At 32.9% G+C, this 144179-nt stretch overlaps 4 protein-coding genes across 11 annotated transcripts; 2 read left to right on the top strand and 2 right to left on the bottom strand.

Annotated features, from left to right (window-relative positions):
• Positions 1–17002: 17002 nt before the first annotated feature.
• On the bottom strand, positions 17003–18635 carry LOC128186011 (ATP-dependent helicase wrn-1-like). Its single transcript, XM_052855742.1, has 2 exons — positions 18114–18635; positions 17003–17941 (listed from the first exon to the last, which is right to left on the bottom strand). Exons 1-2 carry the CDS (start codon positions 18545–18547, stop codon positions 17512–17514), a joined length of 864 nt encoding a protein of 287 aa, XP_052711702.1. The 5' UTR covers positions 18548–18635; the 3' UTR covers positions 17003–17511.
• A 27585-nt stretch (positions 18636–46220) lies between these two features.
• On the top strand, positions 46221–60857 carry LOC128185711 (RNA-binding protein 28-like). Of its 2 annotated transcripts, none has more exons than XM_052855344.1 (20): positions 46221–46419; positions 47008–47053; positions 51078–51277; positions 51574–51682; positions 51910–52040; positions 52379–52497; positions 52768–52843; positions 52962–53054; positions 53349–53561; positions 53947–54099; positions 54314–54365; positions 54483–54592; positions 56149–56219; positions 56919–57051; positions 57490–57554; positions 57830–57985; positions 58468–58617; positions 59475–59549; positions 59663–59956; positions 60406–60857. In XM_052855344.1, exons 1-20 carry the CDS (start codon positions 46269–46271, stop codon positions 60526–60528), a joined length of 2520 nt encoding a protein of 839 aa, XP_052711304.1. In that variant the 5' UTR covers positions 46221–46268; the 3' UTR covers positions 60529–60857. The 2 variants fall into 2 exon arrangements, with proteins under 2 accessions (XP_052711304.1, XP_052711303.1); XM_052855343.1 differs by having other exon boundaries at positions 53944–54099.
• Positions 60858–63844: 2987 nt separating this feature from the next.
• Positions 63845–118661, top strand: LOC128184203 (tubby-related protein 4-like). 5 transcript variants are annotated; one of them, XM_052853573.1, is made up of 18 exons: positions 63846–63891; positions 64744–64820; positions 65204–65229; positions 65817–65904; positions 66496–66816; positions 76495–76829; positions 80764–80892; positions 82464–82628; positions 86874–87048; positions 88543–88659; positions 92056–92201; positions 102381–102608; positions 109177–109414; positions 110043–110236; positions 111955–112195; positions 114376–115502; positions 115765–115956; positions 117822–118661. In XM_052853573.1, exons 6-18 carry the CDS (start codon positions 76572–76574, stop codon positions 117936–117938), a joined length of 3327 nt encoding a protein of 1108 aa, XP_052709533.1. In that variant the 5' UTR covers positions 63846–63891; positions 64744–64820; positions 65204–65229; positions 65817–65904; positions 66496–66816; positions 76495–76571; the 3' UTR covers positions 117939–118661. The 5 variants fall into 5 exon arrangements, with proteins under 5 accessions (XP_052709532.1, XP_052709533.1, XP_052709531.1 ...); XM_052853574.1 differs by having other exon boundaries at positions 63873–63914; positions 65806–65904; XM_052853572.1 differs by lacking the exon at positions 65204–65229 and having other exon boundaries at positions 63845–63891.
• Positions 118662–122946: 4285 nt separating this feature from the next.
• On the bottom strand, positions 122947–125658 carry LOC128186306 (uncharacterized). 3 transcript variants are annotated; one of them, XM_052856103.1, is made up of 6 exons: positions 125522–125658; positions 125304–125441; positions 125016–125117; positions 124706–124786; positions 123597–123708; positions 122947–123465 (listed from the first exon to the last, which is right to left on the bottom strand). In XM_052856103.1, the coding sequence occupies exons 1-6, from the start codon at positions 125577–125579 to the stop codon at positions 123360–123362; spliced, it is 597 nt and encodes a 198-aa protein (XP_052712063.1). In that variant the 5' UTR covers positions 125580–125658; the 3' UTR covers positions 122947–123359. The 3 variants fall into 3 exon arrangements, with proteins under 3 accessions (XP_052712063.1, XP_052712065.1, XP_052712066.1); XM_052856105.1 differs by having other exon boundaries at positions 125304–125435; positions 125522–125620; XM_052856106.1 differs by having other exon boundaries at positions 123376–123465; positions 123620–123708.
• Positions 125659–144179: the final 18521 nt, after the last annotated feature.

Genomic DNA, 144179 nt, shown 5'->3' with positions numbered 1-144179 from the left:
AGCTTTGCTTTGCTTTACGATGCTTATTCTGATGAACGAACACGTACGTGTGTAAATTTAAAGGGAACCTGCAGCCCAGCCGATGTGAAACATATGTCAAAGAGTTTATTTACCAAAATGTAATGCAAAAAAACCGCATCGAAATCGATGCGAAAATAACGGAGTAACGCCGCTTCAAAGTGGCTATTTTTACCTGCTTTGGGAAATCGAATCAAGAGAAAACAGAATTAGGTGATAAATTGATTTGTGTATAATTAGAAACTCGATTGTTTAAAAAAAAAAGAAAAATAAATTAGACTGTAAAATCAATCATTCGTAAGCTAGGCCTAATACATGTGTATAGTCAATCAACCAGTGATTAAAGAATCATGCATGAGACTATCAAATAGTAAAGCTAAAGTTTGAAGTAAATGCCTTTATTGTTACTTATCTAATCACTTAAATAATGACCCAATTTACAATTCTAATTATACACAAATCAATTTACCAGTCTAGAGGTGTAAAACCCTCTCTTTGTTCACCAGACTCGTGTACCATGTGTATACATACCCCAGATACGCATGGAGCAGTGGGTTCGTTAGTTTACCTGTTTACCTGTGTCATTGTCTCTGATCACTCGTGTGTGAAAAAATATTATGTAATCAAAAATTGAATAATGAACATAAATCTGCCCATGCAAGCGTTTTAAGTTATTGTATTCATCGGTAAAAAGGCGACGAGAATAGCAAATTTTAAAATCCTTTAAAAAAAAATCTGACTGTAATAAAATAATTACGGATACAAATTTCTAAATCTACAATACTTAAATAACTAGATACGTCAAAGCATCTGACCTATGTCAATCATTTTGGCTGAAAAATCGAATTTAATTTGTATAGCTTTGTAAAGGAATTTCTCTCCTGTTGACCTCGTGACGTCACTTCCGCTGAAGCCTCGTTATCGCCTAATTCTGTTTTCTCTTGATTAGATTTCCCAAAGCAGGTAAAAATAGCCACTTTGAAGCGGCGTAACTCCGTTATTTTCGCATCGATTTCGATGCAGTTTTTTGCATTAAATTTTGGTAAATAAACTCTTTGACATATGTTTCACATCGGCTGGGCTGCAGGTACCCTTTAATGACTCTTGTTAATTTAATCAGATTTTCCTCTGTTGAAAACAAAAGCAGACGACTGTTTTTATTAAGAATAAATTTTTAAAAACAGGCGAAGGGGCCACTTGTGACAATGAAAATTCTTGACTCAGCTAAGTAAAAAATTCAACTCAGCTGAGAAATGACTAAGTTTGATTTGTGTAATGCAATTTGAGAAAAATCTCAGCTGAGTAAATTCTCAGGATTTGAGATTAAACTTAGGTAAAAAATTAAGTTTTTTTGTGAAATCGGAGCCTGGACAGTCTGTTGATACATGTATCATTGAAAATATAAATAACAAGAATAATTTCAAAAACTTACTTACACGATAGTTGCGGAAGAATATTTAATCAAAGTTTGGAATGTACATGCCATTCCGTGTTTATTGCTGGTTTCATAAGTGATACATCGTCTGGTATAAGGATATACACTTAGTTTTGTACATGTATATACTTATTTTTGGGAGTTGATTTTAATCAACTCTCCTATGCAGTTACTCTGGCAAACCGAAAGTGAAACAGTGTTTGGACCTAAAAACAAATCATCACCGCTGACAAGACTTAGTTCTTGAAAATATTAGAAAAATTCGATGTAATGTATGCTGGAGCATTGTTTTTTTTTTTAAGGAAACTTATCTATAAACACTTTGAAAATAGTCAGATTTTATATGATACGAACAATTTAGACATTTTTGTAGTGTCAAGTGTTCATACGCCAGAGTTTAATAAAGTCTCGCTCAACCAGACGCTCGGCTGTCTCCGTCATACTCCGACAAGCAGATATAGGGTCTCTTGCTTGTCGGAGATTAGCGGAGACAGCCGAGCGTCTGGTTGAACAAGACTAGAGTTCGATATCAATAGTGCCTGGATCCATGCGATTCTTTGAATTGTTTCGATTACTTATACATAGTTTGAAATCTATAGTTAAATATTACACAACATGATTCATATGGGGTTTCTCGAAGTTCTCGCCAGAAAAGTCTAGACTGGAAACTAATTGCCATGCAAGATAAGTTGATTTTAAAATAAATGATAGTCGATAAAATCAACTCCCGTCAATACTTCAGTACTTTGATTTATATTCTACCTGTCGTTGTATATTTAATATAGTACAGTTTCATTATTTATTTATCGTCCATAATTATCTGGAGATGTAGAGCACGGAAATGAGTAAAGTCATTATATACCCTCACAACTACAGTGGTAAATACCGGCATCTTTGCTCTGGGGTTTCCCCACGGAACCAAAATATCGGGGTTTGTTGTCCTCAAGGTGACCACAATACCAGTTCCTCTGACAAATCCGTAACAACAACCGAACCCATAATCTTCAAAAGTAATGTTTGATAATCCATTTGCTTTTTTGTCTATAGAAATGATAAACAAAAACCATTTCCTTCATAGGACGGAAGGACGTCAAAGAATCAAGATGTACACCTGTAATCTATGCTCCAGTGTTTCTGTCTGGCCTGATAGTTTAAAAAGACATTTGAAATATAAACATGACATGCATGAATATGAAAAGTTACGACAACAACAACAGGAAAAACAACAACAACAGGAGAGGCAACAACAACAACAACAGGAGAGGCAACAACAACAACAAGAGTGTTTTTTTTATTGCTGTTCTCTGTTTTATCATAAAGATATATGATAAAACAGATAAAACAGAAAAAAATTACGTACATGTCAATATTTGCCTTCTCTATTTATCTTGTATTTTAATAGATTGGATATTCATTGTTATTCAAATTAGTATTCCACTGGCTATAGCTAACCTTGTATTAATGTAAGTAAATTAAGTTGCATGACAACCTCATACCATACAACTTCAATAAAACCTTTTTTTAAATCAATTTTCATATAATTAGCAATAAAGAAAATCTCCAAGAACACATGCCCATCTCACTGAAGTGTAACTTTGAGAAGCGAATATGTTTTTTGGAGGCAGATATGTCGCTTTATTGTAGTCTGTAAGTCAAGTGAACTAATCTGTCCACACTTGCAATACTTTGATGATTTCTATGGCGACCGCCTGCTTAACATCTAATCCCAAGAAAAAATTACCTTTGACTTAAAACTTTTAATTATACATATATATATATATATATATATATATATATATATATATATATATATATATATATATATATATATATATAATTCTGTTCATAACTATAAAAAATAGAAGTTTAGCGTGTTCAACAGGTTAATTTATTATAGCCACGTTCTCAGATTACGATCTCGCACCTCTAATGTGAAAATGAAAGTCTTATTGCTTGATAATTGACCACTTTGAAGAAAGCACCCTTCGAACTGTTGATTAATTACATAACAATTGATGATCTGCAGCCATAAATTACCTGGGGCTTTATATGTTCTGAGCTGTATGTGCTGAAGCGACACAAGATTTTCGGTAGCACGTGGCGATTAAATTCGCAATAAAGAAGGTTGAAATTTACAAAGACTGACCGAATAACAAACGGGTGGGAAAGAAAAACACGTTCAGGGGAAATATTACACATAAGAAGAAGTCACTATCAAATGATTTTCGACAGATCTGGAATTTAAAAAAAAAGAGCACTTGGCAGAGGGTGGTGGGAGGGCAACACAGAAATAATTTCGTTTTCATAATGAAATGAACGACCATGTAGAAACACTACAGAAGTTATTTATATATGACCGATAGAATCTAAACAAAACTTGTTTCAAAACTAATATAAATATTCTTTAAATAATCATCGAATGCCTCAATTCAGGGCACTCTTTTATCGTGCGAGCACCTACCGCAAACATGTAACATGGAACTTTGATCATAATTTGATTTGATTTTTAAATTACCTTGTACGCTGTCGTATAAATCAATGCTAAACCAACTGTACGAGTATAATAAATTTATCTGTTCACCTTAAACCGATATAATAGTTGAAAACATAATAAAAATAGTTCCGTTAGTACAAAATACCAAACATGCACGCGTGACAAGGTACATAATTGTAGAAGATGTCCACTTGCGCGGGATTTCCTCGGCCATGTGCGAGGGATGATCATTATTTAAAGGTTTTAATATTTGTGGGTTTTTTTGTTGTTGATTGAAAACATTATTTGTACAGTTTTTAAAACATTTAAAGGAAGTGAACATGAAAAAAATAATTGTTGCTTAATAAATTCTAAAAGCCTTTTGAAACTTAAAAATGAGGTCTGTTACCTTTTTGTTTATTTCTATCGAGAAATTTTATCAATTTAACACTCTCAGTAAAAGGTTTATGGAGGTTATCCATTATTCCCCAGCATGCATCTGTTCTCTGACGTAGATAAGGCAAAGCCGCTGCTGGTGACTGGGTCAATGTTGGAACTAGGCCAGTGTTTATGTAGAGAGTTGATAAAAGTTATGAAGAAAAAAAATGCCTTGATGTGAAGAAAAATTTTGTGTACTGTCATGAGAAGACAAGGATTTAGTACATCTCTAAAAATGAACCTCAGATAACTATTTATGATTTGTAAAAAAAATAAATGAATAGATAAATTAATTTGTGAAATATAAGACCATCACATTCCAGATGTTTGTACGGAGATATGGAAGTCAGTGTTTACATAAATAAAATGCTGTTTTTAGATTTCAATTTAAATCAATATAAAATTGTAATTTCATTTTCTTTGTGGGGTTTCTAACCGTTACTTTTTATTTAAATGCCCTGGAAATTTTTCTGATTTGTTTTTTTTTATACATAAGATCTTGATGATATGTACGCCGGTGTAATGAAGAATAATGACCCCCGTAGAATAATGACCGGGGGTCATTTTTCGACGTATAATAATGACCCCCCTAGCTGAAGAATAATTGGATTTTTCTGAAGAAAAAAGACCCAGGGGTTATTTTTCTTCATGTTAAACATGAAGAAAAATGACCCCCATAGAAAAATGACCCCCCCCCGTAAACATGAATCGAAATTGGTTACACCATATCCAAGATATGACTTTAAAATTTACTTAATATTTCACTCTGTTCAACTGGTTTTGAAGTTATAAACACTGAATTGTAAATAAATCGCTGTAGACAGTTTTTCATATCCGTAGCAGGCACACACAAAACACTCTTATATTGCCACAAATTGATTGTTAACAGTTACGTCACTTCTCTCATCGACATACGGCGGGAAATGACGCAAATAAAGACAGATTCATATACAATGAGGATATTGTGTGATAATTAACGAACAATAATCATGAAACAATAATTGTTGTAATAATATAAGCAATATTCACTGGTGAATGAATTGTCAATCTTAGAATGATACATGTATATATCTTTATGGAAAAAGACTAAGGGGACAAGTAACGTAGGAATATGAATTCTTATTTACATTTCTTGAGTAAAGTGATTTTTAAAAAAATCATTTTGTGTTAGTTTTGTTTTCTTCTACGTGATACATGAACATCAATATTCTAAACTTTTGTTGTAATGTTGTGTATTTTTGATCATGAATAGACTTTATTCTTTGAGAGCAAATGTGTGAAGAGTACCTGACTATAGTAAATCTTAAAACATAATAAACACTGATCGATTATAATAAGAAAAGATTGTATCTAAAAGCGTTGATAAGAGGTTAGGGCCCATGTTAGGGGTTTATATCCCCCTTGATTTTGATCACACAATCTTTATTGTATCCAAAGTTACCAATGTTCATACAAACTATTAATGCATTAATCATCTTGATATTAACTAAACTTACTAAAGTATGCCGACGATAAAGTAAAATGTATTTTCTGTACGAGTACTCTCAGTACTTTGACGATTTTCCTTATTGGCCGTTAACCTCTACTGGCGTAATGGCTGCTGTCAGTGCCTACTAACTTCAGCTTGGTTATAATGTCTAACAGTGGAGTAAACTTTTCATAATTTTGGTTTCATTAATTCCGCGTGATGCACTTGTATACCCAGCAGTTTGTAATAGTGGAAATCCTCAATGAAAGTATAATTCATGAACAATAGGAAGAATATAAAAGATGCGACGGCGAAGCGCGAAGATGCGAAGACGAAAGTGCCAAGTTGCAAAGGCGAAGAAGTGATACTACTATCGCTTCTCTGCCTTTGCAACTTCGCACTCTCGCCTTCGAATCTTCGCGCTTTTGCCTTTTTAGCTCACCAAGACGAAGTCAAGGGGAGCTTATGCTATACTCCCGGCGTTGGCGTCCGGAGCTGGTTAAAGTTTTTGGTACAGGTCCTGTATTTAAACTATTACTACTTCACCGAACCTGAATGGATGGTGAGTCTTATGATACAGATGCACCTGACAGGCATGGATGCTGAATCAGAGCCATAGCATAGGTAGGGAATGCTTGAGGAGGTAAAGGTTTTAATTGCTGGTGCTCTCTGATGATGATATCTTAGTTATTACTGGTCCTAACTTCACCAAACTTGCATGATTGGTGCATCTTATGATACTGATGCACCTGACAGGCTTGAATGCTAAATCTGAGTCATAGGTTTATGATGCTTGATGAGGTTAAGTTTTTCGGAACAGGTCACATGTTTTATAGATGATAGCTTGCATAGTTGATTTAACTATATTATAAATGAAACGCAGAGGTTGCTTCAGATGCAGAGCCTAATCTCCATTATCAAGGATGCTAAAGAAATCTCCTACCTCACTCAAACCTGCTTGATAGATAGATGTAGTTGTTGTTAAATGATAATATGATTCCTATGATATAGTATTGTATGATATGAAACACTATTGTTTAATAGCATACAATATATTAACATATGTTATATTGTAAAACGTTATATGATACGATATAATATTGTAACATTTTTTTTATATTTTATGATATGATATTGTATCATGATATTGTTCTGTATAGTATTGTATATTATGAAACAATATTGTATAATATTATATTGTTTTATTAATAAATTATTAAATCACATTATACTATTACATTTTATATTACAATATATAATATTGTATCCTATATATAATATTGTATTTTCTATGATATTTTATCATACAGTATTGTATAATATGATATTGGTTTCTGTAATATAAAATGATATCAAATGATATTGTATATATGATATTGTAATATTATAAAATATCGTATCATAAGATATTGTATAATGTGATATTGGTTAATATGATATATTATCATATTGCATGAAATTGTTTTTATGATGTTGTAATATATATAATTGTATCATATGATACAATATGTATGATATAATTGTATTATATGATATCTTATTTTATCCCATGATATTGTATCATTTGATATGATACAATGTTGTATCAAATTATAGTGTATCATATAATACAATATCATAGTATTTATCAAATATTATACAGTATCATACAATACAATATCATACTATATTATACAATATAATAACACATGTTTCAATGTTATGATGTATCATTGCAATATGATATTGTTTCATATAATTCTATAGTGTATTATGGTTTATATTATTGTATTATTTGATCAAATACAATAATGTATAACACAATAAAATGTCATATCATACGTTACAATGTCATATCTCACAATTTTTATACGATATTTTATGGTATTATATGATATATTGTAAGTATGATAGGATGCAATTTTTAAATTTATATTATTGTATTGATTAACATATGATCATATGATTATCATACAATTTTTTAACAAATGATATACGATAATGTGTCAAAACAGAATTCATGAATATCCAAGATCATAAAGGATGGTTTTCATGTAATATGACAAAGGTTGCTCATAAAGGTGATGCCTCATAAAGGTGATGCCTCGTCTCGGTGAGCTTTGTAATCTGTGATTACCTATGTTTTATAAATTGCGGAGCTCTCTATCGTTTAAGGGTTCCGAGGCATATTTTGGAAATTTTATTTTTATAAAATTAATAAAATTAAATTATTCAGGGGGATAGGGTCCGGACCCCCTCTCCCCTTTTACTGCGTGAAATTATTAATATTGAATTTTCTCGGGGGGCGGACCCCCTCTCCCCCTCTAGATCCATGCATGAGCAAGGAGTGTCGCATAATGAAATTAGAATGTTACTGTGTTTGGTCCACGGTAAACAGACGGCTGGTAAGTGATAGGAGTCTGGAAGTGCATACATGTATGAACACATTATGGTGGACATTAAATTTTGTGTGGAGTATATAATGATTAGGCATAGCCAGCACTGGTAAACATATATGTCACATGAACACATTAAAATATTTATAAACATTCATAGTAAGCGCGATGGCTTAGCGCATGCATACCAATAATGGCCTGGATTAATCGAAAAACCTTGGCGAGTACGGTGCCTGCATTAAATTCTATGTAATCGACCGAGACTTGCTGAATGCAATCAAAAAAGGCGAAGGCGAAAGTGCGAAGATGCGACGGCCAGAGTGCGAAGTTGAGAAGGAGCGACAGTAGTATCGCTCCTTCGCCTTCGCACTTTAGGCATCACATCTTCGCACTTCGTCGTCTTATCTTCGCACTTTTGCTCCTTCGCCTTCGCACTATCGCCTTTGCAACTTCGCATCTTCGCCCTATATTAAGGTCGGAGTGACCCTATCGGAACACCATAGATATATGTAAATGTAATTGTTAAAGGGGCATGGTCACGATTTTGGTCAAATTCTATTTTTCTGTTTTCATTATTTGCAATGCTTAAGGAAAGCATTTCTACTGATCAAATGAAATTTGAGGATCAGTTGTAAAGTTATAAGCAAGATACAGGGCTCACAATTCTTTGTCATGTAAACAAGGCTCGTGCCCTGTTGTTGTTTACATAGGTTCAATATACCAGTAAAAATCTTTTTCAAGCTGATTTGTCTATCTTCTTATTTATTTTAAGTATGAATAAACAGTGCCTTACGTTTAACACATTCATTAGGTCTAAAATTAGAATTTTCACTTCAACAATCAAACTGTAACGAATGACACTCAAATTTTGGTTGCCTATTAAAATTGCCTTACTAAAGCATTGTGAACATTAAGATCGGAATTTTTTTTTGGATAAGATCGTGACCATGCCCGTTTAAGATGACAACCATACCCCAATGCAATACGTCAATGTCTTGATGATGTCAATGAAGGATTTTTATTTTCTAAGCTTTACCCCTTCTTTCACTTTAAGTTTATTTGAATATGAATTATATTTTCTGTTACTTTCTGTAAACTGCAGCAGTAAAAATTACAATAGTGTAAAGACTAGTTCACAAATGCTAAAAAAATATACTGAAAAACTTTAATCTACAAGGGGGTCATTATTCTACAGGGGTCACTTTTCTTCATGTGGAGTGCGCTCATTTTTATCAAAATGACACTTATTCTTCTGGTAAAGGGGTCATTTTTCTACGTAGAATAATGACCGGGGGTCATTTTTCTGCGTAGAATAATGACCGGGGGGTCATTATTCTACGTCGAAAAATGACCCCCGGTCATTATTCTACGGGGGTCACTATTCTTCATTACACTGGTTCTGTTTATGCTGTCAGAAGAATAACAGGACTAAGACACTTTTTAAAAGTCAGGATGATGTGCAATACACCTTGTGTGCTCATTTATGTAGCACACATAATGTTCAAACTCATAAACAAGAAATTCCCGAGTACAAGAAAAAATAGGTCACAATAACACTGATGCATGGACATTCCATTCTAGTAACATGTCACATTAACTGTTGGTGGGAATGCATCATTCTGACATCCAAAATCTTCCTCCATAAACACTATTTAAAATGACAACTCTTTACATTCCTTTCAAGTTTCCATTCACATTTTGATGATGGCAATTTATCTCTGTTACTAAACGTGTGTAAAAATGCAATGTGTCTCACTGACGGCAGCATCAGTGCTGCCCTCTCTTAGATGCTTAGAGATAACCCAGCAGGGAGGTAATGATTTCAACAATATGGCAGTGTTCATGGATTGCAAGAATTAGTTATTCTAAGTGGTATATCTTTTTACTGAGGAAAGCTCTGTCTAAACGGTTTTCAGATATCATTATACACATCAAACAGACAAATTTGAGCCCTTGATAATTTTTTCATGTTCACTTCCTTTAAGACTTACAAACCAACCATTTAATTATGTCTGACGAGTATTTCCGATTTGGAGTAATATCGCTTTTATTAATTTTCAGAACGACTTTTTAATTTTCTCTCAAATGTTTAATATAAATAAATACAAAATGAACAAACTTTTACAACATAAAATTAAAACAGTGTACAGTATATTTACGGCTATATAAACCGGTGCGAATCTTGTGTATTAGATAACCGTTTACCGCTAGGTAGTTCAGCCGTGGCTGATTTCCTCGGCCGCGGGCGAAGGATAGATTACGTAAAGGTTTAACCATACACACGCACGGCTCAGAACCAGGAAGAATTACAAAGTTTGCAATTTAATGACTAAAATCTATTAAATAGAATTTTTTTTTCTTACCTAAAACCCACAATTCATCTACCGTATAACGGGTAATTTTTACTGCTGTGATTTTTTACGAATTTGTCTTAAAATAGTGCGATTTGAATTTTTACGCGTAATATTTTTACGAATTGGACATGTTCGTAAAAATTATAATCATTCGGGTAAAAGGGGGTGAAATTTGACCGTGAATTTGTTACAGTTAACCCACATACAAATCAGAATATCGTTTTTCTGTTAACGAGTCCTTAATTATTATGATTGTGTTTATTCAGTGAATAACATTCATAGTAATTGACTGAGTGATTGAAATCTAATAGGCATTATACGTAGTTTTAAAAAATACTCAAGACTAAATAGAAAGATCTGAACTGTTATCACCACATGACCAAAAACGCTCAAATATAGCTACATGTACAGCCATCAGGGACTGAGCTGAAGGTCATGAACATTACTTTCATACGTACGATGTAGGAAATTTATCTGCGGTGTTTTTTTTTTTACTTCTGTGAAAATTTACGCGTTTGATTTTTACGGATTTATAAAACTCGTAAAAATTAGTAAAAATTAGCAGCACGTAAAAAATACCCGTTATATATTTCTGATATTGCATTAGATTGAGAATGACATTGCTTTTATTAATTAACTGATCGATTTCTTAATTGACACCGTATCGTTTAATCCAATTGTATGATAAACCTTTATGTCTAATCAAAACTGAAACAATTCTTTAGTTCGCAGCTAAATTAACTCATATATTAGAGACGCAAGTCTCGTGTATTAGATAACCGCTGACCGCTAGGTAGTCCAGCCGCGACCATCGTGACCGATTTTCTCGGGCGCGGGCGAGGGATAGCTTACGTAATGATACGTACACAGCTCTGATTCAAGGTAGATTTTAAATGCATGCAGAATGATAACTAAAATGTAATGCATAGAATTTTTTTTCAATACGTATTTTGTGTTTTACTAGAAAAGAATGTTTTGTTTTCCGATTTTCGTCTGTAAGGATTGTGCACTATAAGAACGAAACAACAATGACTTAAACTTCTTAAAAAAAAGGCATGTGTTCTAATTTTTTTCTCATGAATTAAAGCCCCCTGTATAAACCATCATACTTTCTGTGGTAACTATATTCCAGTTTTACGCACAAAGATTTCCGTTAACTTGCCACATGAAAACATGTACATGTTAACATATAAAGCTTTTACACTCATACTACACAAATCACTAAAAAATAACATTGTAACGACCTTTATGAGATCCCAACAAACAACTTTTCCAGCGACAGCAATATCGAAATCCTAACCGTTTTTGATTTATTAAGCAAAATCTTTCAAGGGCTATTGGCCCTTAATATAAGGGGCCAGCCCTTTTTTATTGGTGTCAAATGAAAACCCTTAACATTATGCACAACTTTTGTTCTATATGTATTTAGAGAATATTGCAAACTAAAAAGTTACGAAGCTAAAACATAGGAAAAATTTTGCTATTTTTAAAACATAGATTTCGATTGATGAATTCGACTGGAATAATTTGAAAAAACTAAAATGCAAAAATCAAATGACTATATTCAAAGTGTCAATAATAAAGATTTTTAACTATAAATTATTTGCTACGGACCATTTCGGAGCCTTTGTCTGGAAACTAATGCTCTTAAAATTTTAGAAAAAGGGGAATAACTCAAAACCTGAAGTTGCGATTTCAATGTTTTTATGCTCTAGAAACCTAATTCAATTCACAATTGCCGTGAAATTTTGAATGAAATCAGATGATAAACATATAAGTTATTGAGGTTTTAAAAACGTCTAGAAGAAAAGCATAGCTCTTGCAAAGCAACGAGTGGGTCTTCCGTTAGTGTCGAGAGTAAAGCTACAAGTTCCTGTATGAACCGGAGTTCTAAAACCAACTACAAGAATAAATCAAAGAAAAATATTTTAAAAAATCGATTAATTCTTGGTACGACTTAACAAAATAATCCAAATGATTTCAAGAACGAAATAACAAAAACATTAACAATTTCAAGAACGTCTTAATTAAAAAAAAATCCCGATTGTGTTCAAGTACTAATTAACAATTTCCGAATGAGTTTAGGTACGAGTTAATTAAACTTTGAACATAACACTATTTTCATAACCAAGAACGCGGAATCAAAATTTCCGGAAAATTCAAATTTTAAATCCCAATATCTCTGTAATGCATCGTCCGATTTTAAAACGAATTTTAATTTTATATTAAGCTTTATGAAAGCTCCTTTTTTGCTTGTACGAATAATATAAAATTATTGCTCGGAAAAGAGTTATTATAAAAAGACTAAGTAGCCCTTCTGGTCCCTAATTTGAGGGGTCAGCCCCTTATTCTTAAAAGGTCTCGCAAATATAAACATATTTTGTTCTCCAAGTGTTCACGAATTGTTAACCGTGCTCGAGATATCTGAACAACTGTGTTTTAAGGTCCGACTTCTTACCGGGGCCACAAGCAACAAAATTTTAGGTATCATATTGTTAAAAACATTATTTTGCGCAACTTTTGTTCTAAAATGCTTTTCAGAATATTTCTCCTTTTTCAGATATTAATGATCAAAGTTTTGAACTTCTGGCCCCTTGAAACCCTTAATTACGTAACCTATGACTTACTTATGGTAATGTATAGATAAACAGCTGTACAATGAACATTTTTTCTTCTATAATTGATAAAAAATTATTATTCAGTAAAGAGTTATTGTTAAAAGACTTTAGAGCCCTCTTGGCCCCTAACTTAAGGGGCCAGCCCTTATTCTTTAATATAACATGAAAGTTCAAGTAAATTTTAACAACTTTTGCTCTACATGTTTTAACGAATTATTAACAAGTTAAAAGATATTTTACAAAACGTGTTTTGCCAAAACTTGTGCTAATTTTCGACCCTGGGCGAGCTTCGGCGCCTTGCGCATTTTCCACAATGTCAAATACAGAGGATCATCTACAGACCTCCATCTACATATTCCTGACAGTTTCACGTTTTTATTACCATTAGTTTCGGAGGAGTTACGTGGACAAAATAGCCCTTAAAAATTCACAAAATCTTGAAAATCTCAAACCGGAAGTGACGTCATCAGCTCAAAATTTTATACTAGCAAGAACCTTTGATGCCATATCAGTCCTGTAAATTTTGTGAAAATCGACCAAATAGTTTTTGAGTTTATAGCGCTCGAAAAATGTCAGAGGAAAAATTATATAAAGCTAGAGCCGAGCTCGTTACAAAGCAACGAGTAGGTCTTCCGTCGCAACTTCGTATCGCAAAAGGATTGCAGTCTGATTAAAACATCTCCTTCTCCTCACACTTGTCAGAGTCTGACAGACCCTGTACATGTATTGATAAAAGGTCATCTTTACAAAACCAATTCTTCTTACCTTTCTAGATCTTTAGAAAATTGATTTGAACTCTTCAAATGGAGACCAAAAAAATAATTCATGTCTGTTTTCTATGTAACCTCTATATTGAGTATTGCACCACTCATTAAACAGATAAAGGCACATCTTTGCTAAGTAGGTGTTTATTTAGATTGTATGCCAATGTGGAGGTCAAGTGGAGATGATCTGTTATTGATACAGGTCTATCAGACCCTGGCGAGTGGAAGGAGAAAAGAGGATTATCAATATGATAATAGTAAGTTCAAGAAATCGAAAACGAGACTCGAATTTGAAGTATTATTTTCATACTAGGTAAGTTCTTCGTTTAAATTACTTCACGTTTAGGATAACTTAAAGCACATCATATATGTACATGTATATAATTAATTTAATTGTAATAAAAGTGTGTGTGTGGCGGTGGGGGGATGACCCAAAAATCAATTTTATAAACGTTAACTTAAGGGAAATTTTGGTTGCGAGAAAGGGGGGCATTGCTCCCACTGGACCATCTTAAAGGTACTGTTAGCAAGCTCACAAAAGATATCCCCGCTAAGAAAGAAGTCATTACTCACGTATTTCTCTATTAGAGAATAATGGATGCTTCTTTTTCTTATAGTGAGTCGGACAAGGCAGGGTATATTTACAGGTCACAAGTAATCTTTATGTCAAATTTAAGCTTTTACTCATTTCCATTAATACAAGATATGACACATGTTTAATATGACTTTGAACTTGCGCAACTGACCCTGGGTCAAGTTCATGACACATCTTCGGTCATAAGGAATCTTTATATGAAATAGAAACTCCCAATGTTTCTCCTTAAATGACTTAGGGACAAATCATTACACACCCTTCAGGTCATAAGCAATCTTTGTGTGAAGTAAGAAATTCCAAAGTGGACGGGAAACAAATTTTGCACTTTTCCTGCCAGTGACCTTTACTTTGTCCAAATGACCTTGGGTTAAGGTCTAGCGCTTTGTCAGGTAATGAGTAATATTTGTATGAAGTAAGAACACTTCCAATGTTTCTCCATGAGAAAGATATACACCGGACACGACGGACGGACGGACAATGTGATGTTTATTTACCCCCCCCCCCCATTTTATTTTCGTGGGGTATAAAAATCATTTTCGCCCGTTTTGTGCGGCACAAAAAAGACCGATATTTTTCAATTATTTATATCATATCAAACATAGATATACAAGTCAAGGTATGATTTGTATGCACATTTGAGTTCTTCTCATCATCGTGGGAGAGGATAAGATACCCTTGGGTTCCAATGATGTCTTTTCATTGGCATTTGTTAATTTGCATCACTAAATGATTTTCAAGTGGTAGGTATCAAAGCTTTTGAGATGTTACATGTAGATACTGAGTTTCTATAGATCTTAACTTAAGGTTAGAAAAAACAACACTTTTTATATAGTAAAACAAAATCTAAAATAGCTTAATGTACTCGTACACATAAATAAAATGATGTAGCAATAGCTAAAAAGACTTTGTTTATTTCTTCTGTTCTAGACTTTTTCAGAGTTAATAAGCTAGAAGTTAACAATCTCCCATTTTGACAAGCCAGATTAAAAATAAAATATTCAGCTGAACTTTAAGTCACTTAATTTGCATTACAACCTCATACTACACAACTTCAATGATTATTTTTATCAATGTGCATACAACAATAAGTAAAATCCCCAAGAACAAATATCTATCGCAATTAAGTGCATATATTTCTAAGAGGCAGAAAAGTCGCTATATTATAGTCTGCAAGTCAATTGAACTATGGTCCTTCAAAAAAATAAGAAACTGTCGACACTTGCAGTACTCTGATGATTTAATGACGACGGACTTCATTGCTTAATGTAGTCGTATCATTACTTCTAATCCTGAGAACAAATGTTATTTAATCTTTTACTTAAATCTGTTAACTTATATAACCAGAGACATAAATAACTGATAATATATATTTTATTATGTTCATAACTAGCGTTTAGCGTTTAGCGTGTTCAACAGGTTAATTTTTTAGGTTGATTGAAATCGAATATTCAGACACTTATTAGACAATTGACCGCTGAAGTGAAAGCATCCTTCCAAATGTTACTCAATTATATAACAATTGCTGATTTGCAGCCCGGGGGCAATAGTCTGAGCTATAAGCACTGAAGCGACACGAGATTTTTGGTCGCACGTGGAGCGTATTGAATTAGCATAGACTGACCGAATAAACACACGGGTGGGAAAGCGACACACATTGAGGAGAAAAATTTACACATGTTAAGTAGTCGCCAAAAATTGGTTTTCGCCACATTTTGGAAAAAAAAACCTTGCACTGTGATCATGAAACCGATAAAATCTAAACAAACCTTGTTTAAAAACTCATGTGAACATTCTAAAAATAATCACTGAATCTCTCAATTCTGGACAAATCTTTTATCGTTTCAGCCTCTACTCAATGTGTTTATTTGATATTTGATTTTGTTTATCCTGCCTCGAGCGCTTGGAGGGTGTTTCATTTTCTAAATTCTGCTAAATAATGCTTCCAATTTTGAGCTCTCTCTCTCTCTCTCTCTCTCATTTTTGTGCAACCTTATAAAAAACGTCAACTACTTTCTGCAATATCTATAAAACCTTTCAGCAGTATTTAGCGGTAATATTCGTGGGTAAATAATAAAACCTAGAGACTGTCTTACGAAACCATATGGGGATATGTCATGTAAGCACGTAATTAAAGAAATGAAATCTATTGTGTTTATTGTTCAATTTTTTTAAATATTAGGAGGATATACATGTACATTAATTATAAAATTCGCAATCTCTTCTTTTTCAAAATAAAAAGCATACAAGTTCTGAAAGGAACTAAAATTTATTTTCATCATCAGTATCTATGACATTGTATATAATATCATCGCCAAATATTTCATTTATAACATTTGAAATTTGATCTGCAACATCATATGACCAAATTGGACAGTTTTGTAAAATGTCCTCAGGTGTAAAAATGTTTTCTACATGCTGAACTACATAATTAATGACATCATCAGATAGACCATGTATAAAGTGTTGAAAAGTTGGACAGTTTGAATTTTAATGCATCCAATTTCTGTCTTAAAAGTACCATGTCTGATGAATTAACATCTCGGCTCATTTGATCAGGTGGATCTTCTTGCAATTCAAACAGAAGTGCAGGATGAGTGTTGGGACAATCATTTAGTTCACATTTGCAAAGTTTTTCACAAATATCACAGCACATGTGCATTGGATCAACTCAATTTTGCTTCCATATGAAGCGCATAAAATGTCACGTCTACACTGCGAGTCTTTTGCTAATTGCACAAGTTCCTCTTCTACTTGTTTTAATTGTCCCTTATGGCACTTATATATAATCAGTTCATGTGATGGTTCACTGTCCCTTCCTGCTCTACCCATCTGCTGAACCAGAGTATCCATCTCTCTTTGAAGGCCATAGTGAAAAACATTATGAACCCCAAAGAAATTTACACCCCTCCCAGCTGAGTTCGAACAAATTAAGATTCGAATTTTGCCTTCTTTGGTCATATCAGATCTAATTTGTTATTTCCTGCCTTCCACAGTTTTGCTGTTGAACATCTCGTAGGTTTCACTTTTATCAATACCAATTCGCTTCCGAAATATTGAATATATTTCAGAGACGTCAGTTATAGATTCAGCGAAAATTATATGTCTTGGAAGTGCATCTTTTTTGGCTTCAAACTCATCTATTAACCAACTGAGGACCTCTTCAATGTCACTGTTGTTTGGTATACATATCGAGGACATCTTGATATTTTTCCTGTCTGGCGACTCTGATATAACCACAGTTTCCGATGTCCTATGGCACAAACTCTTCATAATTTTACGGCTCTGTAATGGACCGGAAGTTGCAGTTAAAGCTGCTATCGGAACATTAGGGCAAATGGCGGGAAGTTCTCCTATGTGGCTAAAGTGTTCCCTGAAGGCCTCATGGTGTTTGTTTCCCTCACCCCTATATTATAAATTAAAAATATAGTGTTGATTTCTCACAAGGAATATTACTGGTAGAGATTTTATCAACAGAGAAAATCATAACTTGCATCTTATTTAACATATGTTATAATGTAGTCAATATGAACGAATAGAAATTGATTTTAGCATATTATGCATGTAAACTAACTTACCACTGTACGACGGTGTGTACCTCGTCTACTACGATAACCTTTATTCTGTCCCTTAAGTTTGCTACTACATCTCTCCATTTCCTGTCACCAACTAGCGCCTCAGGACTGGCAAATATGAACTTGAATATTCCCTCGTTAATTGCGTAGTCTGTGGGATCACGTCCAATATATGTTGCCTTGAAACCTAATTTGCATAGTCTCTGGGTTTGCTCCTTCATTATCGAGACGAGGGCTGTGATAACAATAATGATGGCAGATGGATAAACAATGGGTAAACTCTCGTAGAAAATCGACTTTCCACTACCTGTTTTTAATCCTACAAAAACATCTTTTCCGTTACATATTGCTTTTATTCCACTGACTTGATTTTCTCTAAGAGACGACACGTTAAATGTTGATTCGATCTCCTTTCTCTTTTCCTCTGTCAAATCCATTTTTGTAAACAGTGCGTTATATGTTACGCGCAATCTGATTGGCTAAAATTTTTACCGCAAGGAACAGTAACTCGTAAAACTCGCTAGATGGCAGCAATGGACTTGCTAAATCTGCCAAGGAGGAGATGAGAAAAACGAATTGGAAACTTGGCTAGCGAAGATGTAAAAGACCAGGTATGTTTTTGAACTCGGTATAAGATAAAAGGTCAAATATAAATCTAGTATTCTCTCCAACGTACCTTCCCTTGATAAATCCAGACTGTGTATCAGATATTAAATAATCTAAAACGTTCCTGATTCTGAAACTAACACATCCTGAAATAATCTTATACAAAACATTCAAAAGAGTGATTGGTCGCCAGTTTTTTAAAAACTGTCTAGGTTTATCACCTTTAGGCAAGCATGAAATAATTCCAAGCCTCTGTGAGATGGGGAGTTCCTTCTTCAGAAATATACAGTTAATGGCTCGAACAACAAAATTTTTAATATCTTTCCAAAAAAATTAAAACATTCAGCAGTGTACCCATCACTTCCAGGAGATTTATTGTTCTTCATCTGTTTTATGACATTCAATACCTCTTTTTCTAAGAAAGCCTCTTCTAAACCATTTGACAACTCCTTTTCTAACTTAGGTGAATTATAATTAGAAATAATATTATCTAAATCAATCTTTACCAAATTTGTATCCACACTTGCATATAATTTTTCATAGTACTTCTTTAAAAAATCGTTTTAATGACGGTTATCGTCATTAAAACGATTTTTTAAAGAAGTACTATGAAAAAGACCGAAAAGAATTTTGAAAAAATATCACGGCGGTACAAACTTCAGATGGCGTGGCATCATCACCAAAATTTGATGGAAATAGAACATGCAATCACTGAAAAATCGCCTGCACTAAATTTTGAGAAAAAAAAAGAATTAAAAAAAGAATAAAAGTGAAAAAGAAAAAATGGAATAATAGAAGGGCCTTCCGCTGATATATTTAACAGTGAAAGAATTATTGTGAATCTGGCCACTGGAATAAATTTAAAGAAGTTTAGTGGTGGTGAAAATGTCCACTTGTGGCAGTCCCACTTAGACAGTTGGAAAAAAATTCATAACGTGACAGACGGCGCAGCACGTTTAGGAATAGGATGCAGTTTAGAATGCCAAGCTGAAACCTGCCCACAGACATTGTCATCACGCCCCTCAAGAAACAAACTTTACACTCTTGTACATTAGACAACAAGTAGGAGAAACAACTAATGTCTATTTGTCTAGGGCAGAAAAAACCGCCCTTGGCCATGATTTGCCAGAAATATACAAATTTCAATTCGCGATCTGAGGACTGGAAAACCAGATAAAGGCAAAAGTGATATCAAAAGAGCCTAAAACATTTCAGGAACTACGCCATGCAGTGTCCCTTGGTAAAGCTCAACTGGATTGCACCACCACTGAAGATGCAAACAATGTAACACATGTAGCTTTAGCTGCTCAGCTGAAAGACTCCCTGAAAGCCGAAATTAGTGTCTTAACACAGAGTAATTGCCAATCAAAGAACGGTCAGCCAGAACCATGGAGCAAATCAACCAACCCCCATCCTCAGTGGAAGCAAATCGCACCCCAACCATCCGGATACTGTATGCTAGTGTGCCAAACAAACTTTGCCGCGCCACCTACCTCCTATCAACAGCAGCCCCCCAGTGCAACCCAAGGTCCAGCCCTCAGCACAGCAGTGGCCTCAAACAACCAACAATGGACCCCGAGTGAGACAGTACCAGAGAGCAAGCCGAGTGTGCAAGGGATGTGGTAAGTTTTGTTACCCTAGATCTACTAGCACTGCTTTTAATGTAAAGTGTTTAAGGAAGGAGTCTTCTCGTTATCAAACACACTTCTCATCATAAGAAATTCATGAAATTATGACACAGTCAAACGGATCATATTACCAAATGATTTTATCAGTTTAATCAAATTTGACCATTTTGTTTTCGCATTAAGGTCAGGTCAAGGTCACCACCTTTTTCCTCAACGTAAAGGACGATAAAAATAAGTGTAGCTCTTTGAAGTGTCTGCAGACATTTGTTTAAGAATTGAAGATTCTATTCTTCAATGAAATGACAGAATATCAGAATGTCTATCAGCTTATACTACTAAATTGGAATAAATATTTATTCTAAAATTGATATTTCTTAGCCCGCATTTCCTATAATTTTCTTTAATTTTGAAGAAATGTTGATTATTTTGTATGCTTCCAATACTAATATATTTCTGATTTTTATGTATTATGAAGACTTTATATAAAGATATAAATTGACAGAAAAGCTAATATATTGACCATTTAATAAGAGAGAAAACTGATTTTAGTGATTTTTTCACAAAAATCAATGTATAGAATGGGCGCTTTAAAAAGCTTATAAAAATTTAATTTGATAGGCAAATCATATTTGAAAAACAAATTCCAGGTATCATATCATTAGTTCACATTAGTACAAAATTTCAATATTAATGTTATTGTTTTTCAAATGCTAAAACAGACTCTTTAATCTGCAGCAATTCTGAATTGCAAAACATGTGATATTTTCCTACGCCAATTTTACGCCAAAAATATAGTCCTTGTTAGATTTTAAATATTGATTTCTTTTTCTATGCCAAGTTGTATGATAGTAAAAAAAAGAAAGATAAATATACTATTTTAATTTTCTTTTTTCTTTATTTGATGAAAATTAATCAAATTTACGTTTAACAAGTCGAAAACCAGAAAAGGCCCCTTTCTTAAGATATTGTAAATGGCGTCATTTCGCTCCAGTGTGTCAAAGCCCACAAGCACAAACTCCACACATGCCTAACAAACAATCACACCACCATCCCTCAATGTCACACCACAATTCATCATTCTAGGGAAACGCGCCTATCCTTTCCAAGGATGGGCACCAAACTAACATCATTGTAACATCCTCACTAAAAACTCAGCGTATACATAGTAAACATAGATTGACTAACACTCTAACCCAAGAAGTAAATGCTGAGATGATTAGACAACTAAAGGAGATGTTACAAGCCAATAGCATTGAAGAGTCAACATATATGTGGCAAAGTCCAGTTGTCATAGTTAAAAAGAAAAATGGCCAACTACGTTTTGCGGTAGATTATAGAAATCTAAACTCTGTCACAAAACAAAACACATTTCTTGACCTCGTTTAAAAGATGCTATTTACACAATTGGCATTTCTAAAACACGGATATTTTCTACACTTGATTTAACTTCTGGTCTTGGAAAATATCCATGGATCCGGAAACTGCCCAAAAATCAGCATTCGTTACCCTACTGGAGTGTATCTGTGGAAATATATGCTCCTTGTTAATGCCCCGTCTTGCTTTCAGGCTCTTGTAACCCGAGTACTTAACTGGAACTTAACTAGAAAGCCTGTCTTGTCTATGTATGGAACATAACTAGAAAACCTGTCTTGTCTATGTAGGTTATATTCTTGTCTTCTCTAGCTCCTTTGAACAACACATTCAGCATTTGGATCAAATCTGTACTCGCCTTAGTTCAGCAGGTCTTACAGTGAAACCTACCAAATGCTCTTTTGCTCAACGTCAAGTGCAGTATCATGGTTATGTCATTACCAAAGATGGAGTCCATGTGGATGTTTATGAGAAAAATGCTGTTAAGTCATTCCCAACACCAAAATGTACCAAAGAAACTAGATCTTTTCTTGGCTTATGTAACTACTATCGAAAATTTATTCATGACTAGACTACCATCATAGGACCGTGAACGGCATTACTGAGAGAAGACAACAAATTCAAATGGTGTGATGAATGTCAAACAACCTTTAATCTCCTGAATACAGCTCTCACATCGCCACCTGTTTTAGAATATCCAGACAACTCCAGACCATTCATCCTTACTACTGATGCATCTGGAACAGCATTAGGGTTAATCCTTGGACAATTCGATGACAACGGAAAAGAGCGTGTAATTGCATTTAGAGGACGCTCCCTCAACAAACATGAAAGAAACTACACCATTTCAGAACGCAAATGCTTGGCCATTATTGAAAGCATTAATAATTACCATGTCTATCTCGCTGGCAAACCATTCACAGTGTACACTAACTACTCAGCTCTTAAATGGCTACAGACTGTCAAGTATGATACAGGCAGACTCGCTCATTGGTCCATCCTCCTACAGGGCTACAACTTAATTTTATCCACAAGAACGCAAAAAAAATTAAGTAGCTGAGGCCCTCTCCAGAAGAAACTACCCAGAATTATCCAAGAAAGCTGAGAAGCCAGAGAATGTAATACCCAGTACTGATACAATATCCACCATTTCTACTCCATCTGAACACTATCAAGTGACTTTCTTCTATAAACATGAAAAATGTGGTTCTCAACAATCTAAACTCCCAACACATTAAACGTATGCACCATTGACATATCTACAGAAATTGGTCAGTTTCAAAGCCAGTGTCCAGACTTTGGTCCACATGCTTACTTTACAGATAGAGCTCTTCCGTCAACAAAACAAGAGCGTGACAAACTTATCTCAGAAAGCAAACATTATGTTTTCTTAGACCGTAGCCTATACTATTTTTACCAACCATGTTCAAAGAAATAAGCTCAATGTCAACCAATCTTAAAACAGTTAGCCGTACCACTTTGTATAAGAGAAGAGGTACTGAGATCCTACCATGACAGTCTAGCAGGAGGAGCACATCTTGGCCTTGACAGAACATATCGAGAAACTCAACTGAAGTACTATTGGCCAAAGATGTACCGAAATGTTGCCGACTATATTCGCTCATGTTATACATGCCAAGAAACAAACCACTTTTCCACGCGCTCCCCTCGTCAATATGCCAGTTGAGGACACTTCCTACGTCTCTTTATGGAAATCTCGGGACCACTTACCACATCAAAACAAGGCCACAAATACATCTTACTGGTCGTGGACTCATTCAGCAAATTTCCAGAGGCATTTCCGTTAAAAATTCAAGAATCAAAAGAAATAGCTGAAGTTCTATTCGCAGAAATAATTGCAGGATATGGAGCGCCACGTGTGATCGTGAGTGATAGAGGACAGAACTTTCTGAGCAAACTTGTTACAGCAGTGTGTGAAATATTCGAAGTCACCAGACATTTTACTAGTGCCTACCACCCTCAGAAAAATGCAGCTTGCGAAAGAATGAACAGTACCATTGCCCATTGCCTCCGCACCTACATCAATCCTAAACAAACAAACAAACGGGAACAAACTATATGAAACAAAATAGCCTTGAGGATGAGTCCTTCTACACACGCATCTGATTTGTCACCATACCATCTTGTCTTTGGGAAAGAAATGAACCTACCATTTGATACTTCACTAATTCCCAAAATTGGACTCAATAAGGATGCGAAGACTCGTGTTAGTGATCTCATGTCTCATCTTAATATGTCCCTTCTATGTGTGTAGAGTTGGTCCAAACAACACAGACAAAGTGTGCAGATACTCCAACAACAAGGAACTCAAATCCCTGATTCATGTGAGCAGACTCAAACCCAACAACGACCCAAATCATCGTCCAAGTTTGGACCCACCTCCTCTAGATGAACCCATTGATGACGCTCATTATCCCCCAGACCCTGGAATCCCGCAACTTCCAGATGCACCACTTGATGCTACTCATTAACCCCCAGAAAACGGACCCCAGCAACAAACAAGCACAACAGGAGCCAAAGTTATCTCCTACCCAAACTGCATTCGCAGCGTTTACCTGCTCAAAGTTCATCGGACTCCTCATTACAGAGACATTACGTCTCTGATGTCAAATTGCTAGAACACAGCGAACGTACATGGGAACGTTTGGTTCGCAAGTTTCATATTACCAGAATACAGATACATAATCACAAGTCAGGGTATTAAGTGTTCTTTTCGATACTTTTAAATGTGCCGAACAAAACAATTACATTCAAAGTATCGTTGAGAGCAGAAATTTAAATTCCTAAACGGTAAATAATTGACACAGACACATGTTTAAGATTATTATCAATAAAAAGAAGGACAATTTTTTTTTAAGCTTACCCCTTTTCATGTCAATGAGCTCTTTAACTATATCTCGGGTGAAGTATAATAAAGGTCTTTCGTTAAAAACAGAAGACCTTCTTGTTATTACTTTGTTTCTTTTTCCCTATTGTTATTATAAATAAAAAAAATTTCTGTAGAGTTCACTGGGTCGCTTTGTCGGCATCAAAGAAATGCCGCCATCTCAATAACTATGCATTCAACATTTAGCAATCCATCCATGTTTTAAATATTCTACATGGCTATATAAGGGGGAGCGATTACTATTTATTCACATATATAGATACACGCATGCATGTATACATGTGTTTATTGGCATATTATGTTGCTTAATATATATTGTTATCCAGAACACTATAATGTAAACTTCATGTACATTTAGATCTTGTATATAAACAACTATTTCGTAACTGCATTTAAACCTGTTTTTTTCGTGGAAAAATTCGGCAATTGAAAGGGTAAAAGTCCCAAGCGATGTTTCCTTGTTTACATGTACTAATGCTATAAATGACATTTGTTTCTTTTACTTTTTGTAAAGTCAAGGTGTGCAATAAACGCTTTTTGATTTAAAAGGCGCACCAGTTAACAGGATTATCAATTTTCTTTCAATTTCCGGGTAATAATTTGCCTAAATATGAGATAAGATGTGTAAGCAAGAGACAATATCTAGTTTGTGTGTAACTTTAATATATATTCTCCTCGTTGTAAATATATGCAATACGTGAAATATGTAATGTGTGTATTAGGGAGAGGACAATCTAAGTTTTTTAGAATTTGTGCCTCAATTTTTATTTTTTAAATGTCTGCATTGGTCAATAAAATATGATCAATTTAATTGTAAGCATGAGTTCCTTAACTATTCATTCAAACTTCTTATCTTGGGTATCTGAATTATATCCACGGCTTAGTCGCACGAGTGTATTCACAGGAAAAACTTTGTAAAAGGTGATAAGAACAAGGTACATTCATTTTACGTAATGTTATTATGTTAGTTTATAACAATTTGCAAAAGGACGATTCAACTCTTTAACGTTGATCTATCATAATTTTGAATTAATGATTTTATCTATATTTTCAGGCCAGTCTTCTAGAAGTATGGATGATCTTTTACATTTTCGGATTTTCTTCATCAAGAGATGTGGTTTTTTTCTTCTTATGGTGAGATTTTAATACAGTATATTAGCTAATAAGCCGGCGAATTGCATATATAAAGCAAGAGAGAGAGAGAGAGAGAGAGAGAGAGAGAGAGAGAGAGAGAGAGAGAGAGAGAGAGAGAGCATTAATGCTTAATGCTAAAAAAATTTTTTATATGGATGATACGATGTTTGGTTACATTATACAGTGGCGGATTAATACACAGTGTGAGACAGAAAATCTCACATTTCTGTCTCATACTGTACAAAACAATATCACACAGGTGATCAGAAAACTAAAATGGTAATATATGCTTTCTGATTTTCCCTTCATATAAATGACTTAAAGAAATGTCTTATATAAAAAACTAATTAGTGGTTTGGATATATTGAGGATGGCTTAAGTATAATATGAAACTGTTTATACTTTTCTGTGCAGACGACACAGTAATTTTATCTGAAACCCCAAGTGATCTTCAACATGTTCTTAGCGAACGTTTTGTATATTGTGAAACATGGAAACTTCATTTTTATGTTAAAAAAGTTAAAATTGTCATATGATGGCTTAAGTATAATATGAAACTGTTTATACTTTTCTGTGCAGACGACACAGTAATTTTATCTGAAACCCCAAGTGATCTCCAACATGTTCTTAGCGAACGTTTTGTATATTGTGAAACATGGAAACTCCATGCTTATGTTAAAAAAGTTAAAATTGTCATATTTTCGAATGGACTAGGCCCTAAACATACATTTAAATTCAACGACGAATTTATAGAAATTATCATTAAGAGAAAAGTACGATTATATAATTTACTCCTTGACTGTCAACTTGATTTATTCTACAAAGTTGTAACTCTCCTGTCCTGTTAAATGGGTGCAAAATTTGGGGGGTTAAAATGTTGAATATAATTGAACGTTTATATTTACGTTTTTTTGAAATATATTTTAAACCTTAAATCTAGTACTCCAAATTTTATGGTGTATGGAGAAACTGTACGTTTTCTTCTTTACATCAGTATATTTACAAGAATGATATCATTTTTGAGGAGACTGGTGTATGGAAATGATAACAAATTGTATCGAATTGTTAATAAGCATTTGTATACTAGATATACCAGTCCACCAATACATGGATATCATGAAAACATAATATTTTTAACACAACTATAATGAGTAATATTTGGATGGATCAAGATTTTTACAGTATCAAGCGGATAAGTGCTTGGATTAAACAAAAGAGATTAAAGATCAGCGTCTTCAAAAATGGTACAGTGATATCAACAACTCCAGTAAAGGAATCAGTTACAGGATTTTTTTTTTCAAATATTTAAATACGCGATCTAGAAAATCTAAAAATATACTTGTAAAATTTAGAACAAGTAACCATCGTTTTCCGATAGAGGTTGGTCGCTGGAATAATTTACAACGCCATAAAAAAATCTGCAATGTGTAAAAATAACAAAACTGAAGACGGATTTTCATGATCTGTTAGAATGCATTAGCTTCAATTATAAAAGATTTAATATCAAGAAAATACTATGTCGAAACAAATATTATCAGGTTTAGTAATTTACTAACTAATACCAGTTCTTTCTTTAAATCAAAGTACTGAAGTACTGACAGGAGTTGATTTTATCGATTATTATTCATTTTAAAATCAACAATATGTTACTTTGCTTCGCAAGTAGTTTATAATCTGTCTTTGAATTACCCACATTTTTATAACATGAATTCTCGGACTTTTCCGACAAGAATTTTGAGAAAAACCCCGTATGAATCGTGATGTGTAATGATTAAAGATAGAATTGATTCCATCCTATGTATAAGTAATTGAAATACTCAAAAAATTGTATGGATCCAAGCAATAATGAACTCAAGTCTCGTTCAACCAGATGCTCGGCTGTCTCCGTTAATCTCCAACAAACAAGAGAATGTGTACACCAGGTCACGTGATAGCTTGATGACGCGACCTCTAAATATAGAATGACTCTCTGCTTTTCGGAGATTTACGGAAACAGCCGATGGTTGAACGAGACTTTATTGAACTCTGGCGTATGAATTCATAAGGACTGCAAATATCTTAATTGTTCATACTATTAAACATCTGACTATTTTCATGGTATTTGTAAATAAGTTTCTTAAAAACCAATGCTTCAAGATACATTTCATCGAATTTATCGATTATTTTTAAGAACTAAATCTTGTCTGCGTTTCACTTTCGGTTTGCCAGAGTAACTGCATCGGGGAGTTGATTAAAATCAACTCCCAAAAAACCTGCGTATTTTCATTGCAAACATTAATGTGATCTGTCTAATATTTACATGTATAATGTACCCTTTTGTACCATTCACATGGTTTGAGAGAATAAAGGAAAAGAATTGAAAATTGATCAATACTGTCCACCAGTTAAAGGGGCATGGTCACGATTTATGTCAAACTTTGTTTTTCAATATTTACTGTTTAAAATGTTTTAGTAATGTACTCTAATAATCAACTTAAATTTTAACGTCTGTTAGGCGTAGAGTTATAAGCAAGATTCAGAGCTCATAAGTCTTTATAATGCAAACGCTTGTGCCATGTTTTAGTATATTACGTTCGTTTAACATACCGGTAAAAGATATTTTTCCAGCTGATTTATTCCGTCAGCTAATTATTTTTTGCACATAAATAAAAATTTCCTAGCTTTTGTCCAACTCATTTTTGATCTGAACTTAGAATTTTCTTTGTATTCAAAGACATGTCCTGATCTTTGTTAAATAACAACAAATTGTAAGCTCTGTATCTCGCTTACAATTCGACGACTGACACTCAAATTGTGGTTGCCTATTACAAATGCCTTACTAATTGTAAACATTTAAGATAAAAGAATGAACTTTGTCTAAAAGTGTGACTTTGCCCTTTTAAAGTATCCTTTAAACAAATGAACGTAGACGGTTTTTCTAGAAGTCCACTTTTAAAAATTATCTGTTAGTTTTCATGTAAATTGTAAGGCATTTAAAAAGGGGTTATTTCAATCTTTATATCTTTAACAGTTACAAAAATAAAACGTTTTAATGTTCTACGTTGGTTAAGCGATTTACATTGCATACAATGTTTTACATATCAATATACAACATACAATAGTCTTTCATGCATATCAGGATAGTGATTTTCTGAATAACAACCCCCTATCTCCCAGCGAAAAAAAATATTAAAAACTTCTGTACTATTTCATCTTTTCCACAGATATTTGGAATTACAAATCAATGCCAGAGTCCTCCACAACTGTAAATTATGTGAATTCATGTCCTCTATCAGTCGAGAAGTGGACAGAAGCAGCTAAACGACTAAACTGCCAGAGCATCTCAACTAACTGCACTACGTTTGTGTACCATTGCGTCATGGATCATTATAGGACTACATTGATTGAAGTTTGTGCCCCGAAAAAATTAGTACTGGGTATTTATGGTGTTCTTGTACATGTTTTATGAAAAAATATTTAATGTTTAGTTTATAGAGAATATAGAGATATTTTATAATGTAAGATAATTTGATTCTCTAACTTTATAGAGTGTATAAACAAAACATTGATTCCGATATTAATTCAAACTGTAGAAACTACTTAGGTATGAAATAACACGAGCTATATTAATTGTTGCTGATATTTTCAGGATCCCTGTGTGTCGAATACAACGAATTTGGAAATGTTATACAGCGCAATATAAATGCGAAATGCAAGTCATGCCCGAAAATGTATAATTCTACCGATGTGTATCAATGTAAGTTATAATATTGTCGTTTTGGGTTTTGGGGGGAAAATGTATAGTTAGGGAATTTGCTTACAGTAGGGAGCCTTAAACACCGAATATTCGGTCTAAAGGGGTTGGGATTTAAAAAGGGGGCGTAAATAAAAATTAAACGTGTTAATGTCATTCTTGTCTCTGATCAGAGTGTCACAGCAATCGTCATCCGTTCCATTAAAATAGAATAAATATGAAATTTGTATGTTTCAAGGCATAAAAAACTTAAATTAACCTAATCTTCCTTAACCTGGTGACTCTTAGAGTGATCAAACTAATATTAAACACTTACTATATATCTTTTAACAAATTATATTTTTGATATAAAAGAAAATGATTGTAGAACACAAAAACAGTCATTTTTCTAGTAACAGATCATTATGCGGCCGAATTACAAGTGTTTTATTATTTTGTTTAAAACGTGTCTCCATGTTTGTCAAAGTTGTGTTATCAAACTTCCGGAAATATGAAAGATGAATTACAGAGATCATGCATTTTCAACACACCCTTCATTTTCCAAGTTAATTCATTTTTCAGCCTTCTATAATATCTAATCGAATATATAAGAGCAGGACGAGTTTGAATTGGTAATACTTGTAGACTGTATACCAGAAGCACATGTCAACAAACTTGTAGACGAAAAAGAAAAAAAGTAGTGTGGAAACATATTGTTTGAAAAAATAAATATTTTTTAACCGTTTTCTCAAAAGGACAAGAATGAATCTGAAAAAAATTAATTTAGCATCACCTAATAATATTACACCTGTATGAAAATTGTTTTTATGTGAACTTAGAGATACATGTAAGGACATGTAATTGTAATTCGTATTACATTCGTTTTGCCTGTATATCTGCCAATTATTGTCCTGTAAATATCGAACTGAACCGAAACTAGACAAACTACACGAAGTTCGTATTTTCATTCAAAGCTCAATTTAAATTTCGTAAAACATTTTTTTTTAAAGTATAATGGATCCTAACTATCTACTAAATATGGCTCAATAACACACTTATTTTTTAGATAGGCTTCAGCCTTATGCACAACTTTTGTATTCTTTGCCTTGCACTTCCGGCATTTCAAATCTGGGTCACACATTTTCAATTTGTTAAAAATGTGGTAAATAATCATGAAAATGTTAGACAACTCCAATTTATGGATAGAATATTAACTCATTAATTTAGATAGGAATTTTCATAACTTAAACTTCGTTTTTCTCCAACAATTTCTATATTTTTTTTTCGACGCTTGCAAATACATGTACATGTATGCGTTACCAATAAACGACTTTATTAATCGAGAAAACTGGAATTCCTCTCCAAATATCATAATATATATTACTGCAAAATTTGATGTTCGAAATAATGTTGCTCTCTGACTTATATTGTTGATCAATGCGCGCTACAATGTAAAATTATCTTACCTGTATCTTTTCACAAACATTAAATTCTCAAGCACTTCTAAAAAGAAGTACGGAGACGCATTGCTGCCAGTCAAAATAAATTAAAAATTAAAGTCGTACGTACGAAATACTACATGTAAGTCGTTATAAAGAGATGATATGTTGTATGTACGACATAACAAGTCGTACGTAGGAGATAGTAAGTGAATATTATTATTATTACATAAACTACATTTTAAGTCGTACTTTAACGACATAAACTTAGTCTTACGTACGTTTTAACGAGATAATGTATATGTCACACGTACGAGATAATAAGTCGTTTTAGCAAGATACTATATATGTCACACGTATTATATGTCGTGTGTACGAAATACTAAGTCGCTATAACTAGAAAATATGTCATTATAACAGGATATTATGTCGTATATACAAAATAATAATTATGTAGTACGTACGAGATTAAATATCATAATAACGAGATAGTTAGACGTTTTAACGTAATAATATGCCATGCGTACATTCTACTAGATAATAAGTCGTATTAATATCTATTATTACTACAAATTGCCACGTTATAACGACGTATTATACCGTTTTAACGACTTAGTATCTCGTCAAAACAACTTAATATCTCGTACGTACTACATATATTATCGTAATAGCGACTTGGTATCTCGCATGAACGAAATGTTAACTACGGAAGCGCTCTTTCTATTTTAAGGGCACCTGAGTAAACTCAAGTGACATATTGCTATCCGTTTTTGTCCTTCGTCGTGCGACGTGCGTCGTCCGTCGTGCGTAAACAATTTTACATTTTAATTTCCTCTTAAAAACTACAAGACTAATTGTTACCATTTTTGGTGTGAGGCATCTCTATGGTAAGAGGAATCTAAATTGTGAAATTCATGGCTCTACCACCTCCGGGGCACCACAAGTAGGGCCAAATATGCAAAAATTAAAAAGCCAAATTTTCAAAAATCTTCTTCTCTATTCCCACACATGTGAGGAAAAAAACTGGGTGCATGGTAATGATGTCTATAAAGCCCTCTGCCAAAATTGTGAAATTCATTGCCCCTGGGTCAGGGGTTCTGGCTCTAGGGTGGGCCATTATAGCCATATAGTAAAAATGAATTAAATTATTTTCCTGTAGGAATACAGTTTTGAAAGGTAAATATCTCACCTGACAGCCGAGATACAATGATAACAAAGGTATTTGTAACCTCTATTATATGGCATTCTTGTATTCTTTGATATATGCAGCTTAGACGGATGCAAAAATGCAACCTTGGCTCTGGCATAATTATCTGGCACAATGTTTATAATAAAAAACCACCAAACATGAATTTTACGAGTTTTATTGTTGTCTGCATTCTCGACTTCACAAAATATGAAGTTTAAAATGTTGATTTAAGAATTCAATTTTATATATAGATAAAATCTAGACAAAGAAAAAAGAAAAAAATAAAGGTTTTATAGTCATTTCAATATCAATATGCTTTTATTTCTGAGGAACATATTGCAAAAATATTTTTATGGAATAAACTTCGTGGCCGCGGGAGTTTTAATGGTATGTTTACATAACCTCACTCAGAATCTAGCTGTAGACGGAACATGTAGACTGCAATTGACAGTTTGACATGGATCAAGTACAAAAAAGTAATTACTTTATATTATTTGCAATTCATATAGATGTATTTACCATGCGTCGAATTTTTTAAAAAAAATTTGCTTTTGAATTATATTATATATAATATGATCCTTGCATTTTCTCTTTTTCCTGATTTGACGCGAGTCTTTTCACCATGCTAATAAAACAAGAGGCCCAGGGGCCACATCGCTCACATGAGCAACAATTGCCTTAATTCTGATCAAATTAGCATTACAGTATCAAAATATCTTGACAACTAAGTACAGTAGATCTTGCTATAAAAAAATAGAAAATCTGCCAGTTTTTATCCACCTCTTTTTTTGGTAAAATACCAAGCCCCTTTTGTTGTTGTACCTGTAAGAAGATTTTTCTCTATTCCTATGTACCCCCCCCCCCCTTTCCCATTTCATGGCCCCACTTTTCTCTAGGGAATCATGGTTTCATCAAACTTAAATGCATAACCTGTGCTTTCACACTAAGTACTGAGTTTTGGACCAAAAACTTTCCCAGAATATTTTTTTAAGATTTTCTCTATAAATTCCTATGTAAAAATTCAAAACGCCATTACGGCCCCACCCTACCACTAGGGACTGAGATTTTGCAAACTTGAATTTACACTACCAGAGGTTGCCTCTACACAAGTTTAAGCTTTTCTGGCCAAACAGTCTTTGAAAAGAAGATTTTTAAAGATTTTCTCTATATATCTATGTAAAACCTCATCCCCCATTTTGGCCTCACCCTACCCCTGGACTATTATTTAAACAAACTTGAATCTATACGATCTGGGGATGTTTCCAACCAAATTTGGGCTTTCCTGGCCTAATGGTTTTGAGAAGAAGATTTTTAAAGATTTTCTCTATATTTAAAAATTTATCCCCCAATTATGGCCCCACCCTTCCCCCGGGGACCATGATTTGAATAAACTTGAATCTACACTACCTGAGGATGCTTCCACTCTAAATTCAGCTTTCCTGGCCTAATAATTTTTGAGCAGAAGATTTTTAAAGATGTTCTCTATATATTCCTATGTAAAACTTGATCCCCCCATTGTGGCCCCACCCTACCCCCAGGGACCATGATTTGAACAAACTTTAATCTGCGCTATATGAGGATGCCTTTACTCAAATTTGAGCTTTCCTGGCCTAATGGTTTTTGAGAAGAAGATGTTTAAAAATTTTCTCTATATATTCCTATGTTAAACTTGACCCCCCCCCCATTGTGGCCCCACCCTACCCCCGGGGACCATGATTTATCCAAACTTGAATTTACACTACCTGAGGATGCTTCCAATTTAATTTGAGCTTTTCTGGCCTGATAGTTTTGAGAAGAAGATTTTTGAAGATTTTCTCTATATATTCCTATGTAAAACTTGATCCCCCTATTGTGGCCCCACCCTACCCCTGGGGACTATGATTTGAACAAACTTGAATCTACACTATCTGAGGATGCTCCCATTATAATTTGAAATTTTCTGGCAGAAAAGTTTTTGAGAGGAAGATTTTTAAAGAGTTTCTTTATATATTCCTATGTAAAACTTGATCCCCATCTTGTGGCCCCTCCCTACCCCCGGGGACCATGATTTGAACAAACTTGAATCTACACTACCTGAGGATGCCTCCACACAAGTTTAAGCTTTCCAGGCCGAATAGTTTTTGAGAAGAAGATTTTTGAAAAATACCAACAAATTTTCAATAATTCTCAATTATCTCCCCTTTAAGGAGGCCGACTTTAGTTTGCATTGCGCATGTTTTTGCGCATTCTAATATTATACAGTTGATTTATACTTCTTATGAATTTTTTTCGATATCATTTATAAAATTGAACACAATAAACAAAATACAGATAAAAATATTTAGATTTTTGAAGGAAATTTTTATTTTTAACACGATTTTTACGTTGTGCGGTAGGGGAGCATTGCCATTGCGCTTTTATGACGTTATGATAAAATGAAGCTTTGTAGGAGTACGTTATAAGAAATAACATAAAAGAAAAAGTAAAAATTGTACGCTGTTGAAATTTTATATACAGAATGATGCTATCCTCGAGGACATTTTCCTCATTTTTGGAATGAATTCATTATACCAATCATCATTCGCGATGATCCAAATATATAGCAAAATTTGGTGCATTTTAATATTTTGAGATGGCCCCCACTAAAAACCAGACGGTAGAATTTTGTGTTTTTTAAATATAAGGTAGGAAATGATATTACTTATCATATATCACAATTTGAGAAAAAAAGCTATTGTAGTATTTTTTAAAACTGCTTTGATGTGCGGAAAATGACAGTTTCCTATATATTCCTATTGTAAATGTACCTCTATTTTGAGATGGTCCCTAAAAAGAACCAGACGGTCGATTTTCATGAACCTTCGCAAATAAACTAGAGTTGGTTTAAATTACATATGGTTAAAAAATAAAGAGTTATGCTATTGTAGTTTTTCCGCAAAAAAACCCAAATCGGCCTCCTTAAAAAGGGCGTGGCCCTTCATTTGTACAAACTTGAATCCTTTTCACCTAGTGGTGCTTTGTGCCAAATTTGGTTGAAATCTGCCCAGCGGTTCTTGAGAAGAAGATGAAAATGTGAAAAGTTTACAACAACGACGACGACGACGACACCAACGACGACAACGACAGACAACAGACAAATTGTGATCAGAAAAGCTCACTTGAGCCTTTGGCTCAGGTGAGCTAAAAAATCACATAAAATCATGACTATAAAAAAATGCATTGCTTATGCAGTTTGTTTATGCATAATAGCATTTGATATTGTAATTAGATGACATTGTAGCTGGAAGGTGCGTAATCATCCAATAATATTGCTTCAACGTCGGGTAATATCGATTTGAATACAGATAACTGAAACACGCATTGTAAATGAGAGACTGTTGTAACAACGTGATTATTGAGTTATGATCACAATATTAGGGTAGGACTGTTTAATACTATTACTCATAATTCGTTGTGGATTTAAAACCATCGTTGGTAAGATCAACGAAATCCATTAAAAGTGGGCATACATGAATTCCAATGATTCCACAAATGTCAGTCTACATGTGTTTCCTGGAGCTAGATTTATATTGAGGTGGCGTACCACCCGAACTACCGTCCCCGTAAAATGCATTCGATAACATTATTTTTGCAACATGGTCCAAAGAAATTAAAACATATTTATGTCGATATACCTATAATATATACAATGTCATTGTTCTATGTCAGCATATCTTTCTCTATATGACTCAAACCCATAATTTAAGTATCCTTTTAACTCCATACTAGTAATTTGTTAAGTCGATATAGCAGGTAACAAAAAACTGATCTATTACAACAAGGTGATTCAAATTAAGTAAACGCACCTCAATACAATGCAAACTATTTGCAAAGATATAAAGACATAATAGTTTATACATGTATGCTGATAAGACGACCATGTATAAGCGTTATAAAACAGTAAAGGCCCCGATACACTCCCGTACTTAGTATCTCTTACGTATAACTTTTTATTTCGTTATATCTCGTTATAAGGACTTAGTATTTTGTAAATACGACCAAATTAAGATTAATTTAATTTTGGCAACAAAACGCTTTCGTAGTGAAGAGAGAGAACATATGTTGTGAAATAAAAAAAATCGTTTATTAAAATAAAGTATTCCGGGTCAAGGTTCAGCAATAAGAAAAATAATCGAATGGAATAGAAAATAATTCCAAAGCGTTGTAAATTTAAATATTGAGAATTTTTTAAAAATAGTTTTACCCTTAATTTTTGTATAAGACTGCATTAATTAACTTACATACCATGAAAGCTCAAAGTCTATAAACATGTACACGTTTTTGAACAGCTTAAATAGTAAGATTCAAATTTAATTAGGCCTTAAGAAAACAAAAATCATTACTGTTGAATATAAAACTAAAGAAAGCGTAAAAATAATTAAACTTGTTGCTTTATTGGCTTCTCCGATCAGAGTGGCCCACGGAGGGAACGCTATCCAAACGAAGACCCCCGCCTTTCTGTCCATGTATTGACCAATCAAATTCATTCTTTTTTCAAACTAACATCGGTCAAGATAATCTAATTAAATTGAAAATCAAGTTATTTACCTAATAACTGACTAATTTAGATCTCCAATAGTTGACACTTAATTTGACAACAAAATTAACAATAGATAATAGGAAACCTAAAGAACAACTAATAACATATCAACACCTAAAATGTACACATGCAATCTAACAGCTAGAAGGAACTAAAACAAATTAACTCTGGCTCCACATATTTGCAACGGATTAACTTGAACATTTGTAAAACCATTTTGCACCTCCTTCTTCTTATCTATGACTTTAACTTAATGGAATAAATCACCCTTTCTTGCGGGGAAGCAAGCTGTCCAAGTAAATCATTAAATTTCAATTAATCCGTCTTCTAATGAATTAAAAAATAATAATAGTTAGATGCATCTCATTAATAAAAAGATAAATCAAAATGACATTAATAGTAAAATTATGTACACAGTAGTCATTCGGTTATAACAAGTGTTTGTACAAGTTGTCATATTGCAAAGTTCATTTAAGAAATGGAATATTTCAGATAAAACAATATAACTACTTGTACAAAAACTTCAAAGATTCCTAGAAAACAAAAAAGCAGGCTTTATAAATATGTTTTAAAAGAGGTTTATTTTGCAGATTACAGTAATCAGTAGACTCGACGAGATGATTACTAACTAAATACTCATCATAAATCATTAAAATGTCTAAACCATGTATTTTATTTAGTTTAGTTTTTTAAAACCATAACACTTTGTTGCTAATTAAGATTAGCTGTGATTTGTCGATTATGTTTTTTTCTTTTAGATTCTGAATGCTTCAAAATCAAAACAAAAATGAAAACCACTTCCTATGTGACAGATACTCTATCACAAAGAAGTGACAGCACTAAGATGACTAACTCAGATGAATCGTTGCATATCAGTAGCACGACTGATACCACTTCATACTCACAGTATAGAAATGACAACGGCAATGAAAATGGACTTACTGATCCAACAAGCACAAGCACATACCGTACGACACATCCAGGGAGTTTGGCAAATCAGGATTGGTCTGTCATTATAACATAGTACGTATAAATCTTTATGAGGTTTTTTTTAGGGAGAATGAATTCTACAAATAATCAGAAAAGTTGTTTAATAGGAAAATTTCCGGAGTTTCGTATTTCATACAGAATATCCCCTTGGTACTTGACAACGAAAATAATAATACTATTCCTGTATCACAAAGACATGCTGCACGCATATGTAATTGTACGATAAACATTTTTTGATAACATTATTGGCAAACATTGCGGCTTTGTACAGTTATATTAATTGAAACTCGATTTGAGTCGTTTAATGTTCCTATCATTTTTTGTTTGGAAAAATGGTACTGGTACATACATACATAATTTGATTTTCAGGAAGTTGGATGGTCAACAAACTAACCATCAGACCTACCTAAAATGTTAAGATATGATTAATTTTGTTTATCTGTAAATTATTGTTACATGTATAGTAAAACAAATCCTTATATTTTACCTTTTGAATTTTGATATTTTCCTGTATGTCTCATCATTTAAGGAAATGTCATACATATAGAAAATGCATACATAGAATAAAATGATATAAGAATGTTTAGACTATTAAAGACTATTTACTCTAAGTATTGTTCATATATTGTTTGGGGTTTTTTTTCTTATAAACTTAATTTCATTTCTACAAATTGTTTTTTTTCTACATTTTAGTGTCGGATTTGTAACTATTATTGCCATTATTGTTTCTGTTGCCGCCATGGTAATAATTGTCAATTTACTTCAATGGAAAACAAGAAACCCTCGTCAGGTACAAATAATTTCTTTGTAGTTAAGGATTTTATCTTTTTAAATCTTGCTTTCAATTGAGTTATACTGCTCGTTTCTACATGTACATATTGGGGGTTAAAATTATATAGATTTACTTCTAGAAGGTGGGAGTAATTTTTATCATGAATGTAAAAGTATTCATATGCTCATAATCACACTATGTGCAATCTGAATTTCCTTTACAATTACTTATATAATTTGCTTTATTATTTGTTTTGTAGCTTGTTTGAATCCATTGATGTTAGAAGATTCACAACAAAACAATTGCTACCTCAAGATATTTAACAACCGATTAATGTTGGCATTTTGCTGTCGTGCTTTATAACGAGTTATAATTTGTTGCGTTACCTGTAGAAGTATTACTATTTAACATTTGTTATCAATCAACCACTGTCTTTCATTTTTACATGACTGCATGTAGTTTACAATGTTAGTTAGCATTGCTTTGTTAATAGTGACGTATAGATTCGTAATGGATTCAACGTTAAATTATTGTATTGTATTGTTTATTAGTCAACAGCTGTACAGCTCATAGACATATACAATTAATATACACATGTTATAATACATATACTGGTCACTTGAAAAAGGCAAGTTTATACATGAAGTTTTCTGATTACAAAAGCATTCTTAATATATTTACCTAAATTGCACAAATCCTTTACATTTTGTGTTGACAATAATAGAATTAATTTAAAGACAGAGGGTTTAATATAATAAAACTTCTTAAGGAATTTTTCTCTTAAGTTACAGTAATAGGGACATTTCAATATAAAATGATATTCATCTTCTATATCTAAAGTACATAGAGGACATAAACGTCTTTGTAATGGAACATTGTTATATCTGCCAGTTTCGATGGTAAGACAATGGGATGATAATCTTAATTTACATATAAGTTTCTTATATTGTAAAGGAATTCTTTTTGTTAGATATGACTGCAAGGTACAATGATCAACTAAATATCTATAGATTGTACATTTGGAAGAGGCATTTATGTCAGCTAGTAAAGACTGTTTAAAATTATCAAAAATACGTTGCTTGGCGATCGTTAAAATAATTTCTGGCTTTTCAAAAAATTGGTTTTCCCATAAGTTCATTAGCCCAATACTTGTTAACATATTCTTGATCTCTGCAGCCCAGTTTTTACATTTGTTTTTACCTAAAGTTTCATTATACATATTAACATAACATGAATTCAAAATGCAATTTCTTGATGATAAAAGTTTCATCCAATATCTTAAAATACGTATTTTTCTGATACATTGCAGAGGCATTCTGCCCAATTCACAATAAATAACTGCATTAGATGTGCCCCTTTTAACATTAAGTATGTTTTTACAATAATTAAGATGAATTTTTTCTATATCTGGGGCAGAATGAAAGCCCCAGACTTCACAACCGTAGTAAGCAATGCTTCCTACATAAGTGTCAAAAAGGGACAAAAGCGTAGTAAAATTAAGACTCATATTACAACATTTCCTTTTCAGTGCAAAAAGCGCCTTCATACATTGTAATGACAATTGTTTCTGCGTAACATGAAATTTGCCATTGTAATTCAACAAAAGTCCTAGATAACAAAAACTGTTCACTACTTCAATTTGTTCACACTTATAAAACCACACATCTTCTGTTCGCAAAATTCCCCCATTTCTAAAAACCATTATTTTTGTTTTGTTTACATTAACCGTTAACGACCATTTCTCTGTATAATTTTCTAAAGTATTCAACATTGACTGTAAGTCAGCAGCAGACTGAGCAAAAATAACCATGTCGTCTGCGTACATCAGTAAAAATAAGGATAGCTCTTGTAATTCAATTGGAGTATTTCCATTGCTTAAAAATTCCATTTCGCAATCATTGACATAAAGGGAAAAAAGGAGAGGGGAAATTATTTCCCCTTGTAAAACACCAAGATTATTCACAAAAAAATCTGATAACTTACCATCTAATAAAACACAAGACTTAATATTATTATAAAGTGAACGTAAAATCTTCAGAGGTTTACCTCTGATTCCATACATTGAAATTTTATTCCACATTTTAACCCTATCCACTGTGTCAAAGGCACGCTTGAAATCTACGAAGCCGCAATACAATCTACATTTTATCGAGAGATATTTGTTCACAATTGTTTGTAATGCAATCAACATAATGGCATCAACAGTACTATGAAATGGTCTAAACCCGAACTGTGCGTCTGTAATAACATCATTTCTCTCGGCCCATGACATAAATCTCTTATTCAAAATTGAAGTAAAAAGTTTTGTCATACAACTAATTAAACTAATTCCTCTATAATTGGCAGGATCAGTTGTCCCACCCTTTTTATATATTGGTACAATGAGAGACTCACACAGTATATGTGGAAAATGACCTGTTGTAAACATAGCATTAAAAATTGTGTGTACAAAAGGTACCAAAATATCCTTGAATTCAATGAAATATTCATTAATTATACCATCCAGTCCATGACTTTTACCTGGTTTTAAAGTCTTTATAGCATCTTCAATTTCATTTAAAGATATGTCACTTTCTAATTCTTCAAAAATTACTTCTTTTTCACCTACGACCATGTCATTTCCCACGGCTGTATGATCAATACAAGAAAGGGATTTGAAATGATTGTGTAAATCTACAAGTGAAACATTTACTTTGTTAACTTTTCTCCTACTAAATTTCGAAAAAAATACTTTAGGATTAGATTTCCTTATTGTTTCTAATAAATTGCCCTCTTCATTAAGATATTTTCTCTTGATTCTTCGTTCCAATATTAAAATCGGAAAAGTGTACTAGTACATATGTATATGTCAATTATACAAATAAATTAGAGATATTTTGATAAATCAAATGTTCAATCCATCCAGAGGAAGTCTATATATGTTCTTCAATTCCTGATATGTTGTGAGACAAATTATATTTGTAACATCATATTCAAGTACCACAGGGAAATTTTAACAAATTGTTTTTTTTTTAATTCGGCTACGAATCAAAAGCAGATTTCCTGTTAGAAAAAATCATAATACTTGATTAGATTTTACATGCGATAATGTCAATTGATTGTCAAATGCATCACATTTTTTAGGCAAATATGCCAAGAAATGTATTACTTGCATTATTGTTTATATATTTGGGATCTTTATTTCGTACAAGTGCTCCGAAACTGTGCGAGAGGTATGACTTAGTTAAAACCATTCTGCATTTTTTTAAACACTGTATTTTTTCTAATTATGCAAATGAAAATTTATAGTTCATCATATTGTGGCATTTAACTCGGTACTCTTATATTTGCTTCTATAACATAGTCGGCTCTCGAGACAAACTAGTTGTTTGTGTAAAATTTATGATATTTTAGAATCCATTGTTCTAATATAGTACCTAGAAGTGGGGTGAACGGATGGCTGTGTTTTATGAAACTTTTTTTGATGGGCTGACCAGTGTTTCAGTGGTTGTTTTAACCTTGAACGATAAAAAAGTTTGTGTCAAACAAAACATGTACTACACACCACATGAAAGTCGTGTCATTATATATGATAATGATATACGGTTCTGAAAACAGCTGAGGTCAATAACTCCACCACGCACAGTACATCCTGTTGTACAATAATGAAAAAAGAATTGTGTATTATTGAAGTAAATACAATTGTCTAGTATGAAGTGTGACATATATGTACATAACGTTATTTCGAAATAATGAGATCAATAAATGAATAAAGATAATATTACGCACTCCTTCCAAACCTGTTTCTTTTGACTTTCCTAACAGTTGATGCAGTAATTAGAATGTGAATATGATTGTTTGTATCCTTTTCAGTAAAGTGATTTCTATATTGGTGTAATTTCTATATTGAGGTTCCTTTGGTGTTGTTTTTTTTTTTGCCAAAAGGGGTTTTCAAAAATACTATATTTATAGTTTATATTGTATAATATGATATTTAGAAAATTACTTCCCATATACTTTTATTCAGACCAATCTCAAAATGACCAAGATTCAAATACAATTCCATGTCCCTGTAAAATTCCAAGATGTTCTTGGTTTAAAACATTTTTGGTCAGAACCATACTTCAGAATTCATATGGAATTACACTAACATCCACATATGTTTTTAAGATTCGATATAAAATCAAGAACAATTGAATCAGCTTAAATAAAGATATATAATTAATGGCTCAGTTATGCTTTAATATTATTTGGCAGCGAAAGTGGACTTGTGTGTTGTGACGGATATTTCATAGATCAAAGTACAGGAAAGTGTATAAGTAAGTGGTAGTCGTATAAATGGTACAGAATTTAAAATTATCTCCTTTACAATGCATCTTTCGTATGAAGATAGTTTGAAATTTAAAGACACGATATTAGAACATTTTAACAAGACCTTGGACTTTCAGTAGGACGTACATGTAGCTATCTATTTCTTTCGTCAAAACAAGTTAAAGATGACGCGGTTTCAAGCGAAATATACACCGATTGCGTAGCCAGACAAATCAGAGAAATGGCTGAGTGGCCTTCGATGGAATAGACAGACCAACGTCAGGGTGCTGTTTGACACAACTACCCAAAGTTCAAGCTCTTGTTAAAATGGTTCTATCGTTGTGTCTTTATATAGGGGCTATTTAACCAAAAAGTGCATTTTGATGTTTTATGCAGGTGTGAAGGCAGCGATCATTGCAGACAAAATACATATGCTAACCTATATAATCCTCTTCGGCTTCTTTGAAACTACGAATGCTATATCTTCTTGTAACCAAATTGGTGTGAAACGTCTGTAAGGGCGGAAGGGAACTTTAATTTTGTATTTCATGACTTCCATCCCCCAGAAACCTTAGCTTCTTGCAAACAGTAAACATCCTCTGATTTGTACACAATAATACTTTTTTCAGCTTATAATTTTCCAAGTGGGCATGTTACTATATATGTATAACTTAACAAGCGAGATAAGGAGTGTCTTTACAATGTTTTTAATATTGTTGTGGATTTTTATTTTTTATCAAAAATGATACTTTAAAAACAAGAGTGATTTTTGTTTCTTATATTCCATAGGCTGTAAACCGGGATACTTCGATGTGAATTGTTCACAAAGGTGTTTTTACCCTACGTATGGGGTTAACTGCCAAGAAGAATGCTTGTGTCAGAAGAAATTTTGCAATTTTTCCTCTGGATGCAACATGGGCGATGTAACTAATGGTGAAACATTTCGTCCATAATGTGATATTTTGTGTGGATTAAGATTGGGATCTGGTTTTCATGATGAAGTTAATTATGATGCTATAATTAAAATAATTATGATAATAATAATCATCATCATCATAATTTTCTTTATTCTGATTTTAAAAAAAAACCCACAAATATTAATGAGAGAGAAAGAGAGAAAAAGAGATAGAGAGAGTATGTGTGTATGCGTGTGAAAAAAAGCATATACATTAGCAGAACTTTCATCTATCGTGAATTTTGTAGCACAGTTAAATTAGCATCTTTTAAAGGGAGGGGAAAACATCCAGTATTTGACATCGATCCTGACTGCCTTTTCGGTATTGACCATATATATAGTGGAAGACGATTGTAGTAGTTCTGAACATTCTGATGACACCTGTCAAAACTTTTAAGTTTTAAAAAAAAAATGTTACCGCTAATACCAGAAATATTTTTTAATTTACATGAACTTAATTATTTTGGTCGTTAATCCACTTAACAATACTACGGTTGTCGCGGACGGATTCTGTAATACGGCTGTCGTGGACGGATAATCTATTACGGTTGTCATGGACGGAGATTAAGATTGGAATATCCATGTCGAGTAACTGCTTTCAACAGTGATCCATAAGGATATATAATTGTATATACATGTGCACATTTTGCATTTTTTCCTGTTGTTGTATATTTAGTATAATATAATTATCATCCTTGATTTTTTGAGGATAGGCTATTGGTCATTATAGTCTTTTGGAACCATACACTTTGCATCTTCATTAGCTAAAGGGTTAACGCGCGATCCACTGCTCTTCTAGGCTAGCGAAGATGAACACAATGTACAGTGGTAAAACATGACTTCGATGCAGGTCTGTAGCACCCGGTCTTAAAGACACGGGTTCATCCGATTTTTTTTAAGACCGGGTGCTACAGACTCGCAGCTAATTGAACCGATTCTGCTTTCAGGAGTGTGCCCTTATATCAGGGCTTCGCCTTGTTCCTTCATGAACTGTGGCCCCAAGGCGACCACAATACCAATTCCTCTAACAAAAAAATTAACAACAGCACCCCCTCCCACCCCTATGTATTTTTTGTTTCACTTTTTCGAGTATTTTTTTTTCGTCTTACATTTTGACGGCTTTTTTTATGATTTGCCCAGAAAAGGAAGAAGATGCTTTGTTTTTATAAAATTTATATAAGCATATACTCGTAAATGATGGAATCAAACATCGTTGATCATTCATACTAGTGTAGAAATTACTAGATACTGATGTATTATAACAATATATGCATACATATTTTTTAATATTTGGGATTAAAAATGTATGGTTCACACATGTACTATAATTCTTATGTAATAACACGATACTTTCATGTTTTGGAAGTTTTGATCCATTTATAGGAGAAATCATATGATTCATTTGACATGTTCATTTCGTCATTATCCTTATCCCAATAACTTGTAACCTTGTAGTAACTATTTGTAAAAAAAACTTTGTTTATGTCATATAACATTGAATGTCACTGCATGTTTTTTGTTTTTGTTTTTGTTTTTTTTTTTTTTTGGGGGGGGGGGGGGGTTGGTTGGATGGGGGGGGGGATGGAGATAAAAAAAATTCAATTAATTGTTATCACCGGACCCTTCTCTACAATTTCAATTTCTTTAGCAGTATAATAGAAGCAGCTGAGCTATCAAATTTAGTGTAGTTCAACATAGAATTCGGACATATATTGTTCAAACTGTGTTTATTTACAGGTGAGTAAAACTTCGAGATACTAGTACAAAGTACTATTATCTATCATAATGAATATTGCCATGGGCTTATGTACAATCCATCAATGTGTTTAATTTTTGTATTGAAAAATATGATTATATATAGTGAATTATTTTTCTTATTACATTGGCATCATCGTCTCATAATCTATATACACAGTATGTTGTAAGTTTAGAATTCCGTAGTTGTATCATTCTTTTAATGCATAACACACATGTACATGTAATAGCCCAATCGCATGAACACGAAAATATTTCCTTCAATAATCTGTTGATTTCATTGTTGCATCATATTTTGAGTGCAGGAGTCGGCTATGTTGTAAACATTTAGATCTTTAAAGGTTAAATGATCGATTGTAGAATGTCGCTGCATTGTTTTTAAGGTGGAATGCTCCCCTCAAATTATTTTAATGCATGAGTCGTTGAAGTAATTCTTACGAACGTGCTGTAAAACTTATTGACTTATATAAAATTAAACTACATGTAATTTAATATTTTATACATTTTTTCCCATTTTAGGGATGTGTATTTGTTAATAAATTTTTTGTACTCAATATCTTGAAAATTATTTGCTTGTTCAATTATATGATATAGAGGCACTTGTATTAAAATGTACCTAATATTAAAAAAATTTCATGCGGTAAATTTAATTACAGAAACACAAGAGGAAACATTGACCTTTATATCTTTGCAAAACGTTTTGTTAATATTTTGTTTTTATTTTCATATATAACAACACATATCATATGACAATCTTTATTTTAGTTTTGAGGAACACTCTACAGAAAACCGACAGTCGAGCTGTGCTATCAAAAATTAATTAAGGTCGGACTCGGGATTCAAGTTTAAACATGGCTGCCAATAAACCTGGTGAACATGTGGAGAGGAAATCAAAAACACTTTTTGTACGAAATTTGTCGTTTTCGGTTACAAATGAAAAATTCGAAGCATTATTCAGTGAAGTGGGGCCGGTCAGAACGTGTTTTGTTGTGAAAGATAAAGGTTAGATCGTGTATTACTATTATAATATTTGGAAAAAAAAATATGTTTCGCCTTATTCTATTTTGAGAGGTAGACAGCCATAGCCTTCTACTATTTCTCTTTGCAAGCCCTCATATTTTGATTCTGAAAAATTTGAAAATGTCGGAACCGAATACGTTCAACGTTTCAATCCATGTTTCGAATCCAGTTTCCCTGAAAATGAGTCCCATTTGGTAGGTAAACAATATAAAGGGATACCATTGGGGCATTTAACCACCAAATGGGACTCAAACCACCTGTTAGAGTAGATGAGTCATTTTCAGTCACCAGCTGCATATTGCTGTGTGAATTATATTTGCACCACACTCTTGTTGAACTTTATAATTATAAGACTGTCCAATTACTAGTATGCCATTAATTATGAGATACCAAAATTCATTACAGCAGCATTATTTTTATGGTCAAAGAAATTTCCAATTTGACATGCTGTATTTGTAATAATGTTGGGAAATATTACAGTGATAAGCTGACAAAGCTAATGTGAAATTACACATGATGGTCAAGCTTTGCAGTTTACAAACTGATGTAAAATTAATGTATATATTCCAGATTCTCAGAAGAGTAAAGGTTTTGGCTATGTTACATATTCCATGTTGTAAGTATTTTATTGTTTACAGTACATGTATAATATTTATTGCTTGGAATGTGAAAAGTAAGGATATTTTTAGTGAGGCATGCAAAACTCTTTACTCTTATCAATTTCACTACATTATAAATATTAAGATGGTTTGACTGGAAAACTGTATTCTATAATTGATTTTAAAATTAATGTAAACTTTACTGTATAAATTTATTTGGAACTCTGAATATTCATGTACCAAACAGAAAACACAAAACAATTAATACAGTATGACTTAAGGAAGTTGTTTACTCATGCAGGGTTTGAGTTTTAAAGTCCGGATTTTTAAAAAGTTTAATTTCATGAGTAAAATTTGTTTTAAATACAAAAAGTATTTATGAAATGAATTATTATCGACATAACAATCGTTATTTTTTACTAAATTATGGAATTAGGCTCTGACAAAGTTTGACTTTTAGCAAAACAGAGAGGAAATTCGGACTAAATTTTTCAGATTTTGTTTTCCACAGAAATATCTTTGGTAGTACTATAATATTTAAAGTTAAGGTTTTATTTGTTAGACAAAATAATTTTGCATATTTTCTGTTGGTTTCATCTTGCTTTTTCGTTTAGATAATCGTATGACACTACAAAAATATTGAAAAATGCTTAAAAATTATAAAAAACACCATATCTCAAAATTTTGATCATTGACCTCATATAAATTTTATGCCATCAGAGAAAGGTCAATATTCTTTGTTTAAAACTTTTAATGTTTTAGCATTATCATCATTCAGTTTTTTAGCTCACCTGAGCCAAAGGCTCAAGTGAGCTTTTCTGATCACAATTTGTCCGTTGTCTGTCGTTGTCGTTGTCGTTGTCGTCGTCGTTGTCGTCGTTAACTTTTCACATTTTCATCTTCTTCTCAAGAACCACTGGGCAGATTTCAACCAAATTTGGCACAAAGCACCACTAGGTGAAGGAGATTCAAGTTTGTTCAAATGAAGGGCCACGCCCTCATTAAAGGGGAGATAATTGAGAATTATTGAAAATTTGTTGGTATTTTTCAAAAATCTTCTTCTCAAAAACTATTTGGCCTGAAAAGCTGAAACTTGTGTGGAGGCATCCTCAGGTAGTGTAAATTCAAGTTTGTTCAAATCATGGTCCCCGGGGCGTAGGGAGGGGCCACAAGAAGGGGATCAGGTTTTACATAGGAATATATAGAGAAAATCTTTAAAAATTTTCTTCTCAAAAACTATTGGGCCAGGAAAGCTCAAATTAAAATGGAAGCATCCACAGGTAGTGTAGATTCAAGTTTTTTAAATCATGGGTTCCGGGGGTAGGGTGGGGCCACAATTGGGGGATCAAGTTTTACATAGGAATATATAGAGAAAATCTTTAAAAATCTTCTTCTCAAAAATTATTAGGCCAGAAAAGCTCAACTTTGAGTGGAAGCATCCTTAGGAAGTGGAGATTCAAGTTTGTTCAAATCATGGTCCCCGGGGGTAGGGTGGGGCCACAATTGGGGGGTCAAGTTTTACATAGGAATATATAGAGAAAATCTTTAAAAATCTTCTTCTCAAAAACTATTGGGCCACAAAAGCTCAAATTAAAATGGGAGCATCCACAGGTAGTGTAGATTCAAGTTCGTTCAAATCATGGTCCCCAGGGGTAGGGTGGGGCCACAATAGGGGGATGAATTTTTACATAGGAATATATAGAGAAAATCTTTAAAAATCTTCTTCTCAAAAACTATTAGGCCAGGAAAGCTCAAATTTGAGTGGAAGCATCCTCAGATAGTGTAGATTCAAGTTCGTTAAAATCATGGTCCCCGGGGGTAGGGTGGAGCCACAATAGGGGGATGAATTTTTACATAGGAATATATAGAGAAAATCTTTAAAAATCTTCTTCTTAAAATCAATTAGGCCAGAAAAGATCAAATTAAAATGGAAGCATCCTCAGGTAGTGTAGATTCAAGTTTGTTCAAATCAAAGTCCCTGGGGGTAGGGCGGGGCCACAATGGGGGGATCAATTTTTACATAGGAATATATATTAAAAATCTCCTTATCAAAAACTATTAGGCCAGGAAAGCTCAAATTTGAATGGAAGCATCCTCAGGTAGTGTAGATTCAAATTTGTTCAAATCATGATCCCTGTGGGTAGGGTGGGGCCACAATTGGGGGATCAAGTTTTACATAGGAATATATAGAGAAAATCTTTAAAAATCTTCTTTGTAAAGACCATTTGGCCAGAAAAGCTTTAACTTGTGTAGAGGCATCCTCGGGTAGTGTAAATTCAAAATCACAGTCCCTAGTGGTAGGGCGGGGCCGTGATGGCGGTTTGAATTTTTACATATATAGAGAAAATCTTTTAAAATATTCTGGGAAAGTTTTTCGGTCCAAAACTCAGTACTTAGTGTGAAAGCACAGGTTATGCAGATATAAGTTTGATGAAACCATGATACCCTAGAGAAAAGTGGGGCAACAAAATGGGGGGGGGGGGGGGTATATAGGAAAAGAGAAAAATCATCTTACAGGTACAACAACAAAAGGGGCTTGGTATTTACCAAAAGAAAGAGGGGGATAAAAATTGGCAGATTTTCAATTTTTTTAGCAAGATCTACTGTACTTAGTTGTCAAGATATTTTGATACTGTAATGCTAATTTGATCAGAATTAAGGCAATTGTTGCTCAGGTGAGCGATGTGGCCCCTGGGCCTCTTGTTATTATTTTGAATCAAATATGGGTTGTAATTTGAAAACTGATAGAGGAAATTCGGACTAGAATATCTAAAAAAAATTGTGAATGAAAATGTAATGCTTTGTATCTATTTAATGTCACTACCATTCATAAACTGTATTTCATTTGTTAAAGAGATACGCAATTTGTATTATTTTCACAATTAAGAAAATCTCAATCATAGTAGTGCTGAAACGAATACCATAAATCATTATTCGAATATTCGTGAGTACTACTCGATTCGTATTCGAATATTCGTAGACGTCATAGACAATGTATTAAGCATTATATGATAGTTTGTATTACGAAGTGGGTGTATGTGTAGACTGCTTAAACATGTAAGTTCGAAGTTGACACTTAATGCATGAGTATCCATTGAATTGGGTGCGCATTTAATTTTTAAGCAAATAATATATATTGATTTTTTAAAAATTTTCCATCAACTACAATCAAAAGATTTATTACTTCTTTAATAATATACTGCAGTCCTGACTCCTGTATGAGACCGATACGTAACTTCGTAAGTCAGTCCAAATATTTCCGCCATGTTTGATATAGTATTAAACAGAAAACTGATAACGCTCATAACTCCAGAAATGTTCTGTTTATTTAAAAAAAAAAACAAATTATATCGAGGTATCTTTTAAAAAAACTTTCGATGTACCTTTCGATATTAACTCTCCATAGCTCACACTCGTTCAAACAGTTAAGCAATTTTTTTCTTCAGCGTCTGACATGAATTGAAAAATCTAGAATGTTTGTCTCCGTTCGATGTAAACCCTGCTTTTACTTTCAAGGTAAACAAGCATGGCGGAAGAGTCTATTACTGGGTTAAGTAATAGACTCTACCAAGCATGGCAGTCATAGATGGCTTTATATTTACTTTCGTTCCGAGTAAAATGAAATAACACGATGCTGCATAGTTTACAGTGCTTGATATGGGTGTTTAACATGTGATCGAATATTCGAATGCTAAATATACATTCAAATATTAGAAATTTACTATTCATTCGCGAATATTCGAACATTCGTTTCAGCACTTATCATAGTGTAAAATTTTTATGGATTTTCTTAAATTTTCAAAAAATATTCAATGGCCATTAACTCATAAAGTAGGTCATTGACCTACTTTTTTGAAAGTGAAGAATAACATTACCATGTAAGGTATATAACACACAATAGTTGGTTTTTCATTATCATCAGTGGATTTTTTTTTCATTCTAAGTAAACGTCATCCTTAAAGCTGTTTTAAAAAACATCATTTGTTTTGCATTCTTATATTTATGTTTTGCATAACAATACAAATTTGACTTTATTTACAGTGAAGATGCTGAAGCAGCGGTATCAAAAATCATGTCACTTGATGGAAGGAGACTCTTTGTGCAATTTGCAAATAAAAAGAAAAAAGAGAAGAGGAAGCCAAAAGTAAAGGTCGAAGAAAACACAGAGGAGGAATCGGATGAGGACAGTGATGAGGAGAAACCACCACAGTATCCTCGTATTGCTGAAGTTGAGGCACAAAGTAATTGTTGTAGATATTTTATATCATGTGAGGAGCATATGATAAGTTATGATTCTTGGAAGTCAGTTGTTGTCTGAACAAATTGAAAAAACATGCAGAATGTTGTTCAATCATGATTCTGTGTGAAGAATTCATCGTGTTTAAAAAAAATCCTGAATGGGAGTCTTCACTGTTTATGTAAATTTTGATAAGAGAAATTGGAAAAAGGGTATGCAGTCACACCTGCTGTATGCATAATGTTAATCATAGGTATGGTAACATTGGAATTAGCTGGAACTTTTGGCATTGTTTTTCAGGGACCCACAGTCAGCAGGAGTTGAAGTATCTTCGAGCTAAGACTCTGGTTATCCAAGGCTGGTCCTCGGATCACTCCCAGACAGACGTGGAGGATGTCATGGCAAAACTGTAAGAATTAATTACACTTGCTATCCCAATGCAACGTATCAAACATGAATGATTTCCTAATGATTCAATAACATGTTACAATTTTTATTACAAGATATATAGCAATATTGGAGGAAAAATCAACTAAAGAGAATTTCTAGAAGCTATTTTTAATTTTGTTGGTAGAATTTTTGTGTTTGATGATTTCAATGTTTCCTTTATGACTGTACTGTTATTACTTGACTTAGGAATGTGAAGAACATTGCCAAGATCAAGTTTCCGGCCCCTGACCGACAGCCCCCCTGTGCATTGGTACGGTTCAAATCCATCAGAGACACGAACAGGGCACTCCGAAAGATAGACGGAAAGGAAGTCAAAGGTTGGTGTGTTTTGAAAAAAATTACCGAATGAAAATATGTAGTATTTTTAGGTAGTTGTAAGTGAATCAGTTAGCAGTTGTATCAGCTAAATTATTTGCAGATACATGTAATTACAAATATTATGCATTGTGGTTTGACTTTCAAACACATGAAAAAATGGTTTGTATACATGTAAGATTTATGATATTGCAGCTCAGATACTGTAAATATACGTTGATGGCATTGGATACCATATAGAAAATTGTGTTTAATCTAGAATTTTACCAAATATCTTTAGAATACATGTACATGTTTTTCTGATATTCTAAGTACATGTATGTTTTTTTTCTTGTTAAAGGATGTGCACTGAAGGCTTGTCAGCTCAGTAAGGAATCTACTACTCCGGTTACACCACCCAGTAAACCACAAAACACAGCCAGAAAGGCCAGGTTGATCATCAGAAACCTCTCATTTAAGGTTATAATCAAAGTTTTTTGTTTTTCCTGATTTTTTTTCAAATTCATTTTTAAAATAGAAGCTTTACTGCTTGAAATACTTCAGATGCTTTCATTTGTTGAGAAACTGCAGATGATTATACTGATTTTGAGAGGGCATGTATAAGTTGAAGAGTATAAAGAGCGGCTTTTGAATGCAGTCAGATTTCTAAAACTCTTTTTAAATATATTAAAGAAATACATTTTGTCTATTGAAATTTGAAAATGTCAGTGGGTCTTCATTTAATTTCAGTGTTCTGAAGAGAAGTTGAAGGAAACCTTTGAAAAGTTTGGGGAAGTAACAGAAGTGCAAATTCCAAAATTGAAAAGTAAGTACATTATTTGTTTTCCCTTGATACAGTTTCATTGTAACCTGATTTATTGCATGGATACCTTTATTTATCAATTACTGCTCCATTTTCATGTTGTTTAAAAATATTCTTTTAGATGGAAAACTGCAAGGGTTTGGAATTGTTCAGTTTAAGGAGGTAGACGATGCATCTAAGGCGATGGCAGAGATGAATGCAAAACCAATTTTAAGTATGTTTTATCTTCACATGCAAGTAGCTCAATAGTCCCTCAGCTGTATGTTGTCTTTGGTACAAATATATATATACAAGTATATGAATACTATTAAGCATGATTGTGTAAGCCTTGAAAAGTACTTCATGTTCAATATTCACAATTACTTGCAACATCTGCATGTACATACCAGGTATGTACCCGGTATTTTCATTAAATGTGTATGTTTTTGAAATGTTTTTGAAAAGTATTCTTTCCTCGTGCATATTTACACTTGATGAATTCAGAGAGTACATATATTTTTATATATAGATCGCCCAGTAGCAGTGGATTGGACCATTCCTAAGGACAAGTATGAAGCGAAAATGTTTAAAACACAGCGTGACGATGATCTCCAAGAGACAGATGAAAAGGAAGTGAATGGAGAAGGAAAACCAAACAAGAAAACATCTAAACCGGAAAATAGTGTCTCGAACCAGAAAAAAAAGATAAAGAGAGAAGAAAGCAGTAAGGAATCAGATTTTGGTGTGTGGTATTTTTAAGAATTTTAAGAGAAAGGGAAATAATGATGAACATATTTAATATAGGCCTTAGAATCAGAGATAATGCAATTAAACAGTTTATACATGCACATGTTATAAGGCAACTAAAATTTAAATTTGAATGAACTCACAAATTTTTCATGAAATGTTTTAAGACAAAAAGCAAAAGATCAATGAATTACTGGATTTTCTTTAACAGTACCACTGTCTGGCATTTTGATTAATTTTATTGACATTGAAAAGAAAAAAATTTCAGTAAAATTCCAGCCTGCATGCAGAGAATAATGTGCACTCCTTCAAAGAGGAATAACTTTAACTACCTGTATTAAAATATTCAACTATTTAATCTGGATATTTTTTTCAAGAAGAAGAGAGTGAAAGTGAAGAGGATTCTGAAATGGAAGAAGTAAAGGGAGAAAACTCTGAGTCTGAAGAAGAGTCTGAAAATGAGGACTCAGATGATGATGATGATGATGAGAGTTCAGAGAGTGAGGATGACACACCTGCAAAGCAGGGCAAAAGTAGGACTTGATCATATTTGTATAAACCGATTAGGTTTCTAATTAAGATGGAATAATTAACATTAATGCAAACTTTGATGGCTCATTGTACATGAATATGGCAAATAGGATATTTGATTGACTCCAGCTACCTTTGATTACACATTCTTTACACATCCAAGAACTTGTTGCCTGTAATTGTGTCCTTTAAAATGATTTTTTTTATCCATCTCAGGAAATGTTCACCACAAAAACGATGTTGGGGAGGGCAGGACATTGTTTATACGGTAGATATTTTAGATTTTCAACAAGTCTGAATGAATCATTTTTTTTTTTATTACATGTATGTCATGCATGCTTCCAGGACTCCCCAAAATATTCTTGAGTTTGAATTGATTTTGCAGAAATGTGCCATTTGACATCGATGAAGAGAGTTTAGAAGATGAATTTTCAGAGTACGGAAAAATTAACTATGTGAAGATAGTTGTCAATCCTAAAACAGGACAACCGAAAGGTAAAGTGAGAAATTTGTTGTATACAGTTGAAATTCGATATCTCAAACACTGATATCTCGAATACAATGGATATGTCGAAGTGATTTATAAGTACAATGTACCAACCCCTTATATTTTAAGTATTTTACCCTTGCTATCTCGAATACTCGGATATCTCGAAGTTTTTTAACAGTCCCATCTAGTTCAAGATAACAAACTTTGACTGTATTTATAAACACAGTCTCACTGCATTTTTCAGGCCCTCTAAAGAACGTTTGCTCCCTAACCCATGAATATAGATTTAGGATTCATTGGAGAATAGAAAACAGCTTTGATATTTGTTTACGCGTTTTAAAATTCTGTGGTTGTTGGAAAATTACAAAAGACCACATGGAGATTTCAAAAATGGAACGAATGCAGATGTGGTCTGTTAAATTCTAGGAGATTTAAGGAGGCCGATTTGGGTTTTTTTGCAGAAAAACTACAATAGCATAACTCTTTATTTTTTAACCATATGTAATTTATACCAACTCTAGTTTATTTGCGAAGGTTCATGAAAACCGACCGTCTGGTTCTTTCTAGGGACCATCTCAAAATAGAGGTACATTTACTATAGGAATATATAGGAAACTGTCATTTTCCGCACATCAAAGCAGTTTAAAAAAATACTACAATAGCTTTTTTTCTCAAATTGTTATATATGATTAGTAATATCATTTCCTACCTTATATGTAAAAAACACAAAATTCTACCGTCTGGTTTTTAGTGGGGGCCATCTCAAAATATTAAAATGCACCAAATTTTGCTATATATTTGGATCATCAGGAATGATGATTGGTATAATATATTCATTCCAAAAATGAGGAAAATGTCCTCGAGGATAGCATCATTCTGTATATAAAATTTCAACAGCGTACAATTTTTACTTTTTCTTTTATGTTATTTCTTATAACGTACTCCTACAAAGCTTCATTTTATCATAACGTCATAAAAGCGCAATGGCAATGCTCCCCTACCGCACAACGTAAAAATCGTGTTAAAAATAAAAAATTCCTTTAACAATCTAAATATTTTTATCTGTATTTTGTTTATTGCGTTCAATTTTATAAATGATATCGAAAAAAATTCATAAGAAGTATAAATCAACTGTATTATATTAGAATGCGAAAAAACATGCGCAATTCAAACTAAAGTCGGCATCCTTAAATGAAAAAAAATAATGGATTTTAAACAAAAAAAATCTTTCTTTGATTTTGCAGGTTCAGAACAGAACAAATTTAGACTTTGTTTATAGACAACAATTATAATGTCATCCTTCTTTGGATAAAAATATTGCCTTCCACATTTAGTAGTTGTGGGCTATATTTCATCCCTCAGGGGCTAACGTCGCATATCATATATATCTCCCCAATTTTATCACCATTTAATTTGCACATGACTTGAGCTGTACCATATTGGTAGACATAATAGATGTCAGGTAAACCTCTATTACTACATGTATTAGTAGGCATGGAATGAATTTAATTTAAATGACCCTAATTTTGTGTTGCTTTAAAGATTGATCTTTTGATTTCAGGTACAGCTTTTGTACAATTCAAGACTCAAAAAGAGGCAGAAAAATTCCGATCAGCGGCAGAGGACAATGATGTAGGTGTTAAATCTGTAGTATTATTTTTTTGCCATCATAGATTGTGAATGTGGTAAAAATACATGATGTGAGTAGAGAAAAATCAATATTTTATAACTTTTGTCAATGTTTACTTTATTCTGTTTCATGCTGTTTAAGAATATATAGATATATTCTCAAATTATTAATTATGTAAATAAATGATAGAAACACATTTTTTTAGTGTATACACAATCATTTACATTTCAATAAATCTTCTTACAGAATAAATGAATAATGAAATGTCATTTATACATGTATTTTATGGTGTATGGTGTATGAATTTATGAAATAACTCCAACTTGGAGATCTCAGTAGATGATATTAGAAGGAAAGACACACAGTATTGTTATGGCACAAGGAAAGTTGTGTTCACTAAAAAACAATATTTACAGGTATAGTGACACGCAGAAGTTTAGATTTAACTGAATTTTAGTACGGTAGATATGAGCAGAGACAGTACTGTATCTTCGCTAGCCAGGTGTCTGATTTGTTTTTCTCATCATGAAAAAAATGAATCAGACACCTGGCTAGCAAAGATGTATTAGTTTTAAAAAATTAAAAAGGTGTGGTTTGATTTGATGATTTAGAAAACTTATAAGAATTCCAAATATCTTTATAATCTAGTAAGATTGTGTGAATAACGAATACAGGCATCTGTCATTTTATCTATCAAACAGGAAGGAATAGTAATTGATGGAAGAAGACTGGTTGTCATGGAGGCATTAGACAGACAGAAGGCACAGGCACTGTCAGGTCAAAAAGAAAAGGTCAAAGAGGACAAGAGAAACCTGCATCTAGTGCGAGAAGGAAGTAAGTGGTAGCAAACATTGTAATGAGGAAAAATTCTGAAGGCTTCCTATTTGTTTGTGACTATTCCTTCTGATTTAATGGGATACACATTTGAATATATATATGTAAATGCAGTGAACTGGTTAGCAAGTTGAAAGTAGTTAATATACCTTACTTCTTTGATAAGTAGAACTTTTGATATACTGAGGTACATGTTTATGGATGTCTTTGATTTCAAAAGACTGTCATAAAATAATACAACAGAAACTGTACAATGCATAGTATGTACATACTTGTAATTTCAGTTCTTATCATGCATATGTATTTGGACGCTATGATTAAATACATGATCTTGTATCTAACCAGTGGAACAGTCAAAATTAGTAGAGGACATCGAAAAAGTCAACCATTTTCAAGTCAATTCTTAAATTTTAATGTTGTGACATTTTTGTCTTGTAGTGATTCGACCTGGAACACAGTCAGCTATAGGACTCTCCAAGGAAGACCTACTCAAGAGGACAAAGGTGAATGTTAGAACATGAATATAGAATACTCTTTGATGGTGACTTGCTGAAATTTTATACAGTGCAGGGGATAAATTGAATTTGTTTTCAAATCTGTTTTGTGTTGAATTTCTGTGATTGAATTCATTGGTTTTAGATAGCAAATAAGATGAACTTTATTAAGATAAATTTTGAACTAGTGAGCTGATTGATAATTTTGATAATTTACTGTTGATTTAAAAGTATTTAGTTTGACAATGACAGGAAATTAAGTAAATTAAATTTTTTTATTTCAGCTGGAGAATGCGAAGCGGGCCAAGTTAAAGAACCCCAACATCTTTGTATCGACCACCCGTCTTAGTGTACACAACATTCCTACACAGGTGACGGACAACCAGCTTAAGACGATGTTCCTAAAGGCCGCCGACAGCAAAGCAGCAGTAATCACAGAGGTAATTAGAAAACAGTTACCTTTTCTAATAAATTAGTGACTCTTGTATAGTTGTAGAATCATAAAGGTTCAAAGTGGCTTACTTTGTGTGGACTTCATTATACATATAACTTTGTACCTCTGAACCACGATTTTACATCTTTATTTATTTATAATTCATAAAAGCAAACTTTAACCTTGCAGTTCCATTTCTATGAACTTTGAATAAAATAGCAATCCTTTAGAATTGACCCTTTACAAAATTTACAAACAGTTATAACATGATAAGCCATGATGGCAGTGTTTATAATCATGCAAGTCAATTATGATCCAGCTGTATGCATTGATTGACAGTTTATACTTGTAGTAAAGCATGATAAACGGACATTGTTAATATTTCATTATTCGACATTCTCCTTTGTATGTGGGTACAGTATATGCATGTATATGATATTATTAATTGAAGACTTGAGCAAACCAAATGTATAAATTTCTTGCTTACAGTGTCGTATTATGCGGGATTCAGACGGGAACAATAAAAAGAAGCTTGGAAAGTCTCGAGGTTTCGCCTTTGTTAACTTCTCTTGTCATCAGCATGCCCTGAATGCTTTGAGAAACACCAACAGCAGTGCAGACTTGTTTGGAGAGAAGAAGGTAGAGTGTCCTACATAGAGGAATTCTTTTGTACTGCACTTAACAAGAGCAATAAACACCAAAAACAAAATACAATATTTATTTTTTGCATTTGCATTCTTGCATTACAGAAAGTCACTCCCACACAATCTGCAATATTCAACATCAATATTCTGCAATATTCAACATCAACCACATCTGAAAACTTCTGAAGTTTTCATTTGACAAGCAGCTTGTCATATATGCTCAAGAGCTTATTACCATTATACCGGTATACTCAATAAGAACCTTATCAAGTACTGATTACCACAACCATACACTTTAAACTTTCCCGTGCAAAGTTTGAACGCCAGAATGAATACATATCGAACACGACTTACCTACAAAACCTTAAGCCCCGCCCCTATCTCTTATTGGCGTTTCCACAAAAGAAAATAATTTTATTCTAATTCACTGAGTTCAACCGAAATAAATTATAATTTTGTAGATTATTTGATTTATAGAAATGGTACTGAATTATCTTGCTCAATTTGTCATACCAGATAGAGATAGATAAGAATTTTTTTTATCACAAACTATTTGGGCATGCTTGATTGCTGAAGGAAAAGGCTAAAAACAAACATTGAGATTTTTAAGGATTTGGGTAAAGTTTTTCTCCATATCAGGTTTACTAACTTTTTCATATTTGATAGTCATCATGTTGATCGATTTTCCAAAATTATTTTAGGAAAGATATTACATGTACATGCATGTGCAAAGACAGTTTTACCATTTTTTCCAAGCAACTGTTTCCTGCACTTGAATCTGATGATTCTCATCTCTTCTAAACATTTCATTTTTATTCTTAACTTCTTTAATCCACATGCTTCATTTTGTAGAGATTGATAGTTGAATTTTCCCTGGAAAACAAAGCAGCATTAGAAGCGAAAGAAAAGCGCTTGGAAAGACATAAGGTATATTTTTATTAGTTCTATGACTATATCATGGAAATATTTTTATAATAAAAAATCTTATGAACAAAATATGGTTTAAAGTGTAATATGTTGTTAAAAAAAAATCATTGCAGGCACGTTTGGAGTCTTTGAAAAAAGCAAAAGAAAAGAAGACTCCCACAGAATCAACAGAGGAATCGAAGTCGAAGAAGAAGCAGAAATCCCAAGGTTCAAAGATCGTGGACAAGTTTATAGGATCTTTACCTGTCAAAGAGGATGTTAAGAAATTACCTAAGGGTCTTCCCTCCCACTGGGGGCCCAAAGTCCGGCACAAACCTCGACCTGCTGTGACTACGACCAGCAAAAAGTCCAAGAATCAGGCATCCAAACGCAAGTGGGAGGAGCCAAAGAATGTATCGGGACAACAGGTGAGGAATAGGGGTCAATATGGTGGTAGACCTGCCCCCCAAAAAGGATAATTTTCCATAAAATATTTATTGGAGGGTAAGGCAATAACAAAGAGCAGTAGCTCCTAGTGATTGCCAGAATTGCTTATCTTTATAGACATAGAATTTCACATATACACTTTTTTTGCTGAACAAGCCTCTCATGTTGAGGGTTAAAAAATAGTAGGGTCCTTTAGCGAGACTGGGTTTAATTTAGGAACTCGAAGAAAAATTTGATAGTGTCATGCATATTGTAAAACAAATAAAACCCATTGATAAGTCTCTTTTTTTCCTATGAAATGTGCAATCAATCAATTGCTCATATTTACAATGGTACAACATTTTTTAGAATTTTAATAATTTAACTGAGACAAGACAGTTGTAATAATGTCAACAAAATTTACAAGTATTTTTTTTTACTCTTCATTTAGGTGAAAACAACAAAACCCAAGAAAAGGAAAACAGATAGTGTGGATGACTTTGATAGACTGGTCAACAAGTATAAACAGAATATGTTGACAAAATCGGACAAATCCAAATGGTTCGACCGGTGATCATGATGTGCAGTGGAGGATTTATGGGGAAGTTTGCATTCTATTTCAATGGGAGGGGTTCTAAAAGGACATTTACTCTTGATTTTAATGAAGGTTTTTTTATGATTAATCCCATTTATGTTCCAATGTTCGTGCAAAATGAAAAATTTAACACTGAGACAATGTCTGTGCAATGTTGATTACATTAATACATGTATGTTCATAGTTTATTCATTGTGATGAACTTGTATTTATGTAAAATTGATAATTATTATAAAATTCATATTGAACAGGTTGGGAAAAGATCATACATGATCATGAAAAAGTGGTATTAAAATGTGACAAGCAAATACTCTTTTTTTGTCATTCTTCGCTGTAATAAGGAGGCCGATGATTTGACATCTTTAACCCTAAAATGACTTAATACATCATAACGTTATATTTTTATGCTGCTTTTAATGAGGTATGGAGAGTTCTATTTTTATCTACATGTATTTCTCCGTCTATCAGACAGTTAATCCCATTCTTGTAAATGCAATATGTCTTACACAGGCAGTTTTGCATACGAAATTCATGTCAAAAGAGCACTAACATCTCGTGCAATTTTTCACATGATGCTCAAGTGTACGTTTCATGTTATTTTCTTTCACGTGAATTGGGCACAAATGGCCCAGTAAAATACTGAACAAAGTTTCAGGAATCATACCCTGTATATATATACATGTATATCGGCATATTTCAGGAGTCCTATAAAATGACAGAGACCAATATAATAGGGTTCATTGAAGTCATTCTTGTTGCCAAGACTCTCCGTAATCATAAATGTCATCTTAGTGTTAGATCTTTTAGGATGAAATCTAACAACCAGGAAAATCATATTTTTCAACATCAATATAAGAAGACTTTACGAAATCTAATCAACCAAGTATCATCGATGTTATTGACGTATAATTTAAAAAATGCCTAACAACGCGAAATGGACAATTAAAATGCCTTTAGCTGAATTCACGTAGCTAAATATATAATACATTGATGCTGATGTCAGACTCATATTCGATTTGAGTCTGACACCATCATGATTATTTCGTGCAGTCCATGATATTTCTTAGTTTGCAGGCACGTAGCATGGGGGGGGGGGGCTGCCCCCTTTTTTGTGCAGCAAAGACTTTTCTTAAATATATACAAAAAATTGAATCAACATAGAGTTGCCCCCCCCCCCCCCACACTTTTATGGGACCATGTAAAAAATTGAATTGAAGATATGGAAGTAATCAGTGAAATAGAAGTTCACCCCCCCCCCCCGGATTAGGATTTTTTTTTTTGCTTGTCAAGATTTTTTGGATGAGTCTCCCCCCCCCCACACACACTTTCAAAAACGGTGCCACGTGCCTGGTTTGCTGAAGGGTTCGACCAATCGATAAACGGGATGTGTAGATTTCAGTCATGTCGTCAGTTTCTACATTATAATGAAAACCATATCGATCGGATATATTTATGCATGTACGTACAATGTCTTGTCCTACAGAGTTCATTACGAGGAGTGCTCGGAAATTCATGAAACATTTACTCTTTTTTTCCTTGGAAAAGAGACTGACTTTTCAAAATTCACTAAGATTTGCGTACGTCCAAAGACAACTAGTGTCCTTTTCAAACTTTAGATTATTGATTTATAATCTAAAGTTTGTAAAGCACACTAGGTCTAAAACTGGGATTTTTACTTCAACATTCAAAAATAAAACAAAACCTTTACACAGCAAAGAATTGCAAGCTCTGTAACTCGTTTATATAACTCAACGAATTACACTCAAATTTTGGTTGGCTATTAAAAATGCCTTTAAGTTTCTTAAGCATTGTAAACATTAAAATCGGAAAAATAATTTTTGACCAAAATCGTGACCATGCCCCTTTAAAGGGGCATGGTCACGATTTTAATCAAAGATTTGTTTTTCGATTTTAATGTTTACAATGCTTCAGTAAGGCATTTTAATAGGCAACCACAATTTGAGTGTCATTTGATGAGTTATAAACTAAACGAGTTACAGAGCTTGCAATTCTTCCCTATGTAAACAAAGTGTTTGTTTACATTTTGAATGTTGAAGTGAAAAATCAAGTTTTAGACCTAAAATGAATGTATTAATCGTTAGAAACTGTTTATTTATGCTTAAAATGAATAATAAAATAGACAAACCAGCTTGAACAAGATTTTTTACCGGTATATTCGACATATGTAAACAAAACAGGGCACGAGCCTTGTTTACATGACGAAGAATTGTAAGCCCTGTATATTGCTTTAAATTCAACGACAGTGAGTGGCACCAAAACTTCATTTGATTATTAGAAATGCATTCCTAAAAGCATTGCAAAATATAAAACAGAAAAATAAAATTTTACCAAAATCGCGACCATGCCCTTTTAAGGGATCATATATAAGTACGCAGTTTAATTTGAAGGGGTGGGGTGAGTGTCCAAGGCTTATTTTCTGAAAAATTACAAATATTGTGAATTTGATAACTTTGAATTTTCCAGGGGGGTCGGACCCCCATCTTCCCATCTGGATCAGCGCTTGAACTTGGACAAGTATACAGTCAGTGTGCATTTTTTTTTTTTACGAATGAATCGCTATATGTATAGAAAGAAGAACTGATTTTCATGCAAAAATAGCCAGTTTAGGTCGTATAAACGGAGAGAAAATGTATAAATTGAAATGACAAAGTTTATTTCTGTCTCTTGTTCATATTCAAATTATGTAAATAAATAGCAATTTAATCCATACAACTTGTAATTTTCTTTATCCGCCAATTTTCTTTAAATCAAATACAATGGCTGTAAATGGGTCTGATCTAGACATACAGGGACATACCAAAAGTATGTCACTATATTTTTTCTATTAATTTTCTCAATTCAAAGAAAATTCGGTAACTGCATGAACCCTTTACCGATAACAGTATATATAGATTATTTCCATAGTCTTCGTAACAAATATATTTCTCTTCATATGATCTTATACTAATACTTAGTTGACGGGTAACAAAGAGGTAGATATTGAGGGCCCAATTATGCTAACTTCAATTTAGATTTTAACTTTTAATCAATTTCAATAAGACCATACACGTAAGCGTAAAAACCAATTGCTTTTGTATGAGATATTTGCAAGTACACTAACTGTTTTATACAGAGAGATTCATGTACAATCTCTAAAAAGGCGAATTTTAGCGGTGTACAATTTGCATAAAATGTAGTACTAAAATGTTACACTAACAGAGCAAATTTATTACCCCCCCCCCCCCCCCCCCCCCCCAAAAAAAGGAGGAGGGTGCAGGAGTTATCTTCCTTTGAATACACTCTTCACTGTACAGCAGCAGTTGCATCGGAAAAATGGAAGAAGTAAGTGAAGTTGTATACAAAAGGTACAATGAAAACATAGGCCTATACTGTATACAGTTCGTTTGCAATACTTGAGACAGACAAATTGCTGAATGCTGTAATTTAACCCTATGTAACAATGTTTATTTGGCTTTTATGAACCTGATGAATTAAAAATTGGTAGTAACAGCTGATGACTAACGTTAACTTTAAGAAACACGGCATGGGGCCTCATGATTGTGTACTAGAGTTTACTTTTTATTTGAGGGCCGGGTCATTCATAAAATAATAGAATTCACTATATGTGTATTATTAGTGCTGTTGTGTTTTGAATACTACTTGCACTACTCTATGTCAGTCGGGCATTCTTTACATCTATCCTTTCAATAATGTTATTATTTTAACATTCTGACCTTAAATTTATAACAAAGAACATCTTTGAAAAAGAACAAATTAATGTGTTAATGAATTTCTTTATCCGTTAACAAGTATAAGGTTGTTGCTCTTGCTTGAATATTGTAATCATCATCATCATCACCATCATCATCTTCTTTTCAAAGTGCAACTTTTAATTCTTAAAATGTATGCAGTACTGGATTGGCAAATTACATAATGATATTGTATTTCATTCTTACTTCAGGTACATTTAATATCATTGTAGGTTTAAACTGTTTATTGTAATTCGTAGTAAAAGTAGTATATCATTCCCCTAATGCAAATTATTCACAGGATTTGACGCAACAAGTAAAACAATGTCCCAAAATAAACCTATCGCTGCAGAACATTTGTAAGATAATATATTATATATGTCACTGATTTTACATTTATGCCCTCTGAATGAGATAAATTCTGCAAAGCATTCATATTTTACAGACTCCACTTCCTGTCCCGGAAGCCAGATAATTTCAGGAATAATCTCTCTGCACTCGGACACCAAGATGAAGCTTAAGGTATATCTCGTAGTTCATGTAGAACAAATCGGTCTGAAATAATAGCGGTATTTCATGATCCGTATCTTTAGGGACTCCCATAACAGCACTCTTATAGTGATGGATCATATTGATGAGAAGTGATGAATATTGATTTTTTTTTCTTCTAAGAGTTTCAGAACACTAGGGTCAATTAAGGTCTAAACATGAGACTATTTACTGTGGCTGATCTAGTTGATCAGTTTATAGTCGCTATTTTCTCAACTAAATGAACTATTAAAAGCTGGTTCATGTACTTGTATGCTATATTTTGAATTGCCTAGGCTTATGAGTTTATTCAACATGTTTGCTCAGCAGGGTACAAATTGATTTTTATTGGCTAATAATCACTTTTGTTTTCATAGGTCATCTGTATAATGCCATTAAAACTGTAAGATTTTACTCCTTGTATTGGGATTGGTTCAATATTTACATATGCTTTGAACATGTTGAAGCTACTCTAATGATATGTTTTGTCATTTTGAAAATTGTATAATTATATAACTGTCTCCTTTTCCTCTAGCCTAATCTTGACTTTTGTATTGGTCATAATCTCTCTCTCTCTCTCTCTCTCTCCCTCTCTCTCTCTCTCTCTCTCTCTGCACGAGAGTAGGTAGCTAGGGTAGCGAACTCAGAACTCAGTATTGTGTAAAGTAGTAAGAATCATTTCCTTCTGACAAAATGTATTCTAATTGATGCACTTTTAACCATAAAGTGCACATTGTCACATCAAATGTTAGAAAGATGGCTATAATACACTGTTTGATAATATCAAAGAAAATGACTCAGGCTTTGATGCATGACTTTTTAGTTTAATTAGTGACTTTTTACGTTAATTAGTGATAATAAACATGAGAAAGATTTAAGATTACCTCTATTTGTTTACAGCAAGATTTTAATTATTGGGTTTTTTTTGTTTTTACTTGTAATGGAGTATTCCTCAATAATGCATTTCACTTTTTTAAAGTTCATTTTCAGGTTCAATTTCCAATGGTGAAAGAAAAAAAAATCAAGACAGATTTGAGAGGAAAAAAGAAAATTAACTTCATGGATTTCAACCCGATTGGTATGTACATCCCAAGTTAGAATATCAATCAGTTGGATTGCTTGCCATTGCATATTTTAAATGAAAGAGGTTGGGAAAAAATCCATATCCCTTTCAAAGATTTCTCTCTCTCTCTCTCTCTCTCTCTCTCTCTCTCTTATTTGATCATTATATGAATTAATAATCTACATACTTTAAATCTGTTGCATTTTTAATAACTCTGAAATTGATTAAGCTAAAAGATGAACAATTGACATAAATGGAATATTTTTTATTCAACAAATCTCTCAAGATGATGAATTGGAGAGAAGGTAAACTTAATACCAAGGAAAAGCTAGTGAAATGGCTTAAAATCAAGTGACAAGATGTTTTCCTTGTCTTTTTTCCCATCAGATTGAGTTCCCTGATATCTGAAAAGATAATATCATACTGGTCAGGAAATTAATTGCTTGATTTACACATCCAAAACCTTACTCCAAGCATATATCTGAATACATTGCCTCTACTGGACCATATTGCATCAAACTCATGTTTATAATAAAGATTTGGAGTAGTGATGTTTTTTTTTCCTTTTTGCCCCCCAACCAATGATTGGTAACAATGTCATTTCAGCTCTACTTGTTTAAGCAACACTGGCCATGTTGAGTCAGAGGAAACTATTGATTTTTGCTGGTTGATGACTTTGAGAATCGCTGCCGAGAGATTCATAGACTTTGCTTGCTACAGAAGCACATGGACCTTAAACGTACTACACATCGACGATAACGGTATAGTCTGACTCGAGATCCACCAACCACGTGCTAGTGCAAACTCACAGAGATCTGACTCATAATGCGAGCAAGGGACCTTTAATTAAATTGCATCCCAGACATGGAGTAAAAATCAGGATTTTTTTTATTGGACCGAGGACTGCAGGATTTTCATACATGATCTGTAAGGCTTTTCTCTTTTTTAGTACTGTGCTTTTTGTAGATAAATGATATTGTAATTTAAATTCTATAAATTTAATTTTTAAACAATCATATAGTAGTATGATATCGGAATCAGCTCAGTCACCAGTGGTCACATAATTATATAAGCTCGAGTCATTTACTTGTTGATTCAGTATGGAATAGATTATGCATATCTATAAAATCATAAATATATGTATGTACTGGTATACAATAGTAATGTATATAAAATTTACGTTTACTAAAATTATTCCTATAGCATGTATAGTGTAAGTTAAACAGAGAAAACAAATTGAAAATAATTTTGAATTTGATTGTGAGATAATCTTACAAATTTATCTATATCAATTTGAGCAATCTTTATTTTTTCTTTAATTTTTTTTGGTTGTATTCTATTAGAGTATCTTCTTGTTAATCAAATATGTTATTTACCATACCATGCAAACAAAAACAATTACAGGTATTGAAAAGTCTTAATTAGTACATATGTACGAAAAATTACCAACATCAAAATCTTTATTGTATTATAATAGCAATTACCTAGTAACATCTATTAATTGAATTTTCAGTCACATAAAAGTTTAATTTTCTTTAATCTTTGAATGGGTTTTGTTCATCTTGGAATAAAAAAAAAAAAAAACCCATTGATCTTCCTATGCAAAATACAACATTTAAATGAAAGCAAAGAATTTTTATTTACGATATATATTCGTAATAAAAAATCACCATGGTACAATTGCATTATCTATTTTGCATGCATGCTCACATTAAAAATTAAAACTGCTATTAAATTCCATTTGATATATAAACCACAGATTTTATTCAATTTGTAATATATATAAAAAAAAATGAAACTGCACAAAACTGCAGACTCTTTGAGAAAATATATTTGGTACTTCAATTTTGTTTAATAATTCATACAATTCTTCATCTAGTATATTAGATTTGTCTAGCATGATGATAAGTGCAAGCTATTCTGCAGGGTAACTTATCACTGACAACTTGTTGAATCCCGTGAATCAAACCTTTATATGCACAAATCAATCATTTGTGGATATACAAACATTGTGGGGAATATAATTATTCATTATATTCTACACTCTAAATATTTTTATGGTGCAGAATGTTTCTCAAATTCACAGAATGGACAGATTTAATAAGCCAATGCTGTCATGTCTAATAAAAACATGGGCCTGTGGAAATACAGGACTATATCAAATTCCATGCGTCGCGTATTCCATTGAAAATCGAGATTCACATTGTTCGATCATTGATTCTCTTCCTGGTGCATTGGATGCTTTGTAATTCATGGCATTTATTGCTTTTCAGTTTAGGGTCAAGATTTCCTCAGTAGGATCAAACTGACTTTTTGGTGGCATAAATTCTACCGTCAATGCCATTTTTACTTTTTAATGAATGTCAAATATGCTTCTATTCCCATAATAAAAGGTGCTTATGGAGCCCGAGATTGAATTATTATTTTATTGATATTGTCTCCATTACTGTGTTATGTTTAAAATTACGTAATCTAGCTACCACTGTTGCCATTATTGAAGCCTGGAATTTATTTCCTCATAAGTCATCATTGATAATACTCACCACACTGACATATTAAATGTTTTCCATATAAATCTGCTAATTCAAGACAATAGGACTAAACAAGTCAAGAAGTGATATGAAACTGTCATTTTTATCAAAAAATTCAGTTTTCATGGGCTTTTTTTTTCAGTTTAATTCATCAGAAATCATGAACTCATTAATGCAGTTTTGTGGCTCTTTTACTTTAAATTAAATTTGATTTTGAAAATAATGTTTTTTTCTATCAAGAATTTATTAGTGAAATTTTATTTTTTCTCCTAGTCTGCATCAATCAGCCTACATTTTATCTGCCATTCCAGATGATGAACAAACTACCCACCAGATTTAATAGCTCCAAGATTTTTTAAAAATAAGATAGGGGGCTATGACCATAATTAATTATTTGATAATCATGATAATTAAAAGAAAAAAATCCAAATATTTTTAAAAGATTTCAAGTTTGAGAGATTTCAAGTTTGAGTATTTTTTTTTTTTCATACAGAGCTGACCTTCCTCATCTGAAGGAGATAAATATATGGTTAAAAAATGGTCATCCAGCCCTCTAAATAGTCACTGATAATGCTTCATGTCAGAGAAGCATAATGCTTCATGTCAGAGAAGCAGCATCTGCTAACTACCTAGCATTGTGTTTTAGAAGTCTGCAACGGCACACAGTGTTTTTCTTTCGGTCATCAGCTTTCTTTGTTTACTAATTGATTTTTCCCTCTTTAAGCCCACTCCAGTTCTCTTTACTAAGCAATTAATTGGCCTTTATGAGACTTTCAGGTCGGTAAACTCTGTATTGCAGAGTTGGAGACTCTTTGACAACATGTGAAGGGTGATGGTTACTTGGTGCTCATTGTGTCTGTTTGGTTCTTCCTGCATGGTTGCAGTCATCATAGTCTTGTAGTTTATAAGCATATTTCCGCATGTCATAGTCATGAATACATGCCATATTATTACATAAATATGTACTTTTACTATTCCCATAATCAAATATAAAATATCTTATTTGTGAAGGGTGATGGTTACTTGGCGCTCGTTGTGTCTGCGTTCGCTTGGTTCTTCAACAAGCAGGTTGCAGTCATCATTGTCTTGCTGTAGTTTATAAGCATATTTCCCCATGTCGTAGTCATTAATACATAATTATATCACATAAATTTTTGTGAATTTTTTTACTATTCCCACAATCAATTAATCAATTATGAAATATCTTATTTCTTCCCACCCCCTTGATGAAATTTTGACCCTTCCCCCCCCCCCCCCCCCCCCATAACTTAACATATATGGGCTTGTTTTCTTACATGTATCGTAGGCATTTGCAAGCTCATATCCTTGTTCCAAAGTATTGTGGTACATGTATACATGTACTTCTTTTCAAAATAATTTGCATTGTGATGAACGGAAAACATGACTCATTGCAAATTCACAAAAATTTCCATAAATGCAAACATCCCATTAAAGTCCACACTATCTCTATAAGCTCGCAGACTCCTTATCACATAAGCTGGGCTGGAAAAAACAAAAATCTGGAAAAGATGTCTGTCATTCAAAAGGCCTGTGTTTGAAAATCTTGGAGAATTTTCTCTCATCCAGTAACCACATTGCAGTCTCCTTCTAAGCTTGCAGGCTCCTTATCCCATATTAGGTCTGAGAGTCACAAATCTCAAAATTGCTCCCTTCTTATCCCATAGACCTACATGTACATGTACATGTACGCATGTTGTATTGTACGTGATCACCTCCTCACTCCATTGGCCTCAAAGTGATGGAACATCTGTACCATTGATAATTTGTTCTATACAAATACTGGTTGCTACAAATAATATGTGGTAGCAAGAACCTGGTTCTTCTTTCTTACGGAAATCTATTGGGCATACCTTCCCATATAATTTAAAAGCATGTATAAAAAGTTTTGAATTATCTCAGTGAAGGGTAATTGTTCATGTCTGACACAGCTTTGGAACTCTTTTTGTATTACTATACTTCAGAAACTTTATTTGTGATTTCCTTCCATAAAAACCTCAGTATAACTGAAATAATTGGTTCATTAGCAAAGAATTGCTGACGACCTCTCTGAAATCATTATGAATCTCTGTAAAGGGAAAACAAAAATTCACGATCCATTTGGTATTCTCCTTAGAAATCATACTTACCACTAAAACTGCCATATTTCATCAATATTTCATGAGTTATTGAAGTAGGGTCTTCGCAAAAAAAGATATATAATGGGGAATTTATTCTCGCGGATTATGGATTAGACATGCAACAATGACTCTGAGGAGAAAAGTATGAAAGTTCTGATGAATATTGACACGTCAGCCAGCCTTTAATTTTTGTGTGTATAAAAAAAATGAGGAGGGATTGAGATAAATGTATCTAAACCCAACCCCCCCCCCCCCCCATCACAAATCATCTCAAAACTGATGTAGTCCTGGAAGTATAAACGGAATCTTTATGAATAACATTAATACCTGTAGAAAATTGCATCTGATTCCAGTGAAGATTGTACGGTTGAACGTGCTATCAAAATGAAGTGTTTTCATCAGTTTTTAGTCAGTTCCAAATCTTTTAATAGTGTATACAGGAGAAAATTCTACTCCACTAAGGAGGTACCCAGGGACACACACCTCCATGATGTGACATACTTTCTTTTATGATAAAATTAACCGCTACTCACAGCTTCCAGCATAAAAGAGATACTTATAGTGTCTTAGTTAGTGGATGACAAAAAGTGAACTAGATATAGAAACGTAATCAGAGAGATATAGAATGTCTTTTGAGTGGGGGATCTATAGCTCTTAAGGGGGTGCTTATAGTAGCAGGAGCTCTTAATATGGTCTTTTCATGGTTTTTCTACCAAGCCTTAAGTGGATAATTTGGAAGGAGACGTTAAGATTGTTTTTTAAGTCTTGCCCTGATTTTAGTAGAATCTGGTGTTAGTACCAACATTTTGAAAAAGATACATGCACTTATTACAGTGGCTGTGAGCTAGCTAGAGTATATAGCTAATTAAATAGATTCTAAGATTTTCATGATTTAAAAGACCCAAAAGCTATACATGTATTATATTATGGCGACAACCAACAAAGCAAATCAGAATTTATTATTTTGTTAATTTGTTTCTTTCATACATTTACGCTACATCGAGTGTAAACAGTTATTGACATTGTTTTTTTCTCCCTGTCATTTTATTTCATGGCTGTCAGTTTTGTTTTGATGACAGAATAAAAATTGATTACATGGTTCAAGTGCGAGAAATGGATTTTTTTTTACACTACATAATGACGTTTTTTTTTCTCTCCTTCTATTTGGCATGCATAAATGAATTATTCCTTCTGTTTATATTTGAGTGATAAATGGCCACGATTCTTTGTAAACTATTGATATGTCTTTGTGTTGAAGACGCAGATACAGTTATAAAATAATTAAAGATTTAATAATGATACATATTTCAATATGCAATGATATTAATGTCATAACTAGAATATAATGTATTTAAGACAATGAATTTCAGGCAGTTCGCAATTGTGAACACTAGCTGTTAAATTCCCTATCACTGTAACAAAATTGTTTCATGAGCAACCATTCTGCTTTTCAGGCCTTTGATGGTAGCACTGATCCATTGAGAATAGCTATACATTGATACACTATTTCAGATTCCGAAAGCAGGTCAAAGAGAATCAAGTATGGTAGCAATTTAAGTTATTGTTTCTGCCTGATAAATATTGAATATTCAGAATAAACATTTCAGATTTAGAACAAAGATGAGTTTTATTCTCTCAATTACTTTACACATTGATAATTTTAATAACTTAGATTATTGCCTATATTTGCTGAATGATATACTAAACTTGCACTTAATTCATAGAGATATGAACTTTAGATAAAACAATTTTATAAGGGTTAATTGAAATAGAGTTCAAATTAAGTATTTGCCTGTTGTTTACAACAAATGATTAGAACTTCGGATAATTTTCAGGCGTCTTTTCTACTTTAATTTGTTAATCTCTGGTAAGAGTCTGGTATAGGAAGAATGGAATAGTAAAAAGAATCAGCAATGAGCCATGAATTTTATAAGTATTTTCTGTACCACATGGAATATTTAAATTATATATTGCAAGCCAATTTTTTTCTACTCATCATTGACAATATCGAAATTTAGCTTCAATCAGAGTAGCAGACTCTTCATAGTTTTCTCCACAGAAATATATAAATAACAGCTTATATAAGAGCTCTTTTTAATCTGTCATTGAATAGTACATGAAAATTGTATTTATTACAATTAAAGCATTTCCAACACAAATATTACAGCTCCTAATTTGTTCTAAAACATCCATTATCCAAAATCTAGTAATTAAAATAAGTGTGGGTAACTATTACTACAGACTGTACTTGAAGTGTAGACACTTAAAAATCTCAACCAAATATTCATAATAGAGGCTAATTTAAAGCATATTGATAAATATTTAATGTCCCACAGAAATCCAATCGTTTTAATTTTGATGTTCAATATTACCCTTCATTGTTGGATTTGAAGACCAGTAAACATTATAGAATGAAATTGATGATGTGTGTATATACTAGTACTACCCAATCAGGAAAATATTTCAAAGAAATCGCAGGTAGGCATTAATCCACCAGCGAGTAATGAGAATTTAATTGCTGTTCCAGTGCTTCTTTGCCATGGAGACTGGATGCTATTGTAACAGTATAATGGCCGATTAAAATGTGTAAGGCCATATATATGCATGGCCTCATCAATTAATTGATCAGAGATGATCATTTACTAATTGTAATAGCTTGACTGTGTGGTGTGCATTTAAAATATATTGATAGGGAGGGAACTTAATATTAGAGGACGCAGCTTATGAAACCTAAATATACGGACTCAGGAGGCAAGATGGACAAGCGAGATAAAAATTTCATCATCGATGATGCATTGAACTTGGTCTCTAGCTATCTTCACTCTGTGACGGAATCTGAATTAGAAAAAAAAGGAATGAAAAGAAAATTACAGCTTCTTGTTTAGGGAACACTATTGACTGGGCTGGAAAATTGTTTGGAGAAATGATAGTTTCTCATGGCAACATGCTGCTATTTGAATTTTTTCTTTGTGTGATTTCTTGATCAATTTCCCCTTGATATTTTCAAAAAGGGACCGGCATCCATTTCAGATAATCTGGTCTAATGATAGTTTTATTTTAAAGATATTGCGCATTGATCCTTGTGGCCAAATGGAACAAGATCTGTGAGCTGGATCTCGTTTCTGAACATCACGAGTTTTATTGCATTGGGCAGTGATTGTAGTTTCTCTCTCTATATATATCTGGTTGAATCATCATATTTGCATGTAAATTTTTGGTTACAATTTTTTTTACTTCTTTAATGGTACCGGTACAGATTGTCCGCTCATTTTGCAATCTTGATTTTGGATGGTCTTTGATATACCGGTAGACAGTCTAAGATCTGTTTGTCTGCCAGAGCCAATATCTTCTTGCTTTCCCGATGAAATAGCATACACTAAGCTACCATGCAATTTGTTTCATGATTTTATCATATTAAATAGAAGGAGTGCATGCAACCTTATGCAAAAGTTGATATATACCTCAAAAAATTATATAATATGTACTTTAAACAATCAGATTCTATTTCAACTTTCTATATAATATGCAGTCAGGTCTGGGTTGAAAACTTATTGAGACTATGTACATGTACACTGTAATTATGCAAGTTGTAGTACCGGTAATAACAAACAAATGTATATAACTATTCAATGGATAATGGATAATTTAAGCTAAAAAATTTTCTCAATCTGTAAAAGATCAAATATAACTCACATTCTCCTCTTTACTCTTGCATGTAAGTTCCCAGTAGATGAGCTGGTGGGTAAAATCAGGTACATCAAACAGTGATATTTACAGTGTAATATTTTTTAAAAGTAAATGAACAAACCATTTGTTAATTAAACAACATTTAATTGACATTTCTTTGTTGTAAATGGCTCATTTAATTTAAATTGTTCACATATTTGTTACCTGTATTTTACTTTTTACCATATAATAGCTGAAAATATCCTAAAAAAAATTGTTATATTATGTAAATAGAAAGATAAAAAGCAACTTTTTTCTTAGTTGATCTATCAAAAATTTCTTGCCTTGAGCACAAAAATACAGGTACATGCATGAGGTAGGTTGTTTGAACAAGTTGTAAAATAGTCGCTACAAGATCCGTTTGGAGGCGGAGTATCCATGGAGTATCCGAGTTGACTTTAATGTCATCAGAGAGAGCATATAAATCTTGTTGGTAATAAAAGGCCAGGGCTGCTGTAAAAAACATCCCTTCTAGAGCTTTAATGGGGTTTAATATCCTAAAGTGGATGAAGAACTATGTTCTGTTGTGTCGGAATTGTTGATTGCTTTGTTAATCCCCCTCAGATTTCTCCTTTTTTCTGTTTGGTTATTTTATGTATCAACCTGGTGAAATGTTTCTAAAAACTGTGATTAAAGGAATTTTGTTTTTATTTTGGGGAAGGGGGAGGGCTTTTTAGACGCAATCATTTAAAGTGAGTGCAGCAACTAACTTGGGTATTAACAAAAACAGTTGTAAACTTTGATTAAAATATACTCGAAAGATTAGATACCAGAATTGTTTTTTAACTTTTTCATTCTACGTCAGTCATCCGCCTGAAACTACGTAATGTTTAATTATGATGTCATGTGGCGTAAGAACACAGAGTGGAATATCAAAAATTTATCCCATGAGTGATATCCACGGTATATTGAGATAAACATGTGATAAAAGCAAAAATCACACTCAGATTGTATTCCATTGCCTAAAATTTAAGTTATATGTACCTTCAAAATGTATAAGATTTGATATATTATAAAATTCTGAATATAAGTAAAAGTGAATCATGTTTAAAAGGTCTAAATTATTGACTGATTGATTATAAAAATTCAGAATGCAATACATTGCATGCCATAAAACATACTGTAAATTCCTTATATTACGCGAGTACTTAATTCCGCGATCCCGCTGGTTTGTATCAAATCGCGAGAATATAAAATCGCGAACGTTGAACTTTTCTCCTTATTTCTTGTAGTTTTCAACTCTCAGAAAATAATGGCGAGATTTTAAAATCCGCGAAGGATACTTCTCGCGATTTTACGCGGATATTAATTCCTCGCGTTTAATTAGGAATTTACAGTAATTATCATCACCTATTTTCAATGCCAATTTTTTTTTCTTTCATTTTTGGAGGTCTATATACATAGTTTGGTATATGCAACATCATTATGAATTAAGTTTTAAACTCTTCTCTTTTATATAAACAGAGTGTGCCTCTAATTGACTCAATAATTTGGAAATTAAAGAAGCAGAGTGCCTTAATTTTTTCATTTAAGATTGACAGTAACACTCCCAGAGTATGTGCGTTTAATGGCTTCAGTGACGATTATTTCTGTATGTACTAGGTAGGATAGAGCTAATACTATAGGAATTGATGATATAGCATCGAGCCGTGATATAAAGTATCGATTCCGATTGGTTGTGTTGCCACCATTAGCTTCTGCCTCCAGTTCATTTGATCCAATTTGCCTTCAGCAGGTGAACAGATTGACTCCTATAATACGAGTTTATCTTACTCCCTCTATATCGCCTTTTATGTACTTGTAATCATTTATAGGGTCACTGCAGGTGATATCCGTGTTTTTAGTCTATAGATTTAGCATTTGCACAAATATATGATATGCCATGCAGCTTCAATGGTTGAGAATTTGTGAATTTTTTTTTTTCAAATCAATACTGGAATAAGTTTTGATTTTTTCTATGCATTGAATTTAAGGAAATTAATAGAGACAAGCATTATTGAGTATAAGAAATGCATGATGCAAATCTTGCGCATGCAGCTACTAATTTCATCTATGTTATTTAAAGAATCAAAAAATATGATTTAATGCGACATTTTTGGAGAAATTGAATAATTGTTTAATTTGCTCGAGTGTAAGCATTATATAGTTATGTCATCATTGCAAATTTTTAAAATGAGTTATATTTTAAAAATCCTGCTTATATTTTCCAGGTGCCGAGAAAAAGAAAAGTAACACACCAACCATGATTTTCACAGTGAACTAAAATTCCATCAGACCCGATAGCGAAATGCACGTGCATTTTGAGCAGAACAACTCCTCCCGCACGGAATGTACCATCCACTCCTTGTCATGGATGGGGAAAGTCCCGGATGTTCCGGACAACAATGGGGGATGGAAACTGAACCGAAACCAATACTACATGGAAGGGTGGCTGGCCAGTGGAAACGCCAAAGGGGTGGTGGGGGTCACGTTCACTACCAGTCACTGCAAGAAGTACGATCCACCTCCCAGAAGTAACTTTAACCTCAGAGGTCACAAGAGTGAGGTCAGTTTGCCTCTTTTTCAATTTGTTTGTCACCTTTGATTTGTGTTTTAGTTGGTGGTGGTCGGAGAAAAAGGAAATAATTGACTGAATTCAATTGTCTCTATGTAACATTTTGGACCCAACCTCATTGTGGCATTTCCTTTTCTGATGATAAGGGGGTCCTGTTTTGAATTATAGAATTAAGTTGTAATTGTTGCTAAAAGTAAGTGAAATGCATAATTCCACATACGAGATTTTATACTATTTAAATAGGGTCAAGTATTTCGTTCCATTTTAATTTCATCCTGGCACAACTGAGACTTGTAAGATTTCAATAAGCCTCGTTTTATACTCACCCACTGTCAGTGAGACCAAAGGAGCAGAAATTGAATCAGGACAAACATTTCCTTATATATACACAGCATTACATTGGTAACTTAAATTGTTTAATGTTTGTAAATGAATGTAATTGAATAGTTTAATTACGGTAAATTCCTGAATTGTCCTCTAGCTCCTTTATGAAATCTGTTCAATTATTTTAAGAAATCTCTTATGAAACAAAGCACAATTTATTGAACATCATGACTAATGGTGTAATAGCTATTTTAGAAAAGTTCAGTATTTTATGCTTTAAAATGTTTAACAATTCCAGAGTCGGTATTATAATGATGAGTTATTGGCGTCTGTTTAGTAATAATTGCAACAACCCCAATTATAACTCCCCAGCTCAGCCTCATAAAGTTTTCAAAATCTAATAACAACCAAAGAATGTAATACCTGATTAAATGTAAAAGCTATGTGAACCATAAATATGGAGAAATCTTTGCTGGATTTTTGACATATTTAGTAGAAATTACTTCTTCTGTACAGTTTATAGGTTTTTTTACTCCTCAAAATTTGAAGGGAAATATATTGCCATTGATCAAAAGGCACTTTGCGCTTTTTGTTGATGGATTTTGATTTGATTTGTAAAAGAAGATCGAAATAAGATTAATTTTATGGATGTTGTTCCAATTTTTTTTTTATTGCACAGTCTACAGAATACTGATGTAAAGTTGTACATCACAATTTTATAGTGACAAAATCTGGTTATAGGGATTAAGATTTGAATGAATTGTTTCCAATAGCTTAAATGACAAATCATATAGTATATTGCAAAAAAAAAAAAAATTAATACTATTATGCTGCCTAAGCCTGGAGCAATATTAGCCAATAAATTTATGGATTTTTTTCGTGAGTGAGAGCTAGTCAGACAGTTACTCAACTAATCCGACATAAGATGATGTATCCTGCAGTGAAGTTTGCATTTTTTCCGCGGAATTGTGTCAGACTTGTATCGCAGAAGACGATGTTTGGATGCATGCTTTTCGGGAAGTGATCCGGGTCTACTTTTAGTATTAATACTGTCTGGGAAGTCACTCTTTGATTGCATTGAAAATAGAACAGAAAAGTCTAATGAGTGTTAGTCAATCCTTCTGAACACGACAGCTTAGGCCAAGTGCAGTAATGAAAAAGAAATAAAGCTGATATTTTTTTATGAATTTTTTTTATACATTGATCAATTTGGTCTTGAAATACATTAACTCCAGAACTGTTATAAACTTCTTCAGAAAAAAAAGAGAAGAAATTGGTGACACTAGTCTAGAGCTAGCAGTTCAAAAAAATTAATTTTCAAAAAAAAAGAGAAGGCACATTTTCCATTTATGGTTTAAATTATTTTAGAAATTCTTCTGCATGGCCACAAAAATGAAGACCATGCACATATAAAAGTTTGTAACTCAATGTTGATTTTCTGAAAATTAATTGCTACCATAATTGGAAACGTTTTAGTTATTTTCATTATAATTAATAAACTAAAATTTCAAGATAAACCTAGCTATTATTAATTACCATATATAAAGTATTGTAAAATCCTTGAAACACAAAACTCAAAGAAATTAACACACTAAATGCTCTTGAAAAAAAAAAAAAAAAACTTTTATTTCTCACTTTATAGAAGATGATCAAACAATTTTCTCGTTATTTTCCCCCAACTGTGAACAGTTATTTAGATTTCTGTCATGCGTTATTTTTACAAACGACACCAATGTGTATATACAAAGAGATTAATTTGTATCTCCTGGAAAGGATATTTGTTCTCCCAGAACACTCAATGGTTCGGCTGTCACTATTTTTTCCCCAGTTGCCATCGTTAATATACATTGCTTTCCATCAATAATACCCATTAGGCATTCGGAATCATATATATTGCACTGCAGTGATCGTAGAAACAAGGAGATGGCTCCCTTTGGAAGCTTGATGTATGCGGGCTCAAGCCTTATCTGTAAACTTATTTCACAAGAGGGTTGTGGAAAAGCACTTGATTTGACTTTGAAATTATACCGATGAAATAGATTGGCCAAAAATAATCCAAAAACAAATGTTATATTGCTTTAGATTTTGCTTTATATAGCATACATTTATGGTAGCTGAACTTGTCCAATCTGACACTTTGGTGATCCATCATAGAATGTGTTATATTACCCCCTCCCCTAGTGTCTAAATGTATTCTCCACTATAGCTATAAATATGCCAAATTTTGCACTTTCATAATTTTGCAGTTGTATCTGATACAATTGTACTGGTATATGTTATTATTTTGCTTGTTTAAAGTAGAACGTAATATTCAGTCTGACAATGAATTAACCATGATGGATGATCTGTACTTTTTGCTTATGATTGTGCAAGCTCCAAAATGTTTTTCAGAAATAATCTGGCACTTTTGGACAAACTCATCATTTAAACTTGATCATTTTGACAGTGTTGTTTACCAAATGCACATGAAGATAAACAGAAACTATGGAAACCCAACATTCAGGACAATTAAGTTGTATTAGGAGTAGGACTTTATGAAGCTTAATGTTTACTTAATACATGTTTAATTTAATACATTTATAGTCTACTGGAATTGAATATCAAAGTATGGAGCTGTCTTTATTTCAAATTGAAAAAAAAATTGAAAGGATGAAAAAAAATCCACAGTGTCTTTGTCATGTATTCATTTTTCTCCTTCAGTGTACATGTATTCTTTATACATGTACATGTATTTCAAAAATTTTCTTTGAGAGTGATATGATTCGGCTTTCCACCATTCTGGCAGCAATTATTTTAGTCTTGGCGCTTTCAAGCCATACTTTCTTCTGTATGCTTCAGAAAGTAAGGCCAGCAGACCCTCTGTTCTACAAATTAAACCATTGGATTTTATTATCCGACAAAACTGATTTCCTGGTCAAGAAAGAAATTAGCATTTTACCAAAGCATCAAGACTCTCTTCCCTCTAAGCAGAGACTCCTTTTATGTCCAAGTCTCTGACAGCTGTCGAGAAATATTTGCCTATTGAACATAACAAGTCCAAAAAAAAATAAAATAAGCTTCCTATTTATTTCATGGAGTTTTCTATTACGAGTTTCCAAACTAGATTTCCGGTTGTAGAATGGTGTCCAATTTATTTGCGTTTCCTTCCAGTGGTCCCTTTCAGCCTCTCCATTGTGCTCTAGAGGAGCTTTATGGATTGAGTTCCATGTATAGAGCTTCAGGACTTTCAGGCGAAGCAATTTGATGATCAGAAAGCTTGCATATATATGTATATCTATGATACAATGTACACATATTGAAATTGGTTGATTTTCGAGCCAAATCAGATTACTGCTGATCAGGTTCCTTAATTAAAATAGATCTCTTGGCCAATCATGCTGTCAGTGATATAAGAAAAAATATGTTTTAAGACTTACGTACATGTATAGATTTTTTTCATCTTGTTATAATTATTAATTTAAAAAATGGCATGTCATTAAACAGGTCAGTCTAATTTTTTTAAAATCATAAATTCATTTCTTTAAAAAAATAAGAATGATCAGAGTAATATTAATGTTGCTTAAATGCAAAGCATCATTTTCCTTTTTTTTTTAAATTGCAGGTGACTTTGGTTCGTTGGAATGAGCCTTACCAGAAGCTAGCCACATGTGATGTTCAAGGAGCCATATTTGTCTGGATAAAACATGAAGGAAGATGGTCCACTGAACTCATCAATGACAGAAACAGCCAGGTAACTCTGCTTTCTCCTCAGTGATGAGAACATGGATAATTAACTTTGGTCCTCATTAGGTCACAACCAGGTAACAGCTTGTTCATCCAATGAGATCTAGAGGAACAATAAGGTTACTAATTTGGTCATTCAGGGAAAGGAACAGTCAGTTGACTGATGGTGAGAGCACAGCCAGGTAACTGTGTGGATCTCAGTGAGAGCAGAAACCAGTATATAACTGTTCCTTAGGGAGAGCAGAAGCAGCTAAATGCCTGCTCCTCAGTAAGAGCATATCAGGTATTGTCTATTCTTAGTGAGAACATTTTTAATTAGCAGTTAACTGCCTGCTCCTTAGTGAATGCATTTAGCCAGTTGACTGCCTGCTCCTCAGCTAAGCATGAAACCAGTTAACTGCATGCTCCTTGGTGAGGGCATACCCATTTAACTGCCTACTCCTCGGTGAGATCAAAACCACTTAACTGCCTGCTCCTTGCTGAGAGTATTTTAGCAGTAACTGCCTGCTCCTCAGTGAGAGCATATAAGTGCTTGGTACCTTAGTGAAATCAAAATCAGTTGACTGTCTGTCCTCACTGAGAGCAGAACCAGTTTACTGCCTGCTCCTCGGTGAGAGCATAACTTGTTAATTGCTTAGTTCCTCTACACTACATGACATTTTAACTTTGTTTTCAACTGCCAAGTATTTTCTCTACAATTTCATAAAAAATCTAACCAAGTTTTGTTAGAAATATTAAAATAAATCGACATGATCTTACTAGAATCAGTGTAAAACAACTCTTCCTTGTATTAATAATTTTTAAAACTACTTTCAGTTGCTTATTAAATCTCAACGCATACTGAAATACCTGTAATGAATTATCTTTTAATGTTCAACATGTTCAATGGTGTCAAGAATTATAGTTTCAAGTTGGCAACACGTCATAATTGATCAAAACTTAAGCTACCTTGAGAGCAAGAATTTCACGAACTTGCACAAGTTGACCTCACACTTTATTACCGATAGTAATTGTACACACTAAACCATCATGATGGTAATCTTTACATATATGGAAGAATGTCTATAGGCTGCTATTTTCTCTAAGCTGCTGATGGAGAATTTAATGATAATAAATCACACAGTACTTTTACTGGCTTTTTATGGATAATTTAAGAAGTACATGTATTCAGAAAAAGGGATGTAATTACATACAGTAAAATGCTTTCTTTTGGGTTTCAAATTTATGGGCTTATCATCAAGGAAGCAAGTATTACAGAAAATGTTTACATTTGCATTCCTTGCTGCTGTAAAAGTATTTATTATGCTGGTGGTGAATTCCGCGTTTTCTATAGTCAAACAATTATATGCGTGGGTATTAAATATGCGGATTTGCAGTTCACCACTCTAAAATTTTGATGTTTTTTACTGTACACTTGAGGGTATTTTAAGCAATTTTAATCTTACTGTGTAATTGTAGTGTAAATTTCCTACATGCATAAATAACACTTTAACAGTATTACTGATATCATTTACTGGAACTAATCAAACAATAAATCCAATAGCTGATTGAATTTTATGGGTTTTTTTTTTTCATTAGGTGACAGACTTTTCCTGGTCCCATGATGGTAGAATGGCCCTGATTTGTTACTGTGACGGCTTTGTATTGGTGGGGTCTGTGGCGGGGCAGATGTACTGGTCCTCCATGCTCAACCTGGACCAGACAACCATTACCTGTGGGGTGTGGTCCCCTGATGACCAACTGGTAAGTTACAGTTATAGGAGGCAAGAGAGAGAGAGAGAGAGAGAGAGAGAGTTGGTTGGGGTTCCCCTGATGACCAGTTGGTAAGTAACAACTATTAAAGAGAGAGAGAGAGAGAGAGAGAGAGAGAGAGAGAGAGTTGGTTGGGGTTCCCCTGATGACCAGTTGGTAAGTTACAACTATTAAAGAGAGAGAGAGAGAGAGAGAGAGAGAGAGAGAGAGAGAGAGTTGGTTGGGGTTCCCCTGATGACCAGTTGGTAAGTTACAACTATTAAAGGAGAGAGAGAGAGAGAGAGAGAGAGAGAGAGAGAGAGAGAGAGAGAGAGAGTTGGTTGGGTTCCCCTGATGACCAGTGGGTAAGTTACTATTACTATAGGAGACAGGGAGAGGGGAAGAAAGGAAGATAGAGATGTGATCGCCTGATGACTTATATATTAGGTGCATGTAAAGTACCTAACTACACCTAGTCTTACACTTTTTAAGATACTAGTTGTCACAAGATGGTGATTTAAATGTTTTGTTAAAATGTTTGTATCAATTGACTTGGATGAATATCATCATAGCTCAGTGTTTAAAGTGTCAGACTTGCGAACTACAGATCATGTGCTCGGATTTTTGTTCACGTTTACTGAATTAAATTTAATTTCTAAAATATAATTTTGTATCCAAAATTGCACATTTTTTGACCTATTTGACCTCAATACTTCTTATTTACCATGCTATCTATCATTATAGTCAAGTAATTTTCTGCTGATTTGAGAAACAATTTCAAGGTGTAGTGAGGCATCGTAAGACAAGACAAAAAAAAAAAAACTTAACAGACAGGTACATTATTCTTGTGTTTTGGTCCCTTGATAATTTCCTTAAGTGGACAGAGATAATACAAAATATTGAATTGCCAGATTGACAGATATTATTATATTATTATATTATTTGTGGGTTGTGGATCCTAATGACCAAAGAGAGTTAAAATATCAGACTACAGTATTCTACAAATAGCAAGCAAAAAACATACACTGGAGTCCTGCTTTGTTCAATATTAATGCATTAGGTTCTGCAGGAATATAGACCAAAGTAACCAAGGGTAAGAAGTTTTTACAATGCACCTAGTAAACCTTCAATAATTGTTAAAAAAAGGTTATTTTGGTATCTTAAGAGGCAATAAAATTAACACAAATTTTAGAATAAAAAATTCTGCGTGTTGAAGATGTAATTTGATATGTCAACTTTAAATCACAGGAATATAATGTTTACTTTCTGAGCTGTATGATAGGAAAATAAGTATTTGTACTCATTTAAGCTAAGCTTAATTGTTTTCAAAATATCACTTCAGAATCTGAAGGGAATCTGAAACAGCATGTTTATGAATAGTAGTGTAAAAGCGTTTATTTATGGTGGTGGTAAGGTAAGCATTTTCTGGAGTCAAACAATACACATGGGAATGAAATAGGTGGATATATTATTTTTCACTTGTAGGATGTGATTTTCTTACCATACACACAGGGGTATTTACCACTGTAAATTTCCTCCATGCGTAATTAAACCACTTTTATGGTAAGCGATTCAGTGTCACAACTACCAAATAAACTCAAAAAAACCGTCACATTACTGTTAAATCACACTTGGACATAGAAAATCTAGAATAGGGAAGGCATATTACTCTAACAAATTTTTCCTTAATGGTTTTAAACCGATATCCCCTTGTGTCCGTCGAAATTTTCAGATGGAAGTTGCCAAACAGAAATTATCTGATTCAGTCAAACTCGATCAAGACAGTTTTTCTTTTCATTTTGAAGTTGAAATTATTGTTGATTGATTTTTTCAGAGACTTGGCTCATGGTGGTAACTGCGTAATTTTTTTTAATATCAATATTTCATATTAAGTAGGGATGGGTGATTAATTTTCCTTTTGTTATAGGCAATTTTGTAAGATTATTCTGTTTAAGATGATCTAGCTTATTATTAGAACCAGTAAATCACTTTTTATGAGGCAAATCGATGTACAGAAATCTGCATGAAACTGATTTTCCCCAGCAACAACAAAGTCGTTATTATAAGATACATGCGAAGCTTTATGTTATTATCTCGAACTAAATGAGACTCCGAAAAAATAAATTTGAGATATCCAAGGATTAAAAAATTGAGCTAAAATACACTTGAAGAATCAGGGATTGGCAATTTGACATACATTTGTATCTATGGTATTCAATATATTTGTATCCAAGATACTTTATGTGTAACGGTACATTGTATGAATTTCAGTGAAATTCAATATATTTTAAGTTACTTCAAACCATTCTTTTACAGTACTAAGCAATTTTTTATTGGCTAGGATCTACCAGTAACAGTTATAAACAGTACTGGTATGTGTAATGTGTTTGCTTGTTTTTGTGACAGAACCTATGTTCAATTAATAAACTTAAAAAAACAAAACAAGCTAGTCTATAAATAAAATTTACAAAAATGTTTATAATAAAATGGAACCATTAAGACACTTGCTTTAATTGTATGTTGATTATACTAACAGCCATTTAAAATACAGTTGAACTTCAAAATCTTGAACACTGATATCTCAAATACAATGGATGTGAGGTGTAAGTCCCAACCCCTTATTTTTTAAGTATTTTACCCTCGATATCTTGAATACTCGGATATCTCGAAATTTTAAAGCGCGCAGTCCCATCCAGTTTGAAATAACGAAGTTTGACTGTATCTAGTAAATTTGAATTTATTTGCTGTAACATAATTATGTTATGTTGGTACTTTTAATATGATTATGTCATTTAAGGCATGGTATCTGGGATCTGAAATTGACTTCTATAGAGTTCATTAAATGAAAGACACAAGATTTCTACTTTTAATTCACATTTCAACATGTAATCCCTTGCTTTGATTTCAATTTTTGCTTCATATTTGAAGATTTTAGAGGATTTATTAGATACGATAAACTCAAGAAGCATGGAAATTTTATATTTCCCTGCAGAAAATAAGGTACTCAATAATATTCAGAAAACATACAGACATGTTTTTTGATCTTTTGCTACAAAGCTGTTATAAATTACAGCAGAATTTTGATTGGTTGGTGCAGAATTACCTCCACTGTAATGTCCTATTATACTGTGTACAAATGTACTTACACATTGATATCATAATTCTAACTGTTCAATACAATGTCATGTAAACATATAGTGCAATGAAATTAAAGAGCCATAATCTAGGAATTAACGCCTCTTCAAAAAAAAAAAAAAAAAATCAATATAGAATGTTACATCAAAAAATGTTTTTCTACTAAGTGAAGATTAAAGGCTTAAAAAACCCATAATTTCATCTGACTGTTTATTGATATGTTCATCAAAAGAAAAGCATAGGAATCAACCAATGCAAATGGACGATCGCATGCATTAACTCAGTTTTATCCGTGTAATTCGTACAATGGATTGGCTGTGCTTTTTGATTGAACATAAGTGCAGTTGATCCATATAATCTTATTGGAAATTGTAGAGGTATTGCTTTTTAAAGTTGTTCATCAAATATGCATCGAAATCCTGTAATGAAGGTGGAATCATTCTGAATTGATTTATTTTATCATTTAATCTCTTGGTTAAGTGTTTTTCCTTTTTTTGATGTTGACCAAAAATTGGTGTCACTGTACTTGTTTCACCTCCAAGCTAAGAGTATCAATTAAACATGTCAGAGAAAACCCCCACACCAATTATTCAAATGGTTTGTTCTGGTGCTAAATAATGGATCTCTCTTCAATATGATCTGTTTGCAGTGTTTGATTATTCTACTAAAATATTTTCAAGTTAAATGACCTTGACATTAAAGATATCAGGGTCAAGGATTTGGGTCGTAAACAAATCATAAACAATGGCAAATGTTTTAATATTGTTTGTGATATTTCAATTTCCATTTGCTTTCCTTTTGCATTTATTCATATGTTCAAATTCCATTTCAAAAGATTCAATTGTTGATTGGATCGTAAGTTTAGGGTTAAAGGTTGCATAAAGGTCAAAGGTCTCAGTCAGCTTGACAATAACTATTGATATTCCTGTTGGTGTATATTTTTAGGTGATATTTGGTACCATGGATGGGCAAATCATTGTCCTAAGCTCCACTGGAACCATTTTTTCAGATGTTCAAGTGCCATTTCAAAAGATTCAATTCTTGATTGGATATTATGTTTAGGGTTAAAGGTTACATAAAGGTTAAAGGTCACAGTCAGCTTGACAATAACTATATTTTTAGGTGATATTTGGTACCATGGATGGGCAGATCATTGTCCTCAGCTCCACTGGAACCATGGTAACACAAGTGGTGGTGCTGCAAGGAACCGAGATTATCTCCCTTACATGGTCATGTGAAAAATTCAACATGGATGAGTCTTCCACGGAGCAGAATGAAAATTTCACTGCCCCGACTGGTAAGAGCAGTGTTATTTGACGGACTCTACTGTATATTCCTTATGAATTAAAAATTTTAAGAGAAATTGCAAAATATCTGCGTAAAAGATCATCGCCCACAGATTTTAAAATCTCGCATTCATGTTTTTTAAGGAGGCTGGATGGTCAGCATATTAACCATCAGATCTACCTACAATTTTAAGATATGATTTGTTGAGCTATAAACTGTTATTTTATATTTTTTTAAAAATCTGTATAATTATTTTACCTTTAAAAATTGGGTATTGTATAATTATTTAACCTTTAATATTTGGGTATTTTCTAATATTTTTATACTAGATTAAAGAAGATCAAAACAGTCCAAAAAAATGCCACAATCATCGAGCCTTCATACAACTTGTAACCAAATGAATATGAAATTAAATTAAAATAAAAGTTTGGCATTTGTGATGTTTTATATTCTCACAATTTGATACAAAGCGAAAGATTTGCGGAATTTATAATTCACATAAAATAAGGAATCTTCAGTATTTATATTCATTTGGTATTCGTTTACTGATTTTAATAAGAAGACTAAAATATTGAAAACTAATGCTTATAGTAATAGTCAGATATAAAATTGTTATGAGAGTTGATCATGACTTCTATGAACTTCCCAAATGTTGAATCTCAACATGCTCAAAAGAACTCGAATATTGTTTGTTGTGATGTTTAGAAAAATTACGGAAGCTCTTTACATTTTATTCTTCTTTTATCTTCTTGTTATCGCTCAACCCTTGTGAAGACAGAGGGATTGTTGTATGATCAGCTACAATTAAAAGATGGAGTTACTCCCTCAGCATATTCCTTTATTGCCTGCTCTTCCTCAAATTTCACTATTTAAGGTGACCAAGGGGTTTTTCACCTCATAACATCCAAATAAACAAAGTCCGGCCTTTACAACTGGTGCTTAAATGGCACCTTGTTCCTGAATCGGTAGTTGCTCCTTTCCTTTTATAAATAATGTACAACATTTAGCTGCATTAATAACATTATGCCATGAAAGCTTTGATGTGCCTTGATTTTTGTTAGACTCTATCTAAAAAATAAGAGAGGAAAAAAATAGCCTTCGAATAATTGATCCTGATGAAATTTTAAAAATGGGAAGTCAGCTGATCGCCACCAAAAAAAAACGAAAAAAAAATTATTTACCTCTTTAACAGGTTTTTGCTTTAAGGTTTTATCATAAAAAGATCAAATGAAATTGATCATCTGATCATCTTCATGCACTTGGGAAACAGCCAATTGTGCCTTGTTTTAGAGCATATTCAGGAGAGAATACTCTCATTTTATGTACAATAAATACAGGGAACATTGTGGAGGAATTTAATTCCATTACATAGTGTCATATTATTATTTTGACCTCTGCTTAATAATAAATTTTACATAAAATGCATGATAATGTGAATGTGTTGTGTAATCTAAAGCTTGTACAGTGCTCTGTTGAATAATATATTTCTTTTTGTTAATGATAGTTACCACACCGAAATGTGTAGATGCAGTCCTGGCAGTGTGCTTCAAGAGTGGTGCCATATATCTAATGTCTAACTATGACGATTTACATCCCAGAATTATCTACACCCATCTTAAAGGTACCTATATAATACACTCTCTGAGCCCCCCTTCTCTCTCTCTCTCTCTCTCGCTCTCGCTCTCTCTCTCTTCATATTGACTATTGAGACTGAAATCGAACAGTCAGACCTCTGTATTAACAGAATCTAAAAGCATGCAATACAAAAGAGAAAAAAATTTAATGGTCATGTGGTCATGATTAAAGAAAATATTTCAGCTATTGTTTAGTAATATATGACATTTAATGACATTTGATAATCTCAGGTCCTTTGCTGCTGCAGTATAGAGGTATAAGGTCAGCAGTGAAGCTAACATTACTGATAGCTGTGTGTTTTTAAAAAGAAACAGGTATTAAAGGTGTACACACAATCAGGGTAAGACTTGATTTGAAACTGAATCTTGTCAAGGCCAAGCCTTACCATATGTACTGACCCTATGGCAGTCAACTTTTTGATCTCTGTCCTTGATCCTCCTACTATTATAGTAGTACTTAATTTGAAATTGACTTAATTTGAAATATTATTGAATCTTGTCAAGGCCAAGCCTTATCATATGTACTGACCCTATGGCAGTCAACTTTTTGATCTCTGTCGTTTGATCCTCCTACTACATGTATTATTATAGTAACTGTTATAAAGTTTGCTGCATCTTCAGAATTTGATAAGACTCTGAAAAATATTTATTAGACTGTTGAGCTAAAAAACTTCAGAGCTTTTCTACTGGTCACCAGGCGCTCAGTGTTAGAAAAGTTGAATGACTAGGAAGACAAGCCCCGTTAGGGTTTCTAATTAAGATCTACGTCAGGGTTCAACACTAACTTTTTTATGCATTAGTCCAGCCGGACTAGTGCCTGTTTATTTTAACTAGTCCACAGGCAATTTTATTTGTCCGTCAAAAATAAATTAAAATGCATTACCGTGTTTGCCTTATATAATACTTACTTTTTATAAAGAATTTGTAAGAAAGAGGTGCGTAATATATATATACCATAACGTTTTTCTTACAGGTGTTGCACTGGTTTAGTTGTATTGTATTCTTACATAACAATGAGCTGCATATTCAGCTGGTGATGAATACAGGGTATCCTGTGTGGAATAAGTTTATTGACTGGCAATGACACCAAGGGTTATGGTCTTAACTAAACAACTGTTTTGATACAAAAAATACCACTTCATCCTGTTTAAAAGAAGCTTACAATTACCTATATCCATCTTCTTTTAAATTAAATGATTTCATCACAGAACTTCTTCAACAGATTCTACAGTAGTAGAACCTGTAGCTATTAATTGCTATTATTTGAGTAAATCGTTACAACAGAAAGTTTATCACATTAATATGGATATCATTAATGGATAAAGACCTTGGAGAATTTGGTAAAAATTAAATTAAAGTTGGAGTTCAATGCTGAATCAACCATAATTCAGGAGAACAAAAATTAGTCAGAGTTTGTAAGCTAATTTACATAACAAATTTCATTGCCAGAGCGAGTCCTTGAAAAAATCTCTCTGAATCAGCAACATTGATAGCCTGATGGGCTACAAAACATGTCCTTCTGATTACATGGAATATCCATTCTGCTAAATAAGGCAGAAATACATGTCCTGTGGTGCTTAAAAACATATTAATCAAAGTCAATACCAGGAACCTTTGCTCCTGTGGTGGAAATGCTTGTTGGGCAAATAGTAAAAAAACCTGCCACTAATTGCATGCTGTAGAAATATTATACGTCGGCCTTTTTTCGTTCTATGTGTGTCATGCTATCTGCCGCGAGTGATCATGAATTTGAAAAAAAAAAAAAAACCCTAGAAACATTGTTGCAAACAAAAACAACTGGATGGATTTTCTGTGCTAGAATGGAATTCTAGTCCTTGGAGCTGAAAATTTTTTTTTTTTTTCTCCTTTTGGATTCCTCCATCAGAAAGATCTCGCATTAACCTGGAAGAGAACGCAGTCTCACAAAAAGACAGCAGGGGAGTTGGGGAGAAAATTACAGTGAAAGCTGGAGTTCTTAACAGGAAGATAATTGGGGATCATGAGACACACAATGCATTTTTCTAATACGCTCTGAAGTCGCAAGGTTCTACATCCTCGTAGACAAGAAATCTCAGTAGGGGGCTGACAGAATAATTTGAAAGAACTCAAATCAGTTCTTCCTTTGTCATAATAACTGGCTTACAAGTTTTCTTTATCGGTATCTCCATCGAAAGCATGGAGTTGGTATTGTGCATTTATACATCTAGCTGATGTACACCATTATGTTGAGGAAGCTGAAATCTCCTTGTTTCTTAAGCAGCACAATCAATATAATATCAGGACAATATAGAGTATGCTATTATTGTCAAAATGTTCATGTCTGCCATTTTATTACAAATGATAATTAATTTATTTTTTATAATAAGGCTTTTAAGCTTTGGAAAAGAAATTATTTTATGCTGTGCTAATGTAGATCCCTTGATATGTCTAATAGTAAGTTTTCTACATCAAATCTTAATGTGAAGTAAGCTGTCCAACAAGCTACCCTCAACCTAAACATGTAACCATAATAATTCATAAAGTGTGATTAACAAAATAAACAAATTTTATCCCCAATGAATATACATGTATATACTTTCACGGTATTAGATATGTATTGTGCTTTGTTGTTTGCCACACACTCCCTAAATGCATAAATATATAACGTTTTTGTCAGGGAATATTACAATATAGATAATTTATCAATTCATACCTTAATTAATACAACTTTTTGTCCTAGCCCAGAGAACTACCGGTAAATATAATTGTGTGCATCAACTTGTCATTTTTTGACCATGCAACAAATTGTAATGAATATTTAAATGGAAGTCTATTGACATTCATTTGATAAGCTCAAAAACAATTTAGCTTTTAGTAACTTAATCTCAAGAGAATTTGTGTTTAATCCATTAAACATGAGTAGACTAATAGTAACGTTTACTGTCTCTTCAGATGCTAAATATAAAGTTTTAGTGGTATTTATCAAAGTCATTTTAGAGGTCTGCCCATGCATACTTGAACATTCTGTCTGCTTTTCAGTGTTTTGACATATGAATACATGAGTTTATATTTATATTTAATGTTAAAGTCTACTGGGTTTTATGGTTTAAGAACCTAATTTGATAGCAATCCATATGCATATCAACATCAATATTTCAATATATATGTAAATAAATGTAACTTGATAAAAATTGAAAATCCCTAATGTTCTTTGCTAAATCATTTATATCAAGTCCACTGTGACAACAAATAAAAATCTGATAATTTTTTTTATTACTTGTAAAAATGCAAATATCATCAATAAAATCAATTCTATGATGATGAATACCTTTTTCCCTCATTCTTGTAACATGGAACATGTAACTTAAAGGCTTTATAGATAAAATTCTTTCTTTATTTTTCAGGTTCCATTAAATTGGACTGGTCAAATTGTGGGGAAGTTTTAGCTGTTGGTGGATTCACCCGACTTCCCAATCTTCAATGCCAAAATGAGGTTCATTTTTACACCAAAGAGGGACAACTCTTACACAGGGTTTATCTCCCCTGTCAGGTAAAACACCCTCTCTTGAGCCCAAACTTACAAGTAAAATGACACTCACTGAGGTGTAATTTTCCTTTGTTTTTAAGTGTAAATGAATTCTGCTCGAATTCTTTCCAAACAAAAGATTAATATACAAGTTACTTTGTAATATTATATATACTGTCAACTTGATATAAGGGATGTTTTTACAGACGTCAAGTATTTCATAACTTTAAAAAAAAAACTAATACAGCTGTTCCTTCCTATATCCATCTTCTCCCAGGGTTGTCTCTAAGACCCGGGAGGCGGGGAATTTCCCCGCCTAAAGTGACGTAATTACCCGGCTATTATTGCATTTCAAACACAATCTAGCTATAAGCTAGACCTCCAGACCCCCTTCTACTTTTTTATTTCTCCCTTCTACTTCAATTTTTAGAGACAACCCTGTTCTCCAGTCGATTAAAGGAAGCAACTTGGAACAAAAAGTTCTTGGTTTGTAAAGATAATAAGAATACCAACCCTATTTTAATAATTCTAAAAAATAAATGTTGTTAATGTCAGTCTCTTTATTTTATGTCAAAATTGTCAAGTTTACACTATAAAATAGATAAGCAAAATATTTTGGAAAAAAAAGTTTTACATATGAGTTTTTTTTTTCTGATGTCTAAGGGTATCCAGGTGCTTTTCTTAGAATGCTTTTTGCAATGTGATGATTGTGTATTGAATGACTTATATTTAAACAGAAGTAAATGGCAAAAAATATTTTTAGAAATGTTTGAAGTCTAGATTTACCAACAGAAGTTCACCGGCTTAATGTTACTGATTACTCATTCTGGCTGCAGTTCTATCTCAGAAGCTATTTGTATTTTGTCCCTTTTGAAATGTGATTAAAAGATTGTGGTCATCCATTAGGCAAGGCAATGTTTGTGATGGATGGAATTGCAGCATTCCAACAGGCCATTTCCATCCCAATTAAGATCAAGAGATTTATGTTTGTCTCTGCCATTCCAACCATTCATACTTATCACTTGCAGAGCCAGAGCACCAAATGTGACAGAAAGAATATCACAAAAAGTCAATACCTCTATGTTCAATTTGTTCCAAGTTTTTTTTCTCTCTCTTCCCCTCTTTCTCTTATTCTGTCTGTTTCATAAGGCCATGATTTGTGTTTCTGGCAGCAGATTAAGTTTACGGGACTTTGGAAGATAGACCTAATATGGAACGAGCACAGGCACTAAAGAAATGATTCATAAGCTGTGTGCCAAGTAAAGATTGCCTGCTTTATCATTACTTTGTCTCTCTGATATTTCTTCAGATTCTGCCCGAAGGTTTTTTTGGTGGGCCTACTTATTAGGAAAAATATAATATTGCTTGGAAGCAGGGAAAGAAAATTGCCAAGAAATTGAGAAAATTAGCATGCTGATCAATAGGCAACCAGTAAAGGATTGATTCCAAAACATGATTTTGCCCTGTAAAGCCCAGTCATAATGAAATTAGTTTTGTCTTATATAGTGGAAGATTAATTTAAAAAAAAACAGGCTTATGAAGTTATGAAGTGCCCTAATATTCTAATGTAGTTTTGGGCTGCAAGTGCTACTGTAACTGAGATACATCTTTCTGCTGTACTTAAGGATAATGGCAAGAATATCAGCTCAATAAAAGTAGATTGTCTTAAACTTGCATGATCTCATTGATACATCTATTGATTAAACTGTTGTTAGCAAAATAGGATTATTCCTTGTATTCTGTAAACCAGGAGGGAGTTGTACATTGCTATACATGGAAATCATTTACAGACCTGGTGTTTTGTCGATTCTCAGTGTCTTCCATTTGTCTTCTTTTTTTAGTAGAAATAATCTTTATAATTTGTACCGAATAATTTCATTAATTCATGTTGTTTTACATGAAATAATAATAAAAAATTGTATGTAGATTTGTAACCATCTGTGGTGCTAAAATTTTTATTCTTTTTCATCATTTTCATCACTTTCTCAGCTCATGATTCTTGAATCATTGAGCCAGTTTATGAAAACTTATTGCATTTTAAGTATTGTCTAAAGAATTTGGTCAAATGGTCTACACTCTCTCAAGAGAGGATGTAACAAATATTATGACTAAAAAAAATGAAGGTGTCTTATAGTGTAGATTCAATTTTGGAGGAAAGATGACATGTACACACTCAAAAATAACAGGTGCAAGTTTCTTCAAAGTTCATTTTATCATTTTTCTGAAAAAATTTGTTCTCAAGAACAATAATACTACAACATGGTCACCATGGGACTTGGGAGTTTTTAATTCATGCACAAGGAAAGATAGCAAGGGGCACAGAGAGTAACTCAGGTGAGAGATGTGGCCCATGGGCCTCTTGTTTTATTTATTTTAGACGACTTCAGACCACAAAATCTGCAGGCATGCTTTTGTGGCTGGAAAAAAATAAATAAATGAAAGCAATTTGTCTCAGACATGCAATTGAACAATGACTGTACAGTATAAGGAGGTGAACTAAAATAGGTGAACTAAACTAGAGCAGAGCTCATGGCAAAGCCACGAGTAGGTCTTCCGTTGTTGCTGCGAGTTGAAAATGTATGAGAGAGAGAGAGAGAGAGAGAGAGAGAGAGAGAGAGAGAGCTAACTGGTTAATGGAGTAAATTATAGATGACGCAGATGAGTGAACTATCTATCAACAATAGTTATAGTATAAAGTGACAAATCACGGTCTATAGTATGTCCCAAGTTATTGCTTCCATCAATTTTTGATGATTTTTAATAAAAATACACATACCTATGAAAGAAACACAACTGAAATTGATGAAAGGGAATATATCCAAGATATCTTCATTGAACAATTTTCACTCATAAAATTGCACAGGAACGAAAACAATTTTCTTACGGAGATTTATAATGGGAAATGTTTACATCTTTTCTCCATTCGGAAGTACTCGGGATATCTCGCGCAATTTTTTATCGTTATCATCTGGGCTTATTAATGGCTGATGCAATGCAAAATCCCCGTAGACTTTCAATATTGGGATGTGTATTGAAACCTGAAGTGGTATAGGGGGCGTTTCAACACATATAATCTGGACATTTTTCATATAAGTGGATGAACGTAGTTTGAGCACAAAGGTATTTACTATTATTGAAATATCAAGCAAAAAGTGGTGGAAGAAAAAACTCGGGACATGGTATAGTATATTTTATAAATTTATGAAACTTTGAAGTGTTTTGAAATCCTTTAACCAGGGAACAACGATGTCTATATATAGATCAGAAATAGGATAAGGTAATGTCAACCATCGAAGACTGTACGAATATTTAAGAAACTGTTTTTATTACAAGTGTTACCGTTAATAATCAAATCAAAGTTTGCCGAATCTTCCTGGAATTAAACATAGGTTGTAAATTTATTTTCTTCATGGTTACTCAGTGTGAAACATTCTTTACCTTAGACGTTTTACTTTTCCACTAAGCATCCGCCTTCGTTGCCTTTCCTTTACACTACATCTAAATTCATCATGTTCATATAAAGTGATCATTCGTTCGCATTTCAAAATATTTAATGTCCGTATTCTCGGACTCCATGCTAGGAAATTTAGTTGGATATAAGCTACGTCATTCTTATCCATGTGCATGTTGTCGACGGCGTGCGGCCAAAGAAATTTTCACAATCGTTCTTTAAAACGCTTTAAAGTTATACAATATAGGATATACATGTAATTTTTCTATACAGACCTTAATTAATTTGTTTGCAAGTTTATAACTAATGATTATTCCGTTATCGGCACGCACCACTTATAATTTACTCAATTCTCTCTCTCTCTCTCTCTCTCTCTCTCTCTCTCTCTCTCTCTCTCTCTCTTTCTCTCATTCAAGTCACGAGCGGCAATGTCTTAACTCCGCCCAGCTACGATCTGATTGGACAAAGGTCAGTCAAAACATTAGGTAGAAACTTTTCTGGAGTAAACCCCTATTAAATGCTTCAATGTACTTCGCTGTAACTTAAACGATCATGTTTTGATAAGCATATATATTTTTTTATTTATTTATATCGATAACTCTTACTGAGACCATTTGCCTTTGTACAAGCAGCACACATAACCTCGGACATCGGGTGTTTCCTGCACTTGGCTGAACCTGTCAATCAAACTCTGTGTATTTGTTTTCATTGGATGGTCAAGCGTCTCTTTTTTTTTTTTTTGTCAATAGCCAATGGAAAATTAATGACTTCAATGTAATCGGAATCAGTATTTGATGAAGCATACAATTATCAATGTAAATTATATCAGGTGTATTTACTGTTTGTGTTTTTACATCGTAATCTCTGAAACTAATAAAAATACTAATGTTAGCAGAAAAAACAAATCCCGCCGAATACTGAAAAACCGATTTCAGTTTGCAATCATACGGATTTTATTTTTGGTATTGACTATTGAGTAACGGTAACTTTTTTTCTGGATGATTTTATTATTTATTATTTTATGTAAAAGCACCATTCCAACTGTTACTTGATTACATAACAATTGATGACCTGGGGCTATATATGTTCCGAGCTGTGTGCGTTGAAGCGCCACAATATTCTCGGTCGCACGTGGCGATTGAATTTACACAGACAAACCGAATAAACAAACGGGTGGGAAAGTGAAACAAAATGTTACACATGAGAAGAAGCCACCAAATATTATTTTCGATAGATCTTGATATCGTTTTGACAATTAAAAACATTCAGCGCGAGCTCCTGTCAGCGGGGCGGGAGGGGGGGGGGGGGGGCAGCAATGAGTTCGCTTCTACAAAGAAACGAACGACCATGTAGAAAAACTATACATAAGTGATTAATATGTGACCGATACAATCTAATCTAAAGTTGTTTAAAATTCATGTGAATTTTTTTTTTTAAATCATTGAATGCCTCAATTCAGGACATTTTTTTATCGTGCTAGCACCTACCGCAAACATGTTACATGGAACTTTGATTATAAATTGATTTTTAAACTACCTTGTACGCTATCTATATATCAATGCTTTAATGAATTTATCTTTTCATCTTAAACAAATATAATAGTTGAAAACATAGTAAAATATAGTTGTGTCTGTGCAAAATATGAAACATGAACGCGTGATAAGGTACATGTAGAAGAACACGAACCGACCGCGGATTACTTGTCCACTCGCGCCGGTTCTCCTCAGCCATGTGCGAGGGATGGTTTACTATTTGTGTGTGTGTGTGGGGGGGGGGGGGTTGATTAAAGACATTATTTGAGCAGTTTTTTAAATATTTTACATAAACAAACTAACCATTAATTTATGTCTTACGATGTTTACAATATGGAGTAATATCGATCATTAATATTCATTTACACTCAAATGTTCAATTAAAAATATACAAGATGGACAAACTTTTATAGCATTAAATTAAAACAGTTCCTGTTTTTACGGCTATATTAACTCAAACACGTTCATATGCATGTAAGTGTGCGTCGCGGTGTGAGAATCTTGTGTATTAAATAACCGCTTAATTACCGCTAGGTAGTGCAGCCGTGGCTGATCTCATCGGCCGTGGGCGAAGGGTATATTACGTAAAGGTACATGTACAACGCACAGACAGGCACAGCTCAGAACCCAGGAAGATTTGAAAAGTTTGCAGTATAATGACCATACTCTATCAAATAGAAGTTATTTATTTCAAACTTAAAACCCACAATTGATCTGTGCCTATTATTGCTTTAGATTGAGAATGACATTGCTTTTATTAATTAACTGAACGATTTCTTAATTGACACCCAATCGTTTAATCCATAAAAAAATTATGTGTAATCAAAACGAAAACAATTCTTGAGTTCGCGGCTAAATAAACTCGTACATGTATATGAGAGACACAGCTCTCGTGTATTAGATAACCGCTGACCGCTAGGTAGTCCAGCCGCGAGCATGGTGACCGAGTTTCTCGGCCGCGGGCGAGGGAGAGCTTACGTAATGGTACACACACACACAGCTCTGATTCAAGGTAGATTTTAAATGCATGGAGTTAATAAATAAAATGTAATGCATAGAGTTTTTTAATTCCATATTTTGTGGTTTAATAGAAAAGAAAAAGAATGTTTTGTTTTCCAATTGCCGTTTTTAATGATTGTGCACTATAAGAACTTAACAACAATGACTTAAACTCCTAAAAAAAAAACAAAAGCATGTACTCCAACAATACAAAAATTCTTATAAATTAATGCCTCCTGTATAAACCAGCATACTTTCTGTGGCAACTTTATGCCAGTTGTACGCACAAAGACTTTCGTTAACTTGTCAAATGAAAACAGGTACATGTCAACATGTAAAGCTTTTTACACTCATACTACACAAATCACTTACAAAAAAATATTGTTACGACCTTTATGAGATCCCAACAAACAACTTTTCCAGCGACAGCTATATCAAAATCCTAACCGTTTTTGAGTTATCAAGCAAAAACTTTTAGGGGCTCTCGGCCCTTAATTTAAGGGGCCAGCCCTTTTTTATTTGTGTCAAATGAAAGCCCTTGATATTCTGCACAACTTTTATTCTACATGTTTTAACAAATTATTTTTTGTTTAAAAGATACAAAGGAAAATATGACTAAATTTTCGCACTCTTCCGAATCCTGTTTTTTAACCCCCTACCTTTTCCTAAATAAGGAACGAAATCCAAAAACAAAAACCGATGTATACAACTTCAATGTCTTTGTTATTCAAATTCGTTGGATTCCCATTCCCTGCTATCATAGTCTCGGAGCCTTTGTCTGGAAACCAAAGGCCCTAAAAAAATTTAAAAGGGGAATAACTCGTTAACGGAAAGGGAATTCTAACTTTTATGAATTGATGAAGATAGTGTTTTGTAAAGTCCATTAGCCCTGAAAATTTGAGCAGAAACCGTTCAGAAATGAGCACGATGTGAAGCCTCAGAGTTCGCGTCTAGGAAGAAAAAAAAAAAAAAGAAAAATAAGAATAATCTTAACCCGCACAATAATAGAAAGGTCTTCCGTTGGAAACGGAAGACCTTAAATAGAAGTTTCAAAATCTATATCTTAATTGCAGACAATTTAGGCAGAAATTAAAGAAGTGCACTCCCCCGAGTCTGATGAAAGGGATGTATATATTACTCTATTTTTAGGAAAATGGCAAAGGTTGGCTTGAAACATTACGCTTTAAATAACATTTTGTGACTTTTAATGGAAGGATTGATTGCCCTACAGAGATCGAGTATTGGAGGTGTATCAAAATTGCTATGTAGTCTCCAATCTGTTTGTCACGAACACTTTCATTAGGTCTGTTTTCAAAAAAAGAAAAAAAATTGGTGCAGTGCATCTGTATGCTACAGGAGTTTAGACCTGCTTGATCAGTTATTTTTGTTCCATGAATTCATGCGTTACAATTTTTTGATTAATAAATCATCAATTTTTTTCCCCACCATGTTGCTAAAATAGAATTGTTGATGAGACATTGTAGGTGTTAATGGAGGAGTTAAAACAAGGCTATTCTGTAAATAGTTTAATGAATTGTGTGAGTATATTATTTTTGAGAAATAGAAGATTGAGGCATCAATCAAAGGTGACCCTCTGCCCTGTGACTTACATTTTACTGGGTTTTCCAATGGAGAAATCCTGTTATTGAAATGGTGAAAATGGCTATCGGATGGGCAGATGGGTGCATAGGCTGCTGCCAAAAGCTAAGGTACCGGGCTATTGTAAGGATAACTCCTCCTACAGTTTTCAAGATAGGAAGTTGTTGGTTGGCAGATTAATTCATTGAATATATATCAGAAATGTGCATAGTACTTAGATTTTGATTTTTGATAATTTATGAAAAATATACCAGCCATTGAACTTAGTAGGGAACACCATTTCTCTGGATAGGTAGTGTTCATCAATTCAGGTTGACAAATGGATTATGGATACAGTTCACATAAAGAAAACCCAGTTTGCTGTCACATTGACAGCATTTCACTTGTTATGACATTTAATCCTAACATTGAACTCAACATTAAAATTCATAATGAAGTCTGGGCTGCATTTTACATAAGAACTTTTGACTTGAGACCAAATTAATGAATGATAATTAATCACCAACTTATCAATGATTCCTTTTTATGGCTGGAAAATATGATTATGGGAATTTAAATATTTGTAAATAAATGGTTTTATAACAATTTTGTTCTTTAAAAATCATTTTATATGAGATTGTTAATATTTACGATTTTGTCATAAGTTCTTATGTAAAATACAGCCCTGATTTCTTAAAATTGTCTTACTTTCCATCTCAGAGGATAAAGAATTACATATATTCACTGACCTACAGATTCTTACCTTGAATAAGGCATAGAGACTTGTTTGAATTGCAATGGATATTTGAAAATTGAGGTTCTATAATACTGTAAACCAACTTTTATTCGCGTCAACTTTATTTCGCGATTTATGGGGGATAAACAAGTTTGCGATTACTAATTTTCGCAACTTAATATGATATTCCAGACCCTTGTTGGTACAACAATTTCATTAAAAAAAATGGTAAGCAGCTTTTCAGCTCTTAATTCTACAACTAACGTGAGTTCAGGATAAAAAATTCCCCAGCATCCCTAAAGATCACATATCTGCCAAGAGAAAAATAATTAAATTCATCAAAATTTTACATAAATGAATCATCAACATCATTCAGATGGGAAATGATACTTACAACATTTATGAAATCCAGCTAGCATTATTAATTTGAATTCTGCTAATTTTGAAACACAATTTCGGTTTCATGAATAAATAAATAGTGCAGTGTAACTCTCTTGCAGTGATGCAATGTAAATTAAGATTAGTTAACAAATCCGTCAATCAATCATTGTTATCTAAAGTCTGCCAACGTACATTTGTCCTCATTTGCTAAATGTAGGTGGACAAGCAAGGTTTTTGTGCAAACTCGTAATTAAAGCTTTAGGAAGCTTTTTTATGGGACAGACATAATAGTTATCCAAATTAACGTCTTGAAAAAGAATCCTTCTAACGCAGAGAAAAAGAAGGCAATTACATAACCCTGGCAGCTTATGAGTAATAAATGCTTCCGTTCCAAAGCAGGAATGCAGATAAGGTCGTCTACTTAGTCCTCTCCAGGAATGTTTTTCCTTTTATGTCTTTTAATTAGCTAGGACTTGTATTTGTTTTTCTGAATTGTGTCACTAAGTCAATGCAGACCAACCGATGAAACTCGTTTGATGAATTAAGAGCATTGAAAGGCCTCTTCAGCTTCTCCGATTTTTTTTTTCCACCAGACACATTAATATCTCAAGAAAGGAAATTAGTTGAAGTCGTAATTGACCTAGATTTGAATATTAATCAATCTTTTTTTTTTGCGATGAATTTCTGTTTGTATAATGCCATGTACGATTTGAATTACGTTTTATTTTCGAGATGGTGATATAATAACAAACTAATACGGCTTTAAGGACAGATATAAGGGGGCTTTATTTTTTCAGTCAATGACATACATCTTTTTTCTTGGTACATGTATATGAATATGGAAAAATGTTTATATAAATAAGGTTTAAGTACTTAATTATGTATATTTAATCATCTTTGTGTTTGATAAAAAAAACTTGAAATAGGATTTTAATATTGAATATGTTTTTGCAATTTTGCAGTGATATTTCACCTGTAGAGAAAAATTAAACCTGAGTCCTGCATCATAGTGAACAATTTTTTTTCTCAATAAATGCAGTTGCAAATTTATTTCATGCAAAATTATCATATGAATACATATAATGCTCTAGATCAGAATTAAAATCTCTCATTTTGCAACAGATGAAAGTTAAGACTGAAGTGCCTAAAAAAATTCCATGATCCTCTGATACATGGATCATATTTAACATGATTTTAATTATTGAAGTATGTGTTGTGTTAAATTTGCATATGATTAATGACATGATTTCATTTTTGGAGTCATGAGTGATGAAAATTGTTGTTGAAACTGACAATTAGTGTTTTACTAAACCAGGCTTAGATGGCATATATAGACATCCCCAGGTCCTGTTCTGTGTTGTAGGTTAAATTGAATAGATACTGTACCATAATGTAATTAGAATTAAGACTCTGGTTATTGTTATCTCATATTATGTGGAAAAATGTGGATCTATTAATGCAGTGACATGCAATCATGACACACGAATGAAGTCAAAACGGATAAAATTTATTTATCTTTTTTTCAGGGCAAACCACTCACAGCTCTGTGCTGGGGCCACAATGACCGCCGCCTGTTTGTGGCGGCTGGTTTCAACCTCCACGTGGCATGGGTAATGAAAAAGGTTCCTCATCTCCAGTTCCTATGCCAGCGCATCATCCAGATCTGTATCAAGAGTGAGAAACTCATCCGCAAGCTACCTCTTCCTGCAAGACTCCATCACAGCGTTCAAACCATGTTCTCACCTACCATCAAGGTAAATCAAAGTACTGAAAGTACTGACAGCTCAAATTTTGATAATGCTTATTTACTGTATCTTTTATATCCAGTTTGTGTTACAAATAGACTGGAAATGTTGTTCATTGATCATAGGTAGTTATGACACTGGAACTGATTAGTTAAACATTGTATGATGTCACTCAAAGCTTTACGCACTCAATATGATAGGAAATTTGTTACATTCTCTATATGAACATAAGGAGGGATATAAAATATAATTATTAACTATAGATGAAATAATTTTTTTATTCAATTATAGAACATGTCAATTTCATCTCTCTACTTGATTTCTTACACTTCCTCCTTTCTGTATTTTCTACTTGCCCTCTTTATAATTCTGTGTGCTTGAAAAGAAGCTCACCAAGTGCATTCTCTTGTGTGGTCAAGTGATAAATATTTGATTTTTAAATTTTATATACTGAAGAGGTTTTGTGTAAAGTAATTTCACAATCGTTGTTGATTTCCACAGAAAGTATGTCCTTGGTTTGACAAGAATGTTCTACTCAGAAAAAAATTAGAGATTGAGAAATAGCAATTAAATCTCAAATGATATATATGTCAGTTTTTATTATCCCCCGGCAAACAATCATACTTGAAGATGATTGTTGAATATTAGCTTCAGTATCATTTTGAGCAATATTTATGTGTGGATTCTCAAGTTTCTTGAGGTTGTAAAATGATAGTTTTTTATAACTTACTTGAGATGATATATTAAAGTATCATTTGAATTGGATACAAGAGACAGTGTACATATTTAGATGATTATTTCCTCATTGTTTAGGTGGATATCTTGTTGTAGATTGACTCATTCATGCAATACAATGCAGTGAAAGAATACAAAACCAAGATTGTGAAGATTAATTTGGTTTAGTCATGCTGAGTAATGCATTGAGAAAAGAGGAGAGATGATATGTGCAGATATCCTAAATAACATCCCGTGTTCATTAATTTTCAGTCAAATATGTTATTTTTTAAATTTTTATATTAGAATCTAATTCATAATTTTGATTGTGTTTTAACCATATCAAACAACTGTTAGAACACATTTACTTTACACAGTGTTGATGAATGTACACCTTTAGCATCTTTGATGTAAACTCTGCTGTTCTCACTATCATGATTCATAGCATGATTGAAATTGCGGTTTTTAACGTAAAGTAATCTAAGAAATTGCATCAAATCTCACCAGATCTTGAGGTCTGACATGACAAATGTGTCAATCATAGAAAATGTTTTGACTGTGTCGTAATGTTCAGATCAGATCGATATCTAAATGGACATTATAGAGATGTTCCACAATCAGTTACGATTTGTTGATTATAGTGTCCGTAACGGATCGCACAACAGCGCCGAAACCTAGAATTAACCAACTACTATCAGCACTTTACTTTATTTACTATTTCTGGGCAACATTTTCATGATCAGGTACATGTAATTTGGCAAACATAAGAAAGTTAACATGTTTCATGTGCCTTTTAAATATGTACAGATGACACACCAATGTCTAAGTTGTCAATATTGCATTTTTATTTCCATTGGATCTATTGGTTGGCTGTGGTTTACACACTATTATAAGGTGCTTAGCTGATTTCCTCGCGCCATCAATTCTTGTTAGAAAGTGATTTAAAAATGTAAAAAAAAAAGAGGATTGAGGGTTGAGAGCTAGTGGTTCTTTTTTTCTTTTGGTGAGAATTGCTGTAATAATGGTGATAAAATTTTCAGCTATGCAGAGAAAAGCTCTCCTTTTGGAAAAAGAGATTTTTTTCATGTGCGCTTTTGAAACAAATTGATGTTTTCTTCACTGCGGGTGAAGAGTTATTACACAGTCAGTCATTTTCTCATAGAAAAAAAAAATTCTACCATCTTCTACAAATCAAGGACCATCCTGCAATTCCTCTTAAAACATTTTTCCCAGGATGCCAATTAGGTTGCAATGGATTGCCTCCATAGACCATCGCTGGTTACATAATTCTCTTGCACATTGTAAATATTCTTTCAACAACAATCTTTGCAAAACCTTGCGTTTAGGATTACCGAACCATCTTCTTAATGCGGAGGATAAAATGTTATATCATCATGGTACTCTTAAAAAAAATGACTATATTCTGAATTTTTTCCCTTATGTTGGCATTGATTTGATCCTGACATCATTGTAACTTGTACTCTTTAAAACAAAGAGCTAGAGCCACGAAGCATCAAAATGTGCCTTAAAATTTTCACAAAACTCAAGTTTGAAACAATACAAATTGTAATTACTTATAATGTAGGGCACAATATTCTGCTTCTATGCATATGAATTTTTTTCACTTCGGCCCCACCGTTTAGCACATGCGCATCATCAAACATACTATGATCATTAAAAATAGCTGAAAATTGTAGATTTTACTGCAGTATTTCCCAAATTTGAATGTGGCCACACTTAAGTACCTCTTTGAAACTTTTAAAACTGAGAGATATTGCATAAATGCTTCCGCCTGCAAAATTTCGTAGAGGTACTCAAGTGTGGCCAATGTGTATTTTACAAATTTTGAAAATTTTAATAACAGAAAATAACACTGACCACTCTATTTTAGGGTAATTATTTGCTTCCTTTGTATTGAAATAGCAGAATTAAATTAATGATGATAAAGAATTATTTGTGATTATTTACAAAATCATCATTTTATTAAATATTTGAGGAAGAAATGCATATAATCTGAACTTTAACATGTTTTATCAAGTAATTTTATACTGTGTATTCATGCTTACATCGTGCATCATCAATGACGTCATAGTTTGACGTTTGCGACGTCAGTTGAATCTGTACATGGAATCTTGAGTTCTTTCAGTATTTTGCCAATAGAATTGACCAGTAAAGTATGTATTTTTAAAAAGCATTATTTCTATGTACCACGGTATTTTTCAATTGCAGTAGAATATGAGATACATGAACATTGCTATAAACAGAAAAAAAAATTAATTGGCAAAGTTAACTTTGTACGTACGTAAGTAAATATATATTCCTGTACCTTTATGTAGAATAAGCGATAGCATGTATACGTAGCTAGTTGTGGGTTTTTTGTCAAACGGTGAACTGCATTAAACGAAAGGAAAGGTGCAAGGGATTTTTTTCACACAAGTACGTGTTCCTGAATACCGCGGGAGAAAGACAGTCGACATCACATGAAAACATGTACATATATGATAAACTTAATTTATTCCGTCAAAAAACTTGATTATTTAATTCCTAAGGACAGCTGTAATTGAATATTAAGCCAATCGTCCCTTGCATAAAAATTTTTTGCAAATGCATACGTCTTTTCTTTATCAGCCACCTGTTGATCAGTGTTGATTTGTCGCATAGTCGATGTATTTCCGGTGAACCGTTACATGCAGTTACACTCCTTTCTTAAAAGATCGATTGTGTCCATTTCGATGAAGACGGCTTTTGGTATACACAGCTTAGAATACAGTATCAGCATGTGCTTTATATAGAAGTCTAATCCTAATTGCGATGTCTTTGTTGATAATTTGTCCAATAAAATAAAAATTCACCCTAAATATGTGTACATGTATGTGTACTTACTTTTGCCTATAAAATTCTCGATTGAAATCATCTTTGATTATTTTATGCGTATTAAATCTAATTAAAGTTTTTCTTGTATGGAATATAGAAAAAAAATCAGATTGCCGGGCCCTTTCTTTAAAAAAAAAACAAAACAAATGAGTACAGAGAGATTTAAAACAGTATTTGTTTCCATTCAACCCCCCCCCCCCCTTCCCTACCCTCTGAAAAAATCGATTTACGGCCGAGTTCACTACAAATCTATAGATATGATAACACAAATTCTACAGGCTTGCTATGAACTCGACTTTTCAAGACAATTTTACAACATTATTTATGTGCTACTGCTTGATGTTTTAAATAAAAATGTTCATTTTAACCTATCTTCGCTCCGAAATAGTAAACCCACATTCTCTCTCTCTCTCTCTCTCTCTCTCTCTCTCTCTCTCTCTCTCTCTCTCTCTCTCTCTGAAATATGATCTTAATTCTCAAGACATTTACGGATAGCTTATCACTTGCAACAATTCTCAAAGGACATGCATATCACTAGAAAAAATGAAATGGAAATGAATAGACTTTATGGCATTTATAAGGAATAATTAACTCATAAGAATATTTTTAAAGAAATCGATATTCTTTTTTCATTTAATTAATAAAAATTAAAACACTGCTGTAATGTCATTCCTTTGTTCCAGCAGTCAAAAATTTTACTTGTGACAGTCCGATATATTAGAGAGCTTCTTGATATCAGATCATTATCAGTGGTTACAACACTGTTATTCTTTAAAATCAGGCTGTCTCAAGAATCAACAATGATATTCTAGGCTATATATGCCTCAAACACTTCTGTACGAAAAAATATCACTGTTCTCGGCCCTATAACGGGCCTCGAAACTGTTTTATATTATTTCATACAGAACTGCTTTCGGCATACTAGAACATCCATTACATAAACAGAGTCGCGAAAGGTTTTATTTTTCACTTGAACAGTTCGTGAACGGTGAGCGCACAGTGATTGTGCTCTAAACGAACGGCGAGTGCACGCTGAGCCGAATTTGGATAGCGCTTATGAACGGTGAACTGAGAGCGAACGCAGAGCGCAAAGTGAACGTTGAACGATATATGTACTCTATGTGAACGCAAGAGGAGTGCCACGGGCGGTATTGTTACATTGTGTTTCGTTGGTAATCAGGAAATAATAACAATAAACTACATGTTTGTATTGTTATAAGCCTAAATATAAAATTATCTGACTAAATAATAAGTGAACACCGAACGAACGCAGTGAGCGCATGCAAGGCGAAATCTTTGTGAACGCACGGTGGGCGATTTGTGCACGATGAGCGGGAACGGAGCGGAGCGGAGAGCGCACATGAACGCACGGTGAGCCCACGGGAAACTGGGAAAATTAAACATTTCAAAGAACTGAACCCTAGCATCTAACTGCTGTAAAGCGCCAGGATTGGGTGAAAATATCGAAGCCTTGAAACAAGTAAAATAATCATGTAGAATAATGTACACAGACTGTTACAGTAATGCATCAAAATTCGAGATTACATATATCTCTATTAAATTAAATTACCGTATCTCTGACATATTTATATATTTATTTTTAATAATTTGTGATTACATTGGTAGAATTCAATGATTAATCCTCAGTTATACATTGCGCATCATCAGCATTACTTCATGCAGTTTCAAATTGCAGAAAAAAGAACTTTTAAGACACTGACATATTTAAATGTACCGCCGTTATATTGACCTTCAGCACTGGTCCCTGTAATATGTTTTAAACTATATTGTAAATAAGCTTTTCATGCTATTTTCATCAATAAATTTATTTTCATAAATTTATTATTATGTCTACATGATAATTTTATTTATGTTTTTTTGTTTATTTCATTAGATTCAAGTCATACGTAGTTTTATCATTTTATGACGTTACTTAACAAAAATGACGTCTGTTCTACATTTTTCATCAAAACAATGCCATATTATAAACTCCGTTTATAAAAAAGTATGATAGATATCGAAAAAATAAAAAGAGTTATGAAAAGCTAAGATCCTACCCTATATTTGACCAAAATATGGTAATTTTTAATGATAGGGCATTTTTTGATGCTTCGTGGCTCTAGCTCTTTAATATATTCTTAATTTTGTCCCTCATGCTGGCATTGAATTGATTTCAACATCATTGTAACTAGTACTCTTATAAAAAAAATTGAATAATTATATTTTGAATTGTGTTACTCATGCTGGCATTGAATTGATCTTGACATCATTGTAACTGACTGAGCCTTACTTTGATTCAATTGAAATCAAGTTGCGACAATATTGTACGTTTGATTTAATAAGTGTTGTAGGACATGCTAGCGATTTCCCTGAAATAAGACACAAAAAAACTGTAACAAGATTTGTGTTGCAGATATGATCTGCATTTCTGTTTCTGGGGAAACTGTTGTTTTGCTGCTTTTGAAATGTTTGTTTTACTCTATCTCATTGCATCTATTGATTTCCCCCTAACTGCGACATAGCCGATATTCTGTAGAATGTAGAGTTTGCCATAAATGTCTACTAGCATCAAGTTCAAAGGCCCCATATTTGTCATTGCAGAGAGATTTATGCTCATATGATATTACTTGTGAAGGAAGCTGTGCAATATATCATTTATCTGACGAAGTATCTTCTGGATCTGCAAGGCCAAAATGAAAAAAAAGTTGAAATAAGAATAGAAAAACATTTAGTTTTTAAAGTGAAAGTGATTATTTAAAAGAAATTTCCTGACAACAATTTTCTTTTGCCTACATAATATAGCACTATAATGTGGAATGCTAGTACTCCTATACCTGATCACAGAACATAAAGTTACCATGTCATGTTGCCTAAAAAAAAACTAGACTGGCTAAGTTAAGAGCATAAATCTAGTATATATTAACCTATTCCATACATCTCACTATTGCACATTTAAAATTTTCAATTTTTCAACAAAATATTTTGACAGAGCTACATTCCAGACCCATTCAAGTTGCGGGAATTCATCTGTTCCCCTCCCCCAGCCAGTGAGAGACTGTTCTGTACCATGATCAGGCACGGGGAAGAGACATCGGGGGGACACTATACACTGTACCTGGAGTACCTAGGGGGCCTTATTCCACTGCTGAAGGGAAAGCGTGCCAGCAAACTTAGGCCGGACTTTGTTATCTATGATCCTAAGATTGGGGCCAAAGCATGCAGTGAGGGTAAGAGTTTAGTGGTTTCACAATTTAGTACTGTGGTTTCATTAAATTAATATTCATTGAATACTAATTTTCATGAATTTCGTTTTTAAGTTGATCCACAAATTTAAATGTTTATTGAAGTACAATTTTTACTAACATGTTGTATTGATAGGATCATTAGCCATGAATTTAAGTATACTTGAAACTGTGATTTTCAATTTATCCTTGAAAATTGATACCCACGAATATTAATGAAATCACAGTATTTTATGTGTTAAATTGTATTTGTAGATTCCTTATTTTACGTTCTGATTTCTTAATTCTGCAATTCATTCTTTTTGCATTAAATGGCCGGTATAAATTTGTTAATGCTAAATTTTTATCACAGTTTCATTTTAATGAGTTTACGTCTATCAGAAAAGTAAAAGCGATTTTTTAAATGTTGCAAGATGTGCTTTTTGCAAATTTACATAGATATTAATTCCAAGCATTTATTTAGTATTCTACAGTAATGAAGCCATTTCTAAATTTTTTATCATTGTCTATGTTGTCAGCTATAGAAACTGTCAAAATCATCAGTAAAGTGACTTACTATGACAAATTAGTTTTTAGATTTTTTAATGTTTCATCAAATTCTTTTTATTATCAGATCAACATTCGCTTCCAGAGTGTGTCTTTGAAGCCAGTCTAACAGATTCTGATGAGGAAATTCCATCAGATGGGTGTGGCTCTCCCAGAATGCAACGCAAGAAACGTCCCAAAATATTCAGACCTAAGAAGGTGGATCGATCAATAACCTTCCGAACGTTAGATGAACTTTTATATAATGACAGTCTTCCAGAGGTAGGAAATGTTGGGTGGTCCATTTGCACATATTTATATAATAATTATAATTTACATTTTTTTTTACAAATGTAAAAGGTCATAATACAAGTAGTTTTTTGTTCAGCATAACAAATGATTTCTTTTTTTTTAATATTATTAATTGAATTTTAACACATTGGCATTACATATTGCCTAAAATTAGAAATTTAGAGATGATAATTTAATTATTAGTTAGAATTAATGACTTTAAGTGGATTTAATATTTTACCAAATATGAATCATGGGGTTGTTTTTTTTTTTGCATTTTCTTATTTGTTATCATTACAGAAAGCTATAAATTGATATATCATAAAATATATGAAGTGTAGATTACCTTGATGCCATACCCATCTGAAAGCCTGTTCAGCATATTGACAACATTACGTACATATGTCAATACATACACAATTTCCATACATATTATATTTTGCATCTGGCCAGAGAAAAGAAATGGACAGCAACCATGTTTTATTCATCAGTAAAAAGTTTCTTCAACTGGCGGATGCCATTTTATGTAAATATAAGAACTGCCTCTAATATAACTAAAATCTCCGGAGGGAAGATAAAATGAGCAACTATTAGTTTCAAAGTTACCATTACGGCCACAGGGGCTACCAATTTTAGAGGAAATGTCAAGAGTGTACATCCTGTTTACTTGAAATGCCTTTTGCAGAGAAAATTGCCCAAAGGAGTCTGTAATACTATGATCACATATAATTAGAGATTTATGCTTGCCAATATTGTGGTATATTATAGAATCTGTGTCCTGTTTGGAAAACATTTTGCCTTGAAATTATACATGACCATTTTGTACTAGACCACTTGTCTGGTAAAAATATCAAGGGTTAAAGTTGGGTATAAGCAAAAGCAGTTTGACTACATGTACCTTTGTATAACTAATCTAAATGCTTATATAATATAAAGAAAAACTGTTTCACACATTTCATTTTGCTAAATGTTTGTTTCAGTTAATTATAATATAAGTTGCTTCAGAGGCTAACAACCTTGAGAAAATTTTTGTCTCATGGGTTTGAAATAGAAGGAACATGAATCAATAGGCCTTCTATTGATTAATGAGAAATTTCCTATCTAAGTACTAAAAAATGAGAAACTGTCCGTTTTTATGTCTATTTAATAGCAAGAGGCCATAACTGTACCAGTAGTGTCAATTGCAGTAATCAAGAAAACATGAATATCTTAATTATGAACTTTCTCAGACTGTTTCATCCCACTGAAGACATTAGTTTCTACTGGAAACTAATGGAATAGTTATGTTTCAGATCATAAATTATGCTTTTCATCAAATAGGCCTAAATACATGAACTTTTAGCATAAAAAAATAATGGCTCATAAAAAAATTATTGTAGTCAAGCAAATTTCTGGCCAAGTACTCGTAACTTAATTGATGTAGTTATCAATTTATTCAATGACATTTTCATTGAAAAAAGATTATAACCCAATCAATGCTATTGAATATACTCTAGAAAGAAACAGAATAATTTGATAACAAAATCAAGTATATAAATGTTAAGACATTGATTTCCTATCCCAAAAAGGGTGATTGCTGCTAGTAGAGGAAGGAGTTACCAAAATACATGTAACTAATTTTTCATTTTCATTTAATTAAAAGGTTGAAGAGATCTATTTGAATATATAATTACAGACTTCAAATTTCTTCTTTTTCAAACTTTCCTTAGAGCAACAAGCTGGTAGAAGTCACATCAAACATTTGGGGAACAAAGTTCAAGCTGACGGGTTTGGCCCCTTTCTTGCCTGAGGACCTGGGTAATGTTCTGTACAAGACCAGTCTGCTGCACCTCCAGCCCAGACAGATGACCATCACCATCACCGCCCTCAGCGCGGTCAACCAGCCACTGTCCAGGGACCCCAACTTTACACCTGCAGGCCATTTTGATGAAGATGGAGAGGTTAGATCCAGTAAGTGTTTTTTTTGGAATTTTGAATTTTACTCCAGTGGGCCATTTTGATGAAGATGGAGAGGTTAGATCCAGTAAGTGTTTTTTGGAATTTTGAATTTTACTCCAGTGGGCCATTTTGATGAAGATAGAGAGGTTGAATCTAGTAAATGTTTTTTTAATTTTTCAAGTTTTACTCTAGTGGGCCATTTTGATAAAGATGGAAAGTTAAGATATAGTAAGTGTTTTTTGGAATTTTGAATTTTACTCCAGTGGGTCATTTTGATAAAGATTGAGAGGTTAAATCTAGTACATGTAAGTATTAAAGTAATGAATGTTTGTATTGATACTGTTGCTAGAAAATTTCTTTTTGCATTTTTTTTTACCCCAGCAAACCATATTTAACCAAATAAACCTATTTTTCAAAACGGTGATCAGTTTATAGGTGCATTGGGACACTGTGTATCAAATTTGGTAAGTTTCAGAAAGAACAGGAAAACCTAAAACATTACACTGCTACTAAGCAACTTTCATGTAATCCCCATGATGGTTTTAATTAGCCTTTTTTTTCAGGATTCCTGCTCGATAGTAGTTGATTAATCTGATCCTTTTCCTGACAAGTTAACCTCTGTTTTATATGCAAATAGGGACCTGGCCTCTTTAATGACATTTAGATGGTTTTTGCAGCGCATAAGAAGCCTTAGGACTGCCAAGAGCCACTCAACAAATGGAACTTCTTTTTTGTTGACCTAATGAGCTAACTGAAATAAACAATATTTGTTTTGAGGAAATTTAGACTATAATTATGAATAAAATAAGATGCAAAGTGGGAACATAACCCCTTGGAAGGGGTTTGTATGTGAGACTGGTCAGAATATGAGATATTTGCCCTTCAGTGAAAGAATGCATATGTTTTATGTAATTCAATTATTTTTCAAAGTTTACCTAAAAGGCTCTTTCTGAGCACATTATTCATAATTTTTAACATTAAGTTTTTGAATGTACAATGTACTTGTTTCGGTACCTCTCTACACCAAGGCATATTTTTTATGGCACTACATCACAAGATGGCAATTTAAATATTTTGTTTAACTTTTAGTGTGAGTTAGTTGAATGTAATCATGGCTCAAGTATAGGGATTGTAAACCACAGATCATGATTTTGAATCTGCCTGAGGCTTTTGCTCATGTTTTCTGAAATAAATTCATGAAAATAATTTTTTTAGCCAAAATTGCATATTTTATTTGCCTATTTGACTTATATACTTCGTATGCATAATGCTATCTTTTATAATTAAGTAATTTTCTGCTGTTTTAAGAAACTGTTTCAAAGTTTAGTGAGCCACCTAAACAATATAATTTTCTAAATCATAATAAAATAGTATTCATGTTAATTATTTTTTTTAAGGGAAAAAAGTTTTCATGACATATAAAAATAATGATATTGTTGCCATTATGTAGCTACATATTTTTTTTCGGTAATTCCCTAGGGTAAAACTCAACATTTGATATGAAAAGAAAATCAGACAATCTAAATTATCAATTGTATTTGTCACGATATCCACAAGGATATTTTTGTTAACTATAAATGTTTTGCTGCCGACCTGCTTGTTTGTTTTCATATTATCACGGTAAATATGTAAATTCTTGTTGCTATGGGATTTGATTATGAGGAGAAGCTTAAGTTCTTTGATAATGAAATAAAAAATTGGGAAAAGAATACTTCAATGTATTACTTATCTGATGGTGACCAGTCAGGAATGGTTATCATGAATATTCATTCCTGTATTTGATTCGTCAATTTTTGACATTAACAAATTGCAGAGATGCTGACATTACCATACAAGGTCAAGACCAATCTTCCTATTTTGAATGACAAAATCGTTAGCTGACTCTCATTTTCATTGAGCTGGTGAACACCTCGCTTGGTGCACTTGAAACATAAACTGAAAGAAATTAAAATTTATTGAATACAGAGCTTCTGTTCCGTTAGTGTTGCACCATACACAGGCAAAGAAAGCACATTATGGTATAACACCAATTAGAAATCGTAATCTTGACAATGCATTTTTAACATACATGAGAACTACCTTTTTTGAAAAGGCATTAATTTGAACTTCGGTTTGCCTGTGACTGAAAAGGAATTATCCATTTAACGTTGTTTGTTAGGCGAAATGTTTTCATGAATTCAATGTTGTTTCAGACGAAGATTTGCCTGTTGACTTGGAAGACATGGGTCAGGAGGACGGAATATTAGTGTCAGAAACGTATAGTGGTGATAATGTTAATCGAGGCACAAGCCATGTCTTCATGGACATTAAAAAGTCTTCAAATTCATCCAATCAAAATGAGGAGAAGGTTCTTTGTGACATAAGTAGTAATTTGAGTAGTAATAATAATGTGTTCAATGGTGAACGACTGCACTGGTCACCCAGCATGAAAAACAGATCTCTTTCACCTGCCTCCGAATCCGTTGCTCAAAATAACGCCTTTAACAGTGTAGACAATTCTGTTCTGAAGGATAAGTTCATTGGTCAAGGTGCAATCCCCAAGGTCAGCTCAACAGAGGTGACTGTGGGGACACCTAGCGGAGAGACGCTGGTTCATGCAAACAATAATTCATCATCGGTGTCAAGTGCCAACATGAGGACTAGTTTACACAATGAAGTGTCCAGTATAATGAAAGATGGTGACGAGAATCGCTGGGCGGATCTCGCCAATCCTGGGATCAAGTTCATAGATGACGAAGGACTGAACAATCGTAACTCGGAAAATTCGGACAATATGGCAGGAATAATCTGTGATTCTAGTCAATTGACTCCCACTTTGTCTGATAACCAGAAAAGGTTGTATTTGGAAACGTTGTCCAACGTTGATTCTGATGCAATGATATGTGATCATAGTCGAGACCCCTCGGAAAACGGGGACGATGCTGATACAATGTTAGGGTCTCTGGATGATGTGCATAAAGACACATGTAGAAGTAGCAGTGTATTCTCAGGTGCTTCTTGTTCTGTATTCCATTACGACGATGAAGTGGTGGATCCAGCTTCTTTCACTCGTAACACTTCCACAATGGAAATCAGCCACAGCGCATCTTTGCCAAATTCTCCTCTGCATAGGGCTGCAGATTCGCCCATGAGAGATATTAGAGAAGAAATTCTACAGGGTACTTGCAAGCATTATAGTCCGATATTCAAGAGAAAGTCTAGACATTTTAACCCAAGAAATTACCATAACGGGGATGAAGAACGGACGATAGAAGATGGAAAGTATTCCCAGAGTTTTAAAAACTTGGAGACTTTCCAGAAATCACAACTAAAACAGAAGGTATTTTTTGCATCTTGTATTTCTGTGTTAGACCAAAGAGAGATAACTTTCTTTCATTCATTCTATCTGAATTCATAGAAAACTACTTTTTTCCGTGATCTATGTATTCAATATTTGTTTAATGTTATCTAATATATTTGATATACTTTTAACATTTATATGTGTTATTATTTGATAATATATTAAGCTTCACTCAGATAGTTATCTAAAATGGTGTAATGAAAATCTTTAGAACATTTTTTTCTTCAAATTTTCTGTATAGCTCCAGAAAGTGCGTAAGAGGAGCGAAGACAGGGGAAGGTCGAGATACCCACATCTTGGACATCGCCAGTTCGTTATGCACAACAAAGCTCCTCTCTGGAATGAGAACAGCCAGGTGTATCAGCTAGACTTTGGAGGGAGGGTCAGCCAGGAGTCTGCGAAAAACTTCCAAATAGAGTTCCGAAGTCGTCAGGTTTGTCCGTACAAATTGCTAACGGAAAATTGGGGTTTTATTTGCAATCAAAATTATTTAATGTGGTAGTGTGATATCTTATTGCATTCTAATTAGTCATCTTTTTTTACTTTTTCTTCAAGCAATTAGAAACAATCAGCAAAAAAGTTCTAAAAAGTTTTTCTTAAAATATAAAAGAGATTACATTGTGTTACAATACAATACATTTAATTGATTCAAGATCCATTATGCTGTAAAAATAACCCCACTTTCTTTATTCTTTCTGAAAAAAAAACATGACTCGGTAATTTCCTTACAAAAAACCCGTATTTTTAAGCATACATGTTGTAATTTGATTTCAAGGGTTACAATGAAAGTTTTGTTTTCATTTAAGAGACACATGCGAGTATATGAAAAGTGCTTCAAATTATATTAAGCAAAGTTTATCTTTTGAAGATAAGAATTGATTCAATGACTAATTATGCATTTATCATTAACGAAATATTATCTGAAAGTAGCTGAAAGAACTTGACAACTTATGTTTTTGCAAGCCATGTTTTGTTGACACCATTTAACGATTTGAATCAGTGTTACAAGTATGTCGAATGATCGCTTTTTTGAAAAGATAGAGACGTTCTTTCGTTGTGTTATCAAACGATGTATCTGAACTTTATATTTGATCCCGGAAACAAATACGATAAGTCGCAGACCTTGGGGAAAAAGGACACTTAAAGATAAATAGAAAATAGATTAAATTGGTAGATCATGACAAAGACGCATATACACTGTACATGCACCGTATAGTCAATCAATGCTTTAAATGCCCACCTCACCTAAATAAACATTTATCTTCAACTACCTGAATCATATAGATTACATTCTACACTGTCGGGGTGTACTCTGGACATTTTTATAATGCACTTCTATTGTCCTTCACCTGTACAAAATGATTTCGACGAAGAAAAATTGGGGTAACTCATGGAAAGTTTTGCTGACTAATTTTGTTAAACTGCGTAGTTCAGGTTTTTTATAAACAGTTCAGGTTAATACAATTTCATTCAGTTTAATACAATTTTTAACAAGTGTTGTAAAATAAAAAGTTTAATATTTATGAAGGTTTTTTAAAAAATAAAATTTATGGGGTTCAAATAATACAGACGTTTTATGTATAAAAGTGTGTATATTAAGTATAAATTTAACAAAATTTAGAAAAGACGCGGTTACCTATACGTTTTTAATAGCATTCACATAAATTGGCAACCATAGAAATACAGAATTTACACCAGGATCTTATCGGACCTTACTGTATATATTTCTAAAAAAAACTAAACAAATTAGAGATTATAACAATTATTGAAAGCTCTCCTAATTTGATTTATTTTTCATAAATAAAACCGAAATCGAATTCAAAGCTGTATTTGGTGAATATTACACAGATTGCACATTTAAAACGTTTGACTTGGATTTTAATTAGAGCTGTAATCTTCTCTAAGGTTTTCAAATTACTTGTACAGCATCATCTCTAGTGTAAACTTTTCTACAACATGTGCAGATTTCAACTTAAACTAGGCTTAAACTATACTTCCAAGAAGGAAGGGAATCAAAAAAGTTTGATAAAGACTGAATATCTTTTTAAGGCACATGTATGAGATTTTATAGAATTAGTTTCCCAAATAGGAAAGTATCGTAACATCAATGATTCTCTTGGTGGTTTCCAATGCATTCCCTCTATATTGCACTAATGAGAGTAATTATTAATTGTAATTAATTAGACACATTAATTGTAATTAAGATAACATTTGCTTGAGTTTAGTTACAGTCTTCGTTTAAACAATAGATTAAACCAATAATCATTGAGGGAATAAATTTGACATTTTGTATCACAGGTGATGCAGTTTGGTAGAATCGGAAGCAATGCCTACACATTGGACTTCCAGTACCCATTTACTACCCTGCAGGCTTTCGCTGTAGCTCTAGCAAATGTGACTCAGCGCCTGAAATAGCCTACAATGCACTAAAGTCTGGCTGGACTACCAGGTAGACGAACAGAGGTCTTTAGTGCAAAAGTTTTTTTCGCATGCACTAAAAAGAGACCAGATTTCAAAAGAAACAATTGGGCATAACAAGTGCAAGCGTATCCTAATAAGTGGGACTTATCAAAACTGATGAATCATTGTCAACTATTTTGTCTTGTCAGAGAAGGTTATAAACTTTGACAAACTGTTTAGTTTTAAAATCTTTTTTCTCAGCAGGCTGACGCTGTAATCTTTATCGCTAGCAAATATTTTCTTTCAATACAGAAATCAATAGTTTTTGCGAATGAAATACAAGAGCCAATGATAAGACTTCATTAACCCCGTGTATTTTAATGCTTTTCTTGTCTCTATCTTCTCTAATGAAATGACTTTAACGAAGAGAATTTTAAGTTGTGCGTTGTTATTGTGAAAAAAAATATACATGGGATATTAGTAATGAAAAAAAGCATATGTCTAAATGCACGGGATTTGATTAAGAAGATAATAGATATTTCTACTTATATTGTGTAATGAATTAGAATTTAAAAATGCTGAATCAATATTATTGCTTTTGTAAAAGATGATGGATTTATGAGTTAAATAAAAACTGAATACATATTAATTGATGATGGTTCAATTATAGTTATTTTATGTTTTGTTATTCACAAATAAAGCGAACATAGTAAGATTTTTTAGTGTCTGCTTATCGTGATAATAATTAAGCAACAAAGAGACCAATGCAAAATGCTTTCATCATGTTTACGTACACAAAAATGTTTTTTGACGTTTATAATGATCAAGTCCTTTTGAAAAAAATATCAGCTTAACTTCATGTACCATGCAAATAATGAGGATTAATGCTTATACATGTAATATACATGTAATATGATGATCTTGATTCCGCTCCGTGTCATCAAAACTACTAGCAACCCGTTTGTTTGACTGCAGTTGGTTAAAAAAGTTGCGATCGTGGATCTGTTACAGATACATTTTATGGCTAAGATGGCGACATCAATAACATTTCCCTCTTTTTACAGAAAACTAGAGGATGTTGATGCCGCTCCTTGCAGTTGGTAGTGTTTCCTTGTCGGCCTGGGTAAACATTTTAGCACCATCAAACAAAAAGTCCTCTATGTGTATACATATTCTGCAAAAATGAAAATTTTATTTATCAATCAGTCTTAATTTTAAGACGCAAAGTTATTAAAATGATATCGACGCTTGCTTCGAAATTGGCTGCCGTTGAACCAAATTGCCAACTCGATTTAAAATTGAATGCTGGCATTCTATAAGTATTTCGTGAGGGAAGTTTTACTGTTTCCGGTGTGGTGCTATTCATTTCTTAATGTGCTTATAATCGTTTCCGGTTAGGTATTCTTTTCAGCCATGACAATAACAAAGTAAAAATTTAAAGTAATAAAACTTTGAAAACTAAATCACTTGTCACGACAAAGAACCGTCGTCTGTCATCATTACTCATTCCCTTCGCAATTGCAGAATTTTTAATGTAGTGTCCAATACAAAAAAAAAGAATTTTGTTGGAAAATGTAACTTCTGTGTTCTGAATGAACTGTTTGTGAGCATCGCTATTACGTGTAGCTTTATGCATGATTAAAAAAATTTACTGAATTTACAATGTTTTTGAAACATGGCGCACATTTGACCAAACTAAGTTGTGCAATAAAACAAATAGTGATAAGTACATATCCCCAGGTTGATATGTTCCATATTAGTCTCCAAGGCTTATATATATATATATATATATATATATATATATATATATATATATATATATATATATATATATATATATATCCAAGAATAGTTATATAATTAGTTGTTCAGGACCTTAAAATGTCTTTGTTTGCAGGGGATATCGACTTTGTTTAAACACTTTTTTTTTATAAATTGAATTTTCTTTATAGTATATCACATATCTAATCATGCGAAGTATTTTTTTGGAAAGGGGGTGAGGGGTTTCGACCAAGTTAAACGTATTTTTATACGTTTTTTTTTTTACTCGTCGACCTGAAATTTGAACTCGGAATGGTTATAAAAACGACGACTTAGATAATACATAACCGAGAAAACTTTAACAATTTGTCAAATGATGAATCATAGCTGCAATCCAATGAGGTAGTTAATATCTAAATAATGTTTAAGATATACCAAATGATCAATATAGGAGCACTCTCGTCACCTTTTAATGTATTGAATTCGTCAGCAAGACGGAAGAAGGGGATTTAATTCTGGAAATTCTAAATTGGGATTGTTTTTCTCTTTCTCTTTCTTTTTTTGCGTAAAAAAAACTGCAATAGAAAAACTTTTTTATAACTCGAGTATATTTGCGAAGGTTCAAGAATATCCACCATCTGGTTCGTCTGGTTAGGGACAGATACAGGAACAATTACTAAAGGAATATAAAGAAAATTGTCATTTTCCGCACTTCGAGTCAAATTTGCTCAATTTGTAAGATGTGATTAATAATATCATTTTTTACCTTTTATGTAAATTAGCAAAGTTTCTTAAATTTTGTCAATTTGTTTCAATTATTTTTTTGTAAATATGATTGTCTTACAGATCCTCTATAAAACACGTCTCTGTAAAAGATTTTATTCATAGGTTTGAAAAAATGTAAAGAAAAGGTGTTTTTTGATTTTCGTAAATAGTGTTTTTTTTTATTTAAAGTGGTACGGGACACCTCCATGTTGTGAAGTATTATTTATCGAAATAAAAAAATGAAATGAAGTGTAATTATATATTAAGTAGTTTCTTTCCAATCATTGTCACCTAATAGCGTAGCGTAGTGGGTTAGAGGGTTTACTATGAATCTCTAAGTAGTTGTTTTGGTTTTTTCTTTGTTGTTGTTGTTTGTTTTTTTTATTCATTTTTTACCTCTCTAAATATTTTCAAAAGCTATTTTTAGCTCACCTTAGCCAAAGGCTCAAGTGTTGGTATTTTCCGAAAATCTTCTTCTCAAAAACTATTCGGCATGAGAAGCTTAAACTTGTGTGGAGGCATCATTAGGTAGTGTAGATTCAATTTTGTTAAAATCATGGTCCCCAGGGGTAGGGTGGGGCCACAATAGGGGGATCATGTTTTACATAAGAATATATAGAGAAAATCTTTAAAAATCTTCTTCTCAAAAACTATTAGGCCAGAAAAGCTCAAATTAAAATGGAAACATCCTCAGGTAGTGTAGATTCAAATCATGGTCCCCGGGGTTAGGGTGGGGCCACAATTGTGGGATAAATTTTTATATAGGAATATATAGAGAAAATCTTTTTAAAAATTCTTTTAAAAACTATTTGGCCAAGAAAGCTCAAATTGGCGTGTAACCATCCTCAGGAAGTGTATTTTTAAGTTTGTTCAAATCAGGGTCCCTGGGGGTAGGGCGGGGCCACAATGGGGGATGAATTTTTATATATAGAGAAAATTTTTAAATGTCCTCTTCTCAAAACTATTAGGCCAGGAAAGCCCAAATTTGAGTGGAAGCATCCCCAGATCATATAGATTCAAGTTTGTTTAAATAATAGTCCAGGGGTAGGGTGAGGCCACAATGGGGGGTGAATTTTTAATTAGGAATATATAGAGAGAATCTTTAAAAATCTTCTTTTTAAAGACTATTTGGCCAGAAAAGCTTAAACATGTGTAGAGGCATCCTCGGGTAGTGTAAATTCAAGTTTGCAAAATCACAGTACCTAGTGGTAGGGCGGGACCGTGATGGCGTTTGAATTTTTACATATGAATATAAAGAGAAAATCTTTAAAAATATTCTGGGAAAGTTTTCGGTCCAAAACTCAGTACTTAATGTGAAAGCACAGGTTATGCAGATTTAAGTTTGATGAAACCATGATTCCCTTGACAAAGTGGGGCCACGAAATGGGGGGGGGGGGGGGTTATAGGAATAGAGAAAAATCTTACAGGTACAACAACAAAAGGGGCTTGATATTTACCAAAAAATAAGTGTGGATAAAAATTGGCAGATTTTCAATTTTTTTAGCAAGATCTACTGTACTCAGTTGGTAAGATATTTTGATACTGTAATGCTAATTTGATCAGAATCAAGGCAATTGTTGCACAGGTGAGCGATGTGGCCCCTGGGCCTCGTTTTGGTTAGATATTGTAAAATTTGAGAATTCTAAAGTATTTAGATTATCACAGTATTATCGACAGATTTCCCATACAACCTTTAAAAAATTAAAACGTTTTATTGACATTTATGGTTACGACTTATAAGATATTAAAATCCTGCATTTATAAACACCAAATTTTAAACTTTACTGCAGTGCAGTGTTACTTGCAACCAAAACACATTTATCACGTTCTCATTAAAAAATACAACATTCGTATAAAGTAATTAGCATTTCACCTAAAGTTAGATATTATCAATGCTCAAAAACATTTTAAGCGCCATTTGTTAAACTATAAGCGAGATACAGAGGTCATAATTCTTTGTTGACTAAAGTGTAAACAATTTCAGGCTTGTGCCTTTTTTTACTTTGTAAAGTAAAATTTAGTCAACAGAATCGAGACCTTGCATTATTTAAGCATTTAGCTTAGTAGAGCGTTGATGCGGGGATTTACATTATATTATATTGGTGTGATTGCTCCCTTATTGGTGATTTTATCAGATACTAAAAAATTAAAAGCCATATATAATATGCATATTCTTTATTTTAAATCATTGAAACTTACATGAATTATTGACAAACAAAGATAAAATGATTTAATTCGGATGTTAAAAAGACTTTAACACGGTTTTAGATTAAATTTTTAGTATTTTTTTTTTATGTTTCAAATGGTTTACTTGCGCATTCTGAATAATTGGTCACGATTTGAATATTGGAAGTCAAGTAGTACGAGAAATAGAGAGGAAAGAATTCATTGTTATGTGAACAAACCTGGAGTCTAACATTTGTTTACAAATACTTTAGATATGGATTTACCATTTTTCGGACAAAATGACTCGTGGCAAACAAGGTAAACTGCATCTTCGCTAGCCAATGGTTTCTGATCCGCGGATCAGAAACCCTTGGCTAGCGAAGATGGGTAAACTGATTCAAAATATTAAAAAAATAATATAATCAACCGAAAAAAGCAACATTTGATTGAAACTTCTACTTATAAAACACATCCGATGTATGTTTCCGGAACAGAAAATTTTAAATATTGGCAGAGCATCGTAAATACCTATATTTACTATTCTAATCATTAAAAATGGAAAAACAATATTTTAAAACTCATAGCTTAAATCGCTTCTAAGTCATTTTAAAAAAATAACTTGTGGCAAATGCCAAAACAGATATTATAACTTGCACACATACAGAATATTTTTTAATATAATAAGAAAAATCACAAATAACAAAGACGATAAATCAAGCCATTGAGTTCAAGATGTTTTCGTTTCTACAGGTAAATAATTATCAATGGCTTTTTTTGGTTTGATTTCCCTCCTAATGCTTTCCCAAGGCGACCGATAGCTTTCTTGATCTTTTTACCCATTTTGCCGAATCTGCAAGAATTGGAAAGAAATTTTGGAAATGCGCAATGATATTTAAACTTTTCTTTCTTTATACGAAGCAAAACACATCCTCTCCATATTAAAAGAAATAAAAGACCGTTTAACGTAAATATATTATCTACCTTTCAGTAAAAAGTGTAACAACCTCATTACGGCATTGCGGGTTCAATGGCAAATAGATTCTGCTTCTAGACGATTTGGTACTGTCTTTTCGTGGTTGGGATATCTCTGAATCTGTATTAAAAAGTTACAAAGCACTATATCGTTGTAGACCTTTCATATTATATATCCAATAAAAAATGAATTTACGCATGCAACTTTTTACTGTTCACGTTATTTGTTACTTTCAGAGTTTTATTCAGCTAGTGATAAACAAAACTGCATATGTTTCGACACACATAGAGTTTTAAAAGAATCACAATGAAATATAGAACTTCTGTTGTTGGTGTGCTTTTATTCTAAAAGGGCATGATCACAATTTTGGTTAAATCTTATTTATCTATTTTTATTGTTTAAAATGCTTAAGAAAAGTGTTTCTAATTATCAACAAAAATTTGAGTATCGTAAAACTAGAAGCAATATAAAGAGCTCAAAATTCGTTGTCATATAAACAAGACTCATGCCCTTGTTTTGTTAACATTGTTTCAATAAATCGTTTAAGTTATTTTCAAGTTTCTCTCTCTCTCTCTCTCTCTCTCTCTCTCTCTCATTCATTTAAAGCAGAAATAAATAGTTCCTGGCGTTAATCACATTCATTTTAGATCTAAAACAAAACGTTTTGCCTCAAATTTCAAAATTTCAAAACGTGAACAAAAACCTTTTTCACATTACAGAATATTGTGAGCTCTATATCTCGCTTGTAACACAACGAAGACCCTCAAATTTTGGGGGAATATTGGAAATTCCTTATATAATTACTGAACCATTGCAAACAGGAAAAACGGAAACATGATTTTTGACTAAAGTCGAGACTGTGTACTTTAAAGTAAACAGTTTAATCTGTATACTTTGCTACATTTAACGTTTTGTTGTTCTGATATAACGACAAGTTGTATACAAGGGATATACTACATAATAATTAACATATAAGCGACCATAAAACTAAAAGACAATGGTTTTGCACAAATTAAAGTTATTTTTAATGCTATAAACACGGGTATGCAACTATTTAACGAATTGCTATATCTAGGATGCGATGAACAATGAATTGATATTACGTTTTAAAACTTACTATTTCCACATGTTGTTTTCACGTCCTTTTGAAATGTAATTTTTTCTAAACATTGTTCTGTTTGCCGTTTGTAAACTCCGTCTAAACAACAAACAAATAACATTGTAATCTTTGGAATTCGCGCAGATGCACATATGTTTAATGATAACATTTACTACTGATACATTTGACTATACAGTTACACTTAATACTTGGGATTAGTAACCTTTTAACGAATGGAAAAAATTTAAATACGACCATGCATTCCCCTTCCATTTCTCGTTCAGATTTTTTTTAAATTCAAGAATTTTATGGCTGACTCAAAACATACCTGCACAACAGTCAACTTCCTCTTCCTCTTGATATCTTTCGTGAATACCTGAACTTTTGCAGCAAATATGTGTTCTGTTGCGCATAGTCTTTTTGGCAATTTCTAATGTGATAACAAACGATAGATATACATTTCTTTAAATGAAAAAAAAAATACATTGTGTAAATATTTAATATACCCACAAGTGCTATGCCTTTAATAATCATTTAACCGTTATTTTTGTAGCTTAAAAACATCTCATTTCGTTTACGGCAAATAATTGTAAAAGCGGTGCATTTCGTTTCTTACCCCCACAGCAGTCCATTTCCTGGCCTAGCTCAAATCGTTCTCGGACCCCTGCTTTTGGGCAGCAGATCTGTGTTGCTGGGTCAATATCTGCTTCTTGGAATGTATCATTTTCCTCATACCTACACTTACAATCTACAACTAAAAGGTTATAAAATTATCGTATGTTTACAAGTAGTTCTACCTTAAAATTTTATCCCGTCTTCGAATTCTGTAACCACCTTGAGCAACAGCCGTTTTGCAAAGAAATGCAACAATCATCAAGTAAAAAATGACCATCTTGAGGAGTTTTTGACCTATCAAGTGTTACTTCAAGCAAATAGTGCCTATGCCCTTGGAAATTCGCTATGGTCTCATTTCAGTCCAACAATCCCTTTATAAGCTACAAGCTTCATTGACGTGACACTAGGTCTTCGAGGAATCCCAAGATTTATTTTTAATTTTTTCTAAAAATGGATCAGATCTTTAACATTGTGTTATTTTTTCTTTGCTACATATATTTGTTTATATTAATCTTTAAGTAAATTAAGAGAAAACTGATAATTACGACAACTGATAGAACATTTTTTTTTAACTCCAGCAAGCAGTAGAGTATATATTATTTCAAAGAGGTCGAAACACATATTCTTTAAAAGCACAAACATAAATCAACCAATGTTTTGATAAAAATTAAAAAATATCCACTTACAACAAATATTTTTGATTTAACAAAAGTAGAATTGCTGCTTTTAAAAACAGTTAGAATATTTGTATGCCAGTTTGCCACGGACACAATTAAAATCACAAAGATGTGGTTTTCCTTTATCGAAAAAAAATCGCCGTTTCAACCTATTTTATTGGCGCAGGATTATTTATCTGTTTATAATATAAACGTGACGTTCTAGTCCTTTTAGAATGATTTTTCTAATAAATAATTTTCACTTTACTTTTCAATTAACTGCATGTATTCATATCTGAAAATAGTATTTTTTTTTAATTTAGAAAAGTAACATTTAAAGAATCAAATATATCTAAAAGGATTCATATGGAATGGTTTGATTTTAAAACTGAAGTATTTTTATAAATATTTCTCCAGTTTTTTTTTAAAATTAGGTTTCAGTAACGTGCCTATTTAATTCTTATCCAAAGACACGGGAAGAAAATACCAAGTTAATAGACAAGTAAGTTTTTATTCCTTTGATCCTTCATCTATCTATTTCGAGGAACATGTTGCTCTGCTTTGAATTTGTATTTCGTTTTATGGATTTTTGAGATGGTTCACGGTATGTTATTGTCATTTTTTTCATTATGTTCTTATATATTATGCTAAAGAGCAGTTAAAGGTTTACTACTTAGAGCAAGCAGAAATGTTGTATGTCTCGTCTGTAATTCACAATATAGACAGTGTATTATGTTGCATCATTTTCCACAACTGTTTCATGTTTTTGTTCGATGCAAAATGCATACTTTTTTCGGTGCGCTATTTTGCTTCTTGTAGTAACAACCGAGAAAATATTTTTTTATTTGTCCCTTTATACAATAAAAGCACTAGAATTGCTTTAGTTTGAGGGATGATAGGAATTTAGTAAACATCCTTTCGCACCTTATACTCATTTTTCTGCATTTCTAATTCTTTAAACTTTACTTTTGGAGTTCAATTACGTTTAAACGTATATGTTATCCACCTATCCATATAGTATTTTAAACCCAGATGTTAAACATCCGCTTAGGGTCTATCTGCCATAATTGTAGATTTCCGCTACGTAATTCCAAAATTATATTTTCATGGTTTTTTTTTTTATATTTTTCTCTTTGTGTACTATAATTTCAATTGAAAACCATACAACTGCACATATGCTGTTAAAAGAAAAATTCAAAGTATTCTTATTCCAAAAAATAGCTTGGCAGTACACCTTGAGTTACTGGCCATGAACATGTTTAAATTCAAGTTAAGAAGAACTAAATTATCAAGGAGAATTTAAAACCAAGGAATGTCGCGTGTCCTTTAGGATCCAAAAAAGGTGAATTAAACCATACAAAGATTTGGCTAAAATAACAATTATATCATCTCCTAACTTTATTGAAGCATAGAGATATCATCAACAACGGTAACAACAATAACATACAGAGCTGTTATCTAGCTAAGGTCCACAAATATGTGATCTAGCTACAAACGATACCAGATATCAAATAATTTACTTTATACATTACAGCTTAGCTATAATTGTGATTAACTTAAAGATATAATTTATATGTATGCATAAGAAATAATGGCAAACGTTTCAACCAGGCTAAAGCTAGCAGCCACTAAGCCCGTAGAAGCTAGCAGCCAATAAGGAAATTCATCAAAGTACTGAGAGTACTCGAACAGAAAATTATATTTTACTTAACTATCGACATATTTTTAATTAATTAATATCAAAATGATTAATGCTCAATAATTTGTACGAGCATTGACGACTTCCGAAGCAGTAAAGCTCGCCTGGATAAGATTTATAAATGCGTCTTTGTTGGATAGAAATGAATTACGTCTACTGTGTTTTCATCAATATTCGTTGAATACTAATTTTCGTGGATTTCGTAGTTAAGTTGATCCACGAAAATTAATGTTCATTGAAGTGCAATTTCAACTATCATTTTGTATTGATAGGATCATTGGCCACGAAATTACTTATCCTTGAAACTGTGGTTTTCAGAAAATCCACGAAAATTGATACCCACGAAAATTAATGAAATCACAGTATACGGGTTTTTAGTTATGAAAATAATGTTATCCTAAGTGTAGTCTTATTGATAGAAATAGAAAAACTATATGCATCGTATAAAGTAATATGCAAACGTATTATGATATAAAAGCCATGATAAATTAAAGTAAATTAAAAGGCCGCATAAAACGATACAAATACAATAAAACCCCAAGCCAATCCAATGTTGTAGGATGATTTGTTTACATCGAACTTGAACATGTGGGTATTAAAAAATTTATCCTCGGGCCTTTACACTCCCCCGGACACAACATCAATCGAAAATTAAAAACACATCGTATTATTACGAATATGCGTCAATAGAACACCAAGCATTGTGATTTTATTCCCATAAAAAATTATCATATGTCGCAGTCAAAAACAGCGAAAATCTTCAGGTGAAATTGAGATTATTTTCTCTCAGCAACGTTTTGAGATTTAGCTCATCCGAACTTTGTCATATTTTAGCATTTCACAATGATATAGGGGTGAAAGGCGGACCATTATCTCTTTTATCTTTGAAGTGAGCATCAAACGGATACCAGGGCAGTGTAGCAGACCTATGGGGCTATTATTTCCCGGTCTCAAATATGGGCTGTAGGGGTACCACCAAGTGACTCCCAGGGGTTCTGGCTCATTTCAGGGGTTTATATCTCACTTGAGATTGAGCACAAGAACTTGCAAACACTAGGATTAAGTAGAGGACCTCAAGGGGTATTCATAATAAGCGTTAAAGGGCACCTAAGACCCCTGCAAGGGTTCAGTTGAGCACAAGAACTTGAAAACAATACGCAGCACAGTTAAGGCTGTCAATAAACTCCGTTCAGACAAAAAGTACGGGAAATGTGCATTATGACATCACAGTATATTACAAACCTCGAAAGTACTTATTAATCTATTTATTAGTAAAATTAACTTATACTGATCTTTTAATTAAAAACAACAAATGCTATTACTGACAATGTTGATGTCCGTTATATCGTACACACTGAAAAATAAGCGAGATGTCGTTCTCGCTGTACTACAAAATATGACGTCATATGCTTCAAAATGACGCATTAAGTTAAATCATTGAAGGCTATCGGGCAGTTTTATAGCGAAGAAAAATAAATGTCACACATTAACGGAAAAGTATAAATGAATATTTTGTTTAAAATTATTATTAGTAGAATGCTACCTATATTGTCTTATTTTCATTTTGTTAAAAGTATGCATCGTATAAAGAAGCCACCTCGGTTTTGTATAAAATATCGTATATCTAAAATATGAGTACCTAAATAAATCACTTAATTGCAAGGGCATACTCTTACCTGATCCCGACAAACTTTTACATGTGAATTTGAAATATGCTATGTAACTTAAAAACTTCTACGATCCTTGTAAAATCTTACAAATTAATTATTTTTAAATGAAATTAACCCTGTGACCTTCAAAATTATTCAACATATGCATTATAAATTACGGTTTCTACTAACAAATATTCTTATCTTAAAAAGTTCGCACCGTTTTTCAAAATCTACGATATAACATCAAGTTATTTCATAATTCAGTTGTGAATTTTGACATGATTATGCCCTTGCAATATTGAATTTTTTAAATGACCTCAAAACCACAAATACATCTGCTTGTACCATGCGACTGCCATAACACGTGACCACTATGAACATAAAATATTGTACTGTTATATATATATTTTAGAAATATATTGCATTTGAGTGACTGTTATTGATTTTAAAAAGGACATGCCAGTTTAACTAAAGTATACGTGTTTTCATCACAAAAATTTGCCAATATTTTTATTGACCGCCTTAACTGTACTGAGTAGGATTAAGTAGAGGACCTCAAGGGGTATTCATAATAAGCGTTAAAGGGCACCTATTACCCCTGCAAGGGTTCAGTTAGCTCACCCGAACTTTGTCATATTTTAGCATTTCCCAATGATATAGGGGTGAAAGGCGGACAATTATCTCTTTTTTATCTCTCACCCCCCACCGCTAAAATATGACAAAGTTCGGGTGAGCTAACTGAACCCTTGTAGGAATCATAGGTGTCCTATTACGCTTATTATGAACACCCCCTGAGGTCCTCTACTTAATCCTAGTGTTTCCAAGTTCTTGTGCTCAATCTCAAGTGAGATATAAACCCCTGAAATGAGCCTGAATCCCTGGGAGCCACTTGGTGGTACCCCTAGAGCCCAAATCTGAGACCGGGAAATAATAGCCCCATATGTCCCCTACACTACCCTGTTATTCGCTTGATGCACACTTCAAAGATAAGGAAGATAATGGACCACTTTTAACCCCTTTATCACTGTGAAATGTTAAAATAGGACAAAGTTCGGGTGAGCTAACCGAACCCATGTAGGGGTCATAGTTGCCCTCTAACGCTTATTATGAATACCCCTTGAGGTCCTCAACTTAATCCAAGTGATTGCAAGTTCTTGTGGCCAATCGCAGATGAGATATCAATCCCTGAAATGAGCCAGAACCCCTGGGAGCCACTTGGTGGTACCCTACAGCCCAAATCTGAGACCGAGCCCCATATGCCCCCTACACTACCCTGTTATTCGTTTGATGCACACTTCAAAGATAAGGAAGATAATGGACCACTTTTAACCCCTATATCATTGTGAAAAGCTAAAATATGACAAAGTTCGGGTGAGCTAACCCGACCCTTTTCACTGTCAATGTTGTATTCGAAGGTTCACGTTAAAACATGGCCGAGACAAAATAATCCCAATTTCATCTGATGATTTTCGCTGTTTTTGACTGCGACATATAATTATGTTCTTATGAGAATAAAATCACAATGTTGGGTATTTTACTGTCTCACATTCGTTATAATACAGCTCTTTTTAATTTTCGATTGATGTTGTTTCCGGGGGAGTAAAAAGGCCCGAGGATAAATTTTTAAACACGCATATGTTCAACTTTGATGTAAACAAATTATCTTGCCACACTGAGATGGCTTTGAGTTTCTATTGTATTTGTATCGTTTTATGCCTTTTAATTTCATTTCTTTTATATCACAATACGCTTGCATATCACTCAATACGATGCATATAGTTTTTCTATTTGTATCAATAAGACTACACTTAGGATAACATTATTTTCATAACTTATGACCCGTATAGACGTATTTCATTTCTATCCAACATAAAAGCATTTATAACTCTTATCCAGGCGAGCTTTACTGCTTTGGGAGTCGTCAATGCTCGTACAAATTATTGAGCATTAATCATTTTGATATTAATTAAAATATGTCGATAATTAAGTGAAATATAATTTTTCTGTTCGAGTACTCTCAGTACTTTGATGAATTTATATATTGGCTGCTAGCTTCTACGGGCTTAGTGGCTGCTGTTAGTGGCTGCTAGCTTAAGCCTGGTAACGTTTCACACATAGAAGTTCATATATTTTCTACATTATTGTAAACCCCGTGGCGAGGCTTTGCTTCTCTGTTTTAACGTATCCTTTGACAGAAAAACCATGATTTTTTTGGCACATTTTGGGATTAAAATACATTGTTTGTAAATACGACTCAGCAGTATCAGACTATCTATCTGCCTTTAATTCGGTTGAATTGAGTTTTACATGTAATGTATACGTAAACCCCCCCCCCCTCCAAATGAAATTCTGTATAAATGAATGAAAACAGGTTGGTGAGTATATATATACATTTCCATGAATGATCAAAACATGTACGTTCTTTTTTTCAACCGCAGTTTTTTAATGTTTAAAACCTTTCTAAATGCTAGAAATAACGTTGGGTATATTTAAGTGTTTAATTTTTGAGTAAAATATTTAAAATCAAGATAAAATATACCGGTGATATCACTCATCTGTAATGTCTTTTGCCTTGTAATTCATTGACAGTATTTTTTTAAATCGAATATTGATGCTGATTACTTTTTTACAGTGACATTTTAAAGATATTTACACTGGGATGCACTTTTCTGAACTCTCAAGATTTCATTGCTAAAAACAATGACTGAGTATATTTTTACTTATGTCAACTTCACAACAGAAGACGTATTGACAATCCATTTCAGTTTATATAATCTCAAACGATGACCGATTTTTTTAGATTTAAACTTTGATAGATAAAGCAAGAAATTTTTTTTTCGATAGTTTAATTTATTTAAAAAAAAAGATATGTCGATTATATTACACAAAAAGAGAACAAGTTCTTCAAAGACCAGGATATGAATCACATAATTCTCCCTATTTTTTGTTGTACCCATGTGGCGCGACTATTAGTCTACCTTTATTTTAAAGGACTAATGTTAAACGACGGTAACCCGTACTGGTGATTATATTCAGTGCTATTATTTCAGAATGATATCATGTACGTCCTCTCCGGACTGAAAACACAGTCTTCACATTAGAAATATATGAACACTTCCGCGGCTTACACAATCACAATCAAATCCTGAACTTGTATGGGAAATAATATCAACAATGTTACTAGGTTCTGATTTAAAATACTAAATTGAGGCAACTTTAAAAAAGCCTACGGTAACTATATCTTTTTGTTTGCATTAATTATTAAGAATTTATGTGTTGTGTCACCTATCAAATTCAAAATACACAAAAGGAAACCTTGTCTCGAAAGACCACAGATTTCTTGAGTTGCTCTTTAAGGCAGGATTGGCTGTACTTAATATTATTTATATAGAATTTATCAAATCTTGGTATCGAGTCACTAGCTTAGGATGAAACTCTGTCACCCAGTCTTTTCAAATATATGTTTGCCAAAAGTAATGAAAAGCTGACTGAAGAACATAACCTTGCCTTTACCTGTTTGTTTGTTAGGAAATTAAACTCAGGTCTACCTTTCTTCAAAAACTGATTTGTTTAGCCATCAACTATCATAAAGTAAAGAAATGTTCAGTGCATTTTAGCTTTCGAATTAGAACTATGATATTAACTTCATTTTTAATTACATTGATAAATTATGGTTCCTTTGATTTCTTACGGAACTTGATCGTAGTTCATAGCTCTGTAGAAACTGACAGGACTGAAACCTACGCGCCCCGTTTATCGAGTGCTCGAAACCTACAGCAAAATCACAGTTTGCCAAAATAATCATAAGGATGTCAGACTTAAATTCCTATACATGTACATGGCGATTTGGCTGGGTTTTTTTTTTAGCTAACGTGCTGATTTTTAATTTTTTCTAAAAGTAATGTACCTAACCTTACTTACTTTTTTTACAATAATTTTTCCATTAGTCAAATAAATGTAAATCTAAACAATAAATTGCATTCGAAGATGATTCATGCGAATAATGAAGAAAAAGATCAAAGGAGAAAAAAAATCACATAACCCGCTAACGCAGGCTATGTATTTTTCTGTAATCACAAAAAAACATTCTATTGTTTATATAAAAGCTCGTCATCTGAATGTAATTCATGTCTAAAAGGTCACGTCCTTCAGAACTCCTAGTATGTTTATTTACCTGCAAATAGTTGTTATACATGTATATAGACTGAAAATGGATGAAAAGACTTTAAAATATATATTTTGTGAGAAATATTGAACAGAAAGGTTAAAGTAAGTATATAAAATTGTTTTTATTACCACTCAAAGGGAATAAAATAGTTTTCTGAATTCCCCCTACTTTTATTTGAGTGCGCGTTGTAAACTAAATTGTTTAATCTTTGATTAGACATATCGCATTGCTTCCCTGTGGTAAATATGGCCTCTTTTCTGATCCACGGTAACTTTGTTATAATTAATCTGATTAGTCATAAGGGTGAGTAATGTCCATCGACAATTTAAATTTATCACCTTACAGCAACAACCACGTTGATTGAGTCATTCATGGCGCCATATACCAATTGCCCGTTTGCATTTTTATTAAATGCATTGAATCAGAAGGGGGGAATTCAGGGTCAAAACCAAAATTCATTTTGTAGCTTGTAAAAGAGGAATTTAGGTAATCTATTGGACAATTTTAAGATACGCAGATTTTCTAGACTTAACTTTTTGAACGACAATGAGCTAGAAACTTTTATTTTCAATATGAATGACTCAACGTGTGACGTAAATAGCCTTCTATGATGCACTGGAACCCCCCATGTTGATATTTCCGGTTACACTTAAAAGTTTAGTAAAGACGTTAAAGATAAAGTAAGACATGCAGGTGCAAAAGAGCTGTGTAAAATTACCTTATTAAGACCGTGAGAATATCTTATACCATTTTGAATGTCTTAGAAAATTAAGAATTTTTTTTTAAATACATGGCGAACTTGTTAAACTTCCCATTCAAGCTACGTTTTGTTTTGTTTTGTGTTTCTTTGGTCAATGATTTTTTTTTAATTTTTAATGCAAATGGGTGCCACCTAAAATGTAAGTGATCAAAACACGCGTTACAAATATTGTAATAATTGAAATAATGCTTCTGTAGTACACGCATTGTGTGCAAATATACAATACTATGGTAACACATTTCGTTGTGTGCAAATATGCAATTATTAACCATCTAGCAAACTGTTTAACTTATAACTATGATGATGAAGACCCAACACAAAATCATGTAATTTAGTTTACAAAACGAAGATTATTTGTAAAAATGTGTTTGCCCAACCATATTTTTTCAGGTTTTTTTTTTAGATCAATGTACTTCTCCGTTGATGAAAGGTTAGCTTTAAAAATATTTATTTAATGAATTTAAACATAACGGAATAATAATAGTAAATGCAATTTCAATCAATTTTGTTATGTCCGAATTTTGATTAAATACATGTGATAATTTTTTTAAATAAATGTAGAAATTTTTGATAAGATTACACCACCTTATTTCTTAATATATATGTACTTGTGTGCTTTTGTATGAACAGTTTCTAAGGCGAGACAAGCTACTGACAAAAAAGTTGATAAAACAGGACAATCAAAAGTCTCATTTGAAGTCATCTTTTCATAAGTTCTATGGTCGATACAACGACCTTGTCAAATACAATCTTCAAATGGGTCGCTGCTGACTGACGTTTTTTATGCTAATTGTTAAACCATAATTAATCACCTAATTGTCTACGGGCTTTTCCGTTTTTACCCGAATACGACAAAGATCACACGGCGGGTGTGACCGGTCAATAGAGGATGCTTACTCCTCCATGGTACCTGATCCAACCTCTATCTATTTAGAGGTTCGTTTTGCTCTGCTTTGCTTTGAATTTGTATTTCATTTTATGGATTTTTGAGATAGTTGACAGTTCGTTATTGTCTTTTTTTCATTGTAAGTATGGGGTTATTATGATCCCGCGTACCATATATGGTTTTGAAATCCAATTATCATATTTTAGTGATAATGTTTTGAAGTATTTATTTTTAGTTATATCACTTTATTAGGAGAGATGTACCAAATTTTTTGAAAACGCTCCAATTTTTTCAAGTATGCATTTTTTACGAGGTGACACACACACACTGATAATATGTACATGTAATAACTACTTCTTGACCTAATACTTGGTTCCGGGATCAGTTGTAAAAGAATCTTGGTAACACTATGGGGAATTTTTGAAAGGAATTTTCTTATATCGATAAGGGGGCTATAGAATGTCTTGAGTCGTTTAGACCCGGTGATTTTGTATGCTAATATCATTTGATCATTGAAAAATAAAAAAAAATAAAGATGACTGTATAGCAACAACACTACATGCATATCGGAAGACCGAAATGGTAATACAAGCATTTGGAATTTTTGATTGCAGTTGAGTGTAGATTCCATAGTTATGATTCAAGCGAGGAAGACAACGAAACAAAAGAACACAAGAGTTTATGATTCCGATATTTTATGTTTGATCTAACTGAATAAACTTGATAAAAAAAAATCAATACTTTCCATCAGTCATAATAAATATTGCGAGCGTTGTTATTTGATATTCATAATTATGCTAATGATAAAGATGAATATAGATTGTAACTGTTCCCCCAATGTAATGCATTGATATTATAAAATAAACATATTGGTTTGTCTTGCCGTTGGGATGGCCGATTTCCATCAACCTTTTCAATAGTTGAGAACGATATAGCAATCTTGACCTTCAGTTTCGACCCAAGACCTTGACCTTTCCTTGATATCATGAACACTTGCCTCTTTAATCAAAGTACTGAAGAACTGGCGGGAGTTGATTTTGTCGATGTTTATTTATTTTTAAATCAATGATTATGTTATTTTGCATGACAAGTACATGTATACGTAGTTTCTAATTTGAATTACGCATATTTTTATAATATGAATTTTTGAACTTTTTCGACTAGAATGTCGAGAAACCTCCATATGAATCATGTTAAATAATATTTAAAGATAAAATTAATTCAATCATACTATGTATCAGAGGTAGAAATATTTCTCGAAAATTGTATGGATCCAAGCAATATTGAACTCTAGTCTCGTTCAACCAAACGCTCGGCTGACACCGTAAATCTCCGACAATGGTTTACGGAGACAGCCGAGCGTCGAGTTGAACGAGACTATATTGAACTCTGGCGTAGGAATACATACGACTACAAAAAATATTTAAATTGTTCGTACCATTTAAAATCTGACTATTTTTAAGGTATATGTAAATAAGTTTCCTTGAAAAACAATGCTTTAGCATACATTACATCGAATTCATCAATTATTTTCAAGAACTAAGTCTTGTCAGGAGCAATGATTTGTGCTGAGGTCCAAACACTGTTTCACTTTCGGTTTGTCCGAGTGACTGCATAGGAGAGTTGATTAAAAATCAACTCCCAAAAAATCAAAATTGATTAGGCATAAAAAATTGTAATAAACCGCAATTTCTCAGAGTATTTATTTGTCTTTTATTAAATTAAAAAGATATAATATATTATTAATATCTTGATTTATTACAACGTCTGATAACCATATTATCAGTTTTACAATGATTTAAGTATCATACTACTTAGAATACAAGAAAATGTTTATTGTTTAGCTATAGAATATAAAACTATGCTTGCTTCAGAGACAATTATTCTGTTTAAAGGACAGATTTAAAGAAGTCTACTTGCACGCTAAGTGAATCAACAGAAAACCTGCATTTGCATATTCAATGTGAAAAGTCCTCTTATGTCTAGCTACATGTACAAGGGACTGTGGATGCGATATCAAAAGATCCAATTTTAGAAACAAAATTAATGGGGTATCAAATTTGAAATCTAAAGGGAATGAAAATTAGTTGACGTTAAGATACGTTCAAAATTATCAAAGTTCTAATATTAAATAAAAAGTGAAATCAAAACATTTCCTTTTAAAACATTTTCATAAATTCAAAGCTTTCAGTAAGATAAGATAATCAGCTGGAAAGATTTTGTGATTTTTTAAGTGTTTTTCTACAATGAATTGAAACTTTAATCTTGAAAAAGTTGCTTTTAGATATAAATTAATGTTTTGGTAGAAGCTCATGGATCGAATTTGATCGAGAAAACTTTATCAAAAAGAATGTAAACTAATATATGCAAACAATTTTAACGTCAGGGTTTAACGTTTCATGAATATAAAAAAATAGGTCAGGACATCCCCAAGTCATCAAGTCCAGTTTATTTTCGTATTCGTCATTTTTAGATGCATTTTCAATAAACATTGAAACTCAATTCACAACCATTTTTACATAACATTAAAATCTGTATCATTTTTTGTCTGATGTAAATAAACGCGATAAAATAAGGATGGACCTTTATGTTTTTAACACTTTATTCATGATTTAAAATTACAGATGTAAGCGATCTTGCTTAGTTTTATACCGTCAGTAATTGTCAAAACGGAATAAAAGGATACCATATCCCATTCCAAACCCCTCTCAAAAAACAACCAAACAACCCAACAAGCAAATAGAAACTTGATCGTTTATTAAGTGATTGCAGATAATTGTGAATGAAGATGATTGCTAATTATCGTTTATCTTAGAATACAGTTCTGATGGATGCAGATCAAATAATTCTGCTGATAAATTTGAAAATAGAAAACAGTCTCATAGAGCGCTTAATTAAAAAAAAGATTTCATTTCGGAGTTTTTTTTTTTTTAATACCATATGGTGATTTGATGACACATGCAAAAGATATGAAGGAAATGTATGTATATTTGGGAAAATGCGGCTGGATTTTCCCAAGCTATCCGTTTGCACTGACTTTATGTCAAATAAATTTTAAATCTCGGTTGTTGTTAGTCCGTAATCACTCTACCATACATAGCTAAAAAAAAAAAGTGCATAATTATTTTTATAAGTTGCCGTGCGTAGTTAGACAATAGATTTGAAGAAATTCAAAATTGCGTGTTCAAAAACGATATCTTATTATATAACCAATAATAATTTGAACAATATGTGTATTATATCAATATAAAAAACAATATATTGTTTCATGTCATTGTGAAGAAGGGGGAAATATTTGATAAGTTATTTATATATAACCATGTGATATATACTGCCTTTATAATGTATAAGATTATTCGGAAAATCAAAACTATATCTAACGAAAAGAAAATTCCAGCAAGTATCAAAATAATACATTTAAACATGCTCCATTTACAAGTAACATGTACACAATTATTATATACATGTAATGCATTTTTGAAGTTGTTTCTCTATTCCAAATTTGCAATTCACGTTGTCGCTGAGATATTCGGTGCTTTTTATTTTTCTTTCAATGTTGAGTAGTCGTTGAAAGTGTCTGATTTTATTTAAGTTGAATATCCAAATAGTTTACTGTGATTCATATTAATATCATGTGTTTGTGTGAACCAGGTCAGCTGTATACATTCATTTATCTGCTCGGATGTGTTTAAATACCGTCTTTGTAGATGTACAGACCATTTAGACGTCTTGATAAAACATTACCCGCGTATTTGGTACATCAGTATTATGCATATCATGTATCAATGAAGTGTACAATGAATCATTTAACATCAAGTTTTTTTATGGACAGAACATGGTTGTTCATGTCACATTTGTTTTCAGTGTTCATGTATGTTACAAAAATCATAATACACGTACTCAATGATGTCAAAATATCGTTAAATGTATAAAATAACAGCTGGATTTAAAAGTGTGATCTGCATATTTACGTTTTGATATCTTACAAAAAAGAACATTTTTGTATAACTAACTAAAATAATCTTATAACAATAATTTTGTTTGTGTATGAACACAGTTTATTTTGGTATCAAAAAACAAGGTTTGCCTTTAAATAATATTTTAAGTCTCAGCCAAAATTTCTAAACTAAGCAATAGTAAATGAACAAATCGATTTAAGTTTTTTAATCATTTGATGATTTTTCACAGTAAAATTGTCATCAACAGTGTTTCAACTTTCTGAACAAAGATCTCAAATTGAAAAAAAAAGACACTGAATCTCCATTCGTCCCTAGTTGCATCTACAGAGGTTGATAAAAGATATACCTTTTAGAAAATAAATATACATATTAAGCCACAATAGTTTTGTCTTGCACACCTTCATAATGTTTTTTCTCTTTTCCAAGAAGTTTGTAATAACAAATAATTTTTAAGTAGATTTTGAAACCAATTTTAAAGCATTTAGCGCATTCAAAGAGTTTGTACTTGATGACATAGCCAGACAAGCTGTAATTTGAGTGGAAGCATCCTCGCATAGTGTATATTCAAAGTTAAAATGCAAATCATGATCCCCGGGGTTAGGTTGAGGCAACAATGGGAATCGAGTTTCTAGATAATTTATATAGAATTCTTTAAAAATCCTCTCAAAACCAATTGACTAGAAAACTCTCTCTCTCTCTCTCTCTCTCTCTCTCTCTCTCTCTCTCTATATATATATATTTGGTATGTATTGATTTTATTCATTAATTATTATCGTGTGCATTATTCACTAATCACTTGTTAACGCGGTCTAAACATTAGAAAATACGACGGTTTCTTCTGCCTAAATACTCACAATACTCTCAGCTGGTATGGACAACAATACAAATTATATAATGATGTTCAAAAATTTATATATAAAAAATAAATTCAAGTGAACGTAGTGTGAAAATTTCTTTTGTTTGCGTACATTGGATAAAAAGTCAAGCGTTAGGACAAAACTTCGTCGTTTAATTGATTGAAAGAAAACAACCAGTTGTAATTGAAACTAGAGCCGAGCTCGTTGCAAAGCAACGAGTAGGTCTTCCGTCGCAACTTCGTGTCGCGAAAGGATTGTCCATCAGTCTCATTAAAATACCTCCTTCTCCTGACACTTGTCAGAGCCTGACAGACCCTGTATTGATAAAAGGTCATCTTTACATGACAATTTCTTCTTACGAATTAGAGCTTTAGAAAATTGATTGGAACTCTTCAAATGGAGACACAAAAAAATAATTCATACCTGTTTTCTATGTAACCTCTAGATTGCGTATTGCACTACTCATTAAACAGATAAAGGCATATCTTTGCTAAGTAGGTGTTTATTTAATTTGTATGCAAATGTGGAGGTCAAGTGGGTATAGTCTGTTATTGATACAGGTCTATCAGAACCTGGCGAGTGTAAGGAGAAGGGAAATGGTTTTTAATTATACTGGATTATCAATATGATAATAGTAAGTTCAAGAAATCGAAAACGAGACTCAATTTCAAAGTATTATTTTCATACCAGGCAAGTTCTTCGTTTAACTTACTTCAAGTTTAGGATAACTTTAAAAAGTACATCATTTATGTACATGTATATAATTAATTTAATTATAATAAAAGTGTGGATGTGGCGGTGGGGGAAATGACCCAAAAATCAATTTTCTAAGCGTTAATTTAAGGGAAATTTTGGTTGAGAGAAAGGGGGCATTGCTCCCACTGGACCATCTAAAAGGTACTGTTAGCAAGCTCACAAATGATATCCCCGCTAAGAAAGAAGTCATTACTCACGTATTTCTCTATTAGAGAATAATGGATGGTTCGTTTTCTTTAATAAGTGAGTCAGACAAGGCAGGGTATATTTACAGGTCAAAAGTAATCTTTATGACAAACTCTAGCTTTTACTCATTTCCATTAATACAAGATATGACACATGTTTAATATGACTTTGAACTTGCGCAACTGACCCTGGGTCAAGTTCATGACACATCATCGGTCATCAGGAATCTTTACATGAAATAGAAACTCCCAATGTTTCTCCTTAAATGACTTAGGAACAAATCATTACACACCCTCAGGTCATAAGCAATCTTTGTGTGAAGTAAGAAATTCCAAAGTGGACCGGAAACAAATTTTGCACTTTTCCTGCCAGTGACCTTTACTTTGTCCAAATGACATTGGGTTTAGGTCATGAAGCTTCGTCAGTTAACGAGTATTATTTGTATGAATTAAGAACACTTCCAATGTTTCTCCATCAGAAAGATATAGACCGGACACGACGTACGGACGGACAAGGTGATTTTTATTTAACCCCCCCCCTCAATTTTTTTTCGTGGGGTTTAAAAATCTTTTTCGCCCGTTTTGTGCGGCACAAAAAAGACCTATATTTTTCAATTATTTCTATCATATCACATATAAATATACATGTAAATGTATGATTTGTATGCACATTTGAGTTCTTCTCATCATCGTCGGAAAGGATAAGAAACCCTTGGGGTCCAATAATGTCTTTTCATGGGCATTTGTCAATTTGCATCACTAAATGATTTCCAAGCGGTAATAAGCTATCAAAGCTATTGAGATGTTACATGTAGATATTGAATTTCTATAGATTTAAATTTAAGGTTAGGAAAAACAACACTTTTTTATACAGTAAAAAAAAATCTAAAATAGCTTTATGTACGCGTACACATAAATAAGAAGATGTAGCGAAAGCTATAAAGACTTTATTTCTTCTGTTCTAGACTTTTTCAAAGTTAACAAGCTACAAGTTAACAATCTCCCATTTTGACAAGCTAGATTAAAAATAAAATATTCAGCTGAGTTTTAATCTGCATTACAACCTCATATTACACAACTTCAATGATTTTTTTTATCAATGTGCATATAACAATAAGTAAAATCCCCAAGAACAAATATCTATCGCAATTAAATGCATACATTTTTGGGAGGCAGAAAAGTCGCTATATTACAGTCTGCAAGTCAATTGAACTACTACAATTATTTCAAAGAAATAAGAAACTGTCGACACTTGCAGTACTCTGATGATTTAATGACGATCGACCGACTTTATTGCTTAATGTAGTCGAATATCATGACTTCTAATCCTGAGAACAAATTTTATTTAATATTTGACTTAAAACTGTTAACTTATAAAACCAGAGACATAAATAACTTTTTAAGTTATTTAAGTCTCTGATAATATATATTTTATTCTGTTCATAACTATAGTAGTTTAGCGTGTTCAACAGGTTAATTTTTTAGCCACATTCTCAGATTACGATATCGCACCTTTAATGTGAGGTTGATTGACATCGAATATTTAAACACTTATTGTTTAACAATTGACCGCTGCATTGAAAGCATCCTTCCAAATGTTACTCAATTATTTATCAATTGCTGATCTGCAGCCCAGGGGCAATATTCTAGGCTATGTGCGCTGACGCGACACGAGATTTTCGGTCGCACGTGGAGCGGATTCATTTGACTTAGCATAGACTGACCAAATAACACACGGGTGGGAAGGTGACATACATTGAGGAGAAAAATGTACACATGTTAAGCAGTCGCCAAAAATGGGTCTTCGCCACGTTTTGAAAAAAAAAATCCCTTGCACTGTGATCATGAAACCGATAAAATCTAAACAAATCTTGTTTAAAAACTCATGTGAACATTCTAAAAATATTCACTAAATCCCTCAATTCTATCGTGTCAGCCTCTACCGCCAATCGCAACTTCTCGGGCCTTTCTGGCAAGCTCGGAAAAAACACTTCGAATGTATTACCTAGGCGTCCATGACGACCCCCCTTTTTTTAAAACTTGATATAATTACAACACATTTTATGATCTGTTGAGATGTGAGCTATATTTCATTAAAGGTATCAATATACACTAAAATATAACACAGAAACGACATACAAAACTTCTTGCCGATACTTATTTTAATGGGAAGCGACTCCATTTTGTATAATATTCTAACATCCGGTGATGTTAATACATTCGAGGTGTTTTTCCAAACTTGCCAGAGAGGCCAGAGAAGTTGCAATTGCCTCTACCGCATGTGTTAATTTGATATTTGATTTTTTTTATCCTGCCTTGAACGCTTGGAGACTGTTTCATTTTCTTAATTCGGCTAAATAATGCTTCCAATTTTGAGCGCGCTCTCTCTCTCTCTCCTTCTCTCTCATTTTATGTGCAACCTTATGAAGACGTCAACTACTTTCTACGATATCTATAAAACCTCTCAGCAGTATCTAGCGGAAATATTCGTGGGTAAATAAAAAAAATCTTAAATTGAAACACAAGTCAATCTTACATGTACCGGTCAAAATCTCGAATAAACAAATAGTTGGAATCGTACAAAATATCAATAAACATGCACGTGTGATCAAGTACATGCAGAAGAACACGAGCTACCGCGGATAACTTGTCCACTCGCGCGGGATCTCCTTGGCTATGTTCTAGGGGTGATCATTTGAAGGTTTAATCTTTGTGGTTTTTCGTTGTTTATATAACATTATTAGTACAAGTATAGTTTTTAGAACATTTAAGAATTACAAATTCACTATTGATTTATGTCTGATGATGTTTCTGATTTGGAACAATATCGCTTTTATCAATTTTTAGAGGGACTTCTCAATTCACATTCTAATGTTTCATTCAATAAATTGAAGGTGAACAAAAAGAACATAAAATTGAAACAGTTCTTGTATATATATCTTGTTATTAGATAACCGCTGACCTCTAGGTAGTGCAGCCGCGACCGATTTCCTCGGCCGCGGATGAGGGATCGGATAACTTACGTAAAGTTAAAACGCACATAAAAAGCTCAGAACCCAGGAAGATTTACAATGTTTGCAGTATGATGAATAAACTCTAATTAATATAAGTTTTTTTCCCCTTTAATCCCACAGTTGATCTATCTGTCTGATACTGGTTCAGTTCGAGTTTATGATTAAACAGAACGATTTCTTATTCTATCGTTTAATTCAAATTAAGAAGAGTAAGCTTTAATGTCAATGTGTACGATTCTTGTGTTTGCTGCTAAGTAAAATCACATATGACAGACGCGATTCTTG

Source organism: Crassostrea angulata, chromosome 5 (genome assembly GCF_025612915.1).
Source record: "Crassostrea angulata isolate pt1a10 chromosome 5, ASM2561291v2, whole genome shotgun sequence".
Taxonomy (NCBI): Eukaryota; Metazoa; Mollusca; class Bivalvia; order Ostreida; family Ostreidae; genus Magallana; species Magallana angulata.
This window is presented reverse-complemented; position numbering and strand designations above follow the sequence as displayed.

Bases quoted from the DNA above. Each gene is read 5' to 3' on its own strand.
- LOC128186011 (XM_052855742.1), bottom strand. From the start codon at position 18,547: ATGGATTTGACAGAGGAAAAGAGAAAGGAGATCGAATCAACATTTAAC. The intron at 17,942-18,113 runs GTAAGTTAGTTT...TTTATAATATAG, and splicing joins GTACACACCGTCGTACAGTG to GGGTGAGGGAAACAAACACC.
- LOC128185711 (XM_052855343.1), top strand. From the start codon at position 46,269: ATGGCTGCCAATAAACCTGGTGAACATGTGGAGAGGAAATCAAAAACA. The intron at 52,498-52,767 runs GTTATAATCAAA...ATTTAATTTCAG, and splicing joins TCAGAAACCTCTCATTTAAG to TGTTCTGAAGAGAAGTTGAA. The intron at 59,550-59,662 runs GTATATTTTTAT...AAATCATTGCAG, and splicing joins AGCGCTTGGAAAGACATAAG to GCACGTTTGGAGTCTTTGAA.
- LOC128184203 (XM_052853572.1), top strand. From the start codon at position 76,572: ATGCACGTGCATTTTGAGCAGAACAACTCCTCCCGCACGGAATGTACC. The intron at 109,415-110,042 runs GTAAGAGTTTAG...TTTTATTATCAG, and splicing joins GGCCAAAGCATGCAGTGAGG to ATCAACATTCGCTTCCAGAG. The intron at 112,196-114,375 runs GTAAGTGTTTTT...ATGTTGTTTCAG, and splicing joins AGATGGAGAGGTTAGATCCA to ACGAAGATTTGCCTGTTGAC.
- LOC128186306 (XM_052856103.1), bottom strand. From the start codon at position 125,579: ATGGTCATTTTTTACTTGATGATTGTTGCATTTCTTTGCAAAACGGCT. The intron at 125,442-125,521 runs GTGGTTACAGAA...ATAACCTTTTAG, and splicing joins CAAAACGGCTGTTGCTCAAG to TTGTAGATTGTAAGTGTAGG. The intron at 125,118-125,303 runs GTAAGAAACGAA...TTATCACATTAG, and splicing joins GGAAATGGACTGCTGTGGGG to AAATTGCCAAAAAGACTATG.